The sequence below is a fragment of the Macrotis lagotis genome, chromosome 1, assembly GCF_037893015.1.
Source record: "Macrotis lagotis isolate mMagLag1 chromosome 1, bilby.v1.9.chrom.fasta, whole genome shotgun sequence".
Taxonomy (NCBI): Eukaryota; Metazoa; Chordata; class Mammalia; order Peramelemorphia; family Peramelidae; genus Macrotis; species Macrotis lagotis.
In genome coordinates this window covers 248832314-248945220 of record NC_133658.1, presented here as the reverse complement: position 1 = coordinate 248945220, position 112907 = coordinate 248832314, and the positions used below count along the sequence as shown (strand labels likewise).

Here is a 112907-nt window from a genome sequence, read left to right as displayed (position 1 = left end):
AGACCCTTGGGCAACTTGTGGACTGAGATGTTATGTTTTAGGGAGTCTTTTGGATCTCTATCCACTGAGCACTGGGTTAGATAGTAGAAGACCTAGTTCTCAATAGCTATGTGGACTCACTAAACCTGTTTCCCCACTCTGTAAAATAAGGGAATTGGAGACTAGATGATCCCACTAAGGTATCTTGTCTTCATGCTCTAAATAGAGGAACAGGAATGCAGGATCAACCACAGGGGTTCATGAAAGAAAAAAGATTAACAGAATAAAAGATTATCCTTAAAAATGAGTGTTGCCCTACCCATGGAAGAAAGGCAGGGGGAAGGGACTAAGAATTACTTCTTTTTTTTTGCAAGTGAACTTTAATTTATTATTGTTATTATAATTTGTTAAAAGAGTAATCATAACCCCCCCCCCCCCCAAGAAGATGAGAAATCTCAAGAATAGTGAAAGAGAAAAAAAAATGTACTTCAGTCTGTGTTCAGATTCCAATGGCTCTGCTCTGGGGTGAATTGCTTTCTTTATCATAAGTTCACCAGAGAAGTTGCTTCAATATTTTTCCCACAGTTGCTATTACTAGCTGTACCTCCATTCTATTTCTCCCCACTCTCATTTATTCTATTCTCTCTCTCCTTTCATCCTGGCCCTGTCCAAAAGTGTGCTGTATCTGAGTACCCTCTCCCTCAACCTTACCTCTCTTCTATCACCTATTCCCCCCTTTCCTCCCCCCATCCCCCCCTTGTCCCTTTCTTCTCATTTTTCTCTAGGGCAAGATAGATTTCCTCACCCTATTAAGTGTGTATGTTATTTCCTCTCTGAGCCATTTCTAATGAGAATGAAGGCTCACTAACGATTAGTTCTTATCTAGGTTTTTTCCCCTCAGCACTCAGTCCACCTCAGTAAGCCTCTTGATGGAGGTTGGAGGTGGACAACCATAGTCTTTGATTTATATCTTGCCTCTTGTTCCCCTAGTTTTCACTTTTCCAGTGTCCCAGCTTGAGGTGTGTGACTGAAGAGGGGAATTGCCAAGGTGGCCTCTGTTGCTGCTTCTTCATCTCTCCTGAATGCTCTTTGCTTCTCTTTTGAGGTTCTCTTTTACTCCTTCCTCATTTCCCAAACATTTGATGTTTCCTTACTTCAGGAAATAAGCAAAAGGAAAAAATCCAAATTCTATTAGACTTAGGAATTTATGCCCATTCTTACCCATTTGGCTGAGTAGGTAGGTGGATAATGGGGTAGGGCTAGGGAGAAGGCAGGCTTACATTGAGATCTAAGCTAGGATTTCATAATCTTTTCTGTGTCATGATTAAGCATTCTGGTGAAACCAACAGATTCCTTCAAGAAGAATGTTTTTATAAGCATAGAATAAAACACAGGATTAGAAAAGAAACCAATTAGGATGAAATGAAATTATTAAAATATTTTAAAAGAAATCAAACATCAGGTTTATATATTCCAAGTTAAGAATCTATGATCTAGACCATCACTCTTTTTACTGAGAAGGAAATGAGTTCTAGAGAGGAGAAAGTTAACAACAAAAAATATTTAAGGTCAGCTTTGTGTGACACTAAGTTCTTAGTGTTGGAGAGAGAAAAAAATCAGATAAGAAAAAGTCATCCAAAAGAGTTCTTTTATTAGAGGGGTTGTGGGGTATGTATGTGTGTAAAGATAGTTTTAAAGAACAAGGCAGGGCTTAGGGACCAGACCTTTAATTTTATTGACTTGGGGAAGTACCAGATGAGAAAAATATCTACCAAAACAAGTGGGGACCTTCTCCAAAATTTATAGGATTTGCCTAGATGAGCTGTTCTCAAACTTTGATCTCAATACTTTTGCACTCTTAAAATTACTAATACTCCCCAAAGAATTTTTGATTATTAGTTATATCTATCAATACTTACTGTATTAGAGATTAAAACATTTTAATATTATTATGAAAATAGTTTGAACTTCAAGGGGTCTTTGGGAGTTCCCAGAGACACTTTAAGAACTGCTGGTCACAGGTAGGGACTTGAACTCTCATCTCTCTTGCACTAAGGCAATTCCTTTATCCCATATTACCCAACACACAATACTACATGATAAATGAATTACAATGCTGCAAAACAAAATTAAATAAATGGTGATGATATTTGTCCTTCATTTCTGAAGAAGACCATGACAGCAGGAAGGTGATGTTATGACAAGCACATAAATTGGATTTGAGTGAGGGGGATGCTGTGCCAAGTCACTAGCCTCACTTTTTTCTCCAGAGTCATATGGATCCAGTGGCCAGATATGGATCAAGATGTCTGGAGATGACCCTGTGTGCTCGAGGTCACACAGCCAATAAGTGATAAGTGTCTTAGCCCTTATTCAAACCCTCATTTTCCTGATTCCAAGGCCAGTGTTCTATCCACTGTGCCAACTAGCTGCCTGAGGTCTGAGATAATAGATTGTTCACATCAAGAAGGATCAAGGGAACTTCCTGAGGGAAGTGGTATTTGAATTGGAAGAGTGGTATTTCACTGAAGATACACAGTCTCTTACATTAGTGTCTTGTTAATAGGAGGATCCTGTCCTGTTCTTCACAGTACAAAGACCATAGTCAACAGAGCATGAAACTCAAAGGAACCAAAGAAATAATCATTTTTTTAGATAAATGGGAAGAGATCCTAGAGAGATCTAATCTAAAATTCCTTCATTTTATAGTTTGGGAAAGCAAAGACCCAGAGAGAATCATCTAACTAATAAGTAAGTACTAGAACTAGAAGAACTAGGGTCTTCTGATGGTTAACCCATGGCTAGAGCTCTGTAAATTTCAATAATTCAACTTACACAGTCACCTCTGGTAAGAAGAGTTATTTCTCAGAGGACACAGGATAGATGTATTATCTGACATTTGGAAAAGTGAAGACTTGGAGTGGACTATACAGTGGAATCCCAGCCGAGGAGAAAGTCCTGCTCTCTAGCTTCCCCAACAGGGAAAGTCACACAAGTAGGTATATGTCAGGTGGGACTTGTACATTAAATTCACAGCTACTGACTCCTTAACTTATATCCCTGTTTGTTGTTATTTGCCACTTTGATTTGCACATAGTGGACAATTAGTACATGTTTGTTTTATTAAACTGAATTTAGAACCAGGCAAAAAGATTATGAGAAAATAGATATTTCAGCCCTATTCCATTTTGGGAAAGGAATGGTATTGACCACTCAATTGTTTACTCATTTTTCAGTCTTGTCCAGTGCTTCAAGACTGCTTTGGGGATTTTCTTGGCAGAGATACTGGAGTGGTTTCCTTCTCCAGTTCATTTTACAGATAAGGAAACTGAGACAAAAAGGGTTATGTGATTGACCCACAGTCACACAACTAACTATTAAGAGTCTAAGGTCATATTTGAACTCAGATCTTCCTGACTAGGTCTTTCATTCTATTCCCTGCACTACTTAACTGCCCTAGTATTGATCACATATAATATTTAATCTTTTATGGGAAATTGGTAATTAATAAGCATTTCTAAGACAAGATACGAATTCCTTTTCTGTTTTCCTCACAGAGATGGAGTAGTGATGAATCTGATATCCTTCTAGGACTGCTCAGGGTAAATTAGACATATTAGTGGCTCTTAGGGACATCCGCACCCAGGCTGTCAAATGAAAAAACCTCAAATCAGTCCATTAACTTGTCTCAGAAGTAGGATCCATTTCAGGAAGACTAAAGCATCACATCAATAAATGTCAGCTAGAAGGGTCCTTGGAAACCATCTGCTCCAAACTTCTCATTTACAGGTAAGAAAACAGAGGATGAGTTCCTCTTCAAGATCACGTGTCTGTCCAATAGCTAAGGCTTAAAACCGTGGAGAAGATGGGTTCAGAGCTATAGTGGTGGACAAAAACCAAGAGGTCATTTAATACTACCCTTACTTTACAGATTAGGAAACTGCCACCCCTCCCCTCCAGGTGGTGACTTGCCCAAGGTCAAACAGGTAGAGTGAAAAGTGAAAGATTTGGGGGTGGGGGGGACAGAGGGAGGGAAGAGAAGGAAGGGAAAAATGTAAAACTCAAAAACCTTGCAAAAAAAAAAAATGATTGTTGAAAGCTACCGTTGCAGGTAGTTGGAAAAATAAATAAATAAAATATATTCTTTAAAAAGAGTAAAAAATGAACCCAGGTTCTTTTACTCCAGAGCCAGCCCTTCCATGTCTTTTTTAAAATTGTAATAATTTATTATCTCATCATTTGTTTTTAATTTTTTATCATATTGAAATAATAAAGCATTTTAAATAGCACTCCTTTATGGCGTGCTTGACTTAAAGTTTACAAAGTTCACAAGACTCCCGGGAGCTGATAGTGTAGGCTTTGCGGGTGAAGAAAAACTCAGTGAGTGGAGTTGGGACTCGCGTCCTGTGACCCCGGGTCCCCCGTGCTTGTCGGTCGCGCTTTGAGGCCCACAAGCCAAGGACGCGCCCGCGGGTCCGTGCTGCGGGCGCCGTGCACACTCCCTTGCCTTCGTCTGTAAGCGGGGGAGACGCTTTCCCGTCTCCTGGCTCCGAGCGCCGAGGAAGCCGGCGGGGCGGGATGCCGCGGGCGAGGCCCCCGCGGGGCGGGAAAGCCGGGCGGAGCCGGCGCGGCCGAGGCCGAGCAGGGAAGAGCCCGGCCGGGCGACTCCTCCGCGCCGCGCCTCGGTGGCGCAGCGGGCTCGCCGCCTGCCTTCCTCCAGGCCCGGCCCGCGGCGGCGCGAGTTCGAGGCCCCGGCCCGCAGCGGTCCGAGCACGGCAGGCTTGTCCGTGCCTGCGCCCGTGTATTTCACTGCGCTGCCAGAGCGGCCGCGGTGGCCCGAGTCCCCGCCCTCCCTGCCCCGTGAGGCGCGGCGCTCCGCAGCTCCCACCCCACAGCCCTTTTGGGGCCCCCGAGGAGGTTTTACCCCGGCCCCGCGCGGCGGGGGCCCGGGACCAGCTCTGGTCCTGAAGGGCGAGGGGGTGGAGGGGCTGAGGCCAAAGAGGACTAGCCCCGGACAGGACTAAGCGGCCCAGACCCTCTCCTCACTGCGGGGCGGACCTGCAAGCTGGCCTTCCAATCTTGACTTGGCATGACTCCTCATTCCTGATCCATAGTTGTTGCTTAATACACGCTTTTAGACTAATTGACTGACTGTGCGGAATTTGCAGGACGCCAGAGACATCTCCTTTCCCGGTTCCAGTTTCCTCATGTGAAAGTTAAAGATGATGGCCAAAGTGCTTTCCAGCTCCAAAGTCCTCTATGATTGACTGGACTAGATTAATATTAAAGTTTAAAAGTTTTTTGCCTAAGCAAAACCAGTGCAGTTTAGAAGGTAAGCAGAAAACGGTTCAACCTTTTTTTTCTTTACAGCAAATGTCTCTGATCAGGATTGCATTTTTTCCCCAAATATATAGAAAAATGAGTCAGAGTTATAAAGTTTACAAGTCATTCCCCATTTGATTAGGTCAAAGGACATGAACAGGGAGTTTTCAGATGAAGAAATCAAAGCTATGGAAAAAATGCTCTAAATAACTACTGATTAAAGAAATATAAAGTAAAACAGCCAAAAAAATTACACATCAGATTGACTATTATGACAGAAAAGGAAAATGATAAATATTGGAGGGGATGTGGGAAAATTAGCATACTGATGCACTATTGGTGGAGCTCTGAACTGAGCCAACCCTTCTGAAGAGCAATTTGGAACTTTTCTCAAAGCAATCAAACATACCTTTTGACTCAGCAATACAACTATTCCAAAGACATTTAAAAAATGGGGGGGGGGATATTTATAGCCATTTTTGTGAGGGCAAAGAATTGGAAATTGAGGGGGTGTCTATCAGTTGGGGAATGGCTGGACAAGTCATATTCTGGAGTACTATCAGATAGATTTCAGAAAAACCTGGAAAGATCTACATGAGCTGATGCAAAATGAAGTGAGAAGAACCAGAGAACACCATGCACATTAACATCAATATTGTATGATGATGAGCTGTGAGTGACTTAGCTATTTTCCACAATACAATTATCCAAGATAATTTCAAAGGTCTTTTGAAGAAAAAGAACTGATGGAATATGAAAGAGATGGAAGGAACAGTTTTTCGTGTGTGTGTGTGTGTGTGTGTGTGTGTGTGTGTGTGTGTGTGTTTATTTGGTAGGTAGTTGCATTTTCTTTCACAACTTGACTAATATGGAAATATGTTTTGCATAACTATGTATAACCTAGATCAAGTTGCTTGTCTTCTCAATGAAGGGGAAAGGGGAGGAGGCAGGAAGGGAGGGAATTTGGAACTCAATGTTTAAAAAAATGAATGTCTAAAAGTATCTTTATATTTAACTGGGAAAAATAAAATATTCAAAAATGTTTTTACAATCCATTATTTTTTTTTTGAATTTACAATCCCTCTATTCTTTTGTTTCCAGGTGTTTTCCTGTTTCCATAGCACTCTGCCTAGAGCAGTTGGAGAGTATCCTCATAGTTAAGATTTGCTTTCCTTGAAGGCTTAATGGACAATGGTCTATTGAGTGTGGTACCCCCAAATCCAGCTCCATCCCCCCCTCACACTTATAATTTTACCATAAGGAATTTCCCTTAATACAGATCAGCACCTTCTTTACAACTTAGAATCTTAAATAGTTAGCATTCATTAGGAGGAATTAAATACCTTGCCCAGGGTTACATAGCCACAAGTCCAGTTTTCTATACACTATTGGATTTTGCTAATTGCACCAAAGCATAAAAGTTCAGAATTCAAATCAATTTTTATTTTACATCTTTTATGTCATTCAATAAGCATTTATTAAATACCCACTACTTGTCAGACACTGTCTTAAAAGGCTGGGGATTCAGAGAAAGGCAAAAAAGGTCCCAGCTAAAAGAGATGACATGAAAACAATTGTGTATCAATAAGATCTAGGCAGAATAAATAGGAAATAATCAAGAGGAGTTCTCTAAAATGAAGGGGGATCAGGGCAAGCTTGTTGTATGTAGAAGATGGGATTTTGATCTTCCATCTCTCAGCTCCAGACATTTCCTCTGGCTGACCCTTGAGTCTGGAAAACTCTCCCTACTCATCTCTGCCTTTTGACTTCCCTGGCTTCCTTCAAGGCCCAACTAAAATCCCATCTTTTATAAAAAGGCTTTAGCAACCTTTCTTAATTTTAATGCCTTTCCACTTTTCATTATTTCATATTTTTTTCCTGTATTCAATTTGTTTGCAGATATTTGACTGCTTATTGTAGATTTTGAGCTCCTTGAAAGCAGAGACTATTTTCTGTCAGTTTTTTAATTCCTAGTTCCTGTTACATAGTTGTTGCTTAATATATGCTTATAGACTAATTGACTGACTATCTGGAATTTGCAGGAAGCCAGAGAAACCAGGAGGTGGAGTGGAGGAGGGAGAGTATTCTAGTCACTGAGAATAGCTAGTGAAAATCCCCCATGTTGGAAGATCAAATGTCATGTTTGAGGAACTGCAAGGAGACCAATGTCACCAGATCCCAGAATACATATTAGAGGGTAAAATGGAAAAAAACAAAATCTTGAAAGGAATGAGAGGTTTAGATTGTAAAGGACTTTGAGTACCAAGTAGAGGATTTTATATTTGATCCTAGGGGTGATTATGGAATAAGGGGGAGCTGGTTGACATGACCAGCTCACTTCTTTAGGGAGATAAATTTGGCAGTTAAATGGAAGATAGATTGGAATGGGAAGAAACTTGAGAAAGGGAGACTACTGTAATAATTCAGGGGTCAGGAACAAGGGTTGTGGTAGCATTGAAGAGAAGGGAACAAAGATGAGAGATGTTATCAACATAAAATCTATGAGTCTTTGCTTGGTGCTAGGACTAGAAAGGTTTAAAGTAATACAGTTTCTGTCCTCAAAGGGATTAAATTCTCATTGGAATATATGACAAAAACAAACATGAATATGACAGGAGGTAAAATGTTATACAAATGAAAACTGCTATGAAGATTTAAAAGACACCTCTTTCATGGGAGGGTGGGGAGAAGGTAGGAGGATGTGGAGAGAGAGGGAAGCCTCTGGCATCAGAAATGATGATGATGATGATGATAAGGATCATAGTAGTAGTAGTAGCTAACATTTATATAGCTCTTACTTTGTACTAGAAATGTGAAAAGTGTTTTATAATTCTTATCTCATTTGATCTTCAATGAACTTTGAAGAGAGGGAGGGACTTAAATAGAGGTGATTGGGATCCAATCTATTTCATGTAATAGTTAGCATTTATATTGTACCTACTATGTGCCAGGAACTTTACAAATATAATCTTGTTTGATTCTCACACCAACCCTAGGAGGTAGGTTCTAATATTTCCCTCCATTTTCCAATAGAAGAACTGAGGAAGTTAGAGGTTAAATGACTCCTCCATGGTCACACAGCTAGAGTCTGAACTCAGCTTTTTCTAACTACAAGTCCAGAGCTCTATCGACTGTGTCACCTAGCTTCCTCTAAGAGATGTATGTGGGATGGTTGAAGGAAAGATATTAGAGCTTGGGGATGATGGCCAGGAAGGAGCAGCAATGCCATTTACACCCAACAGACTGCTTGCTGCTGTCAATTATGCCAAGACCCTTTTTTTAGGGAGCTACCCTAAAATTACCCTTTAAGAATGAATGTACTCTTGACCTTGGTGTTAAAGGCATTGATTCTGGAAACCAGCCTGTAATATGGTGAAGAAGGAATGTGGCTGGGGAAGGCGAATGGAAATGTATTGGTAGTAATTCAATGTATTTAAATTACATTCAACAAATATTTATTGAAGGTCTACTATGTGTCATATATGGGACTGGGTGAGGCAAAAAAGTTCAAGAGCTTTCATTCTTTAGGGGAAACAAAATGTACACAGATAAAAAATATACAAGATATACACAGTAGATAATTTTAGGTGGTGAGAGAGAGCAAAGGAGTGGAGAGATCAGTAAAAGGTTTGTGGGTGTGGCACCTGAACTGTGCTTTGAAGGAAAGTAGGTATATGGTGGAGAAGAGGAAGGATTACATTGTAGGCATGGAGGCCATCCTGATGAAAGAATAACTAGGGTATAACATCAGTGGTGCTTGTAGCACTAAAGTAGTCCATATCAGCTTTTATGATTTAGTCCTTGAATCTAAAGACAATATCATTGTGGTTATTAGAGGGGCACACTATCTGAGTTGTCCACTAGATGGTGCTCAACTCAAGCCACCAACCCGGGGCCTCTTCACAGTCTGGCACACATATGGGCTAGTCTTAAAAGGCTAAAAATTGCCAATAGAGAGTCCTTAGCCTGGAGATATTTAGCTGCCACCACCAAGCCAATGGCTTCAAGTGACATGATTGAGTTTGGGATTGAGCCAGAAAGTAAAAAAAGGAATATTAATGAACGTATAAAAATATGGATTTACTGTTTGTAAAAAGTTCTAAACCCACTGTTTTTGTGTCTGAATTGGACTTTCATCTCTCAGATTGCAACTCTCTTTACATTCATAGGACTCAGATTCTAAATGTGTTTTGGTCTTGTGATTAATTGAACATATTGAAATGGAAAGGGAATAGGTTGTATGTTCCAAGTTATCTGCATCCCACTATCTCATCAACCTCTTCATACTTGTCCTTCTAGATATTTGGGGAATTGGGAGGAAATTCCTAAACTATTCACATCTATAATTCATGGAAAATGTGTCCCGTATCCCATCTCTGGAAATCAAGAATGTGGAAAGGGAAAACAGATCCTTGGAAATCAATCTCACCTCAATTTACCAATCCAACTAAATCCAATAATAATAGCTGGCAGTCTTGGCACTCCAAATTTCCCTTTGTGGTCCCTACCTCCTTCCCTTCTCCTGTGGTCCCTATCTCCTTCCCTTCTCTAGGGTCAGGTTCTTCTCTACAATACTGATCTCCAGCAGCTTCAATCACCATACTCTCTGTTGCTGCAGAGGCTGAAGCTGGTAAATCACTTGAATTTGGGAGTTCAGAAATGTACTTCCTTGTCCAACAAAAGTAAATTTCAAATCTTAACTGCAAGACTTTAAATTTATCCCCACCAAATTCTCTCTGATTAAATTTGGTCTAATGCTCATTTTATTAAGATCTTTTTTTTGGTTCCTGACTCTCATTCAGCATATTAGCTATACTTTAGGGCTTTGTATCATCTGCAATTATATTGTCTATGCCATTATTCAAGTTCTTAGCAGAACAGTTAAACTACATAGGCCAGGGGAAGGTACCTGAAACACTTTGTAGTACCCTACAAAATGCCATTGAACCATTAAAAACTACTCTTTGGGTTAGCCATTCAACTAGCTCAAATTTACTTTAAAGTAGCATCTTCTGACCTCTATTTCTCTATCTTATCCACAAGAATAACATGAGGGACTTTGTCAAGTGCTTTGCTAAAATCTAGATCAGCTATGATATATGCAATATTTTTCATATTTATTAGTTGAAGGATAAAAATGGAATAGTGTTGTCATGAAGGTCTTGAAGAAGTCATGCTAGTCCTTTGTGATCACTTCCTATTCAGAGGTTCGTTAACCATACTTTCAATAAGAACTAGAATTTATATAGAACTTTAAGATTTACAAAATGTTTTACATGTTATCTCATTTTATCTTCATAACGTTTCTATAAAGTTATTATCCTCATTTTACAAATAAACTGAGACTGAGAGATTAAGTAATTTGTCTAAGATCACACAGCTATTAAGTGTCCAAGATAGTGTTTGAACTCCTATCTTACCTGATGTGAAATCCAATATTATCCACTGTACTACCTAGCAACTTTTTTTTTTTTTTTTTGCAAGGCAAATGGGGTTAAGTGGCTTGCCCAAAGCCACACAGCTAGGTAATTATTAAGTGTCTGAGCCCGGATTTGAACCCAGGTACTCCTGACTCCAAGGCTGGTGCTTTATCCACTATGCCACCTAGCCGCCCCTACTACCTAGCAACTTTTAATTGGATTTTAGAATTTTGACAGAAACAAAACTCATCAGCCTATAACTTACAGGTTCTCCTATGTACTCTTTTTTGAATATGTTCTTCAGTCATGTGGAACTTCTCTAATTCTCCAGAACCTTCCAGATCTCACTAACAGTGAATGACTCAGCAATCCTATGTGTCAGTTTTTGTTGGTACCCCAGGATGTTGTTTTTCTTGGCCTGATGAACTGAATTTATGAAAGGGAAACTGGGTACTCTTTTACTCTCTCCCTATTCATTTTGAGTATGATCTTTCTATTAGGCATCATTTCTTTCTATTCTTTCCAGTATAAAGATTAATCTTCTTTGTAAAGAAAAATAAAAGCTTAGATATTTGAAAAAATATTCTTTTACTGTCACTTATTGGACTACAACTCTATGGAATGAGTGACAAAGGATTATCTGTACCCTTAGGTCAGACCAGGGCAAATTCAAAGTTTGATGAAAGTTGTTAATATCAGTAAGACAATACCCTGTGTCCAAGTCCAGATCAAGATTGGTTGGTATCAATTCTGACTTATTTAAGATACTATTGTATACAACAAGATGAACATTTCATCCACTCATACAGCCTGTGTAAAAGCCTACAGGAAATTAGCAAAGAGTGGTTTCAGAAAAACTGATTTTTAAAAAAGTTAATAAAATATCAGCAAGTCTGATCTTTGAAAAAAAGACCTAGGAAAACCAAATTACTATCAAAAATGAAAAAAGAGAATTCACAGCAACTGAAGAGGAAATCAAGGAAATTACTTGAAACCAACCACTTTATATAATTATTTGCCAATAATATCTATAATTAGAGGAAATAAATCATAAAAGAAAAAGTAAAAAGAAACCTACATTTTTTTTTAGTTTGTTTTTTTTTTTTTGGCAAGGCAAATGGGGTTAAGTGGCTTGTCCAAGACCACACAGCCAGGTAATTATTAAGTGTCTGAGACCAGATTTGAACCCAGGTACTCCTGACTCCAGGGCCAGTGCTCTATCCACTGCACCACCTAGCCGCCCCAGAAATCTATATATTGACAAAAGAAGAAAAAGACAAATTAAACAGCCAAACACTAAAGATATTGAATAAAAACCATAAATGACTTCTCAAAGAAAAAAGTTCTAGGACCAGAAGAATTTACAAATGAATTCTATCAGACATTTAAAAACAGTTAATTTCAATTTTATATGAACTACTTCCAATAATAGGAAAAGAAGACATCCTTTTTGATTGCTTCCTTTGATACAAATATAGTTTTGATGCCTAACCAGGGAAAAACAAAGCAGAGGGAAAAATTATAAACCAATAGAACATTGATGTAAAATTTTTAAATAAAATATTAGCAAATAGTCTATTAGAAAAATATTAGCAAATAGTCTATCAGAACATTTAAAAGGTTATATACTATGATTAAATTAGATTTATGCCAGGAATTCAGGACTGGTATAACTAAGGAAGATGATGAGTATTATGAATCATGCTAATAATATAAATGATAAAATACATGCTTATATCAATAACTACTAGAAAAGCATTTGATCAAAGAACACCCATTCCTATATCCATTTAGGAATAAATGGATCTTTCTTTAAGATAGAAATGTTTATCTAAAACATGATAAGTAATGTGGAAAATTTACCAGGGTTAAAGCAAGGATGTCTATCATTACCAATACTATTCAACATAGGGGTGGCTAGGTGGCGTAGTGGATAAAGCACTGGCCCTGGAGTCAGGAGTACCTGGGTTCAAATCTGGTCTCAGACACTTAAAATTACCTAGCTGTGTGGCCTTGGGCAAGCCACTTAACCCCATTTGCCTTGCAAAAAAAAAAAAAACTAAACTAAAAAAAATACTATTCAACATAGTGTTTGAAATGTGAGCCATAGAAAAAAGGCAGGAAAGAGAAATTGAGGGAATAAGAATTTGTAAAGAGGAAACAAAATTATTTCATTTTGTATTTAATAAGATAATTTACTTAGAAAACATTAAAGAATTAACCAAAAATTAATAAAAGTAATTAATACATTGACTAAAGTATATAAAATATATTTACATAAATCATTAGCATTCCTGTATATTACTAATAAAATCCAACAGAAAAAGCTATAAAATGATATTTTATTCAAAATAACTATAAAATGTATAAATATTTGGGAATATGTCTAGTAAGATACATCCAGAAAATGTGAATTTAACTATATTCGAAACAACTATATATTGTAAATTTGAACCAATTCATATAACTTGGATATGAGACCTTAATCAAGGAAAATTACTGTAAAGTTTTCCATTACCTGTTTCTCCTTTAATTTCAAGTGCATTATGTTTGTTTGAAAAGATCAGAAATAAAGATGGCTTATTAAATCTCACAATCAACACACAGTAAAGCAAAACAAATTCCTACATTGGTAATGTCCAAATATGTACACCTTAAATATGTGATGAATTTTGAAATACGTAATGAATCTTATATGCATTTTAAGTTTATCACTTCTCTGTCAGAAAATGAGTGGTGTATTTCATCTTCATTCTTTAAATATATATTATAATATATATAATAAAAAGAATTATTAATTGCCTATGAATAGGTAAAGCCAATATAACAAAATGTCAATATTAATGGCAAATCCTGATAAGTAGTTTGGAAGTAATTGGATCTAGCCAAATATCTTATTCAGCATACCAAAATAAACTCCAAATGGGTACATGATTTAGACATAAAAGATGAAATTATAAGCAAATTAGAGAAGTAAAAAGAAATTATCTTTCAGATTACCTGATGGCGAGGAGTTTATGACTAAACAAATACAATGGATAATTTTAATATCCTAAAATTAAAAAGGTTTTACACAAAGAAATCGAATGAAGTTAATATTATAGTAGAAATAGGTAATGGAAAATTTTAACTGTTTTTCCAATGAAGGTCTCATATCCAAGATATATAAGGGATTGGTTCAAAGTTATAAAATGAAGACCAGTAGATAGTCAAAGGCTATGAACAGGCAATGATGAGAAATCCAAGCTAATAATAAAAAAATCAAAAATGCTCCAAATCATTAATAACCAGAGAAAATTAAACCCTAAATTGTCAAAAATGAAAAAAAAACCAGAATTGTCAAAAGATAATAAAAAAGAATGTGACAAATGTTGGAGGGTTTCTGGGAAACAGGAATACCAATGCGTTGTTAGTGGAACTGTGAATTAGTCCAGACATTCTAGGAAGCAGTTTATAATCATGTTCTAAAAATTACTAAACCATGCATTTACTCCTTTGATCCAACTATATTGCTACTAGGTCAATAGCCCAAAAATACTAAAGAAAGAAAAAAAGGAATAATGTAAATAAAGATATCTATAACAGTGTTTTTCATAGTAGCTAAAAATTATTTACTAAGGGGATCCCTATTTTTTTAGGGAATGGTTAATCATACTGATGTATATGAAAGTAATGGAATATTATGGTACCATAAGAAATGACAAAATGGTTCATTTCAGAGGAAATGGGGAAGACCTCTATAATGTGATATAGAATTCAGTGAGAACTAGATCAATGTATACAAATGACATTAGAGAGAAAAACTTTTAAAGGCCTTTGAATCCTGATCAGCACAATGTTAAATCATGAGTCCAAAGAATGAAGATGAAATACACCACTCATTTTCTGACAGAGAAGTAATGAACTCAAAATGCATATAAGATTCACTATATATTTCAAAATTCATCACATATTTAAGGTGTACATATTTGGACATTACCAATGTAGGAATTTGTTTTGCTTTACTGTGTGTTGATTGAGAGATTTTAAAATTGTCCTATGAGGGACAGTGGAAGAGATATAAAGATTTTAAAGTAATAATTTTTTGTAATTTAGTAATTCACAAATTTATTATAAATAATCATTTATAATTTTAATAAAGAATAATAAACAACAACATCTAGTTAATCTTTTAACAAAGATATTGGGAACATATTGTAAGCGACAAGCTTGATCACAATTTGGCCATTTTGATATCCAAACAGTCTAGGTAAAAAGCCTTGATAGAAGTCAAATGACATCAGTAGAGCACCAATAACTTTCAAATTAGGAAGAGATCTAGAGAAGTTTGACACTCCACTACCCAAAGATCTGAAAGACCATTTGAAGGTGAGTTTCACTAGGAGAGGAATATTCACATTAATAGAAGGTGATATGAAACATGTCATGAGAGCACCCCCACAGAACTCATCTCACTAACTCATCTTTTTCAAGAGGCATCATGGAAAATTTCTGTGTCTGTGATGGAAGATCTCAGAAAACATCTCAAAGAAATGCTGATTAGTAGAATCATCCAGAATCCTGAAATCTATATGTAACACCTAGAATCATTCTACAGAAAAGACTGTGAAGTTCTAGATGCCTATGTAGTACTGAACTTTGAACAGGACTAAGATGAGCCATGCTAAGCATTCGAGAAACCTTGGATTACTGACTAGGTAGCAAGAGCTTTTCAGTATGGTATTTATGCAATAAATATGACTAGATCCTCAAAGCAGAAGAAAATAGAAAAGAAATGACTTACCTTTATTTGCCTACCTGGTTTTTTAAAAACCAGTTTGACCATATGCCTCACCTCAAGGCATCTCAGGAGCACTTGCCACTTTTCAATGACTTATGGTAAAGGAAGTTGGAGTAATGAATCATTTGGATGTTTTGGTACACCTAGTGAAATCATTGCCTTTAGAAGAACATGAGGAAAAAAATTGTTGGGCCAACTAGAAGAAACAAGTCTGAAGCCATCAGTTGCCAGTACCAGTTCTACAAAATATAAACTCTAGCAAGACTTTGGAGCTGTTGTGCATTGACTTTTTGTCTCTGGAAACAGATAATAAGAACATGAGCTATAAAAATACTAACTAGAAGTATTATGAGCAAGATTCTAGGGTTAATTATTTCATGGCATGCTTAAGTATATTCATCTAGTAACCAAATCACTCCTCCATTTACTGAGGTGTTGTAGAAGAAATATCAATCAGTATGTGACTTTGTTGCCAATGTCTTCTCAGACCAAAGATTTTGAAAGCAAACTATTTAAGGGGATATTGGCTTGACAGCAATTGAGAAGACTAGAACTATGCTACATTACTCTCAGGCCTACAGTTCTAGCATTTCAACAGAATACTATTGAAATATGGTAGGAATCATCAAACCTGAGCAAAATTCTCAGTGGAGTCAACTGGAGGTTTTTCTAATTCCTCTATACAATGCTGCCAGGAATGTACTTCACACCCTTCGATTTTTAGGTGAGAGTCACACTTACTGACTTACACTTTGGAATTTCAGAAGATGTTAATGAAGAAGAAATTCATGATCAGTATGTCTCTGTCAGCTGTAAGATAGAGCAAAGGAGATTGAAAATATATCAATAGCCTCAACTCAGAAAAGAAACTTCTGATGGAAACCAGTAATGGAATGATGCACAAGTTCATTGTCATAAGAAACCATGGAGTGAGGTAAACACATAAAATAGCAGACTGATAAAAAGCCACTCCGTCCCCAGTAGATGAGAGGTGAGCAATTTACTTGTTGTAAAATAGCTCCAGAGAAGAGTCAGGACCCTATAAAGACAATGCATTATAATTATCTATTGCCTATTGCGAAGTTAGTCAGACTTCCTAATGAGCAGGTGAAAAGTAGGGATAGACAGTCAGTTAAACATACTTTGAGAAGAAGAAGAGTCTGTTTTCTGGTTTCAGGGAGACAGAGAGAACTAGATAATAGATCATAAGATAATGATTCAGATGAATATGAAACTATGTATTGTTCTTCTCCTAAGGCTTTAGGAGGATAATTTTCTATGTCCTAGGGGGACATAGGAGTCTATGTAGACAATGGGGGAATGCTAAGCCAAGAGGCACCTTCTTTCCAACCTAATACTCCAGTTGTAGAGGCTTTTAAGGAAGAGTATGATGGCTAGCCTGAGCCCTCTGTAAGCTCAGGGCTGGAGACTAGTGTTCCCTTTCTGGAAGTAAAGGTAGGATTGAGTTGGTTGCATTTTCCATAGTACAAAGTTGTAGGATAAGGGATAATACACTGATAGTAGGAAGATGTTAATGAAACATAGTGAGTAGGCTGAGGTTAAACTAGGCAGGATGAGCTCTTCCTGTCAGTCAGATAACAATCCATAAGCACTCACTGTGTGTTAGGCAATATGCCAAACAGGGAGGATTCAGAAAAAAAGGAAAACAAAGTTCTTGCTTTCAAGAAGCTCAGAGCCCAATGGTAGAAATAGCATGCAAATCGTGATGTACAAGTATGATATGCACAGACTAAATTGGAGATACTAGAAGGAAAATACTAACTTTAAATAAGATAGGGAAAGGCAGATGGGATTTTAGCTGAGATCTGAAGGAAGCCAGGAAGCCGAGATGAAAGGAAAAATAGGGGTACGGGGCAGGGAAAGGGAGAGAAAATGAATTGGAGTCAAGAGATGGAGTGTTTTGCGCAGGGATCATCAGTGTTACTGGATCTTCAATATCTGTGGTAGAGGAAGGTATAAGAAGCCTGAAAGGTAAAATGGAAGGATTTTTAAAAGCCAAACATAGGACAGGTAGGTAGTGCAGTATGACCCTGAGTAAATCACCTAAAGCCATTGCCTCCAAAGCAAAAAAATCCAATCAAATAGAAATTTTTATTGGATCCTGATGGTGATAGGGAGTCACTTCAATAGCTAGAGGAGAGTTATGTGATCAGATTTGTGCTTTAGGAAGATCAATTTGATGACTGCATGGAAGATAGATTGGAGTGGGGAGGAGGGGGAAATCCTCTAACAGGCTATTTCAGTAGTCCAACCCTAACTTTGCTTCTAACAGCTATGGTTATTGGGTGTGGCCTGGATGAAGATCTAGCCAAAGAGGCTGAGAAAGAGCATTCTAACAGGTAAGAGATGAACCCAGAGTAAGATCTAATTGAGATCGTACAATAGTACAAGATGGGAATCCTGTAGAGATATGAATATTTAGGGTCCCTTCTAAAACTTTTTGTTGTTGTTCAATCTTTTCTGACCCTTTATGACCCCATTTAGGGTTTTCTTGGCAAGGTTTGCCATTTTCTTGGAGAGGCTTGCTGTTTCCTTCTCCAGCTCATTTTTACCATTGAGAAAACTGAGGCAAACAGGGTGAAGTGATTTTGCCCAGGGTCACACACTTTAGTAAGTGTCTGAGGCTGGATTTGAACTCAGGTTTTCCTGATTCTACACTCAGCACTCTATTTCCTGCACTACTTAGTTGCCCCTCTTTAATACTAAGATTCCACAATTCTGAGCTCAATCTCTCTAATTCCATCCAAGAGCAATTCTAGCCTCTTCTAGAGTGGTATATTCATTTGGATGGTGCTTAATTTTGAATGAAGAGACTTGAGTTCTAAGCCTAGATCTGTGATCTTAGACAGTTTTCTGACTTTAGATATCTGCTATGTACAAAGAAGTATTGAACTAAATGGTCTCTTGGCTCTTTTATATATCTGGAATTCTAATCCTTAGCATGTTACCTGGGGCAAAATAAACTCTTAATGATTGCTTGCTGAGAGGTAGTTAGGAGGAACATGGGTTAGAGTGCTGGACCTGAAGTCAAGAAGACTCAAGTAAAAAGCTGGCTGCAGACACTTATTAGCTGTGTGACCCTGGGCAAGTCACTTCACCCTGTTTGCCTCAGTTTCCTCATGTGTAAAATGAACTGGAGAAGGAAATGGCAGACCAAGTCAGCACCTCTGCCAAGAAAACCTCGAAAGGGATCACAAAGCTTTGGACACGACTGGGAAAAAACTAAGCTAAAATTCTTGTTTAACATTTGACTGGTGATTGATCTCAGATTCTTATAAAACACCTCTCCCCAGCATATGCCACATACATGATTCTGACAAAAGAGCAAAATCAGGCATCCCTGAGGTCAGCTTCAGTCCTAAGAGCAGAAAGCAGGGGAGAGTGAGCAAATGCTGGCCCAAAGCCTTGGGACAAAACAGCCAGAGGCCCCATAGACTCAGAAACAGGCCAAAGGAATCATATTGTTTTTGAACCTTCTCCATCACCTCAAGGTGATAGAGAAATCAGGGTCATAAGCTGGGGGTCTAAGAGGACCCAGAGTCCTAGCTCCAGGGATTGCCTGACCCTTGGCCCTTGCACAGCTGCAAGGCCTGGATGAAGGCTAGGTGACCCAGGGGACCCTCTGGGAGAGAAGATGAAAGGACTGGCTGCACCCCTGCCTGAGCCTGGGACCTGGGGCTTAGGTCTCCCCTGCTGTGGGTTCTGAAAAGTCAATGTTGCTTTTGGAGCTCAAAAATCATCAACCAAGATCAGGCTGAAGGCAGATGATGACAGGGTGAGCCTGAAACACAGGATGAGCAGGGGGAGAGAGGGAGCCAGCCTGAGGATCAGATACATCTTAGGCAAAGAGAAAAAAAACAGTAGAGACCTGTATTCAGATGAAGGCTATGTCACCTACTAACCTTGTAATCCAGAGTGTAGTCACTTCAGCACATCTTATCAAAAACTTTGCTTCGACCCTGCTGCCACTCTGTACTCTGATGTTTATTGATTGGGGGAGGTATTTTATAAGAATCCTAAATGAATTCCTTGATTTCAGCTTCTCCATTTGCAAAATAGGGTTGCTAATAACATGATACAACCCACCTTACATGGTTCCTAAGAGAAAAATTGCTTTGTGAACCTTCAAGGATGAAAGAGTGGAGATCTTGTATGGCCATTTCTAGGCAAATCATTAATCCTCCAAACTTTGCAGTCACTGTGCCACTGAACAACATCCTATCAGTCTCTCAGACCTGAAGCTTCAGAGCCATGCTGAATTCTTCACCATTCCCAGCCTAAACCCAAATCCAATTAGTCATCAAATCATGACATCCATTTTCTATGGTCACACAGTCACTACCCTAATACTCATCTCTTCTCCCTTGAATTATGATGCTAAAAATAGCTAGTATCTATATAGCTCTTTTATGTTAGTAAAGCAAATATTATCTCATCTCATAAGATTGTGAGCTGTGTAGAAATAAGGATTGTCTTTTATCTCTCTTTCTTTTAAATCTCTCCAGATTAGCACAGTGTCTGCCGTAGAAGTTGCTGTTGATCTTTTGTTTTTCAAAGAGGACCAGTGACATCATGGAGTGATATTTTGACTCAAGCTTGAATTGTATTTTAGTGAGACAGAGTTGCACTAAGTCATCAGCTTCACTATCTCTTCCAGAGTGATCTAAGTCCACCTGGATGCAGTAGTTGACCTTGACATCTTTGATGTCTAACCAAGGTCTAAGTGCTCCACCCTACCTGCTTCAGCTGGTTGCTGGAACACATTGTTCTTATCTGCCCATTCTGCCAGAAGAAGTCTTATGTTTGGAGTAAATATCCCCCTAATTCACTGACTGGTTTGAAACCTGTCAACTTATCTCCAACCTGGTTTGGTTCCACTGTCCAGATGCTTTTACTGGATGTGACTGCTGCTCTTGTTACAGCTTCTTGGTGAGAGTTGAGTGACACCCAAGATGGATGTGCAGCACTGAGAAGAGCTCAGCAAACCCTCACGCAAGAGTGCTAGTTCTCCTGAACACCCTATGAACTCTTGCTGCAGTAAGTGTTTCAGCAGTGTTTATGGATCTTGATATTAATAGCAATCCAGTGAAATTATTATCCTCATTTTACAAATGAAGAAATTGAGGCCAAAGTGACTTGATAAGCTGTCACACATTAGTTAAATATGTGAAGCAAGGAGCAGTTTTTGAGCTTTGTATCTACCTGTCCATATATTTAGATTCCTTTCTAGACTACTATTGCAAAAGTTTACTAATTGGTTTCCTAGTTTCAAGGAGACACCCATCCATCATCCACATAATCACCTCCAAAGTTACTAGATTCCTTACCACTGGTGATCTTCAGACAGAGGCTAGATAGTGGTTTGTTGCTGAGTAGGGAGCAATAGTCTATAATAGTCCTTTCAGGTAGGTGAAATTGTATTTTTTTCCTGCAAGGAAATGGTGTTAAATGGCAATGTTTTTGTCCTTCATTCTCAAAGAAGACCATGATATCAGGGGATGTGATGCCATGACAAACATATGAATTGAATTTGAGTGAGGGGATGCTGTGATAAGTCACCAGCCTCACTTTCTCCTTCAGAGCCATCTGGGTCCAGTGGCCAGATAGGAATTAGGACGATTGCAGATAGCCTTGGACGCAAGGCAATCAGGGTTAAATGACTTGCCTAAAGTCACACAGCTAGTAAGTATCTGAGACTGGATTCAAACTTCTGCCCTTTTGATTCCAAGGCCAGTGCTCTACCCACTGAGTCACCTAGCTGCCCCATTAACTGACTTGCCCAAGGTCATATAGCTAAGTAAGTATTAAGAATTTGAAGTTGGATTTGAGCTCAGGTCCTCTTGACTCCAGGGTTGATGCTCTATCCTCTATGCCACCTTAGCTGCCATGTATTTTTTCTTAAAAGGTATTGAGGTGGCTAGTTGTGGTGCAGTGGATAGAGCATGGGCCCTGGAGTCAGGAGTACCTGAGTTCAAATCTGACCCCAGACACTTAATAATTACCTAGCTGTGTGGCCTTGGGCAAGCCACTTAACCTCATTTGCCTTGCAAAAAAAAATCTAAAAAAAAAGGTATTAATACTATTCCCAAGACTTAATTGACTCAGAAGAGGAAAGCTTAGGCAGTTGACAGTAGGATCAACCAGTCTTATTGAACATGCCTTCCCTGCTTGGAATGTTCTTTCTTTATGTATTGTTGTGGTTCGGTTGTGTCTGACTTTAAGATCCCATGGACCATAGCATATTGGCCTTCCTATCTTCTATTATCTCTCAAAGTCTGTCTGAGTTCATGTTCATTATTTCTATTACACTATCTCTCCATCTCATCCTTTATCATTCCCTTTTCCTTTTGCCTTCAATTTTTCCTAACAAGAGCTTTTTCCAATGAGTCTTGTCTTCTCATTGTATGGTCAAAGTATTGAGTTTCAGTATTTGAATTTCTGGTAAATATTGTTCTAAATAGAAGGAATCCTTGGTGAGAGCATGGGCAGCCTAGCTGAAGAGGTTCTCTCATTTTTCTACCTCACCACCTCCTCAGCTAGGCTGCCTATGCCCTTACCAAGAATGTCTTCTATTTAGGAACAATAAAATTCTCTTAAATGAGTTGAAAAGAAAAACAAGCAAAAAAATTCCAGTTCCATAACACACTTCCCAGATCTTTTCTCCTACACACTTCCCAGGTCTTTCCCCCTAAACCAAGAGCAATAAATCAACTAGCTTTCAGGTTGTCTGCTCATTTCCACATCATTTGGAATGGATAGAGAGAGGCCTAAGGTGGATGTTTTTTGTTTTTGTCTTGAGTCCCTGTACTTTGCCCTTAGCCCAGGTCTAACTATTTACATTTTTTTTTACCAGAGATTTAGATGAAAACACAGATAGGAAGCACTTGGGACATTTATAGATTCATAGAATTTGGGTTGGAAATGAGACAGATATACCTAAAGAAGATACATACTGCCTCTACAGCTGGGAAAAGAGACAAGAGCAGAGAATCTTTTGGGCATCTCCTGTTCTCTTCCTTACTCATCATCAACAAGGTTAGGGCTGAATTCCTAAGCCCCCAGGATCACATAGGAACAAGTCCCCCACTCTCTCTGTATATCAATTAATAATCTAATAATAGATGTTATGACTGAAATATAAGATGGATTGGTAGGTTACATGGCAAGAGCAAGTGATGATGGGTGGGTGGTCAGAGTTCTCTGATTATCTCCTTACAAGGTTGAGAAAAATTGAGTGAGGCCTCTAGAATGCTGTGTGAAGTTCCTGTGAAAACTTCTTGAGAAAAAATATGGACAAGAATTGCAAAGGATGGGTAGGAATGGATGGGTTAAGATCTGCAGACCTGCATTGTTGGAGGAAAATATTGAATGAATGAGATCATTGATCCATTTAAATAATAATATTTAGAGACAGCTTGGAGAGTGGATTTAGATTGCTATAGTTGGAGTCAGGAAAATCTGGGATTCAGTTTGGAGTCAGGAAGACCTCATAGGATTGTTTTGAGATAATATGTGTAAATTTTTTTGTAAATCTTCAAGTGTCATATATTTTATCTATTATCATTAATAATAACAATCTCTACTAAGTAACAGATAGGTTATTAATCTACTTTAGTGGAGTGAGTTTCCAGACTATAAATTCATGACAATAAAATTGTAGATCCTTTAACTATTCCTGTTAATATTAAAAATAATCCACTTTTTGACAGTGCTATCAAGTTTATGAAGCTCTTTCTTTTCATCAATCTTGTTGTATTTATTACTATTCCCACTTTAAAAAATTAGACCCTGATTTCATTGGTATCAAGAACTCCCAAGTAAGGAAGTTCTCTCTGACAATGCAAATTCCCAACAGAATTGTAATTTATAATCTAGAAGAGTTGCTCAGAACACAGAGGTTGAGTGACTTTAATGGTCCCATTATAGTATGCTTTGAAGACAGGATTTGAATGACTCATCTTCCTGAGTTCAGATCTGACCTTAGACTCTTAATAGCTGTGTGTCCCTGGGCAAGTCATTTAACACTGCTTGCCTTAGTTTCTCTATCTATAAAATGAGCTGGAGAAGGAAATGGCAAATTGCTGCAATAACTTTGCCAAAAAATGGGATCACAAAGAATCACACACAATTAAATATGGTGTCTGTCACTCAACCCCATTTTACTGAGTCTCAGCTCTTAAAAAGCTAAGGATCTTGCCCCTTTCCATATAGCTCCAAAGTGGAAACCTAGGATTCAAACCCAGTTCTTACTCCAATTCCAGTGATCTTTCCTTGACATATGACAGTGGTTCAGTCAATGGCATGTGACTCTCCAGCTGGTCCATATCATAATCATTGACTTCCAAGGACCCCAAGGGATTGGGAAGAGAACAATACTCTGTAAGGGGTTCTTCACTCCCAACAGCTGTCTCTCCTTTTATGCCTTGATCCCTGGCAGGGTTAGTTTTTGGTATTTTTCTGTTTGTTTGCCTGATCCCTGGGCTCTTTTAGCAGCCTTTGATGACAACAGCTTTTACTGTAAATGGTTATCTGTTCCCATTCCTTAGTCTTTCAGAGACGTGACGGGTGGGCTAGGAAGGACAGTTTCAAAGCAGGTGGGCAAGAAAGAAACATGATGGAAAGGAGCAACAGTTGGATATCTCAGAGAATCATAGAGTATGTTTCTAGCCCTAGAGACTGAATGGGGACATTATCAAGATGGCCCTTTGCTCTGGATGGAAGAGGAGCAGGAACTCAAGATACTAGAGTCTGGTTCCAGATCTGCCTGTGTGACTGAGGGAGTAACTAATCTGCTTTAGGCTTCTGTTTTCTCCTTTGTAAAATGAAAGGGGTGGATCAACTGAACCATAAGGGTGCTTCCAGTTGCGGCTTTCTAATTTTCATGTTCTATGTCCTTTTTGATTCTGACATTCCATGGCCTGTGATTCCATCTTGGAAAAAGGGGGTGTCATAATTTATTTTTCGCCTGCCACAGCTGCTAGTAGCTTGTATTTAACTACTTTGTACATATATATGTATACATATATTTTATATTCACTTATAAGTGTACTTGTCTCTCCCATTAAAAGGTAAGCTCCTTGAGAATAGTGATTATTCCAGTCTTTGTCTTTGTATGTTCCCTAGCATGTAGTAGGCTCTTAGTAAATGCTTGCTGAATTGGATTGTTTCCTGTGCATGAAGTCCAATAGTTGGAGCTGGAAATATAAAATTCAGTTCCTACCCTCATGGAGTTTAATAATAATGTTTGTCCTTCATTTTCAAAGAAGCTCATGACATCAGGGAAGTGATGCTATGTCAAGCACATAAACTGGATTTGAGTGAGGGGGTGCTTTGCTAAGTCATCAGCCTCACTTTCTTATCCACAGCTATCTGCGTCCATTAGCCAGATGAATCAGGATGACAGGAGATGGTCCTAGATGCCAGGCATTCAAGGTTAAATGACTTGCCCAAGGTCACATAGCTATAAGAGTAAACTCCCATTCTCCTGACTCCAAGGCCAGTACTCCATCCACTTCACCATCTAGCTGCCCCAGTAAGACTCATCTGGGAAAGGTAACAACAACCATAACAATTTGGGCAACCTTTGCTAAGCATCCAATGAGGAGCATTGAAAAGTACTATTGATACAGTAATGAGATCAAGAGGTTCGAAGTGGTAAGGGAAGGCTCCTTGAGTTGAGTATACACATAGTCTGGATAAGTGGAATAAGAGGAGTCAGGAAATAGTTTGAGAAAATCAAGGGGTATCAAGGGAAGCATTGGAGAAATTATTAGGTTGCCTCATTGGATTTAAGCATGGGGAATAGTAGGGAATGATAAGAAATAAGGTAATTTGAGGCCAGGTGGTGGAATGCTTAAAGTACAGGACCTTAAAGCTGGGAGGACCTCATGGGTTATCCATTGCAAATGGATCTGGCCTCTCTGACAGTTCCAGCCTCAGTAGGAATCATTGAAGGTATATGGTCAGGGTTGAGATAAGATCAAAGAACTGTATTAGGAAGATTAAGCTAGTATTAGTGTACCTGATAGACTGGGAGAGAAAAGGTGAGACTGGAAGCAGGAAGACCGGTTTGGGCTAGTTGTTAGGATTATAATTATTATCATGATGAGTGGAGCTAAGATTGCTCTTTCCTAGGGCAGTTCTTTATGTATCCTTCAGTTATGGCTTAATTCCACTCTGGGGGTTGAAAGAAGTATAATGCTAGAAGATGTTGATGATCTCCCATCACTTCTGATTGCCTCTTATCCAGGATCATCTTCAGTCACCCTGATTTGTATTTGGTCAGGGGACTCAGGTGGTTCTGGAAGACAAAGTGATTTAGCACAGCACCCCTCACTCAAATCCATTTCACTTGCTTGTTTATAGCATTATCTCCCTGATGTCATGGTCTTCTTTGAGAATGGAGGACAAATACCATCATCATCTAGAAGACAAGTCCTTCGGGGAAAAGGAGGGAGACATTGCTAATAGGAAAGGGAAGTTGGGAAGAACCTAGGGCCTGGATTGGCCTGGGTTCCACTGGCTTCTAGACCAAGCTCTTCTATTAATCTCCTATCTCTCACTTGTAAAATATAGAGACATATCTCTTCGGACTGTTTCAGAGGGGTGTGAGGATTAAATATTGTAGTAAACTGAAAGGAGTTTGAAAACCATGAAGTGCTATTTAAACACAAAGAATTGTGATTAACATTGTCATTCCTATAACACTTCTTAGAGTATATGGGGGACATCTCTTCCACATTTATTTCTAACTTATAGAAAGTCAGCAATTCCGGCTTCAGACATTTAATACTTACCTAAGCTACATGACCTTGGGCAAGTCACTTAACCCCATTGCCTGCTAAAATGAAAAACCAAAAAAAAAGTCAGCAATTCTCTGAGCTTTCCTTTCTGACAAGATTCATCACCTCCCTCTCCTCTAAAGTACTCCCAGATCTCTTATCCCAAAGGTTATAAATTTGTAGCTATAAGGAACTTTAGAAACCACCAAGTCCACCCCTTTTGTTTTACAGGGGAGGAAATTGAGTCTCAGAGAAGCTGTGACTATTCCAAGGTCATGTAGAAAGTGGTAGACCTGGAATTCAAATTCAAATCCAAATTCAGAGGTCTTTCTCTTGTACTTGAAAGCCTCCCAAGAATATTCGAATTTCTCACTTCTTTAATCAGTCAAACAATCAATTATTTAAGTAATTACTACTCAGCTACTTTGGTGTTAGGAGTATAAGTATTAAGAGTTAAAACTATCCTTATTTGCAATGAATTTAATTCTAAAGGGAACAGACAACAATAATTATATACAGCATATATATAACTAATATATTCAACAATACATACATAAAGCATAATATAAGAGAATAAATATAAACACAGATACGCAAAGAAGTTAAATACAACATAGTTTGGGAGGTAAGGGGAAAGCAGTTGAGAGAATTAGGGAAGGTTTCTTTTAGAAGATGGCACTTGAGCTAAATATTAAAGGGAAAGAGGCACTGGATAAGGTCGAGGTAAGAAGGGATTGTATTCCAGAAATGTAGAGATAGCTGGGGCAAAGAGGTGGAGTTAGGAGATGGAGGACTGGGAGTGAAGAGTAAAGAGAAGGCCAATTTGGCTGGATGACGAGTTTGGGAGAAGGAATAAAGTCCAACGAGGCTGGAAGGCTAGGTTGGGGCCAGCTTGCTTGGTGCATAAAAGCTAACCAGAAGACCCCACCCCTTTAACCATGAAAGACAAGTGTATTGGGAGACAGGAATTTTCCTCTTCTCTATTTCTTGCGGGAAGCCTGAAATTCTGCGAGGGCGATTTCATTGAAAGCCTCGGAAAGATCCAACCAGAGAATCCCAAAGACTGTCGTTTAAATAACACCCTCTAAGTAGCTCCCTCGAGGAATGATAATAGCGTTTTCATAAGTTATATTGCAGTCGTCTTCTGAAGCGAGATGAACCTGGGTTCTAGAAAGTCATACTGGTGCCCTTTCCTGAGAGAGCTACTATCGGATTTAAACTAAACTCCAGAGTCGGGTTTTTTTTTAAATTTTCATTCATTTATTCATTTTTAAAGCCTAAAGAACTTCCATAGATCGAAGGCTTGGAAGAGTTGCAGTCATGTACCAGAGACATGTCCTATCTCAGATGCCTTCATTAAAGTTACAAAGCATTCGGACCAGTGCCATTTCATCTGATAGTGAACAACTACCTAGTGAAGAAAGTATTAACTCCATTTTACAGATAAGAAAACTGAGACTCAGAGAGAAGTGTTCACAGTCTGAGACGAAGCGGTGTTAGAGCTGAAACTTGAACCCGGATCTCTGCGTGCTAGCTCTAGGTCTGTCTGGCAACACCTGTCACTCCAGGCCTAAGAGGTTCTTCAGCCTAAAGCGATCCTCCGGGATCCCACTGGGCAGATGAGGAGCTCTGGCTCCGGGGCCCTTCCCGCTTCCTCCCTCTGGCAGAGACCTGCTGCCCCTGGAGTGGGCGGAGGGAAGGAGCGACGAGGGGGCGGGTAGGTCCGGCTGGGCTCAGGGCCGGGGCCGCCCCGCCGCAGACCCCTCCCCCCCTGCCATAAAACGGCTGCCCCGGCGGTCGCCCCGCTGGAGCTGCTCACCCTGCGCTCTGTCGGGCACCCGGTCCCGGCCCCGGTCCCGGTCCCGGTCCCGGTCCCAGTCCCGGTCCTGCCGGGCTATGGCGGCGCTCGGGGCGCTGGCCACGAAGTTGTGGTGCATCCGGCGTCTGCTGGTGCTGCTGGCCACTCCGCTGGTGCTGCTGCCCATCCCTTTCAGCCTCCCGCCCCAGGTAACGCCGCTCCTCAAGCCCAGCTCCGGCCCGGGCTGCCAGAGCCTGACTGCGCCCTGCCTGTCACCCCCACTCGCAGGTGGCCCAACTTGCAGGTGGCCCAATTGCCTGCCCCTTCTTCGCGGGCCCAGAGCGAGACCCCAAAACGAGCCGCTCCTTCACTCCCCACGTTTTCTCGCGCCCTCCCGTCCTCTGGGTACCCTCCTCTCCAGTGCCCTCTCCCTTCCCGATGCCTGCCCTCCCCAGTCGGAAATCCCAGAAGCAACCAGCCTCCTCGGGTTTTACCTCCTTCCTTTTCGATGATTTCTCAATGCTCTGTCTATTCGTCTCTCTATCTCTTTATCTCTGGTCTTTGTCTTTCTCTTTCTGTCTGTTTGACATCCTTCTCCTCAGGTAACCTCCCAGGCTCCGTTGTCTCAGATCCTAAGGCCTCTGCGTCTGGGTTTACTTTATGGAATTCTCTGGGAATGTGGGAATCTTGTTGGGAGGTGAGGGTTTGGGACTGTGGAAGAAGTCTGCTGAGAAAGGTTCTTCGGGACAGATTTTCTTTGATGGAAAGAGTATTGGATTGATTGAGAATCAGGAGACCTGAGTTCTGGTCCTAGCTGGCCTCTAATTTGTTGTGTGACCTTAAGCAGTCATTTCCCCTCGCTGAGCCTCAGTTTCCCCATTTATGAAACGAAGCTGTTGGACTGTGATCTTTAAAGACTTTTCCAGCACTGTTTTAATTTTATTTCAAATTCCTTCCTGTATTCTGCCAGCCTAGCCCCCATCAGGTGGGAAAATAACTTTCCCTACTCCTCTCATTCTCAACTCATTGCCATATACTATTATTGACTCCACTTGATAGGTCACTTCGCCTTCAGTTTCCCTTGCTCTCTGGCCCTCTGAAGAAATAACCCCGTAATCACACTAGCTTCTAGAGGTTGTTCCCACTCTCTCCCATCAGTACCTCTCCCCAGGACCCAAGGTTCTACACCTTCCTGGGAATGGAACACCTATTTTCTCACATTTGAACTAACCCTCAATTCTGTCTCCAACAAAAATGGATAGACCTTGGAAGACAGAAACGTTTTAACAGAGTCTTGTCTCTCATACTCACCAGCTGTGAGCAAATCATTTCCTCATCTGCAAATGGTCATAATAATACCTGCACAGAGAAAGAGCTCAGAGTCAGAAAGACCAGATCAAAGACACACCCCTGACTCTTTCTGTCCAATTATCCCTAGACAAGTCATTTCATCTCTGGATATCCCAGGAAACTAAGACTATAAATTGCAGAAGAGTTGCTAATCTGTATTGGTAGAGGGAGTTCAGCACCCAGGAACTTTCTGACACCAGTGAAATTACAGGTCTGTATTCCCATTTTCTCTTTTCTCCCATCCCCCAACCAAGGACTCTAACAGTTTAACAGCTTACCTTACAGAACTGTTGTGAGGGAAGCACTTTACAAAATGCAGAAAAGCTATCCAAAGGTGGTCTAACATTTACTGCTGAAAAGTCATAAGCACCATTCAAGCCAAAAAATTGTGTCTACTTGCTTCAGTTCTTATGGAGCAGAAAGACACCTGTTTTGAGTTTCAGAGCCTTTTATTTACTTCACAAATGATTGAACAGTACAACTGAACCAGTAGGAAGAATATTATGAAGGGTCAGATATAACAGGTCTCAGTAATTTGCAGTATAAGTACTGGATGGGTTTTCTAGATTATCTTTTTCTTGCCTCTCCTCTTCTTCCCTATTCCTTTTTCCTAATTCTCGGTTCTCTTTTTATCTCTCCTTTCTAATCTATCTTCTATTCTTTTGTCTCTTCTCTCCTCTACTCTTTTTCTTTCCCTCTGTTCTTTTCTCCTATTCTTTCTTCTCCTCTTATTTCTTCCCCTTCTTCCTCCCCCTCTCTTCTTTTGTCTCTTTCCATTCCTCTATCCTTTTCTCCTCAACTTCTCTCTTTCCTTTTCCCTTTGTCCCCTTCTCCCCTTCTTCTCTTTTCCATTCCTCTCTTCCTCTTTCTTCCACTCCTCTTTTCTCATCTCTCTTCTGTTTCCTGCTTTCCTCTCACTTCTCTCCCTTTCTTCCTCTCCTCTTATTTTCTTCTCTCTGCCAGTCCTCTACCCCCTCTCCTCCACTCCTCTCTTCCTGTTTTCTTCCTCTTTGTCCCTCTTTTCCTAATCTTCCTCTCCCTATCTCTCCTTCTCTGATCTCTTCTTTTTCTCTCTTCTCTTCCTTTCTCTTTTCTCCTCTCTTTTATCTATCTTCTCTTCTGATTTCTTTTCTTTTTGCTCCTCCCTCTTTCCACTACTCCTATTCTCCCCGACTTTTGTCCTCTCCCCTCTATCACTGCTTCTCTCCTCTCCTGTAGTCTCTTCTTCTACCCCCTCTTCCCTTGTCTGCCCTTTCTACTTTTCTCTTTCTCTTCCTCTCCTCTCCTCCCTATTTTTCTTCTCCCCTTCCTTTGACCACTTCCTCTGTACCCCAACACTTTCTCCTCTCTTATCTCTCCTTTCCTCTCTTCTTCATTCTTTTTCCCCTCTCTCCTCCTCTCATGTCTTCTCTTTGCTCTCTCATTGCCTTTTCCTCCCCCCTATACTTCAAACTAATCCCATCAAAGTAGGACTTTTCATTCCAACATTATGTAGGAAGGAGGCATTAAGCATTTTTTTTAAAAATTCATATTTTTAAGACAAGAGAAGAAACCTGGAGAGGAGTTTGTCTTCTACCAGGTAAAACCACTCTGTATATGTAGAGTTTAAGAGACAGATTAACTCCATCTCAAAGGACAGAATTGTCTGAAGGGAAAGATTATATCTTAATATCATTCAACATTAATTTTAAAAATCCACACTCTACAGAGTATTCAGGAACCTAGGCAGATAGTAGATAGAGGATCAAGTTTGGAGACAAGAAGTCTATCTTCCTGAGTTCAAATTTGACCTCTGCTACACTTGTTTACCTCAGTTTCATCATATGTCAAATGATTTGGAGAAGGAAAAGGCAAACCACTGCATCATATTTCCTAAGAAGATCCCAGTTGGGATTACAGAAAAACAGATATAATATAACTGAATAACAACTAAATAACAACAAATACAGAGTATTCTAGAAATTTTGGTCCAGTTTTATAAAGTCTAAAATTACACCAAGGCATTATGCTAGGTTCTATGGTTCTATGAGAGATGTAAGATATCCTGCCTTTGAGTAACTCATGGGCATGATTTTGACTTGGGGGAAGGAGATGGGATGAGGAGGGATAGATCTTTGTGTGTGTGTGTGTGTGTGTGTGTCTGTGTCTGTGTGTCTGTGTTGTGCATATGTGTGTGATGCTCTGAATCTGTCATTACATTGGTGTGTGGATAACTCCTCTATACCTTATAGTTTTAGAGAGTTGCCCCAGGAACTGAAATTTTAAGTATCTTGCTCATGATTACTCAGCTAGTATGTGTCAGAGGTAGTATTTGAACCCAGTTCATCCCCAAGTCTAGACTTTCTAACTAATATCACTCCATACTTATACCAACAAACTGAATAGAAATGAGGCCATGATAAACAAGTGAGTGGAGTATGAAGTGCTGTGAGTTCAAAAGAGAGGAAGATCCCTTCTGATTTGGGGCACCTAGGAAGGTTGAAAATTATTCAAATGAAACTGGGTATCTAGAAGGATCAAGCAAGAATTTTCTAAAGGCCTTCTCTATGTGCAGTCTTGTGGAAGGCTGAATTGTGGGCAATATAGAGAAAGAGGAGAAAGTCATTTTTCTCAAGGTATTTGTAATTTAGATAGTGAAACAAGATAGGTACTTGGGAAACAGTGAGATTCTGGATTGGATATAAACAATTAAAGTATAAAGCACAGATTCAAGTACGATGAAGGGAGAGGGAGAAAAATGGAGGCTGGGATGGTCATGAAGAAGCTAAAGGGTATTGGACCCTCTACACAGTTAACAAATATGATTTTTCTTAAATGCAAGTTTGATGGTGACAGTCTCCTATTCATTAGACTCCAATAGCTCCAATGCATTGGGAAAGAAGAGTCCTATATAAATGCCTCTGACTTCTAAAGTTCTTTCAGGGGGTGGCTAGGTGGTGCAGTGGATAAGAGCACTGGCCTTGGAGTCAGGAGTACCTGAGTTCAAATCCGGTCTCAAACACTTAATAATTACCTAGCCGTGTGGCCTTGGCAAGCCACTTAGCCCTATTGCCTTGAAAAATCTAAAAAAAAAAATTAAAAAAAATAAAGTTCTTTGGGATCTGGTCAAAACTTGCTTTTTCAGTCATAATTCTTTTCCCTCACTCTACAATTGAACCAAACTTTCTGTTCTTCACATGTAACTTTACATCTCCCATCACCATGCCTTTGCACTGGCAGTCACCTAGAATATACTTCTTTCCCTCTATTTCATAGGATCCTTTGCATTTCTTCAAGGCACAGTTCAATCAAGTGGTGCTTCATAGGTGGTACAGGAAGGCTTTTCTGACTCCTTCCCTCCTCCTTCTCCCATCCTGTTGCCATTACCTTCCTTCCCAAACCTTTCTTATATTTGTTTGTATTCATTCTTTTGGAAGGCAGGCACTGCTTTGATTTTTGTCTTCAAGTCTTCAATACCTTCAATATCTCACACAATGTCAGTCACATAAGAGTAAATGGTCATTGATTAATTGATTGGCAGGAGGGCAGAGAGCAGCAGAAGTGAAACTCCATAGGGACAATGTTTATAGAACCAAAGAGAAGTCAAGATGACGGAAAAAAGGTGGCCCAGGTTTGAGAGTTAGAGCTTATTGTATTATTCTTCTTAGGACACAGGAGTGTAATTATGGAAAACCCACAACTTTAGGGGTCATTGGTACCAGGTTTTGAATTCTGACACTGCTACTGATTCTCTGAATGGCTTTCCCTGAGCTTCAATTTCCTCATCTGTAAAATGAGAATAATAATGTCTGCCCTAACTTCAAAAAAGTTATTTTACAAAGAATGAAGGGGACATAGGCACCACAGAGATTGAACAAACAAAGCTGTACTGTAGGTATAGGAGGTCATATGGAGTGACTAAAAATGTGCTGTGAGTGCAAACCCTCATTCTGTTATTACTTGTGTGATCTTAGGTGAGTCGTTTCCCTGAGCCTCAAGGTTTCCTTATCTTGCTCAGTCTAGAGCAAGGGGTCTGAGAACTCGGATTTAAAAAAATATTTTCATAACTATATTTCTATACATTTTTTCCTTTGTAATCCTAGATATTTTGTTTTACTTATTTAAGAGATTAGCATTCTGAGAAAGGGTCCATGGGCCTCATCAGTTTTCCACAGGGGTCCATGACATAGACATATAAACACAGAGCACACAAAGCTTAAGAACCCCTCCAATGTGCCAAGACCATAGGCTCTTGAAACTGTCACACTAGGAGTAAATGCTCATTTTTGACAAATCTTTCTGTGTTTAAACTTGGGATGGCCATAAATCTACAAAATGATCCTCCCAATTCCTCACTTCACTAGGCACATTAACTCATGAGTACATTTTAGGCAACATTAGGAATACCACATTATCCACTGCCATTCAAAGAATAATCATAGCAACAACTCATTTTTATTCCCTTCTGCAAGTTTCAAAACACTGTCTTCATATTTTCCTTAGATGTAAATTGGATCATGTCACGTACTCTTGCCCCCTTAGTAACTTTCAGTGGTTCCCCATTACTTCCAAGATCAAATTTTTAAAAATTCTCTGTTAGGCTTAAAACCCCTCTATAATCTGGTTCCTTCCTATTTTTCCAGTCTTTTTACTCCTTAGTTCCTACTATGTACTCGGTCTGATTTTAAGCATTCAAACTGTCTCACCTCTGCCTCTGACTTCCTTTGAGTCCCACTTTCTGAAATAACATTTTCCTGATCTCCGTTAAGGCTGATGCTTTCTCTCTGAGATTATTTCCAATTTATCTTGTATATATCTTGTTTGTGCATAGTTTATTGCATTAGACTGTGACCTCATTGAGAATATGGATGTTTTACCTCCTTTCTGAGTGTCCTGGGTGCTTAGAAGTCTTCTTTCCTACTAGATAAGGCCACAGGGTGATGACAGTTCTGGAAAGGGCAGTGAGAAGGATGTCTTAGTATGACATTCCCCTCACTATAATAAATGTAATGTGAAAGTCATGCTATCATTCAGTTGATGTCATAGTCTTCTTTGGTTAGGATGGACAACAGTAACAACCACAACCACAGTATGATGCCTACTAAATAGCAGGTGATCAACAAATGCTTATTATTGACTGACTGATCCTTGTGAGGTTGTTACAAATGATTTTTGTTTCCATTTTACAGAGGGGGGAATAGGTTCACAAAGGGAAATTTGATTTGTCCAAGATCACTTGACTGAGCTAAAACTACATTAAACTGGAAACATGCATAGGTTTAGAGAAATTCCCAGGTGATGAGGTCACTGAAAGAAAGTTAAAGACACGTTTGAGGTAGACAACACTGAGGACAGCCTTAATCTCCTATACCCTGTCCCCCTGGCAGTCCCACCAGAGACCAAATTCAGGACATGAGCACAGAAACTCTAGGACTAACCTAAGAGGAACAATTCTTACATTATGTCCTAACTCGGGAATGTTGTCAGCAGGGATGGAAAGAGTGGGATGCCGAGTTGGAATGCTGAGATTGCAAGTTTCTATCTCACCAGGATACCCAGCTTTCATTACAAAGAGTGTCTTAACCCTGCCTGAAACGGACTGAAGCCAGTTTGGCTGGAGAGTAGAGTGTGTGATAGGGAATGATGAGATGTGTTTGTAAGCCTGGGAAATCCATTGTCCTGGAAGATATAAATTGGATGGACAAAAAGATAAGTACATTACACCCTTGTAAGGAACTCAAGTTTACCAGCCTGCATTTCTGAAGCCACTTAACTTCCTTCTAGGAAACTTACAGAGAGCAAACAACTCAAACTGAATATCTTTATGACTAATCTATATGTCAGAGGTAGATAGGCAGCTTTAGGCTAGAGTGCTGGGTCTGAAGTAGTCACGATGATCCATGTTCAAATCTGGCCTCAGACATGAGCTGTGTGACTGGTACACCTTATTTAATCTTCATCTCTTTGAGTTTACTCATTTGTAAAATGAAGAGAAAATTAGTACCTACTTTTCAGGGTTGCTGTGAGGGCCAAATATGATGCTATTTGTAGAGTACTTAGCACAGTGTCCATCACCCAGTGGGTGTTTTATCAATGCTATTGCCTTCTAGAGAGACAGGGGTTTGGTGGAGGTTGAACCTGAGTTTGAATCTTGGCTTTATCACTTATAGCTGGGAAGCTTTGGAAATCCAAGTCACTGCCTGGCTCTCAGTTTTCTCTCCTATAAAGTGGGCATAATAATCCTTGTAGCGGCTATGGTGGTGTTGTAAGGAAAGCTTTGTAGACTGAAAAGTGCCTTTGTAGATGTCACATAGATAATGGAAGGGAGAGATTCTGGGTTCAATTCCAGTCATTGTCACTAAGGACTTGTGTGACCTTGAGAATGACATAACTCCTTGAGACTTCAAGTTCCTGATCTGTAAAATGGAGGGGTTGGACTAAATGATGTCTAAGTCCTTCCAGTTTTTAAATCAACAATCCTATGAGTTGATGCTAAAGAAATCTGTTGAGGTTGTTACTGATAAACTGCTATTTATTTATAAAGCTCTAAGACCTTCAACAATAGGGGAAGACAGGATTCTTCCTTTATCAGGGTTGACAGAAATCTTTACGGTGGTAGACTTTTCATTCCATTCTAAATTGTTTATGGGAAGAGAGGATAGATGGGGCAAGGGTCTTGTTGGGTCTTAGTGTCAGAATAGTCGTAGGCTTGAAATTCAACTCCAACATTTACTAACTGCGTGACCATGGGTAACTTACATTGCTTCTCTATGGCTCCATTTTCCTGTTCATAAATGCACAATAGAATGTAGAGCTGAAAGGGACCTCAGTGATGGTATAGCAGAAAAGATCACAACTGGCTGAGCTATGTGCATCCAGTCCAGTCTTCCCTCTGACTCTAGATCTTGCACTCTTTGGGGTTGAGGATATTATGCTTAATACAGTGCTCAGGATGCAGTAGGTGTTTAAATAATCATCCATTGTCTAAAGGGAAGAACATTGACTTTATAGGGAAAGGGTCAGGATTCAAATCATTGATCTGTTTCTTACTCCCTCTGCCATCTTAGGCAATTCACATCCTTTCTCTGGCCCTTAGTTTCTCCATCTTTATAAGAGAATTGGCAATTATTAGTAAATTAAATTAGAATACATAGCACCTTCACCCTTCAAAAGAAAGCTTGGAAAGGAGGAGTTGAACTAAATGATGTCAGAGATCCCTTTCCAGCTCTCAATCTTGTGATATTATTTCATAGAGTACATTAATATGCTAAATACTAATAGTTTATTGAGGGTCATATCAAAAGATTCCAGGTCTCAAGATGGAAAAGAACTCAGAGACCAATGCCTCTAAGCATCTAAGATAGGAATCAAATCTTGGTCTTCTGACTCTTTGCATCCCACTATTGCTTTGCTATTGTAATTATGTTTTGAGACCAATAATTAGAAAAAAGATCATTTGAGTCCTTCAGTAGTCCTTCTTTGATTGAATCACTCTCATGTTGAAAGTTTCTGGGTCTAGTCCTCTCCCAGTTTTGTATTTTGGCAGCTAGGAGGTTTGGGGCTCTCAATCTTTCCTTCTGTAGGAACAGAGAAAAAAAAGTCTGACCTTAACCCCAGGCTGCTGGGGGATTGTACTTGAGGCAGAGTGGGGGAAGGGAGGTCAGAAGTTGGCAATCCTAGATTTTTCAATAGAAGAAGGTGTTAGGGGAAGTGGGGTGTAGAATTGTGGGTCCTGGTGCAGGGGGAGCTTGGAAGTTAGAATGACAAAGGGGGTAGGGTGGGGGAAGGGAAGAAGCCCGGGTGGGGGGGCTTTGGCAGGCTTGCATGATAGTTCAAGGTCTGAATAGCAGAGGGTGCATAGTTTAAGATGCATGAGGCATGATCAGCACCACAAGTGAGAACAGGCAGGGGGAGAAACCCACAGGGTTCCCTCCCACCTTCTTTCCATCATGAATGGGAGAAAGAAGTGCCAAGGCCAATGGGACTCGTGGTAGCTGGATTTTGTTCAGCTTTCACGCCTGAGATCTCTGCATTTCCTAAACCCAGTATTTACTTTGGTGTATGGTAGAAATAGGCCCCCTGGGGCTACCAGTATCCAACTGCTGATAAAGATCAAGTTTGTAGAATGAAAACTAAGTGAGGGCAGGGGCTGTCATTTTTGTCTTTGTATGTGCACCCCATCCCCTAGCATAGTGATAGGCAAATTGGTGCTTCATAAATGCTTGTTAAATAATTGGTTGTGTGTTGCTATTGGGTAGGGGGAGGCATGCTGAATTTGGAGGAGAAACTTGTACCAGTCCTGGCTCTGATTTATTATAACAGGGTTAGCTGTGCTTGCTCTTTTTATGTGACCTTGGGCATGTTGCTTTGTTTCTTTTGGCCTTTGCTCCATCCTTTATAAAATGAGGGGGTTGGATCAGAGTAAGATTCTTAACCAAGGAATGTGGATAGATTTCGGAGGTCTGTGAACTTGAATGGAAAAAAAAATAACTTTTTCGTTAACCTATTATTGAAATTTAGCCTTTCCTTCCATTTTGAATTTAGCCACAACAGCAACAAACTAATCATGGTCTGTGAAGGGATCCTTGAGCTTCTCCAGACTGCCAAAGGGATTCATCACACAATAAAGGTTAAGAATACTAGAACTAGAATATCCCAAAGAATCTTTTAGCTCTAACATTCTATGATAATTAGTGGTTACACAGGTGAATGCATCAGGGAACTAACATGCCTGGAAATGGATTCTGCTTCCTTTACTTGGATTGCTTAGCACTCAAACCATAGTGTTGACATTCATGGAAACAGATCCTGCTTCTTAGTGTTGACATTCATGGAAACAGATCCTGCTTCTTCTATTTGGATTCTTTAATACCCAAATGCAAAACTAGAGAAGGGCAGTTGGGGCTTGGTCCCAGGATAATGAAATTTAGAGGGTGCTGATTGAATTCACAGTCCTACAGGAGTATAGAAACAACTGGGTTTAGTACTTAATTTCCAAGAATAAGAGGATCAATTAGTAGGCTACTGTGTGGCATACTCTCCTCCATATAACCCCATCTATTTGTTCCTGTTTTCCATCCCCCCCCCAACTTTGAAATAGATTTCTTAATGATGACAGCATAGTGGTATTTAGTTCCTTCTTACCCCTTGATAGCTGATGAATTTGTTTAAAAATCAATTTAAGTGGAAAGAGCACAAGCCCTGGAGTCAGAAGGAACTAAGTTCAAATCTGACCTCAGATATATACTAGCTATGTGACCCTGGGCAAGTCATTTAACCCTGATTGCCTTAAAAAATATGTTTAATGGTATATATTCTGCTACTTTCTCTGAATGTAAAAAATGTATTCAGTACAGCTCTCTCTAACCTGAGTAAGCATGCTTGGGTTAATAGGGAGCAGCATGGGTTAATAGGAAGGATACAGGACTGAGACCTAGGAGATCTTGCTTCTAGTTCTGATTTTGTCTCTAACCCATTATGTAACCTCAAGTGAATAAGTTCCCTTATATAGGGACCTCAGTTTTCCCATCTTTAAAATTAGAAAATTGAGCTAGATCATCTTGAAAGGCCTTTTCATTTTGGACATTTTATGATTCTAAGTTGGATTCCATTTAAGTCAAAGGCTTAGTTAAACTCTGATCTGATTAAAATGAGACTAGTGCCTGAAGGAGAGCGCTTGGTAGCTTAGTCTCACACCCAGCCATAAAGCAACTTTGATGGTGAGCATGCTGGTCTGCTTCTGCCTCCTTCTTTTTCAAAGTGAATGTTATCATTTGGGACCTTAGGCAAAGGACTTTCCTTAACTGCTCCTCAGGTTCCTCCTCAGTAAGGCAGGGACTAAATGATGTGCTCTCATACTCCATACACTAAAAAATGGGATTAATGGTACTGGAACAGAAAATAGCAAGATTTGCTCTTGTTGTTAATAAAATCTGGTTCACAATAGATCCTTTGACTCCAACTCTGTTGGAACCCCACAACCTGCTGGGGATGAAAACTAAAATAACTCACCCAGGGGATCAGAGAACACTGAGTTGGATTTATCTCCTGCTGTCCCTTAGGTCCTAGACCTATCAATCAGCTCCATTCTGAACTTTAAATCATAAGATGTTAGAAGTTAGAGAATAATTTGGTGTCAGTCCCTTCTTTTACAGGGGAACAAACCAGAAGCTCAAAGACATGAAGAGACTTATCAATACCACTACATCAGCAGCAGAATATGAATTAAAAATCAGGTTTCCTGAGTACTCATTCTGTTCTCTTTCCCCTTTGCAGAGATATCAGTCTCAGCCACAAAACTCTTGTAATTGAGAAATGTTTAACAAAAAAAAAAATACAATACAATATAATGTCGATTCGTTGTTTTCCAAGTCAATATGCCCTCACAGAAATTGTTTCTATTTGAATTTAATACTGTTTCCTACAGAATTGCATTACCTCTTCCTAGGAAATGGAGTCTCATTTTTTTTCACTAGATGTCTCTGTCATACCCTAACTGATGAAAGAACTATTTATCCTTATTCCTGAAGGTGACAGTCTGAAATTTAATTAGATCCTAGACCTTCTGCCCAACTTTATGGGGAAGACAATGGTTTATGACAAAATCCCTGCCCTCAGGAATCCCTCTATTTGGGAAGACAATGTATTTGCACAAAACAGTTAGTATGTAATATAAGCTAAATTAACAATATTTTCAATATTTACCTGGGAAAGAAGGCAACAAATTCAATGGAAAGAACACTCACTCTAAAATCAGAGTGTCTGGGTTCAAACCTCACCTCTGTTGTTTGTTTCCTGTGTAACTTTGGGCAAGTCATTTCATTGATCTAGATATGTGAACAAAAGGATTCAGATAAGATAGCCTCTAAGGTTTTTTCCCTGCTCTAGATCTATGGTCCCAATTTCAGAGATCTTTTGGGGGCTAGGAAAGATACACATTTGAAAGAAGACAGTATTTGTCTCATGGAATTTAAAGTTAAGTGTCAGAGGAGGATTGGGAAGAGGGAGGTCAGAAAAAAGTTAAGCAAATATAACTGAACTGGAGTGGTTAAGGAAGACTTTGGAAGTGTGTCTGACCATGGCCTTGAGGATGGGCAGGACATGCATCAGGAAGGCAGAGAACGAAGTATTTCAAGTCAGTCAATAAGGATCTATTAAATTCCTACCTTGTGCCTAGCTCTTCAGTAATCCCTGATGGGGGCGGGATTACAAAGAAAGGCAAAGACAATCCCTGCCCTCAAGGAACTCAGTCTAAAGGTTGGTAGAAAGAACAGAGTGGACATAGGCATGAAGATGAGAACTAGCCTGAACTGGATGAGATTGCAAATGAGTTGACGGGAACATGGGCTTAGCAGAGATGACCCTGGAAGCAGTTACTAGTTTCACACTTACCACATCTCTGGGGCAAGGAAGGCAAGCAGCTTCAATTGCTGAAACTCTTTGTCCCCTCATCTTGACTGCCCTTTTTGGCCAAAGAATTTTTGTTCTGTAGCTCCATGTTCTTTCTTAAACAATCTTAAACAAAGCCCTAACCAGATGGATAAATAGGCCAGTTTAATTCTTGGGGACACCTGACTGTTTAGCAAGTGGCTGCTTGCTGTTCCTACTGCAGGGAGTAAGATCACATTTCATAATCAAGTCAACAAGACACCAAACACAAAATTGCATAGAAATTCGCCGAGCATTCAGGATTCAATCCGAGGGCAATCAGAATACAACACACAAAGTCAGGGCCTAGCTATCTTGTCAAGCAGTCAAATCATAGAATATTTGAGCTAGAAGGGAAGAATGTATAATGTTAAAAATTGAAGTGATCTCATTCTTCCCATTAATCTTTATTAAATGACTCTAGTACATAGAGTGCCCAATTTAGGAAAGATGTGGTCTCTGGTCTCAGAGTTTACAGTCTGGTACAGGGACAAGACATAAATATAAGTAACTGATATGCAATGTTGCATAGTAAAGCTTTCAGAAAAGTGCAAAAGAAATGTTTAAGAGGCATAAGGCAAGAGGTTGTTATTGATTAGGTAAGAATTTCTGGAAGGGGTGGCATCCTTTAAAGAATGGATAGAAATTCAACAGAAAAAAAAGGAAAAGGGGGACATTTTTAGCACACTTTTTTGGAACTGGAGAGTAGCTTAGTTTAAAGAAGGTTTAAAAAGTGTGCTTCAGTCTTCCTTCAGACTCTATCAGTTCTTTCTCAGGAGGTTGATAGCATTTTTCATCATGAGTCCTTTGGAATTGGTAGCTTGTTGAGAATGGCTAAGTCATACATAGGTAATCATCCTATCATTGTTATTACTGTGTACAATATTCTTCTGGTTATGCTCACTTCGTTTTGTATCAATTCATGTAAGTTTTTCCAGGTTTTTCTGAAATCATCTTGCTCATCATTTATTGCAGTATAATAGTAATCCAGATCATATACCACAATCATATGCCACAGTTTGTTCAACCATTCCTCAAATGATGGACATCCTGTCAATTTCTAGTTCTTTGCTACAACAGAAAGAGCTCTTATAAATATTTTTGTACATGTAAATCCATTTCCTTTTTTAAAAAAATCTCTTTTGAATACAGACCTAGAAGTGGTATTATTGGGTCAAAGGGTATATGCATTTCATTAGCCTTTGAGCAAAGTTCCAAATTACTCTTCAGAATGGTTGAATCAATTCACAACTCCACCAACAATGCAATAGTGTCCCACATCCCCACCATTTATCATTTTCCTTTTCTGTCATATTAACCAATTTGATAGGTATGAATTGTACCTCAGAGTTGTCTTAATTTTCATTTCTCTAATCAATAATGAATTAGAGTATTTTTTTCACATGATAATAGCTTTTATTTCTTTTTCTTTTTTTTTTTTGTTTTTGCAAGGCAAATACAGTTAAGTGGCGGCTGGTGCTTTATCCACTACGCTACCTAGCCGCCCCTAGATTTGATTTCTTTATCTGAAAACTACCTGTTCATATCACCTGACCATTTATTAATTGGGAAATGATTTGTATTTTTATAAATTTGACTCAGTTTTCTATACATTTGAAGAATAAAACCTTAGAGGTACTTACTGTAAAAATTGTTTCCTATCTTTCTGCTTTCCTTTTAATCTTGGTTGCATTGGGATGTTTGTACAAACATCTTTAATTTAATTTGATCAAAATTATCCATTTTATATTCTGTAATACTCCCTATTTCTTGTTTGGTTCTAAATTTTTCCCTTCTCCAAAGATCTGACAGATAAACTATTTCTTACTCCTTTCTAATTTGCTTCTGATATCACCCTTTATGTTTAAATCACATACTTGTTTTTACCTTATCTTGGCATAGGGTGTGAGATGTTGGTCTACACTTAGTTTCTGTCAAACTTTTTTCCAGTTTTCCTCTAGGAGACATCTTAGAAAACTCTGCTCTAGGAGGGTGGGACTCTGGGGTACCCCTTTGGAGGGAAGACAGTGATGCCAGGACTTCCTGAGGCTGCTTCTGGAAAGATTTCCACCTAGGGAAAAATCAAAGATCACTCAAAGATAGGTTCACCTGCAATGTATGAAGGCTTCAGGATCTCACCTTGGCTGATGTCCACTGACTTTACCTTTATTGTATCGCAGGTGGCTTCATGTAAGCAACCCATAGTTAGGTGCAGTTGTACCAAGGGAAGAATGGTCCATTTCTCAGAATATTATCTGCACACCTGCATTACAACCAAATGACCCCTAGATTCCATAAAAATTATAAGAAGACAGCAAGGTAGGAGAAGGGTTCTGCAGTGGAGTTGGAGAGAGGGGGATAGGGGACGAAGGAAGGTACAGTTGAGCATCTATTTTCTTGGACTAGAGAATTCTTTGAAGAAAAGCTTTGGCCAGTCTCTAGCACCAGGATAGCAGAGATCCAGGGCTGGATGAGGGAGTAGCGATGGTTGGGTCACAAGTGTGGAGGACTGAGAAGTGGAGGGAGAATTGCTGGGTATAGGAAGTATGCCCTTCATCAGACAGAGCACTTGCCACTTTCTTTGGTTACAGTCAATCAACATTTACTATAACAGTTCTTTCCTCTTAGAGTAGTTGTGAGGAAGGTAGAAGAGGAAAATGAAATAATGAGAAATGTTCTCTATATTGAGAAATAAAGATGATGTAAAAGCAGAAACCCAAGATAGCAAGATTGGTAGTGCCACTAGCAAAAATAATAAAGAAAGAAGAAAAATAAAATCGATTTTGAACATGTTGAGTTTGAAATGGTGATAGAAAACTCAGGTAGAGGTGACCTATAGACAGTAAAAGATATAGATATAGAGGTCAGGACTGGAGATTATAGATTTCATTATAGAGATGGTGTTTGCAGCTGTAGAAGTGAATGAATGAGATTTCCAAGGAAATGAAGTGGGTCAAGGACAGACCATTTGGGACTACTCTAATTATTTAAGAAAAAGGAAGAGTTAAAAGAAAGGGGTTGGAAAGGTGACAAAAAAACTAGGCAAGTTTGTTATCTATGAAGCCAATAGGGAAGAGAATATCTATTGGTAGTGGTGTTGGGGTGTCAATAGTAGGAAAAACTACAGAGAGGTCACTGAAGATGAGGACAAAAAATGTGCCATTTGATTTGACAATTAGGAGGTCAGTGGTAACTTGACAGAACAGTTTGGGTAGACAAGGAAGCTAGACTAGACTACAAGGGACTGAGGAGAAAGTGGGTATTGAGGAAGTGAAAGCATTGAATCTGCCCAGTATTATCATCTTGCCACCTGTCCTGTTCCTCCTACTCTTCTCTGTGTACTCCCATGTTAGAATGTAAGTTCCTTGATGTCAGGGATTGACTCACTTTCATATTTGGATCTGCATTGTGGGCAAAGAACTTGTGTGTCAACAAGACAGGAAGATGACTGGGGTACCTCATGGAGGATCTGAAGGCACTTGGCTGTTTGAACTCTCACCAGTTTGGAACTTAGAACCTCATGTAGAAGTTGGACTTCTGAGTCAGAAGTGAAGGACTGAATATCCATTATGGCAGGAAGATGTCCTAAGTCTTCTCAGTGAAATAGGAGGCTGACTTGCTGTTCAACCATTTAGTCATGTCCAACTCTTTGTGACCCCATGGACCATAGCTTGTCAGACCCTTCTATTCTCCACTATCTCTCAAAATCATATTTGTCACTTCCTTGACACTATCTCTGTATTTCATCCTCTGCCTTACCCTTTTCCTTTTGCCTTCAATATTTTCCAACATCAGGGTCTTTTCTAATGAGTCTTCTCATTACGTGGTCAAAGTATTTCAGCTTTAGCTTCGGTATTTGACTTTTCAGTGAATAGTCTGAATTAATTTAAATATTGTTTGATTTTATCTCCTTGCTGTCCAAAAGTCTTCTCTAGCATCACAGTTTGAAAGTTTTAATTCTGTGATGGTCAGTTTTCATTATAATCCAACTCTTTACAGTCATACAGTGTATAGGAAAAACTATTGCTTTGAATATATGGACTTTCATTGGCAAAATGATGCCTCTGTTTTTCAGTTTGCTGTATAGACTTGCCATAACTTTCCTTCCAAGTAGTGTCTTGCAGTGATCTTTAAGCCCAAGAATACAGAATCTGACATTGCTTCCATTTCTTCTCTATTTGCTCGCTCATCTGTTGTGCTGAATATGATTTGGGGTTGGGGGAGCAGCGGAAAGAAATGATTTGTAGCAACTGTTGTGGTAACTGTAAAAGTGTCAGGGAAGAGTAGAAGGATTATCAAACATTAACATGAGACAAAACGAGGGCTGATTAATAATGATAATAACTCATATTTATTTAAGGTTTGTAAAATATTTTTCTCACAACAACCCTATTAAGTTTGTTTTATAAATATTCACATTTCACAGATGAGGAAGCAGAGGCACTTAATTCACAGGAATTTGTCATAGTTAAATTAGCTCAATTTCATGACTTTCTCAAATAATTCTCAGTTTCTCTGGAGAAAGAGAAGAGAAGGAAATGAAGATTATCCAAGGACAGGGATTTGTAGGGAAGAACTGGAAGGTCAGTGGTCAAGGGATTTTAGGATAACTAGAAACTACATCTGAATGTAAATGTAGGTGAATCCAGAGTTGGGAGATGGACTGGGAAACTAGAATTGGTCCAAGAGATCAGACATAAGAATATTGATGAAGAATAAGTTTAATATGAATGAGGGAGTGGGTGAAGTGGAAGGATAGGGGGTTGTGGTCAGAGATTAAAATTTCAAAGTTCTAATAATGGAAGATAATTTAAAATTTTTTATTTTTATTTTATTTTTTAAATTACATGTAAAGTTAGTTTTCAATATTCATTTTCTGAAAGATTTTGAGTTCCACATTTTTCTACCTCCCTTTCTTTCCTCCCCCCTTCCTGGAATATATGTACAATCATATTAAACATATTTCCATATTAGTTATAATATGAAAGAAGAATTAGAGCAAAAGGAAATAACATAAAAACCAGAAATCAAATTTTTAAAAAGTGAAAATAGTATACTTTGGTCTGCATTCAGATTCCATAGTTCTTTCTCTGAATGAGGATGGCATTTTCTATCACAAGTCTTTTAGAATTGTCTTTGATTATTGTGCTTCTGAGAAGTTCTAAGTCTGTCATTGTTGATTATCACACAGTGTTTCTGTGAATGTATATAAAATGGAGATGGCAAATTCTAAGGTGAGACCTAGTAAATCTGCGATGACCTTGGTTGGAGAAGGAAATTATTTCAGGCAAGGAGGTGGAGAGATTATATGATCAGGTTGTTTGAGGGATCATTAATTGGAAGTTTCTAGGATGATGAATGAGGATGTATTAGAAAGACCAGGATCCAAGTACTGAACAGAAAAGGGCAGAGTAGAAAGAATTTTGAGGTCCAGGATTATGCTGGTAAATATTTAGCACCTGGTTCTCCAAAAAAATGTACCAATAACACATTATTAAATTTAATCTGTATTATCAACATTTTCTCCATTATTTTATTAAGTCTAAACAATAAAAAAATAATAAATCAAGCCCTTATTTATACTGTTTTTCAATTTCTGACAAAAAAGTGAACACTTGGTTCTTGAGAATCATTTTGACTTGACACATCCCTGGGGTAGGAAATGAATGAAGATCCAATTAAGGAGCCTGAGGAAAGGTCTGACAGGTAGAAAGAGAACAAAAAGAGTACTGTATTGAAACCCTAGAGAGGTAGGAGTATTCAGGATGAGAGGGGGGGTTTAAGAGTGTTGTATGCTATAGGGAGATCAGGAAGGCAGAGAACTGAGAATAAGCCACAGGATCTGTCAATTTAAGAGCATTGGTACCTTTGAAAAGCACAGTTTTAATTGAGGACTGGGGCTGGAAGTCAGAGTTTTGGATTCTCAGGTTTAGAAACAAGATTTCAAAGGGCTGAGAAGTGTGTGAGTGAGAAGAAAGGAAGTTGTAGAATTGAATTTGGACAGTTTTGGGGGATGTCTTTCAAGAGGTGCTCATTGGATTCCCTCAAGTTTTATTTTACCCTCTGCTTCTAGGATATCTGGGCAATTTTTCTGGAGAATTACTTGAAAAATGGAGTCTAGGCTCTTTTCCTGGTTATGACTTTCAGGTAGCCCAAAAAGATTCTTCTCCTTGACCTTTTGAACTGCTTCTTCCATTTGATCTAAACTGGTTTTTAGCTTGCTATTTTGTTTGGTATTTTTTGATTATCTCCTTTACCAAGCTGCTGACTTAGTTTTCATGGTTTTCCTGCATTGCTCTTATATCTCTTCCCAATTTTTCCTCTACCTCCCTCACTTGATTTTCAAAGTCTTTTAAAGCTCCTCCATAACCTGAGACCAATTTCTATTTTTCTTGGAGGCTTTGGAAACAGAAACTTTGACTTTGTCATCTTTTTTTTTTAGGTTTTTGCAAGGCAAATGGGGTTAAGTAGCTTGCCCAAGGCCACACAGCTAGGTAATTATTAAGTGTCTGAGACCAGATTTGAACCCTGGTACTCCTGACTCCAGGGCCGATGCTTTATCCACTGTGCTACCTAGCCACCCCTTTGTCATCTTTTGAGCATATATTTTGATCCTCCATGAGACCAAAGTAATTGTCTATGGTCATATTCTTTTCCTTCTATTATTTATTCATTTCCTGAGGAATATTTTACACACTTCCCAAACTTTTGAGTGTTTTTGGGACACCTCCACCAGGGACCTCAGTTCCTTCAAAGTCTGATGAGAGTCTCTGACTGCTCTCCTATCTGTGCTCTTGTTGTGGATGACCACAAGCACTCCGCTTTGACCTGAAGCTGTGAGGAGGGTCCCTATTCTATTATGGCAATGGGGGCCCCAGACTGTGATCTGAATCTGAGCTTGGACAGAGCAACAGAGTCTAGTCCCAGGGATAGTAGAGATCATTCATGGGCTGAGTGCTCTGGAAGCAGTTGCTGGGAGGCTCCACAAGTCTGCTTCTGGTTCCCCGGGGCAGAGTCTGCACTGAGGCCTGAGCTGCCCTGGGCTCTATGCTTGCTCTGGATTGGCAGAGTTTTCCCACTGACCTTCTAAATTGTCCTTGGTAATCCCTGGGCTGAGAAGTCTGGAAACCTCTCTGCTACTACTGACTCAGGTGCCCCCTAGGGACCCAGGCACACTGCAGCTGTTCCTGGAAGGTTGGAGTTGGTTCACTCCAACAAAGCATGACATGGGTTTAACAGCTCTTTCCAAACCTGGTGGAACTGACCCTTCCCGCAGATCTTCTAAGTTGTCTTGGCCTGGAAAATTGTTTCACTTAGTCTTTCTGTAGGTTCTGCTGCTCTAGAATTTGGTTAGACTCATAATTTTAAGGCATTTGGAGTATTCCGGAGGACAGTTTCTGGGAATTCCCGTCTCCATGCTGCCATGTTGGCTTGCTCCCCCCCCCCCCTTTTTAATTTAGTTTGATTCTGATTGGAAAGTACAAGATAAAGCTTAAAGGGATGGTTGGGTCTAGAGAGATCTTTCTAAATATGAAAGAAAGTTGAGTGTTGTAGGCATCAAGGAAGGAAATAGTAGATATGGAGCAATTTAAGATAAGGAAAGAAGGCATAATTATAGGTTTAAATTTCATTTTTTTTGTTTTGTTTTTTGTTTTTACATTTTTCAAGGCAATGGGGTTAAGTGATTTGCCCAAGGCTACATGGCTAGGTAATTATTAAGTGTCTGAGGCCAGATTTGAACTCCTGACTCCAAGGCCAGTGCTCTATCCACTGCACCACCTAGCTGCCCCTAGGTTTAATTTTCTAGGGAATACAGAAAGGGCTATGTTCAAGGGTTAGCATGTAGCCCTCTACATGAAAAGGTTAGAGGAGTTGACCTTGACAAAAGAGGTTACTTCAACAGAATGTAAAGGAAAACAGAATGAGGGATGATATGAAAGGGATACATCTATGATACTATATGTATCATCAGCTGTACTTAGTATAAGACTGGGGAAAGCACTCACCTATGTGAGATAGTGTGGGAGGTTTGAGGGGGAAAAGAAAAGGTTTGGAACACTAGTAAGGGTAACCAGATACAGTCAATTAGGAAGGAGTAAAAGGATTGCTTTTCTGTAGTGATGGTGCAGTCAAGTTCAGAGAACACAAATTTGTAATGGACTCAGTTCATTTTCATGATTTCTTCCATATCTGTTTAGTAACTGAAAGGGATCTTGGATCATTGAATTTCATAAGTGAGAGGAACCTTGAAATATGTAATATTGGAGCTAGAAGAAAGTCTTAGAACATAGAACACTGAATAGAAGGATCCTTAGAATAGTAAAATGTAAGAATTGGGAGAAACTTTCTTATATAAACTGTCAGGAATAAAAACAACCTCAGAAATCTTCTAGTCTAGTAATTCTCAAAGTCTGCTCTCTGAGACCTTCTATGAATTCAAGTTTATTTTCATAATAATGTTAAGGTCACTTAATTTCTAATATGGCACATATTAATAGATACAACATATGAACCAAAGCTCTCTGGGGAGTCTTTGAAAACATTTAAGAATGTAAAATGATCTTGAGATCAAAAAGTTTGAGAATGATTGATCTAGTTTGCAAAGGGTCCAACTTTTTTACCCAAAGGGGAACTTATTTGTTCAAGATTCTACAGCAAGACAGTAGCAGAGCTGGGGCAGGAAACCAGGGCTTCAGACTCTCAGGTCAGTGACCTCTTCCTTGTTCAAGGCTGCCTGAATTCTCGGATATCAAGGGATCCAAGTTAGAATGAGCAAGACCGGTTTTCCCATTCCTGTGGGTTCATGGAAGAGTTTACCTTTGCTCCTATTTTAATCTTGTAATGTAGTCCTTATCAGCGATGGACTCTAGTAGCCCTAGGGATTCAGTTTCTGCAGCATTAAATACTACTGCCCGAAAATTAATAAAGTAGTACAAGAACCATGGCCCATTTGGGGGCCACAACAGCTGATCCCACAAGGTGTGAGAATGGGTGCCAATCTTTACTTCTTTCCAGATTCAATGAGAAGGCACAATTATGCCATGCAATATTTTTCTTCTCTGGGTCAGGGACAGGTCATTCTTTACCTTTTATTCCTGGCCAACTTTCTTTTTTAATCAGGCCTGGAGTTTGAAACTCGATCAATATATTAGCAACTGTTTATATCCAGCATCTGCTTTTTGTTCTGTCCCTGTACTGGGCACTGTAGGCATGTGAAAATTGTAGATTGTCAGCTCTAACTTGTAGGGTAACCATTTGAGAGCATTTTCTTCTCTGTGTCCCTATTTCCTCATTTGTATTAATTAGAGTTTAGATTAAGGTCTTTAAAGTCCTTGCCATAGACTTATTAAATGTTAGTGTTTAGAGTTTTTGTTTCAAATCTCTCCCCACTTTTGTCAGTTCTCCACTGATCAATCTTCCTAAAGCCCAAGTCTTACCATTTCACTTACCATTCACATCTCAAATAAATAAACTCCCATAGCTTCTTATCACCTCCAGGATCAAATATGTGTGGCATTCCAGTTCCATCATAATCTGACCCCCCCCCAAGTTTTCTGTAATTTTTATGCCATGTTCAGTGGTGTCCAACTCTTTATGACCCCATTCAGGGTTTTCTTGAAAAAGTTACTGGAATGCTTTGCCATTTCCTTTTCCAGCTCATTTTATAGGTGAGGAAACTGAGGCAAATGGGTTCCAATGATATCTAGTGTCCGAGACTAGATCTGAACTCAGATTTTCCCAACTGCAGGCCTGATGCTCTATCCATTGTGTCACCTAACTGCCACCTAATATAGAGTGAACATCTGATAAACATTCATTGTTTATCATTGAATAAATGAATGTTAGTGCTAAAGAGAGCTCAGAACAAGAACTAGGGACCTCAGAATATAGAATGCCAGGCCTTGAAGGGGCCTTCCAGGTTGTTTAGTCCAAACTTTTATAGGTGAAGACCCTAGGATCCAGAATTGTCCAAAGTCACACAACCAATTGAGAAAGAAAAGATGAAGCCTCTAAACTTGCAGTGTCATTGGGAAAGCAAGACTCAACACATAGGCTGAACAATATGTGATGGCAATTATCAAGTTCTGAGGTGACAATTTTAAATGCCATCTGAGTTCCCATGAAAGGAGAGCTTAGTGAGGGTCCAAACAGTGAGAACAGACTGACCAGAGGAAATAGGCCTTCAAGGATGAGTAGGATTGGTGCTATATAAATTAGACCTAATAATGTTACTACTCTAATGTTAAATATGTAGTAAGGTAGAAAACCAGATCAAGTTCTCCCTGAGTATATGAATAAAAATTAAAGATTTCAACATTTTTGGGAACAATTTAAAATAAATGAATTTGCTGATTTTAAGGCATGAAAATACACACACACACACACACACACACACACACTTCAAATACATAATAGAATAGAATGAAAATTGGGTTTAGAGTCAGAAAACTGAGCTGTCTGTATACTATCCATTTAATCATGGGTTAATCATATGTTCTTTTTGTACCTTGATTTCTTCATCTGCAAAATGAGGAGAATTGACTTCTTTATCTGTCAGGTCCTTTCCAGTTCTCTATCTATGGATGGGCAGAGGGAATTTCAGTAAGAAAATGGCATCTTTTTTCCCTAACTTTCCCTACCAGGAAGTCATTGTTGGACTGTCCCAGTGGTCTTAAATACTGTGCTTATATCTTTAACAATTTTTATATTGGTTTTTTCCCTGACTTTCTTGATTATATTAGGAATAAGACCATTCTCTTTCTTCTCTCAGTCATCCACTTTTCTAGAGATCTTGGAGGATAATCTCCAGTTACAGTGAGCCAATATAGTTTAGATGTCATCTGCTTTGGAGGATATTGGAGGTGGACAGGAATGATGGTGCCATGCAAGATCATTTAATCTTCCTTAATAAGAAGGACTCACATTTCTTTAGCTCTTTGAAGTATACAAAGCACTCTGCTCATAAGACCCTCATGAAACACAGAAGGGAGAAGGGAGAGGAAACAAGCATTATGTCACTAGTGCACTAAGCAAGTATCTTACAAATTGTATCACAGTTGATCCTTACAACATCCCTGAGATGTAGATGCTATTTTAATTCCCATTTTATAGTTGAGGAAATTGAGGCAGATGGAGGTAAAGTGACTTAGATTTGAACTCAGGTCTTTATGAGTCTAGGTCCAGGGCTTTTATTCACTGCACCTCTTAGCTAGAGAACAAAATTATATTCCCCCTTTAATAGATGAAGAAAACTGAAGCACATTGAAGTTAGATGACTTGTATCAGATCCAGAATGTCATTCATTCATTCAACAGTATTTATCAAGCACCCACTATGTGCAAAGGATATGGTTCTTATTTCTAAGAAGCTTATGGTTGCATAATAAAGCAGTAATAATAAGTGACATTTTGCAAAGTACTTTATTATCACATTTCATCCTTACCATAACCCTTTTGTTTAAGTAGTACAGGTTTCATCATCCAATCTTGCAGATGAAGAAACTGAGGTCCTCAGAGCTCAAGTTTTCAAGAACTCAGCTATATAGCTAAAAATCACCATTGGCAGAACTTGAATCCAGGTTTACTTGTCTCAATGTACTGTACTCTATCTCTATTAGAAGATACTGCCTTTGAAACAAAAAAGACATATATGTTCAGCTGGATATGATAAAAAGGAGAATGAGATGTGTATAGTGGTCAGGTCCAAGCAAAGAACTTTTAGGATAGAGGAATCATCTTCACCTGGGGCTTTCTGGGAAGGCTTCATGGAGAAATTAGGACCTCAATTGTGTCTTGATGAAAGGAAGGGAAATCAGCGGATGGAATTTGCAAGGGAGAATCTGCTCTAGATAAGAAAAAGGGCAAAGACACACAGAGAGGAGAAGGCAGGTCATGAACATAGGATAGGGAGTCATCCAGCTGAGTTAGTGTGTTGGATATGTGAGAGGGATTAAAATGAAATAGAACTAAGAAGATAAATTGAACCCTGATTGTGGAAGACCTTTAATGCCAAAATCATGGGTTTACATTATTTGATGCTCAATAAGAAGTCTATATCTCTAAAGAAAAATTTCAGGGGAACCAGAGAACCTAGGTTTGATCCTGGCTCTGCTGGTTATTCCTAGCTACATTAACCTTTCTGGAGCCCAGTTTCCTCATCTAAAACATGAATGTGTTGAACTAGACAATTTTTTTTAGCAATTTAGACAAATTTTTAGCAATTAGACAATTTTTTCCCAATTACATTCATTTGCAAGTTTATGAGTTTCACATTTTTCTACTACTCTCCCCTCCCTCTTCCTTCCCCATGGCAGCAAACAATCTGGTAAATTGTATATATGCAGTCATGTTTAACTTATCTCCAAATAAGTCATGTTATGAAAGAGGAATTAGAACTAAGGGGGAAAGCCATGAGAAAGAAAGAAAAAAACAAAAAAAATGTTTCAAGTGAACCTAGTATGCTTTGCTTTGCATTCAGACTCCAAGATGGGGGTTTTTTGTTGTTTTTTTCTGTCTTTCTGGATGTGGATGTTATTTTCTATAACAGGTCTCTCAGAGTTGTCTTTGATCACTGAACTGCTGAGAGGAGCTTTGTCAATGGTTATTGTGTACAATGGTCTCCTGGTTCTGATCCCTTTACTCAACATCAATTCATTGCATTTGTTTTTTTTTTAAATTGATTCCAAATTTTCTCCCTGCTTCTCTCCTCCCTTCCCTAAGACAGTTAAACAATTTGACATGTTATAAAAGTGTAGTCATGTAAAACATATTTCCATATAAAAAATCATGAAAAAATAAAGTGAAGATAATAAAATTCAATCTGCATTCAGACTCCATTAGCTAGTTCTTTTTCAGGATGTGGATAGCATTTTCCATCATAAATCTTTTGGAATTATCTTAGATCATTTATTGCTGAGAATAGCTAAATTATTCATAGTTGATCAATGTACAATTTTGCTATTAGTATGTACAGTGTTCTTTTGGTTCTGCTCACTTCACTTTGTATCAGATGTTCCTGTGAGTCTTTCCAGGTTTCTGAATCTGCCTGCATTATTTCTTATAATATGATAGTTTTCATTGTATTAATTTATCCCAACTTGTTTAACCATTCCCCAACTGATGGGCATCCCCTCAATTTCTAATTCTTTACCACCACAGAAAGAATGGCTATAATGTATATATGTAGATTTCCCCCTCCCTTTTTATGATCTCTTTGGCATATAGATCTAGTAGTAGTATTTTGGATCAACGAATATGCAGAGTTTGATTGCCCTTTGAGCATTGAGCTAGATAACTTCTGTGGTCTAAGATTACCAGTTCTTCTGACTAGAGGTCAGACTGTCTGGGAGTAGCTACAGCTTGCTCTGAGGAGATCATGCCACTCTGAGAATATACTTAGATCCATAGGGTTTCCAAACTGGGCAAAGCTTCCATTTTTTTTGAGCTTGGAGCAGAGACAACCCCCCCCCCCCAAACAGTCTGAGGAATGAAGATTCACAGATCACAGCTGATACCTAAAAGGGGCCAGATCCCACCATGGTCACCACTGAAGTCCCTTTCATCCACTAGGGTCATGAGGGAAGAGACATGAGCTTCATTTATGACACTGACTCCAATAAAGGAAGCAGATAAACTAGTGATGCTTCAGTGGTGGACCAGTGAGGGTTCCTGGATAGGCTTGAAGCATGCCCAGGACTGTGTTTCCTTGTCACTTACCTTCTCAAAGAATTCATGTTACTAGCTCAAGGTTGCACAATTAGAAGGTATCAAAGCACTTGACTCCCTATCCAGCTTCCTTCCAACTCAACCTCTCTCATATTGCTTCTGTGGATGGGGGCTGAGAGGCTTAGTCTGAGTAAACAGTGTGACATGGCAACCAAGGAACAAATGCTAACTTGGCTTCATTAAGACAGTCACAGTTTCCAGTATGAGGAAGTTAACATGTCCGCTATAAAAAAAAAACAACACAAAACCATCCTGGCCTGATCCCCTGAAAGAAAGGTATCCAGTTCTGAACACTCTGTCTTAGGAATCTTAGAACAAAGAGGAATGCAACCTGCATGGTGATTGTCCCTGTCCAATGAGGTGGTTGTGATACCTCTCTGCATGAGGAACTTTGTAGAAGCATTCAATTCTTTGAATAGAATTGTCTAGTGCAATAGAATTGAATTATTTTGCAAAGTGGATGGTATTGGTCCTGGAATTAGGAAGATCTGAATGCAAATTCAGCTTCAGATACTTAATGTATTACCTCAGGCAAGTCACTTTACTCTGTTTGCCTCAGTTTCCTTGAATGTAAAATGAGGATAATTATAATGGCTATCTATTTTTTTTAGGTTTTTGCAAAGCAATGGGGTAAAGTGGCTTGCCCAAGGTCACACAGATAGGTAATTATTAAGTGTCTGAGGTCAGATTTGAACTCAGGTACTCTTAACTCCAGGGCAGGGTGCTCTATCCATTGCACCACCTAGCCACCCCTATAATGGCTATCTTAAAGGTTGTTATAAAGATTAAATGAGATAACAGTTGAAAAAGTACTTGACACAGATCTTGGGTCTAAAGTAGACCTTATAGAAATACTTCTTCCCAAACATTATGCACACTTAACAGCAACATGGGGTGTTGATCAATTATTATTGACTTGCTCATTTTAGCAGTACAATAATCAAAAGACACTTCTAAAAGACTTGTGGCAGAATATCATCCATATCCAGAGAAGGAACTGTGGAGTTTAAATGAAAACCAAAATTATCATCTTCAATTTTTAAAAGTTGTCTTGTGAATTGTCATTTTTTTCCCCTCTCTGATGTTTTCTTTCTTCCATTTGGATTTGATTCTTTTCTCCCAACATGATCAAAATGGATCTATTATTTAGCATGGTTAGAAATGTAGAGCCTATATTATATTACTTTCTGTCAGGGGGAGGGGGATGGAAGGGAGGAAGGAAGAAAAATGAAAAACTCAAAACCTTGCAAAAAATATGATTAGTAAAAACTACCATTGCATATAGTTGGGGGGGAAAAAAACAAATGGAATATTTAAGAAACAAAAAAAATAAAAACTTCCCTTCCTATCCTTTACATTCCATGACTTTGTTCCTAGGAAATGATCTTGAATTAGAGCATCCCAGGGTCTTTTCAGAGAACAATCAAATGTAAATACTCTGTTCTGGGATGAACTTTTAAGAATGGGAAAGAGCTGGCACTTATCATTCATTAAGCTATGATGAAACTTTTCCTGGTTTGCCCCTTGCCCTGACTTTTCCTGGCAGACATATATGTACCTTCTCCCTCTCCCACATGTCCTCAGTGAAGGGGCAGCAATTTCAAATCAGTCTCCTAGGCTGGGTGCCAGACAACATGGCTCCCTGATTGCCAGTCACTTGTGAATGATTTGTAAAAGCTATGGCAGGACTGTGGGCACTCAGGGCAGAAGGAAGTCTCTTAATGAGCAAGGCAAGCAGCTGGTCATAACACCTGCTAATGAGTCTGGTCATGCTCTCTCTTGGCAACACTGGCTTGGACCAGACTGGATCCTTAGTTAGTTGGAAAAGTCCTTGGGGGCTTATTTTACCTTTTATGGAGTAGAATGATTCTGTTAAGCTTGTTTTCTATATGCTGTGCCCTGAGGATCCTTCCAGCTCTGACATTCTGAACCCTAAAGTCCCTTCCAGCTCTGATATTCTGTATTCTAAGGGTCCTCCCAGCTCTGGCACATTGGCAGTCCGGTTGACTAGAACATTGAAATATCCCCAGACTTGTTTTAGAAAAGATACAGTTCTAGCTCTACTTTCCACAAATGAATCCTCATCTGGAACTTTCTTCAGATTTTCTTCAAGGCAGGATACCTCTACTTCTGTCATCTGCCAGGACAGGGTTTTTTAGCTTCAATCCCATATCATCAGTATCATCATCAAGTATTTCTTTCCTATAGTAAGTTCACCTTCTCTGTTTTTCCCTTTGGGGTAAGTTTTCCCTTCTTATTATTTAGAAATATAATACTAAATAGAATATTAGAATGGAAGTGACCATAGAACATAGAGCATAAATTGTCAGTGCTGGGAGGAACCTTAGAACCTTTGATCTAGCTCAACCTCCTATAAAGGGTTGAGGCCTTTCGTTCTTTTTCTCTTCTATGCCTCTGAACATGCTCTCTGCAGTGGAAAATCTCGTATGATGTCCTAATACCCTGTTCACAATCCTTTAGCTCAGACAAAGCTCTCACCACAGGTTCGGGAACCTGTGGAGAGAGGAAAGGTTTAAGACATGTTGGTATTGGGGGAGGATGAGAGATAGTAGAATATGGGGGGTTTATTAAAGCTGGTTTAATCTCTAGACTCCTAGTTCAAGGGAAAATGGGCTTTTCTTACCATTTTCTCTTTTTCCAGGAAAGGGGGAACCTTGGGGGCATTGGAAAAAAAATAGCACAAAACTAGTCATTGTGGCAAGTCTGGCAATCATCTCCCAGCTCAAAAATTAACCACCTGATGTGGCATTTTCCCCTTTCCCCCCAGTTCTGCTTATGCTGTCCCTAAATACTTAGACTTTAATCTCTCTGTAATTATGTTTTTTTTAATGACTGGAAGGGATTTAGAATTCAGAAAAATAGTAGACCTCCCTGGAAGAAATAGGGCATAGTGGAGAATAAGGTGACCTTCACTCAAAGTCTGGGGTCTTTGTGCAAATGATGTCTCTTCGTAGGTCTCAGTTTTGTATTCTGTAAAATAGAGGAGTTAGATGAAGTGACTTCTAAATTCCTTCAGAACACTGATGTTCTGAGTTGTAAGATCCCTTTCAACTCTGCTATTCTTTGTCTATGATTCCTTCCAAGTTCTAAGATACCTTCTGTTTCTTTTTTTGTCTTTTTAAATTATGAATTTGTAATCATCAAAAAGCACAGATATTTCAATAAAACAGAGAAGAAAAATGATTACATATGAAACCATGAACTTGTTACAGATTGTTTTAAAGTATATATTACATTTAAGAGAATAATAAAATTAGTTTTTGTATACCCTTCTGAATTCTCTTTGTTTTCCTTTCCTCCGTCCCTCCCTTCCTTCCCATCTCCTTCCTCCCTCCTTTTCCTTTCCCTCCTTCCATCCTTCCTTCCCTTTTTTCCTTTCTTTTTTCTTCTCTCTTTCTCTTCATCATTTTATATTTCTAACACTAATTTACTAATTCATTCCCCTCCACAGAGAAGCCCTCTTTTCTAACATTTAAGTATAAAATAAGCAAATAAAATATGCAAAACAATATGAGCCATATCTGTAAATGTAGATTTCTTTTGGTTCCTCTAGTCAGTCTATCATTTCTTTGCTAAAAGGTGAGAAGCTTGTTTCTCTATCAGTCAGAGCAGCTTTCTAAACCTCTAAGAACAAACCCTGGGAAGATGAGTCAAATTTCTGGGCTACATAAAGCTTTGCTTTCCTGAAAACCAATCTCTGGAAAGAAGAGTGATTAAAAACAAATACCTCTTGATTGAAAATCATTTGGACAGTGACTAAGTGACCAGGAGAGTTTAAATGAAAAAATAAAAACTTTCAATCTTACTAAGGTCTAGACTGCCAAAGGCTACCTTGACACCTGGGTTCTTGGTACTTAAAAGTCTACCTTTGGATACTCTTTTAGAATGTACTGCCTGGGAAAGAGGCAGGGATTAATTCCTAGCTCCAGGGATGAACATTTTGAGTTTTGGATAGATGATGGGACCTGTTCTAGGATCACCCAGTGAGTCAACACAGAGGTGTCTCTATGTGACCTTCACTTGTTCGGGAGATGTTTTATCAGTAAAGAGATTGAATGATCCTGTCACTGAAAGCCAGTGCCAGCCTCTGCCCTGCAGAGGGAAAGTCGGGGACAGAAGAAGGAGTTGGCCAGAGAAGGAAGGGTACAGCTTTTGTTAATTCCAGATTAGTTGCCTTGGACAGCTTTCTGGCCTAAACCTTAAAATCCTCTGTGAGTCTGGATTCTCTTCTCCATGGGAAGCCCTGAGAGGGCTGGGAAGTTATGTGGGGGTCACCCTGGCCAAACTCCAATTCTAAACTGCTCATATAGAAAAACTCTCCAGACTCACTCATTACAATAGTTTAAGTGTATGCAAGGGGATCATCAGCACCAGTCACAGGGGACAGAGATGTTGTGGTATTATGACTCTTTTTTTTTTTTTGTTTTTTTCAAGGCAAATGGGGTTAAGTGGCTTGCCCAAGGCCACACAGCTAGGTAATTATTAAGTGTCTGAGCTCGGATTTGAACCCAGGTACTCCTGACTCCAAGGCCGGTGCTTTATCCACTACGCCACCTAGCTGCCCCGATGTTGTGGTATTATGGAAAGAGCCCTAGACTAGGTGTCAAGCAACCTTTGTTCAAATCCTGAGTGCAAGTAAATTGTTGGGTGCCCTTGGGCATGTCACTTCCTATGAATAGAGGCCAGTTTCCTTCTCTGTAAAATTAAGGTATCAAACGAGATGATTTCTAAGGTCCTTTCCAGCTATAATATTCTTTTTTCTAAAGGTTCCTTCCAACTAACTTTTTTGATACTTTAAAATATTTTTTAAATTATATGTTATGCAAGTTTTTCAGCATTCATTCACTTGCATATTACATATATATATGTGTGTGTATATATATATATATATATATATATATATATAAAAGTTACACATTTTTCTACCACCCTCCCTTTCTACTCCCTTCCCTTCAATGGCAAGCAGTCTGGTACAAGTTGTACATGTGCATTTGTGTTTAATATGTTTAACTTATTAGTCATTTTGTGTTTGAGCAATTAGGACTAAGGGAAAAGAAAAAAACATGGCAAAGGAAGGAAAAACATAAGATAATTTTGTAAAAAGTGAACATATATCAATTCAAATTCCGTGGGTTTTTTGTTTTGTTTTGTTTGGGTTTTTTTTCCTCTGGATATGAATGGTGTTGTCTTTAACAGGTTTCCCAGGGATGTCCTGGATCACTGAACTGCTGAGAGGAGCTGCATCCATCAAAGCCCAACTACTTTTATGTTTTCAGGTCCATCTTAATTTTGACTTTTAAATATTCTAAAGTCTTTTCCAGATCCAACATTCTCTGTTCTAAAGGCCCTTCCAGTTTCAACATTCTGTTCTTTACCTAACATTCTATGTTATATAATTCCTTCTGGTTCCAACATTCTATGATCTCATTCTCTCCCAACTCTTGTTGATGTTCTAAGGTCTTTTCCACTTTAGTATTCTATATTCTGCAGTGCCTTCAAGTTCCAAGCTTCTGTTTTTTTAAGAGCCTCCATGTTATAACATCCCTTAAAGCTCCAGCATTATATTTCACTTCTGACTTTTTATGTTCTTTATGCTTTGTGGGGCAGTAGGGTTAAGTGATTTGCCCAAGGTCACATAGCAAGTAAATATCTAATCTCTGAGGCTGGATTTGAACTCAGGTCCTCCCAACTCCAGGGTCGGTGTTCTATCTACTGGGCTACCTAGCTGTTCCTGACTTTTTATTTTCTAAAGTCTCTTCCAGATTCAACATTCTCTGTTCTAATATCCTTCCAATTTCAGCATTCTATTTTGTAAGGTCTCTTCTGTGGTTTGTCTCTGATTTATAGTACCTTCCAATTCCTACATTCTGTATTCTAAGATCTCTCCTAACTCTGATTATCTATGTTCTAAGGTCCCTTCCAGGTCCAAAATTCCCTGTTCTATGGTTCCTTCAAATTTCAGCATTCTGCTTTCTAAGATCCCTCCTGACTTAAGAGTTTATATTTTAAGGTCTCTTCTAGCTCCAACATTCTGTATTCTAAAGGACCTTCCAGATCTGACAAGAATTCTATATTTAAGGGAGTTTTTTGCTTTTAATATTCCTTGTTCTGAATCATAACACTCTTTTCATCTGTTCTCTTTCCCAGGAAGGAAAATGTCTCTTTGTCATCCTGTTGATGGCACTCTACTGGTGTACAGAGGCCCTGCCCTTGTCGGTGACTGCTTTACTCCCCATCATCCTCTTCCCTTTCATGGGCATCTTGCCTTCCAGCAAAGTTTGCCCTCAGTATTTCCTGGACACCAACTTTCTCTTCCTCAGTGGGTTAATCATGGCCTCTGCCATTGAGGAATGGAACCTGCACCGGAGAATTGCCCTAAAGGTGCTGATGTTCGTTGGGGTACAGCCAGCCAGGTAATATCCCTTTCCACCTGTAAAAAGGTAGCTCATGTCCCTTCTGGGTAATACAGCCTGATGGATAGAGCTCTAGACTGGGAGTTTGCAGGATGGGCTCTCATTCCTGTTCTAGTACTTAATATCTAGGTGCCCTTGGGCAAGTCCCGTAAGCTCTGTGGGCATCAATAAATACATCTGTAAAATGGGCCATTGACCCTGGGTGGGCCTATCTATGTTACAGGCTTGTTGGGAGAATTTAATATTCCAATGTCCTTTGAAATTTAAAAAAATCAGTGAAATAACTTAAATTGTGGGTCACTTAATGTCAGAGTTGGAAGGTGGTACTTAAAGCAGCACTTCTCATTTCTCAGCACTTCTGGAGGTTCCTGAGACAATTTCAGGGGGTCAACAAGGTCAAAACTATTTTCACAGTAATGTTTAAATTGAAAATATAATAATTATTGATAGATGTGACCCACAAAAACAAAATATCTTTCAAGATTCTCAGTAACTTTTAAGAGTATAAATGATCGGGGATGGCTAGGTGGTGCAGTGGATAGAGCACTGGCCCTGGAGTCAGGAATACCTGGGTTCAAATCTGGTCTCAGACACTTAATCATTACCTAGCTGTGTGGCCTTGGGCAAGCCACTTAACTCCATTGTCTTGAAAAAATTAGAGGAAAAAAAAGTATAAATGATCCTAATCAAAATTTTTGAGGACTGCTGCTTTAGGAAATGTAATAATAACTAACATTCATATTATACTTTTAAAGGTTTACAAAGCATTTTACATTTATAATTTCCTTTGATTCTTACTTAAAGCTACATGTTAGGTGCTATTATCATCCTTATTTTAAAGCAAGAAAATAGCTTAAGTGATTTGCCCAGGGTCACAAATCTAGTACAGCTGAGTCCCAAGTAGTGTGTATAATGAATGCTACAATTAGTGTGTATGGTGAATGCTATGAAGTGGTTACAGGTATTCAATTCACACTATTTGAAGTTATACTTATTAAAAATATGGCCATTGGCCATTGGCCAAAATATGCTCATTCCAGCTTAATGGAAATAGACAGTGCAAATTTGATTATGGTGACCTCTTCAGGGCTTTGGTTAGTCATACTCTTTGGGGATCCCACTGATTTTGAGGCAGTATTTGAGCTTAGGTCTTTCTGACTTCAAGTTCAATGCTCTATGATTGCTATAGCTCTATACTGTTATCATGTTGCTGTCAGAGCTGGACTCAACCAGCCAATCAATCAGCTAGTATTTAAGTGCCTTCTGTGTGGTAAGGCACTGTGGCACAGGGAATACAAATACAGGGAAAGAATACTTTCAAGAAGCTTGCATTATAATGGGGGAGTCAACAAGAACATGTATATATATACTTATTTATAGCATAAATAATATATATTTATAATATATTATTATGAGATCATTATATAATACAGCATAATTATACAATATATAACATAATTATTATATTTATATAATAAATAGTATATAAATAGTAATTATATATATAAAACATAAGTATATGTTTGTTTACAGTATAAATTGAACAAATATATAGATATGTAAGATAGTATGGGATGTAGACCACCAGTAGTTGGGGGGATTAAGATTGGTTTCATACAGTTGGGGGTGTTTGAGCTCCATCTTATCAGAAGAAACAGACATATGCGGCAGAGGTAACAGGACCATAGAGATAATCCAATCCAACTCTTAGTTTACATAAAAGGAAAGTGACTTGCCCAAGTTCATACAACTCATATAATATCTCCTGCATTATTAACAACTGCATGCAGAAACAGTCTGAAATAATATATTAACAATAGCTCACATTTCTATAAAACTAAGGTTTTCAAAGTACTTTATAAATTTTATATCTTTTTATCCTTGTAACATCCATGGAAGGCAGGTGCTATCATTTTTATCAGATTACAGATGGGGATGTGACTGGTCCAAGGTCACACAACCAATGAGTAAGACAATTTGAATTCAAGTCTTCTTGGGTCCTGGTCCAGAGATTTATCCATTAGGTCACCCAGCTACCTTTGACAATAGCAATTATAAAAATTATGTATTCATTCTAGAATATAATGCTAACCCTGTTATGACTGCCCCCAAATCAACCTTCTGGGCTAAGTAGACTATAACACTGATTTGGGACTTTTTTTAGATACCTAGGACTTTAGTGATATCATTAGGGTCTAATGTGTCTATGAGTTTTGCAAAAGAAGCAAGTCCCTTCCTTCTTCTAGACCTTAGCTTCATCAGCTATAAAAGAACGAGATTAGACTGGGTGATGTCTAGGATCCTTCCAACTCTGACATTTTATGATTCTAGTCTTTATTATTAATTCAACAGACATTTATTAAATGTCTGTTGTATATATAGAGCACTGTTTTGTGATGGGAATAAAGAGATGAATTATACTTAGTCTGAATTCTAAAGGAATTACAGAGAAAATAAGAAATGCTCTAATATGATGAATGTATGAGGAGTACACACAGAGATCACTTCTAGCTGTGGGGATGAAGGAAGGTTTCATGAAAAATACTACTTGATGGGTCAGTAAGCAGAGATTGTGAGGGAGGGGCAATAAAGGGAAATAATAAAGCAATAACCTTTCTCTGAGCCTCCAGGGTCCATTCTCTGGTTCTCTGCCCACCAGACTCATCTTAGGAATGATGGTGACCACTTCCTTCTTGTCCATGTGGCTCAGCAACACAGCCTCCACTGCCATGATGCTCCCCATCGCCAATGCTATTCTGAAGAGTCTTTTTGGGGAGAAGGAGGCTGTAATAGACGAAGAGAATATGGGTGAGATGGGCAAAAGGATGTGGGCTGGCCTGGCCATATTGTGGTTAATTCAAGTTGAAAATAATTATTCAGTATTATACAGTATTGTGCTAAACCTTGGGATACAAAGATAAGGAATAACAGTGTCCCTGCCCTCAAGAAACTCATGATCTATCTAAGGTGGATGGGGTTGGGAGGATGGGAAGAGGGAGTGGTATGGGTAAGGGGGAAGAAATATAATATGTTCACAACTAAATATATATATATATATATATATATATAAAGAAGGGTGTAATGGGAACAAAAGTGAGATAGGAACAAATAAACAAATGCTCTGGAAAATTTGTGGAGGTTGAGAACATTTTTTTCTAGAAGAGAATCAGAGAAGATTAAACAGAAGTTGTATTAGCAAAGCTGAACCTTAAGGACTTTAGAACTACTATTATTTCTACTACTACAACTACTACTGTTATTTCTTCTACTAGTACTGCACTAATGCTACTACTACTATTTGTACTGCTGTTGCTACTACTACTCCAGCTAACATTTATGTAGCACTTTTAAACTTAGGATAAGACATGGGATGGGGGAAATATCCTTCATGGATTGGAAGTCAACCTGCCATCTGTTTCCAGTCTAGTTTAGTTGGAATGGAGAATGGGTGAAGGGTAGCAATGTGGCAGAAGTCTAGGTAGGGAGCTAGGCTATTAAGTGACTTGAATGAAATGACAGGCTAAGGTGTCTGGAAAGCTATGATGAGGAATTCTGGTGCATGGGGAAAATCAAGAAGTCTTTAGGGAGTGATCTCCTATGATGGGAGAAAACCTAATGTGATAGGGAGATGGAGATCCTCACCCCCGCCAAAAAAAACCTCAAGTTCACTGCTGGGGAGGTTAACCATGGGAGAGGAATGTAGTGGATCTGGTCTAGGTCAGAAAGGAAGACCTTAGTTATTCAACTTTTACTGTTGAATGGAGACAACATTCTTCTTACTTATGGATAGGACATAGAGTTTAGTTCTCTCAGTTAGATGTAGTCATGCCAGGAAGGAGTAGACCATGATTTTAGATCTCCCAACCACCTAGAAGAGATAGAGGTGATAGAGCAAGACATATCAATAAAACCCTTGACCCTAGGTTGCAAGAAGATATCTAGGGTATAATAGACAAGCAATAGGATTATTAGAGGTGGTGGCTAGGTTAAATGAAGAATAGAAGAAGTTATGCCATGGATAAAAAGGGCTTTGGCATGGAACTAGGAAAGGATTATAAGGTGTGGGACTATGCCTTGGTTATGAATCATAGGAGCATAAATATAGAGCTAGAAGGGAAAACATCATCCAGGCTTCTCATTTTACAGATGAAGAGAACAGAGATCAGGAAGGTTAGGTAAGAATTCACAGCTTATCCTATATATAGTAGGATGCCATTGAGTTTTTTGGACAAGAAAGTGACATGATCAGATAACTGCCTTAATAAGATTATTGGAGGGGAGGGTAATGAGAGGGAAGAAGGAATAGGAACCAATAGTAATGTCCTCTCCATCCCCTCCCCCAAAAGAAGGAAAATAACATTAATGAAACATTTATATCTTCCAGAAGAAAGTAGATAAAGGTTCAAAAAGATTCACAAATAAGCAGGACAATATTGGAACTACTTTTGTATTTATTATAATTTAAATTATATATTATGTATAATATAATTTGAAAATAATCGGTACAAAATTCAGTTTCATGATTTCATAATATGATTCTTTTTTTCTCTTTTGTATATGGGAATAGTCATGCTGGTTGATGTCCATCAAATTCATAAAAATAAACAAAATTGAGGCCTTTTTAAAAAGAATTATTTTGGCAACTGAATGGAATATAGTTTGGAGAGAGAAGGTCCTAGATAAGAAAGACTATTTTTTTAAAGCTCTTTTTAATTGATCTTTTTTAACATCACCATAGTTTCTCCTATGTTTCTTCCTTCCTAAGAATCATTCCATATAACAAAGAGTATTTTAAGACAAAAACAAGGAGGAACAAGCAATCAATATAACTGATTAATACATTGAAAAATTCTGAAAATATGTGTACTGGGCAATATTAAAGAGTAAGTTGGAAACATCTTTGCAATCTATTTTTGAATATATTTGTTCTTTTTAATTTTGTAATATTTACTTTTGATTTTTGGATGTGAGAATGTATATGATACTTTACATTTACATTGTTATTGTCACTGTGTGTGTTGTTTCTACTTACTTCTGTTAGTTCTGCTTACTTCACTATGCATCAGTTCATGTAGTTCTTCCCATGCTTCTCTGGATTAATCACATATATCATTTCTTGCAACCCAGTAATATTCTATCCTATTCTGGTACCACAATATGTTTAGCTATTCCTCAACTTATGGGCATCTACTTTGTTACCAGTTCTTTTGTTATTGAAAAAAAATGAGCAGGGACACAAGGAAACAACACAGTCCATGTGAATCTGAATGGGGGTAAGGAATAGAGAGGAGGCAATTTGAGTGGAGAGGGAGGATGGAAGGGAAAGATGTGAAAATTAGAATCAATAGGACTTGGCAAGTGATTGAGAATGGGAAATGAAGGAAAGGAAAGAGTCAAGAGTCAAGTCAAGAATCAAGAGTCAAGATATCCAGATTTCAAGCCTTCAAGGATGCTGATACAATCAGCAGCATAGAAAAGTTTGATGGAGGTACAAAGTGAGTAATCTAACAAGTTAAGTTCTACATGAGTTGAGCTTGACATGCTGATGGAACATTTCCATGAAGGTGTTCACTAGGCAGTTGGAAGTGGAAGATTAGCATTCAGGATTAGATCAGAGCTGGTTCTACAGATAAGAAAGTTAAGAACAGCAGCTTTGAACATGCTTTAGGGGTGCAGTCAAGGGAGAAGGTAAAACCAATGAGAGATGCAAATGGGCTAGAGAATCAGAATACTTTTGTCAAAAAGGAGTGATTGGGCAGTATCAAATATGGCAGAAAGATGGAAGGAGGCCATCTGCTTTGACAATGAAGTTATCATCAATTCAGTTACCAAACGGCCTTTATTAAATGTTTATTGTGGGTCAGACACTGTGCTAGGATTGCAGATCTAAAGAGAAACAAAGAAGCCTTGCCCTCAAGGAATTTACATTCTAATGGGATGGGGGGCCAGAAATAACACATCCAAAAGGAACTAAAAAGCAACTGGGTGGAGGAGGGATGGCCAGGGAGAGGAGGTGTCCACTTGGGAACCTGTTCAAGAAAGTTCAGTCATCAGAATTGTAGTCTGGAGAAGAATGAAAACCAGGTTAGTCTGATCATCTTCTTAAAATGGAGGCTCTAGGAGAAGCCAACAACTTCTCAAGGGAAGAGACTTTTGGGGACATTTTAGAGAGCAAATTTCAAGTTGTCCCAAAGTGAAGAGTCAGTGAGAAACTAGAGATGTCAAGGTTAATTATTCTTTTTGAGAGCTTGGCAGTTAAAGGGAGGAGAGATGTAGGATAAAGATAGAGATAGAGGGGATAACAGGGCCAAGGGAAAGTATTTTCTTTAAAGATGAGGGAGATCTGGACCATCTATTAGACTGGAACCAGTGAAGAGGGAGAGAATGCTCATAAGAGAGATGAGGAGTGATTAATGGGGAAAAAAGATAAGAAGGGATGGAATTGGGGATACAAAAGAAAGGGTCTAATGTGGGCAAGGAGAAGAGTCACTTCATCTTCTGAGACTGGAGAAAAGAGGAGGGATAAAGATGTAAAAAAAAGTGTTGACTCCTTTTTGGATCTGCCATCAATACAGGAGATGCCATGATGCATTGGTGCATATTTTCATGAATATTTTGACAGGGAAGACCATTACCGCTATTGAAAATGTCACGGTCAAAATACAAAATAATGAAGGTATTCCCCTCAATCAATAAAGATTGATTTTTCTAGGCAAGCTGGGAAGATGGATGTACTTTGACAGACTAGAGCATTCAGAAGGAGTCTACTTTTCATCTTGTTGTGAGGCTTCAAGATGATGCCAAGAAGAGAAAAAAGTCTTATACCATTTCCAAAAATGAAAAAGTATAAGAGAAAAAAAGGTTAAGTTTGTTATTCTGAAGATCTATAAAGTTGATGAGAATGGTAAGATTAGTCACCTTCAATCAGAGTATCCTCTGATGAATGTGGTGCTGGAATCTTTATGGCTAACCATTTTGACAGACATTGTGACAAGTGTAATCCAACCCACTACTTCAATAAGCCAGAAGACAAGTACACATATATGTGTTAATAAAAAACAGTCAACTAAAAAAAAAAAGCATGGAGAAGTGAACATGATGGAGACTCTGAATGAATGACCTTAATCTCAGTAAAGTAGTTTGGGAGAAAAATGGAGGAGAGTGTGGGGAGTGGGTAAGTAGGTTGGTGTTTGTGTACATTTGGATGGTTGGTAACTGAGACAGAGTCAACAAGTGGTGGGATCATAGGGCAGTCTACAGATATGGGTGTATTAGGTCAAAGATAGAGTCAGAAAGAAAAGATTCATAGTTAATCCTATTGTAAAGAGAGGTTACCTTTTGCCCCATTTTTTTTTTAGTTCAGGATGAGGCAACTATAGAGTAGTTGGAATAGAACTGGTTTGGGAGTCAGGAGAAACCTACTTTAAATTTCTTGCTTTAATACTCCCTTAGCTGTATGATCACTGGCAAATCACTTATAACTTTCTCCAGCCTCAATTTTCTCATCTATAAACTGGGGATAATGATATTCAAACTATTTACCTTCTGAGGTTGTCTTGAGGAAAACATTTTGTGAACCACAATGTACTATGAAAATATGAGCCAGAGTTCTTTTTAGGAACCAGGAATGAATGTGTGCTGATGGTATGGAATGAATAGACTTTATAGGGTCATAGATTCAGAGTTGGAAGGGAACTTAGGTCATAAAGTACTAGCTTCTCATTTTACGGATGAGAATACTGTGGCACAGATAGGTTAAGTGATTTGTCCAGGGCCCCAAAGTCAATAAATTTCTGAGACAGGATTTGAACTCTGGTCTTTCTAATATCAAATCATATTGTTCACTAATTCATATTGACTGTTGGTTGGCAAGATCCAGAACTATAGCAAATGGAATGTATCTTTGTGGGTATTCTTAAACCAATAAGACTAGAAACCAGAAAGACTTAAGTTCAAATCCTGCCTCAGACATTGCTAACTCTATGACACTAGGCAAGTCACTTAACCTCGATGTGCCTTGGTTTCCTCATCACCTACTTCAAAGTATTATTGTAAGGAATCAAATGAATTAACATTAGTTAAAATGATTTATAAATTCTAACTGCTATTATTCTTAAAGGTCAGTTGCAGTAAGGTAATAATCCAAGAACTGACTCAGCAGAAGTTCATTTGAAAAAAGTAATGAGAGTAGAGACTGATCAAGAAATGTTAGATAAATCAACAGCTTGAAAAGGCTTCCAGAAGAAGTTAGTGTAAACTTGGGCCACATGAGCTTCTGGTGTTCAGATAAAAGGATAGATTCACTTTATTGGGCTCTGCAAAACTTGCCCACAGCTATGGAGCATCATCATGTCCAGTCTTGGGTGCCAACATCAGCTTGCATTGGCAAACTGAAATGTGTCCAGAGGAGAGAACAACCAGACTCATGAAGGGTCAAGCAATCATATATGTTACACAGGGAACAGCAGAGAAAACCTAGAAGGAAGCCATTATCTCAGTTTTCATGGAATCAGGATTTAACGCTAAAAGAGATCATAGATATTCACTGACCCAAGGGTTCTTCACCTTGTTTGTGTTATGAATCCCTTTGACTGTGTGTGGTGAAGCCTGTGGACCCCTTCTCAGAAAAAGGTCTGTAAAGGATGATGAAAATACAGATGTCATCCCCCAATTCAAGATCAGGGACTCCTTGCTGGACAGATTGGGTTAGAGAGTTCTTTCTTTTTAGTAGGGGCTGAAATCTATCCTCTTAACTAGCCTCCAAATTAGTAGTTGCATACTAGCAACATTATGGATGCAGGGAGAAGACAAGGTTGAGAGACTTTGTCTACCTTGCCTTTTTCCTCGTGGTCCCTCCAACCTGGGGGCAAAGGGGAGAAGCAGAGATGTGAGGCTGAGTAAATGGTTAAGAGAGGGCAACACCTTTGCCCCAGATCAACTTGTTAACAGAGAAGGGTCCTTTTGCAAGACCAGGAATCTCCAGGTTCTGGCTGTCAACAAAGAACCACATACTTCCTTGCTCAGCAGAGTGTGACAAAGACTCAGTGAGTCTCCACCACAGTCATTTCCATTCCTAGTGACCCATTGCTGCCCTTCTCTACTGTGCCTGTGTTTTCCATTGGCACCTTATACGTGGCTGACCCCTGCTAATTGCTTGAATTAAATTGAAAACCAGTTTTTTGAGGAGAATCACAACAGCCTACATTTCTATAGTGAAATATATACATACACATATACATATAAATGTATATATACATACATATTATCTCTATATACATTATATATATATATATATATGTATATATATATTCACAAAATGCAGTGCTTTCCAAATAGCAGCCCTTTGAAGTAAAGTACAAGTGTTATCCCCATTTTAAAGTTGGGAAACAGGAAATCAAATAGATGAAAGCCTTTTTCCAGGTCATAAAACTAGGAAGTATCATCTTATAACTTGAAACCAGGTCTCCTCACTCCAAGTCCAATGGTGAAATCTCTCTACTACATCATTTTTTTCTCAAATAATAGAGGGCTCCCTGGTAAGTAGACTTAAGTTTACACTTGATTGTTATCACTATTCCCTTTTCTCTAAGTCTAATGGGAATTCTTAGACATAAAAGAAGCAGGCCTCATGAAGTACCAATCAATCCCATGGCCTTCACCTTGCTGATATCAGAAATTTTTACTCTGATCGCCAGTCCCTTTTCCTCCACATATCAGTGATTGTAAGATTTCAGGGAATTAAATATTCCTTTCTTGGTCCAAATGTAGACTGCTCCCTATACATGTAAGGTGCTTCAATGAATTATTGAATTAAATAGAGGCTGCATTCCTAAAATGAGAGAGAGGCAGCTCATTTGGAAAACAGTCTGAACTCAAGTCAGAAGAACTGGGTACTGTTATTCATTGAAAAAAGTCACTATGCACTTATTAGAGAATTACATTTGTATAGCTAGAAGAGGCTTTAAAGATCATCTAATCCAATCCCCCCAGTTTGAAGTAGAGGAAATCAAGATTCATAAAAGAAAAGCTATTTTCCTAAGGTTAGTGGTTAGTAGCATGTCAATCAATTCCTTATACGTATATATTATGAGGAAGTTAGATGGCAGATGGATAGAGACCTGGACTGGATTCAGGAAGACCTGAATTCAAATCCAGACTCAAGCACTAGCTATGTGACCCTGGGCAATTCACTTAAACTCTGCATACCTCAATTTCCTCAGCTGTAAAATGAAGATAATAATAGTACCTATCTTCCAGTATTGTTATGAGGATCAAATGAGATGATAGCTGTAAAGTATTTGCACAATACTTAGCAAATAGTAGACAGTGAATGCTTCTTCCCCTTCATTTCTTAAATGCTCTATTTGTGCCAGGCTATACCCAGGAATTAGAGCCCAGAGGGTCCTGGTTCCTCTTTTGGTGTTCCTTACCCTCCCCCCATAAAATTCCAACACCCCCCCCCCCCAGCCTCACCCCTCCACCTGCCATGGAGATACAAAGATTAAAAAGATACTGGTTCCTGTAATCAGGGAAAGTTCATCCTAGTTTGGGAGACAGGTTATATAGCAGAGGGTAGATAGTTGGCTATCAATCAATAAAATGGATGCATTTGATGTCTAGTCAAGTCAGACACAGTATTAAAACGGTAGTTTGTGAGCACTTAGAAAGAGCACCACAAGGGCTGGCTGGGTGGCACAGTGGATAGAGCCCCAGTCCTGGAGTTGGGAGTGCCTGAGTTCAGATCCGACCTCAGACACTTGCTAATTGCCTAGCTGTGTGGCCTTGGGTGGGCCACTTAACTCCGTTGCCTTGCTAAAAAAAAAAAAAAAAAACCTAAAAAAAGGGCACCACAGATCACTACATTTTTGGATAAGATTTCTTTAGGAAAAAAAATATCTGACTGTCAGTTGTGGTTAAAAAAATAGATTAATTGGGGGCGGCTAGGTGGCATAGTGGATAAAGCACCAGCCTTGGAGTCAGGAGTACCTGGGTTCAGATTTTTTTTTGCAAGACAATGGGGTTAAGCAGCTTGCCCAAGGCCACACAGCTAGGTAATTATTAAGTGTCTAAGGTCGCACTTGAACCCAGGTACTCCTGACTCCAAGGCCGGTGCTCTAGCCACTGCGCCACCTAGCTGCCCCGAGTACCTGGGTTCAAATCTGGTCTCAGACACTTAATAATTACCTAGCTGTGTGGCCTTGGGCAAGCCACTTAACCCCATTTGCCTTGCAAAAACTTAAAAAAAAATAGATCAATTGGGTGCAGCTAGGTGGTGCAGTAGCTAGAGCACCAGCCCTGGATTCAGGAGGACCTGAGTTCAAATTTGGCCTCAGACACTTAATAATTACCTAGCCGTGTGTTCTTGGGCAAGTCACTTAACTCCATTGCTTTGTAAAGGACAAAACAAAACAAAAAATAATAGATTAATTGGTTTCATGCAATTATTTTTCTCTTTCTTTTTTTTAATCTTTGTCTTGAGGATGATTTGCTAGATACAGAAAGGGCCAGGATATAGTTGGAAATAGATCAACACAAAAATAAAAATTTAAAAATATAAGAAAAGTATGTCAGAATGATCTCATTTCCTCTTTTGACAAGGTTATTAGACTAGTAGATAAAGGAATGCTAAAAAGATAACACTTAAATATCAGTAATGCATTTGACAGAATTTCATACTATATCTGTGGAGAATATGAAGACATAGGGACTCAATGATAGTATAATAACTAGGTGAATAGGAATCTGGTTGAATGTCTGGACCCAAAGCCTTTCAAACTGGATGAAAATCTCTAGTAGAGTGACCTAGGGATCTATTCTTGTTCTTCTGCTTTTCAACATTTTTCATGGCATGCTTATCAAATTTGTAGATGAAAAAGAGAACATTAGCATGTTAGATCCAAAGACATCTATCTTGACTGGCTAGAATGGTGGGATGAATTTAAAAAGATGAACTTATTAGGAATTAAAGTGAAGATCCAAATTTGAATTCCTAAAAATCAACCTCAAAAACATGCTAGCTTTTTGTGTGTCTTGTCACATTATTAATTCTTACTAAAGTAAACACCCCTAGATCTTTTTCACATAAAAACAACAGTTTTATTAGTGGTTTTAGTGGATTAAAAAATGTAACTTAAGTAAATGCTGTGATGGGGCAACCAAAATTAAGGCTTGGGCTATACCAAGAATGAAATGGACAGACTAAATAGATACAATCATTACCTAGGAAGAATCCTAGTGGAAACTAGAATTGCTATAATGGGGAATTCTTATCCCAGAAAAGAGGTTGGATCATATAATCCTTCCATCTCTGAGATTCTGCAATTCCCTGACCCAGAGGTAAAGAGGTTAAGAGGTAGAGATGTGGACTGATCCATGCAAGGGACAGGAACCTCAGTTGACCTTGTGCCACCTGCTACCAGGGCGGGATGCTTGGGTGACCTGCTGGCCCAGGACAAGAAGAGGGGCAGAGTTCCTTCTCCCCTGTGGGAGAGCTGAAGAGGTAACTTCTGACACACAAGGTGTGTTATTAACTCTCCTGTGCCAGTGACCTCAGGACTGTTCTCTCCCCTTGCCACGTGGACAAATTTCCCTGGAATTTAGCTAACCTCATCTTGCCCTCTTTCCTTTCCTTCTCTTTCCCTTCCCACTCCTGAGAGCTAGCTGACCTACTCAGTGAGTCAAAGAATGGGGTCAAAGATATTTTTCCTGTGATAAATTCCAAAGATAAATTTCCTATTTTCTATCATATTCAGTGGTTCTAATTATAATTAATAATGATAACAACATTTACATGATTTAAGTTTTTAACAGTTTTTTGTTTTCTCAGAGCAACCCCATGTGTAGGTAGATGACTTTCTAGTTGCTTTTCAGAAGGAATGGAGCAGGGAATGAAAGGTGCGATTGAATGCTTTCAAGGAATTCATTCTATTTGACATACTGTGTTTATAGCTATATATAGAATATATGGCAGTCCAGTCATTATGATCTCAGACACACTAAAAGTTCCCTGCATGCCTCTTGTTTATGTCAGAAATTCCTTTGCAAGACATACCTTAATCTAAAATTGAAAAATCCCCCTGGGAGATGGCAATAGAGATTGAAATTTCTCCAACCTAAAATTCAAACGATTAATGACAGACCTTTTGAAAGTGGGTTTTGATCATCAGGACCTAGAGATCATTCTGGGAGGTTGGGTTTGAACCAGTAATACAGTTTTGTTGTTTCCAAAAGAACATGGGACTGAGGCCTGGTAATTCCCTTGCTAATCCTCTATTCCCCTGGGTCTAGAATTTTTCCAGTCAATCCTCTGAAGGAAAAGATTTCCTATGACTTTGGATTCCTCTTTATATGTAGGACACTTTGGGGTAAGTTTGCAGATAGCTGTTGGCCCAGGACCAGTTCTAACTCTAAGCAGGTAGGTAAGGTAGAAGGATAGGTGCTTCTAACTGATTTTGCATAGGACCAATCTGAATCCTTAGTGGGAGGGCAAATTGTCCTAACTCTGATAGGACAGTTCAGTCTCTCATAATTAAACTGCTTTCTCTGATTGAAAGATGATCTGTTCTTTATTTTCCAGTTGCTGTCCAGAGAAATGGCTTATGTACCATCCCTACTGAGATGCAGTTTCTGGCCAGCACAGAGGAGTGAGTTCTTGATTAAACTTGCATTAGGGTCAGGGGTGGCTCTTTTATGCAAGAAATAGTTCTCTAATGGGATTAATTTGATAGGTACAAAGAAAACTCTTCTTTTGCCCTTTAAATCTTCCCTTCTTCCACCAGTCAGACATGGTATCTAAAATTCCATCATAGAATGATGGGATGTCAGAGCTGGAAAGTATCTTAGAACATAGAGCTTGATGGGGGCCTTAGAATACATAATGTCAAAGATGGAAGGCACCTTAGCACATAGAATGTTAGAGCTAGAAGTAACCTTAATACATAGAATATTGGATTTGGAAGGGACTTTAGTACATAGAATGTCAGAGCTAGAAGGGATTTTAGAACATGGAATTCAGAGATAGAAGGGACCTTAGTACATAGAGTATCAGAGTTATAAAGGATCTCAGCACATAAAATATCAGAGCTAGAAGGAACCTTGGAACACAGAATGTCAGAGCTGGGAGGGACCTTAGAACATAGAATATCAGAGCTAGAAGAGACCTTAGCACATGAAATGTTGGATCTAGAAGGGACCTGGAACATAGAATATTGGATCTGGAAGTTAGAGCTAGAAGGGACCTTAGAACATAGAAAGTCGTATCGGGAAGTGGCTTTATAGATTGTCTAATCAAACTTCTTCACTTTATAAATGATTACACTGTGACCCAAAAAGAGGTGTATGTAGTGTATGTAGTGTATGCAGTGAATTCATGGTTAAATAGAACCTTAAGTTAACACTAGCCCAGACTAGATAAATTCCCAGGAAAAGATTCAATTTAGCAAATATTTCTAGAGGTTTTTCTCTGTCAAAAACCTTATGCTAGGTTTACAGAGAGAGGATCAATAATATCCCAAGTGAGCCCTCAAGTTATCCAAAGCTGAGTGAGGGGAAAGTAGAGCCTTAAGTAACTATAATTCAAGACAGAATGGTGTAAGTGCTTAGGAGAGTGTCTCCAAAGTACTGCAAAAATTCCAGAGTAGAAGAGATCACTTCCAGTTGGGGAGAAATAAAAGAAAACTTGAGGGTGTGGGAAGGAGATTCTAATTGGACCTTGAAGGATGTATGAGTTTTCAATGGGCACACTAGGTCAGGAGGGGAGGCATAGAGAGAATAAAGGGAGCAAAGGAATTCCAGTTCATGGAGGATGGGTTCAGAGAACACTGATTAGATGTAGCACGAAGATGTGTAGAGGAAATAAGTTTAAGAAATTAAGTTAAGAAGAGGCTAGAAAGGCCCAAACTGTGCAGGACCTTGAAAGTTAGGCTTCAATGCAAGAATGAAAACTCTTTGAGAGGAAAGATATTTTTGTTCCTTATAATTTTATCTCCCACATCTACAGATCCTGGTACTTAGTAATATTTGTGGAGAGTTATTCAAGGGGAAATTTGGAATCATTGAAGGTATCTGAGCAGAGAGAAGTGACTTGATTAGAGCTGGGAATTAGGAGGATTAGTTTAGGGGCTGTGAGTAGGATGGATTGTGAGGGCAGAGATTGGTGGCAGGGAGAGTTATTGGAATGTTATTGTAATAACCCAGGGCTGAGCTGGGGGTGGGGGGGTGGGGAGAGTTTTAGTGCAAATGGTAAGGAGAGAGAATAAGCACCAGAAATGTTGAGGAGACCAGACCACTAGACAGAGTTTACACAATTTCAAAGACACGGCTGCTCTCTCTTCTCCTCTAAAAGTAGGAAAGAGTATAGATTCTCTCTAGGTTCTGCTCCTAGTGAAGGTAGGTGCTTCTCCTGGTTCAAGCCTGAACCTCTCCTTTTCCCCAGCCCAGGACTGGTTTTTAGCCTTTCTTCCTCCCTCCTCCCTCCCTCCCTCCCTCCCTCCCTCCCTCCCTCCCTCCCTTTCCTTCCTTCCTTCCTTCCTTCCTTCCTTCCTTCCTTCCTTCCTTCCTTCCTCCTTCCTTCCTTCCTTCCTTCTTCCTTCCTTTCCTCCTTCCCTCTCTTCCTTCCTTCTTCCCTCCTTCCTTCCTCCCCTTCTTCCTCCCTCCTTCCTTTCCTCCCCTCTCCCTTTCCTTTCTTTCCTTCCCTATTTTCTTCCCTCCTTTCCTCCCTTCCTCCCTCCCTCCCTCCCTTCCTTCCTTCCTTCCTTCCTTCCTTCCTTCCTTCCTTCCTTCTTCCCTCCTTCCTTCCTCTGTCCTTCCCTCCTTTCCTCTCTCTCCCTCCCTCCTTCTTTTCCTACCTCCCTCCCTCTCTCCTTCCTTCTTTCTTTCTATCCATCCTTCTCTTTCTCCTCTTTCCCTCTCTTTCCCACCTTTGCTACTTTCCTACCTGCCTTTCCTTCCTTACCTTCCTCCCTCCTTCCCTTCTCAAGGCTTGGAAAGGATTTTCAGAATTCTGATTGGGTACACAAATTTCAGATAGCTTTTTGGGTTTCTAAAGAGGTGAACAGGGTTCTCAAGCACCCCAAAAGGGCTCTGAACAGTTTTTCACTTGACAATGTTTAAAGCAAAGGCCTACCAGAGGAAGTGGAGGCTTCACCAGAGACGGCCACTGCCACAAAGAAGGAAGCAGAGTACCGAAGAAACATCTGGAAAGGCTTTCTCATCTCCATCCCATATGCAGCCAGCATTGGTGGCACAGCTACCCTCACTGGCACTGCCCCCAACCTCATCCTGCTGGGCCAGTTGAAGAGGTACAGGGTAGGGATGCATGCCTAGTTCTGAAATTTCTTGTCTTTCCCTTCTCTCAGGTCATACTGAGAGCTTTGGTGGACTTTTAAAATAATATCTCAATGCAAGGGATAAGTTAGAATTGTCCAGGAATATTCTTGACTCTCTTCCTATTATTTTCTCCAGAGAACTATGGGACCAGGGGTTGAAAGGATATAGGTAAAAATCTATCTACAAACTTTGTTCTGCTCATCCCCAAAGAGCTGAACTGGAGGCATGGTGGAATGGATGGTGGGAAGGAAGGGAAAAGGTCTCTGGAGACAGATTTTGGCTCAATGGAATGACTTCATAAATAGAGCTATTCCAAAGTGGAATGAGCTGCTTCAGTGAGGAGTGAGCTTCCCAGAAGCAGACATTTTTAAGCAAAGACTGGTGATCACTTTCTGGGATTCCTTTTCAGGTTCAGGCTGGACTAGATCCCCTCTGAGATTCTTTTCAACTCTGATTTTCCATGGTCCTATACTTATTGCCCAGGTGACTAGACTTGTTAATTGCCCTTTCTATGTTCCTCTGAACTTCAGTGTCCTCATCTATAAAATGGTGCTAATAATCCATGCTCTGCCTGCCTCACAGGTTGCATCATAGAATCTTTGAATTTCAGAGCACAAAGAGACCCCAAAGAACTGTAGTCTAGGGACAGCTAGATGGCACAGTGGATAGAGCACCCACCCTGAAGTCAGGAGGACCTAACTGTGTGACTTTGGGCAAGTCACTTAAACCTATTGCCTTGCAAACAACCCCCCCCAAAGAATGATAGTCCAAAAACTTCACCTGAATAAGAATTCTTTGTAAAACATCTTCAACAAATGGTCATCCAATGATAAAGGAACTACTCATTGCCTCCCAGGGCAACCAGTTCCACTAAGGGAAGTGTTCGAAGCTAAGGAGTCTTTCCTGATGTGGAGAAATGAGGTCACAGATATGTGTGAAACATATTAATTGTCAAGTGTGCTGTGACATTAATAGAATCATAGGATTCAGAGCTGTAATGGAGGTCAGAGCATCTAGTACAAACCCACTATAGAAAGGGAAACTGAGAACTCCTAGAAACAAAAGGACTCCCCTTAAGTTAAATAACTACTGTCCAAACTGGAATTTGAACCCAGGTCATATTTGGTAGAAATTTGCGTGGTCAGTTTGCTTCTCATTTTGCCTTTAAGGAAAATGAAACCTGAAATGAGGAAGATAGTTAATGGATGTATTTTTGTCATTATTTACAGGCAAGAGTTTGGTTCTCATCCCTTTTGACTTTCATCAGATCTTCCCATAATCCCTAATCAATATGAAAGAAAATTAATTCTAACATTTGCCATGCATGTATACATAAGACACAAAATAAGAGATTAATTTATTTCAATAGAAAAATACAGTTATTGATCAAATAGATCCTTTACTTCTTGGCAATTTTCTTATGCCATGGGTTATTTTTACTCATATTGGGAATCCTTAGAGATATAGGAAAAATATAATAATTAAAATATAATATATATTATAATTTAATAATATTATTAATAGTTAGCATTTATATAACACATATTAATCTCTTTACAAATATTGTCTCATTTGATCCCACGACAACCCTAGGAGGTAGGTGCTATTATCATCTTTTGACAGTTGAAGAAAATGAGGTAGACAGAAGTTAGTTCAGTGATTTGACCTTAGGTGCTGTTATTATTTCCTTTTTGCACTTGAGGAAACTGAGGCAGACAGTGATTTGCCCAGGGTCACACAGCTAGAATTTTATAAACAACACCAGGACTCCAAACACTTAAGCACCAAGGACAGATTAAAGCCCCACCATATAAAATGGGTTGTCTAGGCCCTGTGGAATAAGCTTGGAAGGAGACAGAACTCTCAGATTTCTGCCATGAAGAGAGCAGGATGGTGGGGACAGTAACAGGGCATCTTCTTCTCAGCTGCCCTTGGGGAACTTCAACTTCCCTACTCTATCCCCACTTTTTTCCCCCTGAGTTGACTGCCCTGACCTCACAGAGTTCTCTCTTCTCACTTTCCTCAAGCTTTTTCCCACAGTGTGACGTAGTGAACTTTGGGTCCTGGTTTGTATTTGCCTTTCCCCTCATGCTGCTTTTCCTGCTCACCGGCTGGCTGTGGATCTCCTTCTTATACGGCGGCATTGACATAAGGTATGGAGTTTTCTTTATTAAATAGTGTGTGGAACAGTAGGAAAACCCTGGCTCTTGAGAAGAGGCCTTGAGTTCCTATCCCACCAAGGCTGCTTCTTTCCTGAGTGTGCTCTCTGAGGTTTCCTGAGTCTCTGTGTGCTCAGATTTCTTCATTTTTAAAAATAAAAGAGTTGTCCTAGATGACCTTTGAGCCCCTTTCTAGCCCTCAGACTAGACAGCTTCAGGCACCTACCTTATACAATTGTGTAAGAATGAGCCTTAATTTCCTGATTTGTAAAATGGATATACTAAGAGCATCTAACTCTTAACATTGTGTTGAAGATCTAAATGAAGTGACATGGAAAGCACTTTATAAAACTCAATGCATCATATAAATATTTCCATCAAACACATTCTATTGGGAGGCAGGAAGGTATAAGGTGGAAAGAACACAAGCTTGTGAGACTGGGGTCTCTGCTATTTCTTATCTATGAGTTCCTGGACAAATTCCTTCTCTTAAAACCTCAGATCTTCATTTGTTAAATGAGGCTGATTCTTATCTTACTGAGTTGATAAAACAAAAAGAATTTTATAAATAAACAACACCAGAAAATGACCTTTTATGGCATAGGACATAACAGAAGGAGCCCTGGCTTGAAGTCAGGAGACCAGGGTTCTCATCCCATTTCTGCCCCTAACTTACTATGTGACCCTAGGCAAGTCACATTACTCTTGATGACAATTTCTTCATTTCTAAAATGAGTTGGTTGAATTGAATGAGCTAAAAAAGGCATTTCTCTATCTACGTTCTTAGGTTCCTTCTAGCTCTGATGTTTTTGGTTTTAAAATAGTGTTCCATTATTTTTTTTTACATTGCTATGACTTCCTAGTTTTGACATTGTGTTCTAAGGTCTCTATTCTATAATACCTCATTGGCTCAATAGATATCAAATGTTCAGACCAAGGAACTGCTTTTGCTTATGAGTTGCACCCACTTTTCAAGATAAGTGTGTAAGAAGCCTTCTTCATTCATGAAAACCTACATCATGCCAAAGTCCAAAGACATCTATAAACTCCTCTTCAACAGATTCTTTGTTTAAGTCAAATTGATACATAATAGCGAAAATTCAGGTACTGTGTAAATAAAGGATAAATTTGGGGGATATAGAAAGGGAGTTCTTTATATGACAGTTTGCCCATTGTACTCACTATTCAGGCAACTTCTTGCTTTTCCAACACATATGATCAGCTTTTCTAGACTCCTAACTTTATCCTGCTTTATTTCAACAGGAGCTGGAGGAACAAAAAATCAGAAATCCGAGCAGATGCTGAAGCTCGGGCCAGAGCTGTGATAAAGGAAGATTACCAAAATTTGGGCCCAATCAAGTAAGGGTCTAGGTGGGCTATAACATAGACGAAGGAGAAGGTGTCTACAGATGAAGAAAGGACTAGTGCACTGAATAAGAATAGAGCTCTCTTCCTAACCACTTTGAAAAAGAACACTAGATTAAAGTCAGAAGAAGGATCCTACTCTTGTTTCCTCCACTAACTAGCTCTGAAATGATGGACTTCTCTGAGTCTCAGTTTCACCAGCTGTGAAACAGGGATACTGATATTTTTACTCCCTACCTCATTGGTGTGTGCCTACAAAGTGCCCTGGAAACTGGACACTTGTTAGGCAAGATTAATTCCTTTTTGGGGATGGACAATGTGATTTTTGGTGGGTATGTTTTAGAAAATATTGGCATGATGAGAAAAGAGAGCAAGTGGTATTGATGGATCACAATCCATAAGTTATTCCTATATTAGATGCTCCAGAAGTCCTAGGAAAATAAAGTTTCCAGCTCTTCCCTAAACTGGACCCAAACTGAGCCTGATCTAGTTAGAGTCCTTCAGGGCCAGGGATACTGTTCATCACCATGTTTTGTGTAATCCACAGGTTTGCAGAACAAGCTGTCTTCTTCCTCTTCTGTTTGTTTGCCATTCTGCTCTTCTCCAGGGACCCAAAGTTCATCCCTGGCTGGGCGAGCCTGTTTTCCCCTGGGTGAGATGACTGGCACTGATATCTGTTGGGATGGGGTCTGGGCTGATTCTAGAGGCTTGGGCTAAGGTTAACACAGGAAGGAGGACCCTATTTTTTTTTAAGATTTAGTTTTGCAAGGCAGTGGGGTTAAGTGGCTTGCCCAAGGCCACACAGCTAGGTAATTATTAAGTGTCTGAGGCCAGATTTGAACTCAGATACTCCTGACTCCAGGGCCAGTGCTCTATCCATTGCGCCACCTAGCCACCCCAGTACCTTACTTTTGGAACTTCTTGGCTGTGAAAGAGTGTGTCTATTCAGGGTGAAGTCACACAAAAAAAGTCCTCACTTTGAGGATATCCTGGTATCATGGAAAGAGAACTAGACTAGGAATCAGCACATGAAAATTCTAGTCATCAACTTTCTCTGTTGGCAGATCATTTCCCTCTCTGTTCTTCAGTGGTATCAGGTGTACTAAATGATGCTGAAATTCCCTTCCCTGGATCTGGAGGCAGAAAGACTCCAGTTAAAATGTAGTCTTAAAGACTCACTGGTTGTGCGACCCTGGACAAACTACTTAACCTTGTGCCTCAGTTTCCTCAAATACAAAAATGGGAAGAATCACAGGATCAAATGACCCAATATTTGTAAGATGCATTTCAAAACTTAAAACACTATATAAATGTTAGCTGCCATCATTATTGTAGGTACTAGATGGCACAATGGATAGAGTGCCAGAAAGTGCCATCTTCCTAAGGTCAAATATGGCCTCCTACACTTAGATGTGTGATCCTGGGCAAATCATTTAACCTCATTTGCCTTAGTCTCCTCAACGATAAAACAAGCTGGAGTAGGAATGGCAAACCACTCCATACCTCTGCCAACAAATGAGGTCACAATCAGACAAGACTCAAAATGACTTAACAACATTATTATTATTTTCCTATTTACATTACATGCTCCTTTATCCTAGAGCTTTTTTTTTTTAGCTCTAACCTTTTATATTCTATATTGTAACAGCTCTTCCAACTCATATACTAAACCCATCCAGGGCATTCTATGACTATTGCCTCAAGGCTTGAGGCTGTGGAGTTGCTACAGAATCCTTAGAAACTAAGGACTTGATTCTCATTTGCATATAATTTAGAGCAATGCTTTCATTCCCAAGTAGAAGAGATTGACCTACTGAAGTCACTTGAAGTTTCAGAATATCTCCTTCTCTCTGGAATGACTTGTGCAACTCCAAAGTCTTTTCTGAACTGAATTCTTAAATATTCAACCCTCTGACCATGACAGGTAGAACTATGGCAGATAAATCTATTAAAACAGGCCCAGAGAAGACTCCACCTTGTCAGTCATCTTTGATTTTCTAACTGGGAAACAGGAAAAAAAAAAAAACCTCAGGCAAAGGTTATCCCTCAAATCCTCTATGCTTGTTATAGGTCCCAAGTGAGTAACAGAGCTGGCAGTTGTTGCCTATGTCAGTCCATTGTTCTCTCTCAGGAATCTTTATTCAAGGATAGACTTGGAGCAGGAACAAAAAGCCTTAACTGCAATTGTAGTGTAATTCAAGGGACCTGAAAAGTCATCCCTGGACAAAATACTTCTTGCCATTTATAGCTTATCTTAGGATCTGGAATCTCTTAACATTGTGGGAGGCATATTAGTGTAGTGGAAAATAGACTAGATTTGAATGAGGAACACCTGAATCTGGCACTAGCTGTGTGACCCTGTAGTAATCCTTTCTCTGAGCCTCAATTTCCTCATTTCTAAAACATGGATAACATTTTTATACTACCTTCCTGTAAACCTTAAAATGGTCTGGAAAACATGAGTTGTAATACTTATTTTTATTGTAATTGTAATTAAATTGTGTTATAATTATATTAATAAGATGTTTCCTAGAGATCATAGTACATATTAGATCTCCAGGAGTACTAATTTTCAAATCATCAGAGTGTTTATCTCTCTGTTCCTTAGCAGAATGGTGGTTTAGACTAGAGGAATGACATGGAAAAGTCTCTGACCAGTTTGGTCTTCTTTTTCAAAGGCTGACTTGTATGTCATAATAGTTTTGGTAGAGGGACGGATTTGACTCAGATTATAATTCTTTGTCAACAACTCTTGTGAAATAGGATGTTAGGATTCATCTAATTTCAACCCCCTCATTTTATATATGAGGAAACTGAGGACCAGAAAAGTTAACTGACACCCAAAATCACACAGCTAGTAAATAGCAGAGCTGGTATTTGAACCCAGGTCCTATGCTTCTAAAATCAGTGCTGTATCCCCTATGCTATGATACCTCTCAAGCAAAGTCTCAAAGTTCATCTTCTAAAGATTTGATTTCTCTTACCTTATATTATTCATCCAAGAAATTTATAAAACTATTTGCATGTTATTCCAAAGAAGAACCCTGCACTGCCATTTGAAAGAACAAGTTCACAATATTATAAGATAAAAATGCATTAAAATAAAGAGGAAAACAATAAACCCTTGAAGGAACAACCATTAATCTCAAATATATAGTTCACAGCACAGTACTTTTCATATAGTAATAATAATGCTTTTTCATTCATTCATTGTCTGCCTCTCCCTTTCTTCCCTCTTCCTCCTCCCTCCCTCCCTCTGCCTGTCTCCCCACCTTTCTCTTCCCCTTTTCTTCTCCTTTCCCTCTCCCCCTCCTCTCCAGTTTCTCACTCAAGGTGAAGACTGTTCTCTAAATTTCTTCACCCTCTTGCTGATCTCTACTCAGAGGTATGGGAGATAAGATTTCTAGCTTGAAAAACATATAGGAATTATGCAATCTAATAATCTTCATCAAAGTCCAGAGGTTATGTGATTTAATCAAGGTCACATAGCTATTCATAGAACTGGGATTTAAACTCAGGTCCCAGAATCCAAATCTAGTACTTTCTCCCCAACTCAAACAGTGCTTTTGTTGGATGTGAAAAGAAGGGGACACCTCCAGAGGCTTTCTCTATATCCCACCCCCACTATCCAGTTGGCCCTGTTCCCATCTCTTTAGTCCTTCCTGTCATTTTATGGTCCCCATAAATTGGTTACCAGCCTCCTTCACTGCCATGTATGCCTTTTTAAATAGACATCATTTCTTCTCCTGGGGAGGGAGAATGAGGAGGAGATGGGAAAAGGGGCAAAGCCCTGGAATTGGAGACATTGGGTTTAAATCCCTGGCACTGGTGTTGTTTCAGAGGAGGTAGTCAGTCAGTTCCCAACTTTTCTGGGAGGTTTCTGAGGCCAGCAGCCTGTAGGCTGCAGCAGCAGGAGGCGTGTAACCCAGATTGCAACGCAGAACCAGTTTCTGACAATGGCCCCTGCGCCCTGTGAATGGTCAGGAATGCCAGCTCTCCTTTCAGAAATTCTCATTTGCATAAATCTTTACAGAATCCCTCCATACCCAGGCTTCCCCATGGTCCCTATGCCTGTTTTTGATTTTTTTTTTTTTTTGTAGATTTCTTTCTGATGCAGTCACAGGCATCTCTATTGTCACGGTGTTGTTCTTCTTCCCATCTCAGAAGCCAGCTCTCAAATGGTGGTTTGACTTGAAAGGTAAGCCATTCAAGACTTGGGTCTCAGTGGGGGTTGATTGACAGTTATGTTTTCAGCATCTTTCATTCATTAAGACCCTCTCCTTGCTCCTTTAAGGCTTATGAGAAGTGTTTTCCTCATAGCAGCCCTGAGACTGTAGTTCAAGCATTATTATATACCCATTTAAAGATAAAGAAACTGAGGTTCTGAATAATTAAGCTGATTGGGCCATAATTACTTATATTGATAGTGTCCAAGTCAGTGCTTATTTCTAGATTTTTAAAAGTTTAAGCTCTTTAGCGATCCAGGGCTCTTTCCATATGTTAGACTGCTTCCCCTGTCAGACACAAATCTAGAGTCCTGAGGGATTTTAAAGGCTATCGATTTCAACTGTCTCATTTTAAAGATGAGGAAACCGAGGCTCATAGGATGATTCTTGCCAATTGTCACACAGGAAGTAAATAGCAGAATAGATGATTTAAGACTTAAGACTTCAAAACCCTAGTGTTTTTTTTTTATCTTTCTAGGGACTCATATCACCGCTAGAGATAAAGCATCCAGTCTAATCACACCCCTAATCAAACCCTAGCAGGGGTGTAGTGAGGGAGACAGGTGCAATCAGAAGGAACCTTACAACATAGCATGGGCTGAAGGGAACTTCAGGGCCTAGAACGTCAGAGCTGTAAGAGACCTTTAGGTTAGGTGATTCAGGCCATGGTATAAAAATATTCATCCCTATCTGTCACAGCAAGACTGGAGAGAGTTTCTGAGGTGGTATTAACAGATGCTAAGACCAAAGGACTATGTAGTGATCTCTACAAGTTTATTATAGGACACATTAGTCAAGGTAAGTCAAGGACCCAGGAAGGTACACCAAAGGTTTGGGAGAAAGTAGGAAGAAGTTAACAAATCCAGGGTCCAAGTAGGCAGTTACTCAGAAATAAAGAAGCCAGCCAAAACATAAGAGACTTAGACTCCTCCTAGATCCAACCTGGGCAACCCAAGCTCCTTTCCTTACTTCTAGGGTCTAAGACTTACTTGGGCACATAGCTAATTGATATCTCAGGAGCATCTCTCCTGCCTGTGGGATGTGGTCAGTTTGGGTATTTTGAAGTTCACAAATAGAAAGAACTAAGGACTTGCATTTAGGAGACTTTGGTTTGGGTGCCACCTCTAGTATTTCCTAATTGGAACTATAAGCAAATTGCCTCCCCTATTGAGTCTCAGCTTCCTTATTTGTGAAATGGGGCTAACAATTTATCTCAGAGGGTTATAAGAAAGGCACTGTAGGGAAGTGAGCATTGTCTTACTATCATAGAATATTCAAGTTGAAAATGGCCCCAGAGGTCTCTAGTCCTCTCTATAATATTCCAAGTGGTCAGCCAACCACTTGAAGGCCTCCAGTGAAAGGAATCCATCCACCTCCCAATACAGTCACAAATTTCACTTTAGGATGACCAGACAACCATAAAGTAAGTTCTGATTACGTACTAAGAGCTTTATTAAGCAAAGGGAGAGACAAACAAAGGCAAAAACACTCTCCCTGAGTTCAAAGAGTTTGCATTGGAATGAAGAAAACCACATATAAATAACTAGATCCCAGTAAAATTTATTTGGAGTAGATTGGGGGTGGTTTTGGAAGGAGAAAGCACTTGCAGCAGAGGGTCTCCTACTACTTGAGTTTTGAAAACACCAGGAAAGCTAAGAGACATGGGAAGAGCGAACCTTCCGGGCCTGAGGAAAGACCAAGGAGATAAAGAGTTACATGCAAGGAATGGCAACTGAGCTAGTATTATTAGGGTTGGGGGGGAGGTACGCAGAGGATAGTAGAAGGGTACACCTATCCTCATTGGAAACTTTTTTGTACTTTGAGCCAAAATCTTCCTCCCTAACATCCATCCCTTGCTCCTTTCCCCTCCAGAGTCAAACAGAATAAATTAAATCCTTTCACATGACAGACCTTTAAATATTATTGTTAGTCAAAGATATTTAAACTTGGCAGATAGGGGTTCTATCACTTTGGGAAAAAAAACATATAGCCTCTCCTAAAATCTTGATATTATTTATGGAAAACCAACATCATCTTCTTGGTCTCTGGTCCTAACTCTGCATTGGGTTTTACCAAGCATGAGCTGCATCCTGATATTGTGATTTCCTGGGGGGGTGGGGATGGTGTTTCTCTGCCCAGCTCCCAACACGGAGGTGGAGCCCCTGCTGTCTTGGAAGAAGGCCCAAGAGACAGTGCCTTGGAACATCATCCTCCTGCTGGGTGGGGGCTTTGCAATGGCCAAAGGATGCGAGGTAATGTCCTCCTCCCAGTGTTTGAGAAACCCCTAAGCAACCCCTCAAACTGAGGCCTGATCTCAGAACAGACTGAGGAAGGGTAGCTTGTTTTTGTTTGATATTGGTTGTTAGAGGTTCTAGGGATTGGAATAAGGGGAAAATCTTTGATACTGACATACATTTCCCAAGCCAGGAGTCTTTAGTTGATTTTCAGAAGCTTCTTGGCCAAAGCCTCAGAATTACTTGTGGTGGTGGTGGGGTATTCTGGTTTCCAAGGAGAGAAGAGATGATTTTTTTTTAATTAAAAAGAGTCCTTGATTTGAGAATCAGTAATTCTTGAGTTTGGGACTTGGTGCTGCCACTTAAAAACTGTGTGACCTTGACTGAGTGATTTCCTCTTTTGTAATCTGTTTCCTCACTGAGAAATGGGAGAGGGGGATTGAATATATATCACCTCTACAGACCCTTCCTGCTAGACATTCTGTATTCTATGTTCTAAGCTCTCTTCCAATTTTAACATTCTATGTTCTATGTTTTAAGATTCTTTCTAGTTCTAAGACTCTGTGATTAGAAGTCTGCAGTAACCATCCATGATATAGGAAAGAGCAGAATCAGAAGCCCTGGGTTCAAGTTATTTACTAGCTAAATCATCTAACCTCTTAGGGAATGGTTTCACCTTCTGGAAGACAGAGTTAATACCTGCCTGACCCCTGTCTCAGAGTTGTCCTTAGGATCCAATGACATAATGGATGTGAAAGGCTTGTGTAAACTGTAAGGCCCCCTGTGTATGATAATAGGTCACTTTTCTGACACTTTGCAGTCTATAAAGCACCTTTCTTATGCTAGCCTTCCAAATTGTCTCCATTTTGTGGATAAAGAAACTGAGATCCAGAGGGAATACTCAAGTGACCCATGGTCATCAAGGAATGAATAAGAATTTTCTAGATATTTACTCTTTGCCAAGAGAAGTGCTAAGTTCTTGATATATAAACCCCAAAATGAGACGGTCCTTGTCCTCAAGAATCTTACATTTTTAATAACATACATCAGGTGATAATAGTCAGAAAAGACTTTGTGTCGCCGTTTGGGGGCGGCACAGAGATAATGAGTTGATTGGTAAGCCTCTTCTAGAAGTAATAGGAGCATGGTTTTACTATTCTTGGAGTAAGAAGTAGAAAGAAAGAGCTTTTACCAATCAGAATATAATGAGGCCAGGGCCAGAGTTCCAAAACTGAGATCTGTAGCTCCTCCAAGGCAAGTGTCTGGAGATAGGAAAGTAGGAAGGAAGCCAGATAGATAGACACTGGCTCTATCCAGGGTGCTCCCTCAATCAGGACTGTGTGACCTCAGGGCAGAAGGGCCTCTGAGCAGAAAGAACACAGTTTAAGTGGGTACTTCCATCCTTCCTAGGTTGGGGGGAGATATGGGTATCCCAACCCAGCTCAATTATGGTGGAACTAGCCCTGTCTTCCTAGTAGATGGCTTGGCTGGGAGGCAAGCAAGCCATAGGAAACCCCATTTTGGCAAGTGATTGTATTTGGTGAGGTTGGGGGTGTGGGATATAGGTTGACCTGTATCTTGGTCCCTTTTCTCCTCTGCTAGCCAAGGACCTGTCTAGACAACAGCCCGAGAACCAAACTTGCTCTTTCCAGTGCATCCCTGAATCTTAGTGTCTTGCTCTAGGCTGTGGAGAGGAAGATTGAAAGTCAGTGTGGGGCAGCTAGGTGGTGCAGTGGATAAAGCACCGGCCCTGGAGTCAGGAGTACCTGGGTTCGAATCTGGTCTCAGACACTTAATAATTACCTAGTTGTGTGGCCTTGGGCAATCCGCTTAACCCCGTTTGCCTTGCAAAAACCTAAAAAAAAAAAGAGGACAGATGATATTTGCATTAGCATCCCAGCAAAAATTGGTTAGGAAAATTCTCTATTTACCTTAAACTGTTATATAAATATAAATTATCATTCAAATCAAACCAACATTTATTAAACATCTACTGTATATAAAACCCCATGCCAGACAAAGGAGATCCTAAAGTTAGATAAAACATAGTCTTTGCCCTCATAGATCTACCAGTTTAGTGGAAGAATAGAACAGAAGCATTAGAGTTAGAGAGGTGGAATACAAAAGAAGAGAGGTCTGGATATGATTGTGATCATTGTTATGAAGAGCCCCATCCTCTCCATCAACTTAAGGTCTATGACCTGTGAACCTTTTCTCTGCCTAGGACCGATTGTATATTTATCACATCATTCACCTGCTTCATTTGGTCAAACACTTAATTAGTTCCTAGTTTTATTGAATTTTGAGTCCTGCCTGTGGTTGCCATGGCAGCACCAGATCAAATGATTTCACCAGTCTTATTCAGCCTACTGGCCTAGCAGAGCTATCAAAGCTGCAAAATCTTTGTTCTTAGGGAACTCACACATGATTTCCAGCTATATTCCTGTCCATTCTCTTTGTGTAGAAATTGAGACCTGGTGAAAAGTGGTGGTGTTGATGGTGACCTGGCTCATTCCCAGGAAAATCAGCACATGGAACTGTACACTGCAGTACACTGGGAAAGAAATCTTCCAGTCATAGGGTTCAGCTCTAGGGAAGACCTTTGGACTGATCTCCTCCCCTCCCCTCCCCCTGCCATCCCACAAGGCAGTGAAAATTATGGTCATTAACGTTCCACTTTGGAACTCCTGCTCCTTGGTTAATTGGATCCCATACCAGAGCATGGGCCAGAGTCAGTGGCTGACAGAGTGGGGACAGAGGCCACAGTCCTCATCTACCTTTCCCTGGGATCTGCAGGGGGGTGGGGTGAAGGAGAGAAGGCTTGTTCTCTCTCCAGTCATCAACTACATCTTCATTAGCTTTGAGTCACAGGATCAAAATCTGAAAGGGTCAACAGAGTCACAGAACCACTAAATGATGGTACTGAAAGGGACCTTGTAGGGAATCTAGTCAAACCCTGGTATGTTACAATAAAGAAACTAAGTCCCAGAGAAATCAGGTGGTTTGTGAAAATTTGCAAAGGCTCAAGTTAGATATTATTTGTGAAACATTCAACACATAGTAGGCATTTAATAAATCCATGTTCTTCCCCTCTCCTTTCCCCATACTCATCCCAACCACCAAAGCAACTATGCTGGGATGTGAACCTGCACCTTCTGATTCTAAGCCTAGCTCTAGAAAGAGAAATGAACATTCTCAAAGTCACACAGCTAGCTAGCAGCAAAGCCAAGAGTCAAACTTAGATTTCCCATGCTCTTTCTACCAGTCCATAGTGTCATTCAATCCTTTTCTCCTAGGTCCTCTGGAGGGAGACCATACATTAAAGGGCAAGTGGATCTTAGCCTTCTCAACATGTAGAAAACTCATAATTCACAACCAGATCTTCAACACAATTTGTGTGACCTTAGGTAGATAATTCTCAACTCTGAATCTTCAGTTTCTTTATCTATCAAAAAATGCTATCTGCTAAAGAAACTTGGGGAAGGGTGAATATGTGACAAATAATAGGGAGTGAGACTGGATCTGTGACTTCATTGATATAACAAAGTCCAAGATGAGGAAACTCCCTCTATCAATTCAGGGAACGCCTTCTTTGCTACCTAGAAATTTAGTGCTATGTACGGAGCACTGAGAGATTGTAATTTGCCCAGGGTCACACTGTCACTAGTAACTTGCCCAAGGTCACACAGTCATTTTGTGTCAGAGACAGGGTATGAATTCAGGTCTTCCTAACAACAATGGTAACTCTCTAATTTATACAAATGCAAAGAATTATGTGGATCTGTAATCAAATCAGTCCATGAGGTGTTCAATTCCTTAGCATTTTGGTAAATTAGTCCCTTTGCCAATGAGGAAGTAGCCATATTGCTAGAGTAGAACTATCCAAGCGCTTCTCAAGACTCAACTGGAAGAGTGAATGGTAAGGTTCTTTCTTCCCTTTCATGGCAGGAGTCAGGGCTGTCAGCATGGATTGGTGGGCAGCTGCATCCTTTGGAGAGTGTTCCACCAGCTTTTGCAGTCCTGCTTATCTCTGTGGTGATTGCCTTCTTCACTGAATTTGCTAGCAACACAGCTACCATCATCATCTTTCTTCCAGTCCTTGCTGAACTGGTAAGCTCCCCAAGAAGAGATCTAAGAAATTATTGTTCTGTGTCCCAGTCCGTGCATCTGGCACAGAGTGTCTCTCCTTAAGGAAGGCTGGCTTAACCCATCAGAGTAATAATGTTTGTCCTTCATTTTCAAAGAAAACCATGACATCAAGGGAGGTGATGCCATGACAAACACGTGAATTGGATTTGAGTGAGGGGGTGCTGTGCTAAGGCACCAGCCTCACTTTTTTCTCTGGAGCCATCTGGGTCCAGTGGCCAGATATGAATCAGGACAACTGGAGGACCCTGGATGTGGGGTAATCATGGTTAAGTGACTTGCCCAAGGTCACATAACTAGTAAATGGCAAGTATTTGAGGTCAGATTCAAACTCCAGTTCCCCTGAATTCAAGTTTAGTGCTCTATCCACTGTGCCACCTAGCAGCCCTTCCACCAGAAAAATATATTGGGAGAAACCAAGGCAATCTTGTTGACAGACAGACCTAAGGGATTTGTTCACAATGATCTGATTTTAAGGAGCTCCCTCCACCCAAAGATGTTTTTCCTACTCTTGATGGGTAGCTAGATAGCACAGTGGATAAATTTCTGGGGCTAGAGTCAGGAAGATCTCTCTTTGATCAAATCCAGTCTCAGATATTTAGTAGTTGTGTGACCCTGGGAAAGTCACTTAGCCCTGTTTGCCTCAGTTACCTCATTTGTAAAATGAACCGGAGAAGGCAAACCACTTTATATCTGCCAAGAAAATCCCAAATGAAGTTACAAAGAGAGTAGGACCAGAGTGAAAAGTGACTGAACTGCAACACTTTTGACAAGTTGATCATCATATGCATTCCTTTATGTTTTGATGCTCTTTTTTTAAAAAAAAATAATTTTAGTGTTTTGTTTTTATATCACTTTAATTTCTGCATTTTTCTCCACACACAATTAGTCTTTGAAAAGAAAATTTTAAAAGGGGGAAAAGAAATTGTTCTTCAAAACTAAACAACAAATCAACAGAATCTGATAGAATATACAGTTTTTCATATACATAATCCACTTCTATAAAGAAAAGTGGGAGGAGCATTTTTCACCCTTTTTAGTCAAGTTTGACACTCTTAATTATTAAATCATTAAAAATAGTATTTAAAATTATATTTATATAATAAACACAATTTAGTATGTAACAGGACATATGACATTAAATATTATAATTACATAAGTTGGTTGTATTAAATAATTATGTGATATAATATAATATTATTAAATATAATGATACATTATTAATATGAATATTAATTTATTGAAATATTTAAATTCTTTTTGGATGTTATTTATAAGCATACACACAGCTACTAAGTAGCAGAATCAGAATTCAAATCCAGACCCTTTAAATCTAAATCCAGTTTATTCTCCATACTTTGTCAGAAAGAATGGTGAGAAAGGAAGGAGGTGATGTTACTTGTGCTGTTAGTCTTGAGTTGTTTTTTATTGGGAGGTTTTTTCTTTTCATAATTTTGCTACAGCTTGTTCCTCATGTTGGAATCAATACACCAGAGATCAAAGAGACCAATAACCCAAAGTAACATGAGAGAGCAGAAATAGCATTGAACTTGGATTTGGTAGCCCTGAATTCTTAGAATTAGAATACTGCCCCCATTTACTGTTGATTAGCTTGGGCAAATCACCCCCTTTTCTCAAAGTTTTATTTCTTCCTCTATAAAATGAAAATTTGAGTTTTCAAGAGAAGAAACAAAAATTGTTCATAATTACTCCCTAAAATGCTCTGCTTCACTAATAATCAATAGTATACAAATAATGGGTAGTGTAACATTTCATGCATCAAATCAATACCTTAAAAGCAACAGTTGCTGGAGTGAGGGAGAAGAAAATATACTTATACCTTGCTAGTAGTATTGCAAACTTGAAGAATTTTTGAAGAGAGTAATCTAGCAGGACACAGTAAAAATTACCAAAAAATCATTCTATTCTTGCCATTATAATCAGAATGTGCTAGCAAAACAACAAAAAGAGTCATCGTTTCAAAGATTTTTTTTAGTAGCATTGTGCATAATTGCAAAAACAAAAAGCAAACTATAGTTAAAGAAATTATGAATATGGTGAAATGGGATGTTATGACACAATTATGACCAATAAGTATGAGAAATGCAAAAAATTTGGAAAACTTATGAAATAATGTAAACTAAAAATAATAATAATGATAATAATAATGCAAGGGCAGCTGGTAGAGCAGTGGATAGAGCACTGACCTTGGAGTCTGGAGGACCTGTGTTCAAATTCAGCCTCAGATGCTTAATAATTACCTAGCTGTGTGACCTTGGGCAAGTCACTTAACCCCATTGCCTTGCAAAAAAATAAATTTAATTTAAAAAGATAATAATGCAAACTAATAATAAAAAACAGAACCAGAAAATTCAGTCCATAAGAGAAAAGGTCTAAGAATGAATGAACATTATGTGAAGAGAGGAACAATAAAATATTATTTAGTTAAAAAAAAAAAGAGGGGGGGAGATTAAAATGTCCATACCTTTGTGACTCAAAGATTCCCTGCTATAGTTCAAGGAGGTCAAATGACAAAAAGACCTCATAATCATTAGAATACCTTCAGCACAAAAGAATTGGGACCTAAGTAGAGACTCTTCAAGTGAGGAAGGAAAAAGCAAGTTGCGGTGGACTAGTATGATGGAATATTACTATGCTGTAAGAAATGATGAACAGGAAAATGACAGCATGAGAAAACTTAAATATTAAGTGATGAAAAGGGAGCAGAATCAGGAAAACAATATGCACAATGGCTACACCAATGAAAAGGGAAACATCAAGAAAAACCATGAAACTGAATGCTGTGAGATTATAATGACCAGGCTTGGCCCCAGAGAAGAGATATAAGAAGACATTGTCCATCTTTTCTTGGAGAGATGGACGACCATGAGTGAGGAACATGACAGATAATGTCTGACTTTTGAGTTGTGTTGGTTAATTTTGAACTTAAAAAAACTTTCTGGGGGGTGGAGCCAAGATGGCGGCATGAAGGCAGCATTCCCCGACAACTCCGACCCCCCAACCCCCCAAAAAACAAACAAATGAGGGCTCTAGCCAAAATTTAGAGGGGCAGAACCCACAGAAAGACTGAGTGATACATTTTCCCAGTCCAAGATAACTTAGAACCTCCACGGGAAAGGTGTGCTTCACCAAGACCTGGGGTGGGGAAAAAAGCCACTGCACAGCCCAGCCCAGCTCAGCAAAGCCCAGTCCAGCCCAGCCCAGAGATCACCAGCATCAGCTTGAAGGGGAGAGAACTCTGCTGTACCTGGGTGAGTGTGATGTGAGGAGCACCGACCACAGAACCTGCAGCGAGAATCGGGAGAAAGCATCCTGAACCCCCAGAGAAGGTAAGGGAAGTCTGCAGAGATCTCTGTGCTCTCCCGGGGGCAGGACTCTGCTGTTTGCCTACATTCAGACTCAGGGTGTGGTTTAGGCTTCCTTACTAAGATAGCTGGATCCCGCCTTATAGCCTCAGGGCAGAGGGCAATGCTGTGGTCATCTACATATCAAAGCACGGGCTAGAGAGCTTAAGACCTTGGAAAGAAGGATCTGACCATAGAGAATTACTTTAGTCCTATGGAAGAGCAAAACACATACTCTGATGATGATAAAATCGAAGCTTCTGTATCCAAAACCTCCAAGAGAAATAGAAAATGGGCTCAGACTGTGGATGAGCTCAAAAAAGACTTTGAAAAGCAATTCAGGGAGGTGGAGGAAAAATTGGGAGGAGAAATGAGAGCAATGCAGAAAAATCATGAAAACCAAATCAAAAGCTTGGTGAAAGAAATACAAAAGAATATTGAAGAAAATAATATGTTAAAAACCAGTTTAGGCCTAATGCAAAAAGCAAAACAAAAGGCAAATGAGGAGAAGAATGCCTTGAAAAGCAGAATTGGCCAGCTGGAAAAGGAGATAAAAAAGCTCTCTGAAGAAAATAACTCCTTCAAATGCAAAATGAAACTAAAGGAAGCTGATGACTTTGCAAGAAATCAGGAAGAAATAAAACTCTTCCAAAAAAGCCAAAAATTAGAAGAAAATGTGAATTTCTGTGAAAAAAAACTTTCCTTTTTTTTTTGTCATAAGGGTGACTCCCCAGGAGGAGCAGGGGAGGAATGTACTAGAAATGTTCCTCTCTAGAAACAGAAGACATTAGTCCATGTGGTGGTATATTTCTGTAATCCCTGATACTGGAGCAGGTTGTGACCGGTAGATTGATTGAGTTCAGAAGTTTTGAACTGCATTGGCAAAAGTTAGATTGATGCCCTCACTAAGTCTGACACTATATGAACCCTCAGGAGCAGAGTTCTATCAGGCTCCCTAAGGAGGGTGAAGCAGCCTTGGCTGAAAAGACCTGGCTATAGAGCAAGTCTGCAATAAATTCAAGTCTATGAGTGACTGCTGTACTTCTAGCTGTGGTGAAATAGGGAGACCCTGTTCTCAAAAATTTAATAGAAAACATTTCTAAAAGAATGAATCAACAAATAAAGAATCCTGATAGAAACTTGGGAATGACTGAAAAACAAAAATACTAGATATGTTGAAATTAATTTAAATGCACTTAAAAAAACGAGTTTAGTTAATTGTATTGACACTCAATGTTTAGCTTTTTAGAAATAATTTAATTTAAACAAAGAGGTTGTACTTAAATGAGGAGGATGATCTCAAAGGTCTCTTCCAGCTCTGTCATTCTGTGATGTGTGTTCTCTCCCTCCCTCTCTCTGCCCGGGTCAGGCCATTCGCCTTCGAGTTCACCCCCTGTATCTGATGATCCCAGGCACAGTTGGCTGCTCCTATGCCTTTATGCTTCCAGTATCAACACCCCCCAACTCCATTGCCTTTGCTTCTGGACATCTGCTGGTCAAAGACATGGTAACTTCCTAAGAGTGAGCTTTGGCAAGGAGGGAGGGGAAGATTGCTTAGGGGAGGCTGTGCCACCATTATCACTTCAGTGATCCTCCAGAGTTGGAGAAACCTAAATTGTAGCGTGGTGAGTCTATGAAAGTAAGTCAGAAGAAACCCTGGCCTGGGAGTCAGAATACCTGGGTTTAAATCCCATCTCTGCTGCTCAGTACTACCTGTAGGACCTCGGACAAGCTCCTGCCTCTTTCTCAGTTTCCTTGACTGTAAAATGAAGGGTTTATACTCAGTCAGGGCTCTCAACCTAGGGTCCATGTACTCCCAAGGAGAAAGTGAATAAATTTCAAGGAATTTGTGCAGTTGGACTTTTTATTATTTTGATTAGTGCATTTCTATATAATCAGTTTCCTTTGCTGCTTGCCTTAATCTTCTGCATTTAAGACTGTTCTTCTGGGGCGGCTAGGTGGCGCTAGTGGATAGAGCACTGGCCCTATAGTCAGGAGTACCTGAGTTCAAATCCGACCTCAGACAATAATTACCTAGCTGTGTGGCCTCGGGCAAGGCACTTAACCCCATTGCCTTGCAAAAAACGAAAAAAAAAAAAAAAAAGACTGTTCTTCTGAGAAGAACACCAATCTGCCGGAGGTCTTTGACATCAAAAAAGTTAAGAACTCCTGCCTCTGGCGTAACTAGACAATCTTCAAATTACTCTGTTGTTTTATATCCTCTGCCAGTTTATAACTCTAGGACATCTCTCCCTTCTTAAATAGTGCAAACAATATCATTTAAGACCAAATGTCTTTGGTGTGGTGTGATGGAAAGAGTCCTGGGTGTGGAATCAGGAGATCTGACTCAAATCCAAGCTTTGCTACTTACTACCTGAACAAGAAGGCTAACCTCTCTGGGTCACAGCTTCCTCATCTGTAAAATAGAGTTGGACTCGATAATGACCTCTGAGATCTTTTCTTGCTCTAAATCAGTCTTCTCTCTTCCTACCAAATTACTTAACTTCTCTGCCTCAGTTTCCTCATCTATATAATAATAACCTCTATCTCCCAGGGTTGTAAGGATGATGTGCCCTGCAAACCTGAGAACACTATATAAGTGCTAGTAATTCTTAATGGTGCATATCTGGGGGCCATAACTTTGCTTTGGTATTTCCCCTAAGTCTAAGAAGGTTGAAGAAGGCAGACTGTCTTTGAAGCCATCATCATGTATAATATAAATCCAAACATAAATGTTTTATTCTGGCCCCATGCCCCTAGCCTCCGTGCAAGACAATGATAATTATACAAACGCTCATCAAATCATGCATGGGAAAGAGGATGTCTTAGTTTCCTTACCTATAAAAGGGTAGAAAGGGGTTGGACTCTAGGGTCTTTAAGGTTCCTTCCAGAGACAGATGGCAAGGGGGAGAAAAGAGAAAAAGAGAAGTAACCTCTGTCTGAAAAGAGCACACCTCTGATTGTTCTGTTTCCAGGTCTTTCTGGCGGGAGAGTGGTAGCTTATTTAAGAGCTAATTAGTGTCACACCAGGGCCAGGAGCCTGGGGAACACTCATTAGTGCCTTTCCCACTCAGTAAACTTCTCTCCAGGGAGGCTTTGTGCTGGATTATTCCTCCCTGAATCTGGGCTGCAAGCTCTTGGGGGGCCTTTCCTCTGGCAAGCACCTCCATTCTCTGTACTGATAACATCCCCCTACATTACCCCAGGAATGGACAGGCTCCAGGTTTCCTGGATGACTTGCCTTTCAGACATGGCCATCCTCCTGGCTCCCACCTGGGAAATCAAATCAATAAAGTCAAAGGATTTAGAGCTGGCAAGGCCCTATACAGCTTAAAATTCCATTTCTGAGTGACTCTTAGAATACAGAATGCTAAAGCTAAAAAAGATTCTTAAAGATCATGTCACTCAAATCCTTTAATTTGTGGATGGTAAGTGAAGGAAATTGAAGTTAAAGTAGGGAAGTGACTTTCTTATATTCACAAAGATCCAGTAAATATCTGAAGTAAGATTTGAAGCCAGGGGCAGCTAGGTGTCAAAATGGATAAAGGTCTATGCCTGGAATCAGAAAGACTCATTTTCCTGAGATTAAATTTGACCCCAGATACCTATTAGTTGTGTTACCCTGGATAAGTCACTTAACCCTGTTTGCCTCAGTTTCTTCATTTGTAAAATTATCTGGAGAAGGAAATGGCAAACCAGTCTAGTATCTTTGCAAAGAAAAATTCAGATGAGATCACAAAGAGTCAGACATGACTAATTGACTAAACAGCTTTGGATCTCAAATCTTGTGCTTTTCCTACTACAATGGGCTATTGCTAGAATTCTAAAGATTTGGGGTCAAGTAAATTCAACAGAATAAAATTTAAATCAAAGTATTTACAATGGGAATATGTTTAACATGATTGTACACATCAAATTGCTTGCTGTCTTGGGGGGAGGGAAAAGGGAATTGAGGGAGATAAATTTGGAGCTCTAATAGCTTATAAAAATGAAAGCTGAAAACTGTCTTTGCTTATAATTAGAAAAAAATAAAATACTATTAAATAGTGGGGGAGAAAGGTGTACATTGGAGAAAAAGGAGGAGACTGAGTAGGATGAGAGGCTCAACAACCTTTCCTTGTGCCTACAAGGAGGATTGTACCATAGGATATAGAAATTCTATCTCTAAGTCATATGATCTTTTATGTCTTCCAAGTCCCCCAACACATCCTCTGTTTCACCCAAAAATACTTAACTCCAACAAAAGCTACAAATGATCTTGTTTCTGTCATGCTTTACAGTTATTATAAAGTACCTTTCCTGAGATGCCCATTAAGGTTCCCAAAGAAGAGATAAGAAAATTAAAGTTCATAGAAATGAAGGGATTTGTCCAAGAACACACAAGTCACTCACACTAGAATTATCCCTCAAACTTAGATTTTCTGATTCCTGATTCAATATTTGTCAACTTATGCTAGGCTGCCACTCCAAGGATCGAAAGACACTTGATCATCAAAATCCCATCTGACCCAGTTTTTCTCAGCCACAGGTTTATAACCTCTTGGAACTGGGCATCTGGGCAGAGTGGCCTGTTTCACAAGACATCTCTGACCCTTTGTTACTTTAATCTTGGGAACCTCTATTTCAACCAGGGCCAAGTTCACATTCACCCTGGAGATGAATGGAGTGAATACCTTTGCCTTCCTCCCAAGGGGTATTCAGAATATGCCAAACAAAGTTTAACTGCAAATAAAGTTTTCCAGCTTGGAGATTCAGCCCCATGAGAGGCAAGATTTCCTCAGGGATAAAACCTGGTCAAGGGGCTTGGATTCTAGATCCTGTTCTTTACAAGCTGAGCTACCTTGTCACTTCCTCTCTGAACCTCAGCTTTTTAATCTAGAAATTGAGAAATCTAAATTAGATCATCTCTAAGATCCCTTTCTGCAACCAAATTCTATTTTCTGAAGTCTCTTCCAGCCCTGTTAGTCAGTATTCCAAGGCCCCTTCCAGGCTTGCTAGTCTATGTTCCAAGGTTCCAGCCTTGCTGCTCTGTATTCATTTTTTTAAGAGTTTTTCTTTTGCAAGACAATGGGGTTAAGTGGTTTGCCCAAGGCCACACAGTTAGGTAATTATTAAGTGTCTGAGGTCGGATTTGAACTCAGGTACTCCTGACTCCAGGGCTGGTGCTCTATCCACCGTGCCACCTAGCCCTGCTCTGTATTTTAAGGTCCCTTCCAGCCTTTATGCTTTATGTTCTAAGGCCCCTTCCTGCCCTGCTAGTCTATGTTCTAAGTCTTCTTCTTGCCCTACTAAGTTCTGAAGTCCTTTACAATCAGGTTAGTCTATGTTCTAAATTCCTTCCAGAACTGCTACTCCAGTCTAGTCTCACCAGCCCTGTTAATCTACATTCAAAGACCTCTTCCAACCTTGTTAGTCTTGTGTTCTAAATTCCTTCCAGCACTGCTACTCTATTCAAGTCTTACCAGCCCTGTTAATCTACCTTCTAAGACCCCTTCCAGCCTTGCTAGCCTATATTCTAGGGGGCCTTCCATCCTTGCTAGTTGTGTGTTCTAAAATTCTGTCCTTCACTCAGGTTCTGCTTTCTATGTTCCACATTCCTAATTGTATTAGGAATACATTTATTTCATTCATTTAGCAAAGTTTTACTAAGAATCTACTCTAGGTAGGGGCCTGAGTTAGGTATTCAGAAGGAACAGCAATAAGAGAATGGAAGAAGTATTAAACTCCTTCTCTGACCCAAGCACTGTACTAAGTATTTCTACCAATATTGACCCAATATTTCTACCAGTGTTTGAACCCTACCACAACACTGTGGATAGGTACTATTATTTTCTCCATTTTACAGTCAAGAAAACTGAGGTTAAATGTCTTCCCTGGAGTCATACAGTTCTGTATGTGTTTGCATTTGAGGTCAGACTGAACTGCTATTTTCCTTATTCCAAATCAAGGACTGTTCACTGTGCCACCTTCTTACCTTTAAATAAGTTAAACAAGCTCAATGGGGCAATGCCCTTAAATGGATCTTAAGAGAATTATTAAGGTTCTCACAATCTTTCCTTTAAAAACAGTCACAATTCCCTTTATGAATGTATTGATAGCACCTGCCTTTTACATTTATTCTCTTATATTCATTCTCTTTGACTTGAAATCTGTGAACCAGGTTTTAAAAAATATTTTGATAAATATATTTCAATAGAAATATTTTTTCATAATCTTATTTATTTTATGTACATAAAAACATTATTCTGAGAATTGGTTCATGGGTATCACCAGACTGACTGCTGAAGGAGTCCATGACATAAACAATATTAAGAATCCCTGTTTTACAATCTCACTGGTTTTTACTTTGTTTTGTTAGTTTGAGGCAATTGGGGGGTTAAGTGACTTGCTCAGGGTCTCAGAGATGTTATAATCCCCATTTGACTGCTGAGAAGATTGAGTTCTAGACAATTTAAATGACCTAGGCTTTGCTTCAGATTTCCTTGGTTTGAACCTTAGTCTGTCTGTGGTAACTGTAGAGCTCATATAATAGCTCTGAGTCTTTATTTCCTCATTTGCAAGATGAAAGTTTGAATAGGATGACCTTTGCATTTCCCTGCCAACCCTATGATTCCTGAATTCAGTCTAGGGTTGATCCTTTTGCATCTTCTGCATTTCATTTGTTTCAGGTTCGGACAGGCCTCCTGATGAACCTCGCTGGTGTTTTGCTGCTTAACTTGGCCATGAATACATGGGCCCAGAGCATCTTCCAGTTGGGGACCTTCCCAGCTTGGGCAGAGGACCACTCAAGCAATGTCACCACACTGCTCCCTGATGAGTACAACACCACTCTTCAGCCCCTCCTCAATGTCTGAGCTCCTTGCATTGGGGTTGCTCGAAGGACTCATTTGGGATGGGCCCTTCCCATCTCAGCCAAGCCCTGCACAAGGGCATCCCCCACACCTGGTGCTCATCTCCAACTGACCAGCCAAGCTATTTTGTTTCTGATTAAATAACTACCAGGGGGAAAGAGAACTTCAGGACTTCTACAGAGCCTAAGGCTCATTCCATAGGATATATATTCCTCTTCTACCACCACCCTCCACTCCAGTCACCAATCCCACATTACAGGGCACAGGGATCAGATATTCCAGGGAGCTACTTTCTTAACCCCCAAATCTCCCATTGATATTCAGCTGGGCCTTGTTTCTGTAGGCCTTTTTCAGTAATTATTGAAGGATTTGGGTAAATCTCAAAGATTTACAAAGTGTTTTTTTATAACTATCTCGAGTGTTGTCATGCCTATTTTACAGATGAGGAAACTGAGGTTCTGAGGTGGGAGGCTATTTACCTATGGTCATAACACATGTTAGATGCAGGATTTGTATCCAGGTCTCTTGATTTCACATGCTGCACTCTGTCCACTATACTATATTGCCTTTCCAATGAAGCACATGGCCTCCGACAAATGTAGGTTAAGAGCATTAAATACCCATCAGTAGCTATCCTGCCATGAACACTTCTAATCCTTGGGGGGGCCCAAAGGAGAATGGAAGATCAAGGACAACAGACTTCAAAATATTATCTGATAGAGAAGAATTTGCATTTCTTTTAAAGGATGTTCACCTCATGCCCCATAATCAATTGAGCATGGGGTCATAGAATCATAGATTTCAGAAGTCCCCTCTTTTACAAATCAGAAAATAGAGGCACTTCAAACAGGCCAATGTAACAAGGAAATAGTTCAAATGAAGTATGGTGACTTTAGAGATCAAGCCCCTGGAGTCTCTTGGGCAGAATTTTTCAGATGGAAGGGAATTTGGAGACTTCTAATATAACCCTCTCTGAGCAAGAATTCCTTTTTCAGCATCTCACTGAGAGTTTTCTGACTGTTGCTTGGGGAACCCCCTACCTCCTAAGGAAGCACTTTTCCACTTTGGGACAACTCTAATTATTGAAAAGTTTTCCCTTATATGAAGCCAAAATCTACCCATAGTCTTGCCCTCAGGAGCCAAAGTAAATGAATCACACTTCACTTCTATATAATAGATCTTTAAATATTTCAAGGTAGTAATACTTGAGCTCCATTCCCTAAGTTTTCCTTTCAGGATAAACACTTTGTCTTTCTGGTCGGTATCCCTTAGGCATAGTCTCTAGTCTTCAGATCTTTTAAAAAGAGAATTAACAATAAATTTAGAAGACCCACCCAGGGGACTTATCCCCCAAAGCAGGAGATAATCTGAAGACTTGAAGTCCAAGTTGTACATGTTAGATAAGGGTCCTCTGCCATCTCTAGGATCTACTCAAGCAGAAAGGACTGAACTCTTAACTAAAGGATCAGATCTGGTTCATTCTAATATCAAGTCTTGATCAGAGTTATGAAGAGAATATGCCCAGAGAAACCACTTCTCATTTCTTTGCAAAGCACTGTGATACTGGCAGATTTTTGGAATACATAAATAGGGAGGCAGCAGAGAATAAGCACTAGAATAACTTCTCACACTGGGAGCATCCAGTTACAAAGGATGAAAGAGACACAATATGGCAAGGAATTCTCAGTCAGAGTCAGTAACTTTCTCATTCCCCTTCACACATACATGCTGGTTTTTCCCTGGAGTGTTTATGGAAAGGAGAAATGAGTCCTAATCCTTCTGGGCCATACCTTCTCCCTCCTAACATACTTCCTTCAGCGGGATGAACCTTACTGGAAAGTTAGCACACACTATGTAATTTAAATTTATGAGAGGAGAAAAATTGCTGATTACCACAAAGTTTCATTTGGTTGATTTTTGTACTTTCAATGAAAGGACTTGTAGGCCCAGTGGTTTTCACTTATTCTTCATCTCCATTTATAAATCATTCTTTTTCACTTTACAGCCATAGAGTCAGAGAACGTCACAGATGGGGGTGACCTTAGAACAGAGAATGTCAGATCTGGAAGGAATGATAGAACATAGAATGCCAGAACTGAAACCAATGCAAGAACTAATTTTTTCATTTTTTATGTCACAGGCCTTAAAACAGAGAATGTCAGAACTGAAAGACTCCTTAAAACATAGAAGGTCAACTGGAAGGGACTTTCCATCACAAAATGAAAAAAATTGGAAGAACTCTTAGAATAGTGACTATCAGAGCTGGAGGGAGATTTTCCTGCAATTTCATCTACTCCAACCCCCTTATGTACCCTAGAGTTTCCTAATTTGAAGCCTGGGTCTCTATATAGCAGATTTTACACTTTGTGTATGGAGACCAAACTTTTGAGTAATGAGATCAGTGAAGAATGAGGAGGTCTTAACATTGTGCAGGCTGATGGTTGGAGGAAATAGCAGCAAGTTTTTATTTCTATTTGGCTTTAATATAAGTAGTCCTGTGAGGGTGCCTACCTTCCTCCTCAACCTTACCTACTTAATTTTTAGTATAATCTGGGATAAGGCCTTCCATCCTATGGTTATAAAAGGGGTTAAAAATGTCCATCCTAGGAGAGAGAAATTGGAGGCTACTACTTTGTTATACTGTGGATAAACAGCCACTATCACAACCTTTCCAGGGGAAGGGAAGGCTTTGAGTCCTGCAACTACATCAATAAACAACTCAGTCTACCTTTAATTGCAGTCACTGTTGATGAGGCAATTCCTCTGCAGTCTTCTTATGTGTCAAGTGGTGGAAGGGTATCAAGAATCTACTTGAGAGCCCATTTCCAGAGCCCATTTGCAGACATCTTGAGATGTCTTGATTTTCAGAGCATTCTTGATTATAAAACCTATACAATAAAAAATCTTAATTGGAATCTTAAACTGCTGTGGTTTGATCTGACTGAAATAGAAACAGTTCCTATTTCTACTGCATTTTATGGTTTACAAAGCAACCTCTTTCACAGTAACCTGAGCTGGGATAATTAAGCACATCCTCATTTTATAGATAAGGAAACAGGCCAAGAGAGATAGTGACTTTTCCAAGGTCACACAGGTAGTAAATGGAACAGATTCATAGATTCAATATCCCAGAGGTTAAGTCCAGGAATCCCTACTATACTATCAGTGATATGTAACCATTCAGCTTCTGCTTGAATATCTCTAGAGATGGGAAATTCCCTAACAGAGGCAACCTAATCCTTTGTTGGCTATTCTACTTGTTCGAAGGTTCTTCATTATGATGAGCTAAATTTCAAAAGCTAAGCAGAATAAGTCTAAGCCCTCTTTCCTAGGAATTACTTTCAGTACTATCCTATTCCAGGTATTGTTATTCCCTCCTTCACCCCAAGTCTTCTCTTTCTAAACAACCCCAGTTCCTTCAACCAAGACTCATATAACAGTCTAGTGAGCCTCCTCTGTTTGGATTCACCCCAGCTAGTCAATAGCCTTCCTAAAGTCTTTTTCCAGATACAATATTCCAAGTAGATCTGAGTAAAGCTCCCTGAAATCCCTGGGCTGGGATTTTCTCACTAACCATGCCTGGCTTGCAGTGGATGGTGAATGAAAGAAGCACAGGACTTCGGACTTGCAGCCAACAGCAAGCTTTATTTTGTATTTTAACACACTAACGGCCTCTGACACACTGGTGGCTTCAAGCCAATCCCACTCCCTCTCTACAGCTCACATTTCCCTAGCTACACTCATGTAATAAGTATTTTCTCTGAAACTCACCTTCCTGGTGGGAGTCATTATTAGGTTGAGGTCTGAAAAGAGCTTTGAGATTTAGGGGGAAACTTTGCAAAGAGAGAAGGCACTAACATTATTAGGATCCTGTTAATGGCAGTAGGGAGAAATGATTCTCTGCTGTACTCCTAGGACACTGGACTCCATCGGACACACAGTGTCCTAGGTCACGAAATGCCTGGCAGGGGACTTTCTTTTTGAAACAGAAACCAGGAAGCAGCTCAGAAGCCCCATAGCCAGATTTGTTGTGTTGGACACAATGTAGTCTTACAGCCTTTCATCAGATCACACAGGGTAGGCAGGGGACTAGAAACTAGGTCATTTCCCTACCCCAACGAACATTCTTTATTGCACACTCACTCACACCGACTCTCAAAGCTCACTTTGATCATATCCAGTACTAAATTTCATTGTCTAATTCCATCCAAATGTATACCCAAAACAGTTTTGATTAGTCGTTGTATAATACTAAGATTCCATCTCCTAAGTAGGTCTCCAAAACCATTCATCAACATACACTTGCTCTTGAGACTATGTCCAGATACTCTTGCTACCAACCGTTCAATAGAATTACATAGCTTTGTTTCTCCTGGCAGCTGTGATGCAATGGGAGACACAGAGGGAATTTTCTATGATGAGGTACACATTCATTTTCTGCTTCAGACCCAGAGCACCTTTATATTTTAACAAACTCCCTCCTTTTCTTCTTCCCACAGCACAGTGAGGGGGAGAACCCAAGAGTTCAAAGAAGCCCCATGAGTTCCCAGCTTGTCCTGTGATAAGGGCTCAATATAGGCATGGACAGGTTTGGAATATGCTGCAAAATATGATATGAAGAGCCCTAGAACTTATCATCAAGCTCCAAACACATGCTATTGTTATTTAGTCATTTTCAGTCGTGTTGACTCTTTGTGATACCATATGAGATTTTTGTTTGTTTTTAGCAAAGATACTGGAATGTTTTGCCATTTCCTTCTCCAAGCTTATTTTATAGATGAAGAACTGAAGCAAACAGAGTTACTGACTTGCCCAGAGTCACACAGCTAGGAAGTGTCTGAGGCCAGATTTAAATTCAGGAATTTTTAGGAAGTGTTGTGTGAGGGAGCATTGTAAACTATCATCATCTGGTGTCCTTGAGCACCAGAGCCTTATTTTATTAAGTGCCATGGGAGTGGGAGTGGATTAAAGACTGGGAGGGATATTTAAGCACTTGTGTTTTGGTGAATACATGGAGACCTGGGAGACCTTGGTGTACAAAGGGAGAACTTGTCTTCCTCGTCTCCTGCCCTTCCAATGTTTGCCTGGGGACAGATTGAGGGAGTCCAGAAAGGAACTCAACATATGGCACCAGAACAGGTTGAAGAAGGCAGAATTATCTGAATGAAGTCTGGAATAGGACACAGCAGATACAAGCAAGAGAACCAGGCAATATCCCAGAGCAGAGGACTCTGGAGAAAGAAACATGTTGATTTGCTATTAGGGGGCTGATTTTAATCAAGGAGGTGTAAAGTGAAAGTGAAAAGACATGAGGCGGCTAGGTGGCAGTGGATAGAGCAGGCCCTGGAGTCAGGAGTACCTGGGTTCAAATCTGACCTCACATACTTAATAATTACCTAGCTGTGTGGCCTCGGGCAAGCCACTTAACCCCATTGCCTTGAAAAAACCTAAAAAAAAAAGTGAAAAGACAAATGGTATTCAACAGTGAAGAGTCAGCAGGAAGTAGAGTCTCTGAGGCATTGCCCCAGGGGACAGAACTTCTTCCTCAAATAGCAATCTGCCAGTGCCATGAACAGGATGCCGACCTGGACACCAACATAATTTTCAGCCTCCAAAAGGTGTTGCCTGCTGTTCACAGGGTGCAATAACTCCAGATTGTACTGTCAATATCTTAAGTAATTTCAAATGCTTTCTCTCATTCTCTGCCATTCCCACCCTCTGCAGAGGGAAGGGGGAGGAAAAGGGAAAGTTTTCTTTTTGGAACTTTGAAACTCAAACCCATGTCTCAAAAAACTTATTTTAGAAATTAGTGGACCCCCATGTCTTCTTCAAGGTTTGGGGAGGTGAGGGGGGTTAGGCAACGACTGTTTTTAATAGGTTATTGATTGGGAAGCTTCCTGATTAATTAGTTAAGAAAAAAAGGGGGAAAAGATTTTTTTTCTGGGATTGGGAAATATGGATTAAAGTCTGTGCCTATGGCTTATATTTCTGTTGACCGGTCTTGATTGGTTATGTGTGTATATGTGTGTATTTGAACATATATAGGGCATTTTACATCTCTCTACTGGTCTGGAGAGGTGGGAGAATGTTTCTATATTCTGAGATCTAGTACTGATCTGGTACTGGCCGGAGTATCAATTTCAGTTTGGTAAATATGATACAAGAGAATTTTTTTTCTGTGTTTGTGTTAGTGTCTAAACTCTGAAATAGGTAGTTAAATGTTACTCCTTTTAGTTTGGGTTTTGAATTTGATTGCTTTTAAAGGTTTTTTGTTGGCAAAATAAAAAACTTTGTAATCTTTGTCTGTAAGATGGTGATAAAATGTATTTCAAGGAATTTGGGAATATTGGTTTTTACTATTGTTTAATAGATTTTTGTTTATACTATTTTTGAACTTTTGTTTACAACTTATGTGGCATTCATTATGTGAGAATTTTGTTTCACAAAAAGACAAGAAGAGGAACATGTTAGGAACTACTGTGTGTGTAGGAGCACTGTAAACTATCATCACCTGGTGGCCTTTGAGCCCCAGAGTCTTGTTTTACTAAGTGCCACGGGAGTGGGAATGGATTAGAGACTGGGAGGCATATTTAAGCACTTGTGTTTTGGTGAATAAATGGAGACCTTAGTTTATAGGGAGAACTTGTCTCTCTTGTCTCCTGCCCCCTCCAACGCTAGCCTGGGGAAAGGATAAGGGAGTCCAGAAAGGGACTCAACATATGACATCCGAACAGGGACTCAACAAGGAATATAAGTCTTCTTGACTCCAGGCTCAGCACTCTATTCACTGTGCCATCACCATACACTCACCCAACTATCACAAAGTCTAAAATTCCACTATTTCTTCTAGGTGGTAGGACAGGGCTAGAGGATGCTATAAAGGCTTTCCAGTTATCTTCAATCAGTCACTTATGAAAATGCAAGCCTACTGAGAGGGAGATACACATTCCACACTCTTTAGGTACCACTTTTGGTGGGGTTGGACTAGAGTGGGGGGTGGGGATGGGAGAGATGATGTGGTGCCAAGTTGTTTATCATAGAATCATAGAAACTTTGCTAATACCCCACTTTCCAGAAGTCTGATCTCTGTATAGTTCTTAAAGAAAGCTTGGTCTTAGTGGATGGCTAATGACTAAAAACCCACTAAGACCACAGGATCAAAAATCTAGAGATGGAAGGGACTTCAGAGCTTATCTAGATCAACCCTTCCTTCAATAGAAGTCCCCTCAATAACGTTCTTAGAAAGTAGCCATCTTACCAGGGATGAGAACTCATGACTGCTCAAGGTAGTCCATTCCAGTTTTGAACTGTTCTAAGTATTGGGAAGTTTTCTATATAATCAGACTGACTTGCCTGTGCAGTGTCACCCCAATAGCTTTATAGGGGCAAGCAGAAGAAAGCTCACCTTTCTTCCAGATTTCTAAATAAAAGTATTCACATATTTGACCACTACTCTTTTGACACTCATAAGTCTATCCTCCAAGGAGTTAAGCAGATCCCTTCCTTCTTTCTTCCTTCCTTCCCACTTCTCTCCTTTCTTCCCTCCTGCCTTCCTCCTTCCTTCATTCTTTCTTTTTTCAGTATATAGAAAGAACTTATTATTTTCAAGGCTGTCCTCATGGAACCTACAGCCAGTTAATGAGACAAGTCTCCTACATATGCAAAAGTAATTAGTAGTCTCAGGTGGTATGTGGGTAGGACACAAAAGTTAGGCAGGAATTCAGGAGGGGAAATCACTGCCACTTGAGGTACTCAGGGAAGACTTCTTAGAGCAGGTAAAAATTGAGTTTGGTCTTGAAGGACACATAGAGTTTTGCCATAGAGAGAAGATAAAAGGGCATTCTAGGCAAGGAGAAATGGCAAGAACAATGACTGGAATGAGAAGCTAGGGAGAAATTTGATTGAACAGGAGGTTATCAGTGGGAAGAGGAAAAGTATGTTGGGTCTAGATTGTGAATGAACCTGAATGCCAGAATGAAGAATTTGATCTCACTCTTCTAGATCAGGTGTGGGGAATGTCTGGCCTGTAGACCTTCTAAAGCCCAAGAAAACACTTAGTCTGGTACTGCCAAGGCAGGCACTGGCAGGATTCAAAATTCAATAAATCTAGGAGCTTTTTAATGGTGAATTAATTAAATGCTTGATTGAATATGGCAGCCTAATTTTTAAGTTGATGATTTTATTGGACCCTTAAATAATGTTTTAAATATCCAAATGGCTTGTTCCTCTTCTAGGTCTTTGGGAGGAATGGCAGAACTTGGACAGGGAAGGAATATAATGGAAGTATAGAATTTTCAGAAGATGATTTTTACAATGTGAATAGAATGGAAGGAAGTGAGACATCAGAGACCAAGAGACTGGTTAAGATGAGCTGTGGTTATAGAGGAAATCAATGAGGTCAATCAACTTAACCCTCTCAAATTGCAGATGGGAGAAATTAAGATCTAGAGAGGGGCAGTATTTTGCCCAAGGTCACTCAGTAAATCAATGGAAGATGATAAACATGATCGGGGGTGTCTCCGGCTCGGGGCAACTCTTTGCTTGGTCCACCTACTACAGTTTCTTTCTGTCTTGGATCTTGGGATGGCTGACTGGATGGGAAGTCTGGAGACATATTGCTGAAAAAGGATTCAAAGTTTCACAGGATTTTTTTTAGGAAAGGGAGCCCAGGGGCTGACTGCTCCAAATTCAGCCTAAACAAGAATCCCCTATATAATATCCAGTGGTCAAACAGCACTTGCTTGAAAACCCCATTAATGGGGGTTCATTACCTGTTGAGGGAGCCTATTTCATTTTTGGAAATGTTTAAGGATTAGGAAGCTTTTTCTTCCATTAAGTTAAAATTTGCATTTCTGTAATTTCTATCTATCTATTGATCCTAGTACTTGTTCTTCAGGAGCAAGCAGAACCAGCATAATACTTTTTCTTATAATAGTCCTTCAAAGGTTTGAAGACAGATATCATGTCACCCCAGGTCTTTTAGGAAGGCAAACCCATGCAGTGGAAGGCTTTCAGATAGGCCAAGGAGGCAATCTGGTACCTCTAGGGGGAGTCTGGGTCTGCATTTTCATCAGCAGGACTACTTTCCACCAACCCTTTGTAGGAAACAACCTATAGTGGAGGAATAGGGGGCTAGAGGTCATGGTGAGGATGGGTTGTGAGCTTTGAATTGCTGTTCTTGTTCTAGGTTTCTGAGTAGAGGCTACCAAGACAGGTCCAAAGGCAGAACCAGGCACTCTTGGTAAATACCAGTAGGAATGGAAGAGGCTATTGTACTAAAAGCCTGAGTATACTGATAAATATTTAACAACTGGCTCTCTAAAAAGCACAGCACACTTTTAAATTCATTTGCATTCTTAAAAATTTCTCCATCACTCTCTTTAAATCTAGATCGAGAATCCTCAGACAATAGCCTATAGTTAGGCTGCAGTTCTGAGCTTTTTTTTTTTTTTTGCTGAGCTCTAGTCTAGCCAGAGATATTAAGCATACAGCACTCCCAAATATTCAGGAACCAGATTAAAATGAAATTGGGGGACACATTTAATAAAATAAATAAAAATACAATAAAACAGGTAATATCACATTTTAAAATTCAATCAATATACACTCATAGGGATACTTATGTGTGTATTAAGTATTCCCATTTCTATTTGAGTTTGACACCATTGTTTTAGGCAATCAACAAAAGAATAAAATCAAGCTCTGATTTGTAGTTTTCTGAGATATAGATGATCAGATGAAAAATTTGACAATTAGCTCTGGAGATATGGTTTCAAATGACTCCAGCACACCTCTGGGTGGGGTAGCTGAGCTTAGAGGGAGGGGTTTGGGGAGGTAGGAGCTATGACTTACTGTGAGACCTCAAACAAATAATTTTGTTCCTTTGGACTTTAGCTTCTTTCACTGTAAAACCGGGATAATAATATTTAAAGAATCATAGATTTAGAAGTAAGACTCTTAAAGATTATCTACCAAGTCCTACCTCATTAAAAAAAAAGACAAGGAAGGAAGAAAGGAAGGAAAGAAAGAGAGAAGGGGAGAGAGAAAGGAGGGAGAGAGGAAAAGAAAAAAATAAAACAAAGAAGGAAGGGAGGGAGAAAAGAAGAAAGGAAAAAATGGGTGGAAAGGGAGAGAGGAAGGGAAAGAAAAAGAAAAAGAATGAAAGGGAGGGAGGAAGGAAGACTGGTCTCCCTATGTCACTCAGGATGGAATTGCAATGACTACCACTATTGATCTTCATGGAAGTTTTGAACTGTTCATTTTCCGGTTAGGTCGATTCACCCCTCCGTAGTGATCCTACACTCTCAAGGATCACCATATAAATTCCTTCCCTGCTCAAAGTTCTGCCATGCCTTCCTATGACCTAGAAGATAAAATCCTTTCAGACTTAGTTTGGATATATCATTGGCTCAGTTCCTGCAGCTCAGAATTCTGAGTCTAGGAAATCCCCAGCCTGAGCTTCTCCAAAAATTGAAATTACAGTCCAGTGCCACCATCTTGGCATCCAATTTATTTTAAGAAGGCCCTGAGAGTTAAATGACTTGTCCATGATCATACAGCAAGTGTGGGAAGAGTCGAACTCAAGTTCAATGCTACAGGCTCCACAGAGCTTTCCATGCTTCAGTTTTCTGTTTTATACAGTGGAAATAATAGTAACAACAACAGCAATAATAATACTTGGTGTGATAATGTCCTCCAACTCCTTCATTTTTATAGATTTGGAAAATGAAGGTCTTCTGACTCTAAGCCCAATGTTCTTATTATATCACACTCCTTTTCCCTTAACAAATCAATCCATCCGAGTGAACCTTAGTTGGTTCCTCTAATCATACATGTGCTCTCTGGGATAATGTGAAGGAATAATGATGACAAAATATGGTGCTTTAAGGTTTGCAAAATACTTTATAAATATTAGCTTACTATATCCTTTCACAACCCTGGGAGGAAATGGAGACAGACAAGACTCTGAGGTCAGATTTGAACTCAGGTTTTTCTGTCTCCAGGTCTAATGTTATATCTATTGAAATATCTAGATGCCACAAGAAATAATATGAAGAAATTTCTTCATCAGCTGTAAAATTCCTAAGAAGGAGATCTTTTTTATTTTTTTTGAATTAAAGATTTTATTTATTTTGAGTTTTACATTTTACCCCAATCTCACTTACCTCCTCTCCACACAGAAAGCAATTTGTCAGTCTTTACATTGTTTCCATGTTGTAC

The 112907-nt window shown here is 39.5% G+C and overlaps 1 protein-coding gene across 3 annotated transcripts; it reads left to right on the top strand.

The window, feature by feature from the left end:
• Positions 1-28203: 28203 nt before the first annotated feature.
• On the top strand, positions 28204-104609 carry SLC13A3 (solute carrier family 13 member 3). 3 transcript variants are annotated; one of them, XM_074210153.1, is made up of 13 exons: positions 28204-28310; positions 60750-61015; positions 63675-63823; positions 74592-74658; positions 77128-77313; positions 79369-79494; positions 80764-80859; positions 81413-81517; positions 84966-85063; positions 87231-87343; positions 91274-91435; positions 96206-96343; positions 101505-104609. In XM_074210153.1, exons 2-13 carry the CDS (start codon positions 60780-60782, stop codon positions 101688-101690), a joined length of 1662 nt encoding a protein of 553 aa, XP_074066254.1. In that variant the 5' UTR covers positions 28204-28310; positions 60750-60779; the 3' UTR covers positions 101691-104609. The 3 variants fall into 3 exon arrangements, with proteins under 3 accessions (XP_074066254.1, XP_074066255.1, XP_074066256.1); XM_074210155.1 differs by lacking the exon at positions 28204-28310 and adding an exon at positions 29586-29662; XM_074210154.1 differs by lacking the exon at positions 96206-96343.
• The last annotated feature ends 8298 nt before the right edge of the window (positions 104610-112907 follow it).

Coding starts and splice junctions, on each gene's coding strand:
- SLC13A3 (XM_074210153.1), top strand. CDS start 60,780: ATGGCACTCTACTGGTGTACAGAGGCCCTGCCCTTGTCGGTGACTGCT. Junction 74,659..77,127: donor TTTCTGGCCAGCACAGAGGA/GTGAGTTCTTGA, acceptor CAATGTTTAAAG/CAAAGGCCTACCAGAGGAAG. Junction 80,860..81,412: donor CAAAATTTGGGCCCAATCAA/GTAAGGGTCTAG, acceptor TGTAATCCACAG/GTTTGCAGAACAAGCTGTCT.